This window comes from Entelurus aequoreus, linkage group LG19 (assembly GCF_033978785.1).
Source record: "Entelurus aequoreus isolate RoL-2023_Sb linkage group LG19, RoL_Eaeq_v1.1, whole genome shotgun sequence".
In the NCBI taxonomy this organism is placed as follows: Eukaryota; Metazoa; Chordata; class Actinopteri; order Syngnathiformes; family Syngnathidae; genus Entelurus; species Entelurus aequoreus.
Window position 1 is genome coordinate 6,867,348 of NC_084749.1, and position 130,960 is coordinate 6,998,307.

A 130,960-nucleotide genomic window follows, 5' to 3' on the forward strand; every position below is an offset into this window, starting at 1 on the left:
TCTATTCAATTGAATATAAGTTGAAAGAGATTTGCAATTCATTGTATTCTGTTTTTATTTACCATTTACACAATGTGCCAACTTCATTGGTTTTGGGTTTTGCACATCTTACACAGTCTTCTGCAGATCTTCAGGAAGTCCAGTAATTGTGAATATAGTGAAGAACATTTCTGTTGCAGGTCATTAAACATGGCGACTACAATTTATCGCATTGGTGGAAATGGAGGCAGTCCATTTTCTTTGACTGGTCGTGACAATGGTGCCACCCTCAAGAAGATTGGAGTGGCAGTGGGGGGCTGGCAGATCAAAGCTGTGCGGGCCGAACTGACCGACGGGCGTGTGGAGACCTTTGGAAAATCACACACTTTCAGTGAGTTCACGTTCAAACTTGGCGAGCGCATCACCAAGCTGTCCCTGTGGGGGAACGGTGCCGGGTCACGTCTGGGTGGCATCAGGTTCTGGACGAGTTCTGGACGCGAGTTCTTTGCACACATGAATGACTGGCCCCTGAAGACCGAGTACTCTATCGATGTGGGGTCTGGAGTCTGCCTGGGGTTGGAGGGGAAGGGTGGCTCAGACATCGACCACATGGGATTCCTCTTCATCAATGCCATCAAGTCGTCTGAGCTAACCGACATGACCTATCCCAGCCTGGCCTTGTACACACCCCAGGTGAGTGGTACTATGTCTGAATAAACTGAGTAAGAATACGGAACGCGCAAAACTACTCAGGCAAATCATATTTTTGATGTGGATGGTAGATGCCCATATCTGCTGTACAGATTTACTTTACAAAAGAGAAGTGTGGGATACTTCTCTTGTTGCCTTATTTGTATTTGACTTTATTTAGTGGATTTGTATTATTATTTGGTGCAACCGGGCCAGAGCATGAGGGGATAGAAAGAGAAAAAATAACTGTGTGCGTTCCCGGGTACTCGGACTTCCTCCCACCTCCAAAGACATGCACCCGGGGATAGGTTGATTGGCAACAATAAACATTGGCCCTAGTGTGTGAATGTGAGTGTGAATGTTGTCTGTCTGTGTTGGCCCTGTGATGAGGTGGCAACAGTATTGTATTTTTATTCAATTACAATAGGTCAATAAAATAATGTCATATTCCGAAATTCTCCCCCGGGGGATTAAAGTCTAAATGTTAAGGTCATCACAAACAAACATCGAAATATCAAAGCATGATTTTTTAAACTCTCATTTGCTTAATTACTTTAAAAAATGAGTTGATATTTTCTGTACTGTTTATAAAGATTTGTTTGTGTTGCCTAAACAATACACATTGTTTTGTGTTTTTCTGTGTTTGTTCGTTTGTTTGGGGGCTGGTTGTTTCCTCTAGGTCAACAAAGAATACATCAAATCGGTGTCTTATCACAACAACACAACTGCGCTTCAAGAGCAGAAATGTTCGTACAGCAGATCTGTGACCAAGTCTACCACCTGGAGCACCACCGTTAAGATTGAGGCCACCGTCAGCATGTCCGTTTCAGCAGGGGTCCCGGGTCTGGGGGAGGTGTCTGGTGGGTATAGCGTGACCGTGGGAGCTGAGCAGTCCTCCGCAATTAGCCATACGGAGACCATAACAGAATCCGATGAGGTCAATGTGAAGGTCCCGGCAGGAAAGACCGTGAGCGTTGAGTTGTCAGTGGGACGAGCAGTCATCGACCTCGAGTACAAGGCCAAAGTGAAAATCACATGCCTGAATGGCAGCGAGCTGGTCTTCAATTCCACTGGCAACTACAATGGTGTGGCTTACACCGCAGTGAATGTAAAAACCACTGAGTCTGATAAAGTTATGAATGTTGAATAAGATGCATCAACATCTTACTGTGCACAGTTTTAGTATTCATTGCATGACATTGATTTGTATGCCAATGCGGAGTCATGTGAACTTGCTAAATGAATGATTGTCACAGATAAATAAAGCATCATAAACCTGCTTATGTTTCCATCTTTAAATATTGTGGTTTTCAGCTCCTTTCACAGTAACAGATGCAGTTAACACAAATTCACTCCTGACAATAATCACAGTAACCAACCTTGCAAACAACGGAAAATGCCATAATGATTATTGTAGCAACATAAGTAAACAGCCTTCCCGGTAAGGTCTATTCAGGTGTACTGGAGAGGAGGCTATGCCGAATAGTCGAACCTTGTATTCAGGAGGAGTAGTGTTGTTTTTGTCCTGGTTGTGGAACTGTGGACCAACTCTTTACTCTCGGCAGGATCCTTGAGAGTGCATGGGAGTTTGCCCAACCAGTCTACATGTGTTTTGTGGACTTGGAGAAGGCATTCGACCATGTCCCTCGGGAAGTCCTTTGGAGAGTGCTCAGAGAGTATGGGGTATCGGACCCCTTGATTGTGACGGTCCACTCCCTGTATGATCAGTATCAGAGCTTGGTCCGCATTGCTGGCAGCAAGTCAGATCCATTTCCAGTGAGGGTTTAGGTTTGGATAGAATTTGTAGGCGCAGTCAGGGCGTTGAGGGGATCCGGTTTGGTGGCTGCAGGATTAGGTGTCTGATTGAAAATTAGCACTTCAAAGTCTGAGTCCATGGTTCTCTCCCAAAAAGTCCTGCCCCAAGTGAAAGAGTTCAAGTACCTTGCAGTCATGTTCACGAGTGAGGGAAGAGTGGATCGAGAGATCGACAGGCGGATCCATTCAACGTCTGCAGTGATGTGGACCCTGTATCGGTCAGTCGTAGTGAAGAAAGAGCTAGACCGGAAGGCATAGCTCTCAATTTACCGGTTGATCTATGTCCCTATCCTCACCTATGGACATGAACTTTGGGTTATGACCAAAAGGAAAAGATCACGGGTACGAGCCTAACCCCCTCCAGGAGAGCACGGCGGGGGACGTGGTTGTAGGAGTTGGTTTCACATGCTCTTTTGCACTGCTCTTTGTTCAAATGAGTTTGTGGACTAGTCATGTCTGAGTGTTGGCACGAAGATGTGAGCTAAATAAACGATGCCAGCACTCTCGCTTCAAAAGACAAAGAGTTTCTTTATTCTGCTTTTCGCAAGAGCGCTTTGAACGCCAAACACCTCGGATGCCGGTAGTAACAAGTCAGACCACAGTTCATTAAACCTGAAGACACTTGTTTGTGTAGTGGATTGTCCGAAGCTTAAACAGGCAACAAAAGTAGTTTAGTACAACAAATTTATTTACCCATTATCAGAAGTGCAGGTTGAATTAAGTTGGCCGTGCAGACAGACCACATGTTACTCCGGAGCAAACAAGACACACACAAGCCAAAATCACTGTCGAGTTCCGGTCTTCTGCCATTTTTTATATGTCTCTTGTGCGTCATTGTTTCTTATCTAGTGCGTCATAATTATTTTGTTTTGGTTTTGTCTGTTCCAAAACAACCTTGCATCTCTTAGTCATATTTGGAAATTCCAAACATTCTGTAGACAGGTTGGCACAACTCCATATTCACCTTTGTCCCACTGGTCCAGTCAATGGCACAAAATGGAAGAGAATTGAAAATGAGCGGACATTCTTATTAGACATGCAATATAGGTCAAAGGTCAGAAATTCTACTACATACCCGCCTTCCAGGGTCTTAAGACCCTGGACCAAAACAATTTCTGATGTAGACCACTAAGTTAAATCTCTACCACAGATAGAGGCAAAAACCTCAATGTTTTTATACGAGGCAAAAATTCCGTCTATGACCCTCCTTCAGAGCGATCGCTGTTACCAGCCTGCAGTAAAACCATCTCACAGAACACAATTAGTGGCCTACCCTTTGATTTAGTAAAGGAATAACAAATACTTTGATCATGAACATCATTGAACATAAATAGATGAATGTATATATGCTTATTCAAGATGTATTTTCACATTAATAATGAATCAAACAAGATCTGGTTTAGAATGAATATAGACTTATGACTGTAAGCTGTTGCATTATTATTTTTCCCGGCATTTGCAATGAATGTAGTTACCAATTGATTTTGTACACAACACTGAATTTTGTATGAGTCCATGTTCGATTAGTGCTCGTGTAGACTAACAGTTGGTGGCCTGCCTTGGTGGAGAAGGAGATCCACTCAAACAGTCTGTCTCTCTTTGGGGTGTGGCTCAGTCCATTGGGCAGACTGTGCAATGGCATGTGCGCACTGGCCGCTTTGGGGAAAAGCTGAGAAAAAGTTGGGGCTGTGGGGGCTTTGGGGAAGGCGGGGGCAGAGTATGGGGCGTGGGGCTTTGGTCCAGGCCCTCGGCTTGCTTCAGGCCTCCTTGCCGCTTCGGCACTCCCGACACTTCTTTCCACAGCTGCTGGAGTCCCGGTGGACACATTGGCTGGCAACCTTAGTTGTTCTCGTCATCGCTGGCAAGGTGTTGTCTCTCCTCTCGGTTCCTTCCAGTCAGGTATCGGGTGTTGGTCCTGGATTGGCTTTGACCGTGCCCCTCTTAGCGAGTGCAAGGGAATCTGGAGTGGCTGCTTTCATCCTCAAATCTGCACAGAGGAACTGGCACACAAATTCTACATTTTGCAAACTTACCATTTTGGTCTCATGGTCTTTCCACCTTCCTAGGAAGCTGCTGGTCCTGAGAAGTGCTGATCTTGTGACTGAAGAAGATTAACCTGTTTTCTTAAATTAGGTGCCGTTGTTTGACCTAATCTTTTTGGGGAAACCATGTCGGGATATTAGATCATTCACAAAACATTTAATTACTGAATTGGCACCCTCCTTTGAGGTTGGGGTTGCTTTCGCCAACCACTGCAATTGTCAATCTAAATCATTACGTTCCTTTATCCTTGTACCGGATTGATCATATTGATTAAATAAAACCTCAACACGCTCAAACTTGACCCAATCCAAACTCACCTCCCCCCTCTGTCCCTCTTACAGGGACAGTGTTAGTCGTAGTAATAGTAATAGTAGTAGTAGTAGTAGTAGTATTAGTAGTTTCAGAAACATCCAAGAAAAAGAAAAGGCAGCTGATAGTCAAGTGCAGCAAGAACAGAGGCGGAGGACAGGTCATGTTTGAGGTCACTGTTCGCTTTTGCAATAGTAATTTGATATTTTACAACACCTAGTGAATTATTGTAACCTCAATAATTCACTAAATAGTTGTATTTAATTTAGTCTATCTATGATGGGACAATGCACAGAAACATTAAGTTCAGAAACAGATATGTTCTGTACCAGATTATATCTAAATAGCTACTTTCCATCTGTAGTCCCTGGCTACCTAAATTAAAGGGATCCAAAAATCAAGCAATAAAATTATGACACTAATTAATCATAATAAATATATACATTCATAATAATCAATAATTAATCAAAAAATAATCATACTGTAGCATGTAATCAGATTAAGAGAAGTCCTAAAATGCCCCTTCATGGACACATACTTAACATACAATACAACCACACCTTATTTACATCATCACACAAAGACCATACATGCTCTTGTTCACATCTGTCATCATTCGTAACAACAACCAAGATTTTAACAGCCATACCTCACAATTTACAACAAAAATGCTCTCGTGGATAAATATAATACTCATTAAATTGATGTGTCAACATAATGCCCCTCTTAGTGACCGTGTGAGCAGCCATGATTGCTCCAAAGCCACTTTTTAACTTCAAATTTTCTATTCCTTTTGTTATAACGTGGAGAAGGCTAATTGGTCTGTACATGTTCTGGTCTTCTTTATTTCCTGCTTTATGGATTTAATCATAGTAGCAGTTTCTCGACGTGGTAGGTAAAGTGTTTTCCGTTTAATTTATTTATCAATCGTTGTTATACGAGCAATAATACAATCCTTATATGTTTTTAGGAAGATAGTGTCCAACCCATATAAATATCTCTAGATCATGAGTCTGATAATGCAGTGAAGATTTTGTTTAACTTTGTTTCATTTGTTAATTCTAAAATTAGTCCGTCCTGAATAAATGACAATTATTTGCACTGATTTTGAGGGACTTTTTATTCAGGGTTTGTACAGACTCGATGAAATGTTCATTAAAATGATTACTTATGTCCAGACTGTCTGTGATAGTAGCGCCATTGATATTTAATGTTATAGTGTTGTTTCTTGTTTGCTCTCTTTCCGTAAGTTTGTATCTGGTTTTCCATAACTCTCTATTGTTCCCTTTTGCAGCTTTGATTAATTCTAAGTGAAAGTCAGCCTTAGACTTCCGCATAAACATTGTAACTTTGTTCCTCCAAACTTTTCAAATCATACGATCTGTATTTAGACCTGTTTTAATTGCTCTTATGAGAGCTGAGTCCTCATGTCTTTATTAGAATCCAAATTGTTTTATTAATCCAATGGTATTTTTATTTTAGCACTATTCTTTCTGGTTTTGTATTCGTGTATTTACAGATGTTCTCTTTGATTTTTGTCATCCAATTGTAATTCTAGTAGGGCTGCTTATCATTTGTATCATGTAGAAGCCGTTTATAATATCCTTAAGTTTCTTTCTACGCGTCTTATTTAACCAGTCCAGATTAACGTCCCCCATGACGTTACTTCTTTCATACTATGCTGTTTGAGGATGTCTGAAAATGAATCAAGAAAAATGTCTTTAGTTGTGGTCGGTCGGTATACTACAATTACCTTGAAATACATTTCTGAGAAAAATGTGATTTTAATTTCAACATACTCAAATTGATCTACTTTTAATGTTTTCCCTTTCATAAATCATAATTCCTCCCCCCTTTGTCACTCGATCTGTCTTTTCTGTAATCTTGTCCCCCGGGACATTAATTAGAACGAAAGGTGTTGTGGGTTTTAACCATGTCTCTGATAGACAAGGTAATCCGGATTAGAGTCTGACAGTAACTGCTGTATTTGTTCAGTATGTTTCCTGTGGTAGAAAGTTTAATAATGCGGACACGTTTGTTACTGAATACTTTCTACAGACTTCTGTCTCTAAGCGACTTTGTGTATGTAATAAGCAACTACAATTTTTTTTTTGATATGCTTAAATTTTATTTTAGCTCAGCTGTTGTGTAGCTGCTAGCTCCTTGTAGCCTACAGCAGGAGTGTCCAAATTGCAACCAATAGCTTTGTTTTTAACAGACAACCGAAATAATTGAAAATGTGGTATTTGCGTATCGGTTCAATCAGCGGCAGCTACGCCCTGTTTTATCATTTGACCTACATTTTTGGTTCCGTAGGCAGGACAGAAGGAACAATGTGGGTCATTAGTTGTCCATCTTACACCATTCTAATTGTTGTAAGGATAGTTCACATGAGCGGCCATACCTTGAGTCCCACCATATATAAGAGTCAAAAGGCTCCTATTATGAGTCGTCTAATTGGTGATCATACACTTTGGCGGTTTGGGTAGCAGGACACACAGACGCACCTCCGTCAGCCAGTGCTAGGACAGTTGGAGCAGTCCCCGTCCTCCACTCGTTCCTGGGAGGCGTCCCCAGTAGTTGTCAGCTGATGTCGTGCTGTCAGGCAACATCAGGAAGTTCCTTCTGTGCGGTATTGAATTGTCAGGGCACAGTTCGTAAGCAGGTCATTACAAGGTGTGTGCAGGTTGACCACAAAGGAATGCTTCAAAGATTGTGTTGAACATTGTCCGTTGACACTTATGTCCAGCAGGGGTCTGTTTGTATCCTGCTGTTCGTCCTGCTGTCACACCTGTATTTTTGGTGAGCATGTTCTGGCTACACCTTGGAGCTTGTCTTGTTCAGATTGGCAGTCCCCCTGCTGCATATCCTTTCCACCCTCGCTTGACCTAGCACAACCGTGGCTACCACCCAAGTCCGTCTGTATGGTTTTACGTTTTGTTGAGGTTTTTTCCTCCAGAATTTGGAACTCAAAACATGTACACCCATCGTTTTCATATCCTCTCGGTTAGTTCAATTTTGCATATCACGTTTTAAAATTACAGTCTTAACTATCCCATTAATTGCTAATCAATAACCTTAATTCAAAGATTATACGTACTACTTCATGTGTATTTAAGTACCCTTTTAATTCACTTAAAGATTATCTATAAGTTAATTTAAACTATCATTTGTCTATCAGTAGCCGCGAGCAAGCTGTCATGCTTGCACTCTGACCTCCCGCTGTGCGTGATACTCTCCAAAACAAAAGAATGTTTTTATTCACGTTTCTCCTTATCTTTCAGCTAAATCTTTTAATCTTTTAACTTTTAACGTCCGCACTGTTTATTTTTATTGTCTGCATTTTAATTTTGCTTTTATTTTCTTTCATTTCACTTTGTTGCATGAAAAGCGCCACACAAACAAAGCTGCCCCGCCTTGCCTTGCCTGTCTCCGACTGGTTATCCAACCTAGTCACAACAAACACACAAGGCCATGCTCTAAGCGCCAGCCCTAATCACACTTCTCCTCTTTTTAACACTTTACATATCGGCTCTTATTCTAATTATTAATGTAGGCTGTTATTTGTAATTATTATTCAACACTATTCACAGCAAACAGTTGTAAAGTTATAGTTATTCGCATTATACTCTCAAAATCTGTAGCTAACTGAAAGCTGTTGAGATTTGGTTTGCCTCTTTCATCTCAGTGGCCTAGTGGTTAGAGTGTCCGCACTGAGATCGGCAGGTCGCAAGTTCAAAACCCCGGCCGAGTCATACCAAAGACTATAAACATTTTTGGAGCCAAATCACCAAAAATGATTCCCGGGCGCGGCACCGCTGCTGCCCACTGCTCCCCCCACCTCCCAGGGGCGATCACGGGGATGGGCCAAATGCAGAGGACAAATTCCACCACACCCAGTGTGTGTGTGACAATCACTGGCACCCCAACTTTAACTCTAACTTTATTCTGTCATGCCATTATCCTCTTCTAGCTCAACATCCAGAAGTATGGTGTACTGCAATGTCTAAATAAAAATATAAATTACTCCAAACTAAAATGTCAGACTGCACTTTAAAGTTACCTGACTTAAACTTACTTTTATTAAATTGATTTCCAAACTAACCACCACCACAGCAGACATCTTCCTCAATCCTATCCCAATACTCCCATAAATTAGAAAGTGTTTCACAACAGTGGTTAAGTAGTTATTTTAAGTAATAGATCTCAATATGTAGAAATTAATAAGACTAAATCTTTACCAGAAAGAGTAACTTGACAGAGTATATGAACTAACTTCTTGAGAATAATAATTGATCATAAATATGTTGGAAGCCACATATTGAACATATTAAAGAAAAATATCCAAATCCATTGCTATTCGGTATAAAGTAAAACACATGCTGAATAAGAAATGTCTGCACATGTTATATTATTCATTTATTTTTCCATATGTAATATTGTTTTGAAGTTTGGGGAAATGTTTATAGAAGAAATATAGACCCAATACTTAAACTTAAAAGGCTCATTTCAATATTACACAAAGCATTATTGTTATGATCATACCAATCTATTTTTTATAAGTCATAATGTGTTAAATGTTCAGATAATTTAATTTTAAAACAATGGCAATTATGTTTCCGAGTGAAGAACAACCTTCCAGTTTGTATTCTTAGCTTGTTTACATTATGAGGAGACACTATCATTTACGGGGGATATTGATTTTTGAAATCGGTCAAGTAAAATAAAATAAAAACACAAATGCATTTCAGTTTTAGGAGTTAAATGATGTACCATCCTCAGTGATGAGCTGAACACATGTCGTTTTTTGTTAGGTTTTGGAGACCCTTGAAAAGTAAAGTTTTTTGAACATTATTAAATATAGTAACAATTACTTTCATCTTTTAACGTTGATGTTCCAGGTAATTTAATGTTCAGTAATTGTATATCATAGGCCAATATAAGCTTTGGCTTCCGCCTATTCTTTTTTCGGTCATTCTTTTTTCTTTTCTTTTCTGTGTGTAAATGTGTATGATTGTTAATATGTCTAATTTACTGTTAAACTGCTCACACAAATTGGTTGATGGTTGATTATATGACCAAAATAAACTTATTTCATTTATTCATTCATTTTCTATCGCACTCATAGTTTTATTCCATTTTGCATGTAATTATTCCTATTGATTTCTTCCCATTTCACTCAAACAACTAAACAAACAAACAAATAAACAAACTTGCAGCTAACCACAATCAACAGCATACCATTTACGAATACCTTCATTTGTCACTTTCTCATCTTTTCTTCACTTTCGTTTTCCTTTCCAAACAACATCCTGTATCCATCTCTTCCTTACACTTCACCCAATGTTTCTATTTTCTGTTCCCCTAGAAACCATTCACATAACGTAAGGTTATAAACATCCTTTTCCCATATTTACTCAAACCATCCTCTTCACCCTCAATCTGTTTTTTCACCTGCTCTCTCTTCCTCTCTCTCTCACTTTCTCTCCTTCTCTCACAATACAAACACAATAATCCACATTAATCAGTCTTATAAAATAATTTTAGCTTTAGATATGATTTAGGGCAGTGGTTTTCAACCTTTTTTCCCAGTAAAATAAAGAAATAAAATACAGCATAATGTCATCATTTTTTGATTTATTAAATTGTATAACAGTGCACCATATTGCTCATTTGTTGTGGTCTTACTTGACTTATTTGGACCAAAAAATATAAGAATAACTAAAACGTTTTAAAAATTAAACAAATGATTAAATTATTATAAAGATTTCTATACATATAATCAATCATCAACCTTCTTTGGATATTGATTTTGTTGAAGAATTATTCTTCTATAATTATATTTATAAAGGATTTTGAATTGTCGCTATTTTAAAATATTTAAAATCTCAGGTACCCCTTGGCATACCTTCAAGTACCCCCCTTTTTTGTCCGGGCGGAAACACCATATCCTCCTTTGAGAACTACTGGTTTAGCCTATAAAAAATCCTTTGTCTCATACATCATTAGACTGTTACAACTCCTCTTTGGGGGGGGGGGGGGGGGGGGGGGCTAGGATGACAGGGAATGCAAAACAATAACAGTGCAATACTTTTTTATATCATGGTCGTTAATGCCTAGTTTCTCTTATTTTACTGTTCTATTTTTATTCTCCTTGTAATATTTTTCTATTTTGTTTCCATTTATACCCTTATTAGTTACTGTTTACTTTTTACTTCTTCTTCCTGAGGGAACTCTCCTGAAGGAATCAATAACGTTTTATATGTCTATCTATCTATCTATTACTAACCCGAGCACAATTCATGACGTCATGCTCATCTTGCAGACAGTTATTTCCATTTAGTTTTGTTCTCTACATGTAATTCTACATGCACCAATGTCAAATAGAAATTTGCTTTCTTTGTTATTTATTTACATTATTATTTCTGGTTTACTTGCTGTCTGTTTACTTAAGTTCTCATATTTTGGTCTGTCTTCCTTCTGATTAGAATTTGTTTAACGCTTCTCTACGTTTTGTTTTGACAATGGCGCTGAGTGTTGGCGACGCTTATCTGTACTTCTTCAGACTCTATGTTTCACAGTTTGCACAGATGCCCTTAGATGTATTAGAAAAAAAATTTAACTTTTATTTTATTGTGTTTATTCCTAAAAAAAAATTAAAATGTCAATGCATAATCAATTTATCTGTATCAAATTTAAATTCAATATTATTAATTTATTTGTTGTATAACTATTAATTCAAAGTTACAATGTGTCCTAATCTATGATGTGCGTGCGTGTGTGTGTTTGTCTCAACTTCCACACAGGAACTGGATGGATCAGATAAGCAACAAGGCTGTTCAATACAATATATTACACACATAATTAATGACTAATGAATTTAACAATGCTTCAATGTCCCAGTCCAAATGTATGTATTGATATTTAAATGTTTATTTATTCATATACAGTATATTTTATTTTTCCTATTATCAAAACATGACCTGTCAGCCTTCTCTTCAGATTGAGTACAGCTGTCCACTATATATATTTATATATATATTTTTTTATTTATTTATTTATTTATTTATTTATTTATTTATTTATTTATTTATTCTTTAAACCTAGCTCAATGCTAAACTAATCCAATGCTATGCTAACAGTGTCACACCTCTTCAGCCCAATGCCTCGTACAGCTGACACTCACACAGCCTCGCCACTTCTGACACACTCTTATCTCAAAATGTCTCCCAGCTGAGACTCCTTTTTTTTCTTTCTTTATATGCGTCACACAGTCAATCACACAGAGAATTTACCAGCGAGCAAGAGCCTTTTTTACCGTACTCAAAATCTCAGTGTGTAAAACAACTGTAATATCGCACAGTCACAATCACCAGTATAGTTTAAAACAAATTCAAATGACTGGAATTCGCTCGCAGCGCCAAAGAGGGGGAGCTTCCCTGCTTAGGCTGCTGCCTCCGCGATCCAACCTCCGAGAGCGGAATAAGATAATTAAATGGATAGATCATTCACTCATATGTTTTCTGTACATAAACTTTGTCTACTTTCTCACACGCACACACATTTTAGACAATTTCCCAACTTTTACAGATAGCGGGGCTGTGAGAAAAAGCGTGAAGGGAGGTTGCGAGAGGGGGGGAGGAAAAGGAAGGGGGGAATTAAACCAGATAAGAAACCAGGTGCTACACAAAAATTATTAAATTATGCATATATCTAAATGTACCAACATAAACTGACTCACTCAATACACACACATTTCAGCATTCATCATTATACACACACATTGTTAATATACCATACCACCCCATTGTCCGGACAAATATAAACAACTAATGCACGCGTGCTTTTGTGGAATCGGCCGTCTCATATCACAAAAACCAGGTTCCATCATTGCTCATAAAACGGCGATTAACCCGTTTCATTGGAGCAACAACTGCGTTATCCCTGACCAACACGGAAAAACCTGGCCTAACGACCAGTAGGACCACTGGAAATCACCCAGCAATCCTACAGACTCGTGTCTGGTCAGTCCATACAGTTTCACCAAGTTTCACCAAAGCTCTACCATATGCAGCCCGATCAATACCTGTCTATTTGCAGCAAATTTCCAAATTCGTCGTGGGCTATACGCTCAGTTGATCTCCTTTACCGGAGTCAATGAGCGGTCACCTATAAGAGGCTTTTCCCACCGCTGCAGTTTCCACATAAACAGATATGTCGCACCTTCATAGACGTCATCAATTTATATGGGCCAAATGTCACACCAGTTAGCAAATCTTGCCTATAATTTAGCTGTATCCAACTCTGACTAATCTGATGCACTTGCAGCAAGAAGCATCCTCTGCCAGCAACGACAGAGGATGAAGAGGTTAAAAGAAATTTTTCGTCTCACATAGTCTACGCTTCAAAAACACTCCAAACCACCAAAATTCTATCAACAATCCCCTTATGTTAAAAACAAGAAATCACAAGTTTTCAACAAACACACAGACAAATGATCACATATAAAACAACTCAATCCAACCATAATTTACCCCATTCCAGGTTGTTTTTGGAGAACCTGACTAAACCTATCTTTTATCAAAATAGATTCAGCAATTAGTCTTATCGATCCGGCTCTCTCCAGGCAGAACATGTTTACACTTTAAGCAAAACGCTTACCTTGATATGCGCGCGTGCAGCACACTGTCTGCCTGACAGAGAGAGCGGGAGCGGCTGTCGACCTGTAGCTTCTAAACCATCCTGTTCGTGACGCCAATTTGTGTAGTGGATTGTCCGAAGCTTAAACAGGCAACAAAAGTAGTTTAGTACAACAAATGTATTTACCCATTATCAGAAGTGCAGGTTGAATTAAGTTAGCCGTGCAGACAGACCACATGTTACTCCGGAGTAAACAAGACACACACAAGCCAAAATCACTGTCGAGTTCCGGTCTTCTGCCATTTTTTATATGTCTCTTGTGCGTCATTGTTTGTTATCTAATGCATCAATGTCTTTTGGTTATCCCTATCTGTTCCATAACAACTCGAATCCTTTAGACAGTCAACACATTCTGTAGACAGGTTGGCACGACTTAATATTCACTTTTGTCCCACTGGCACAGAATAGAAGAGAAATTAAATGAGCGTACATTCTTATTAGACATGCAATATAGGTCAAAGGTCAGAAATTCTACTACACTGCCCCCACTACACTTCACTGTAGGTATGGTATTGGCCTGGTGATGAGTGGTGCCTGGTTTCCTCCAAACGTGACGCCTGGAATTCACGCCAAAGACTTCAATCTTTGTCTCATCGGACCAGAGAATTTAGTTTCTCATGGTCTGAGAGTCTCTCAGGTTCATTTTGGCAAACTTTTTACTAAGAAATGGCTTCCGTCTGACCACTCTACCATACAGGCCTGATTGGTGGATTGCTGCAGAGATGGTTGTCCTTCTGGAAGGTTCTCTTCTTTCCACAGAGGAATGTGGTAGCTCTGACAGAGTGACCATCAGGTTCTTGGTCACCTCCCTGACTAGACTAAGAGGAATGCAGCAATGTACAGAGACATTCTGGATGAAAACCAACACATCCCATCCAACCTGAAGGAGCTTCAGGAATGGTTGAAACTGCCCAAAGATAGGTGTGCCAAACTTGTGGCGTCGTATTCAAAAAGACTCGAGGCTGTAATTTCTGCCAAAGGTGCATCAACAAAGGCTGTGAATACCTATGTACATGCCATTTTTTCCCCCAATAAATTTCTTCATTTAAAAAAAACAAACTATTCACACTGCTATTATGGAAGTGGTTGTAGGAGTTGGTTTCGCAAGCTCTTTTGGTAAATACTACTGCACTGCTCTTTGTTAAAATGAGTTTCTAGACTAGTCATGTCTGAGTGTTGGCACGAAGATGTGAGCTTAATAAATGATGCCAGCACGCTCGCTTCAAAACACTAAAAGTTTCTGTATTCTGCTTTTCGCAAGAGAACTTTGAACGCCAAACACCTCGGATGCCGGTAGTAACAAGTCAGAGCACAGTTCATTAAATCTGAAAACACTTGTTTGCGCCCACTTTTTACATTAATGTTGTATTTGTATTATTTATTTGTTGAAAAACAACAGCCAAACTAGCGGGTAAATCGACTGATGAATAAACCCAAAGAGATGTTGGTTACATTTTATTTTTTCTATCAATATTGTATTATTTTACGTTGAAAACAAAAGCAGAAGTGGCAGGTGAATCTAATGTTAAAATGTTGGTTACTGTACTTTTATTGTCTTGAATGTTGAAAATGAGAGCAGAAAATGTTTCCTCTTGTTGATTCAACATAAAGTGTTGGTTGCACTTTATTCACATAAGATGTGAATACAATTGTTGTTTACTTGCTTGTTTGTATTCATAATTCCATAAATAGAATTACCTTACAAGATATAACAGGAATATGGCAAACTTCCCCTGCAGCGTCCAATATCCACTATTTGTTTCACATTCACACTGTCTGATTACTTTGCTGAAAAGTTACTGAATCGATTTCGACTCCCTTAATTGTTTTGGGATCAAACCGTTCTAAAAAAATAATATCGTCCCTGAATTGTATCGGCAACAACAAATTCCGTATCGTATTGTAATCAAAAAGGTTAACCAACGAACGAGATTTCTCTACAGAATCTCCTCTCTGGTCAACAAAAGCACCATGAGGATTCTGGCGGGAACTCTCCTTCAACCCTTTTTCGATTACGCATGCACCTCCTGGTACCCTAGCACCTCCATAACCCTCAAATCTAAACTCCAAACATCCCAGAACAAGCTAGTCAGATTACTTCTAGACCTCCATCCCAGATCCCACCTCACCCTACCCACTTCTCCAAAGCGGGCTGGCTCAGGGTGGAGGACAGAGTAAAACAACTTGCACTGAGCCTAGTCTATAAAATCCGCTACACCTCCCTGATACCAAAGTACATGTCAAACTACTTCCTTAACGTAAATGACCGCCATAACCACAACACCAGGGGGAGCTCCACTAACCACGTTAAACCCAGATTCCGATCTAACAAAGGTCTTAACTCATTCTCTTTTTATGCCACAACAATGTGGAATGCGCTCCCAACAGGTTTAAAAGAAAGGGCATCTCTATCCTCCTTCAAAACCGCAATAAAAGTTCACCTCCAGGCAGCTACAACCCTAAACTAACACCCTCCCCGGATTGCTAATAATCAAATGTAAACAATCAAATGCAGATACTTTTTCTTGTGCCTTCTGATCTCTCTCTCTCTCTCACTCTCTCTCTCTCTCTCTCTCTCTCTCTCTCTCTCTCTCTCTCTCTCTCTCTCTCTCTCTCTCTCTCTCTCTCTGTCCACTACTTGCTGTCCATATCCTACCCCCCCCCCCCCCCACCCCTGATTGTAAATAATGTAAATAGTTCAATGTGATTATCTTGTGTGATGACTGTATTATGATGATAGTATATATCTGATAGTATATATCTGTATCATGAATCAATTTAAGTGGACCCCAACTTAAACAAGTTGAAAGACTTATTGGGGTGTTACCATTTAGTGGTCAATTGTATGGAATATGTACTTCACTGTGCAACCTACTAATGAAAGTCTCAATCAATCAATCAATCGAATCAATTAATCTTTACACTCCTAATATATATATATATATATATATATATATATATATATATATATATATATATATATATATATATATATATATATATATATATATATATATATATATATATATATATATATATATATATATATACAGAACGAAAATGTTAATTGCCATAACAATTATACACACACACCCTGCTTATGGTAGTCCATCGTACCCAATGATGACTTCCACTTCTTCTATTGGTGAGTTTTGAGGTGACTAAAAAGTCCAATACTAGAGCCACATGGTCTATTGCAATGGGGGCATATGAAGTTAGTGTTTGTTGTGGTCTTGGCTGCAGGGGCCATCTTCCTCCTCTGGCGTTTCCCTTCCCTCGCTGCACTTCTCTCCTCTTCAAAGCTTTAAAGGCCTGCATGGCAGAGTTGCCTCCAGAGATCTGAGGCAGAGCATTCCAGCTGTGTGTGCTGTATTCCGCACCTCTTGAGAGTTATTTTCAGTTGGTCCTGATATCTCCGCTTTTGGCCTCCTGCAGATCTCTGGCCATGACGAAGTTGACCATACAGCGGTTGTCGCGGAAGTCTATCAACTGGCATTCTGATGGTGTGGCCGGCCCATCGCAGTTGGTACTGGAGAAAAGTGGCCTTCATGCTCTTGGTACCAGTTTTACTAAGGACTTCCGTATGTGGCACACAATCACGCCATGTCAGCCCAAGGATCCGCTGTAGACACTTGATGTGAAAGTTCTCCAGCTGTTGGATGTGGCGGCGATACAGGGTCCAAGCTACACATCCATATAATAGTGTGGGCCTTGTGCATGGTGTCCAGTATGGTTCTGATGGATTCTGAATTTTCGTCGAACCAGTCCTGATGCCTCCTATGGCGGTAGCCAATAGACTCGGCTGCGGCCCTCATAGAGCTTTGAGCTAAGGCAGGTCCGGTTGTCATCAACACTGCCCTCAGGGCTCAGGAAGGGGTCGATTTCCTGCAGCTTCCCTGCAATGGAGGATCGAAGGCTGTTCTGAGCCTCGTCCGCTTCAAGCTGGGCACAGTTCAACCACTTCTTGCCAGTATTTCGGAGACGGACAGGGGGACGTACTGACGCTCGCAACTTGGTGATAATCATGCGGTGTCAGTCCAGCAGTCGGCGCCTCGCATTGCACGGGGGATGTGCACGTCCTTGGTTTCCTTGTGTCTCACGGTGACGTAATCCAGCAGATGCCACTGCTTGGATCGTGGGTGCATCCAGGAAGCCTTGTGTTTATTTTTCTGTTGGAAGATTGTGTTGGTGATTGTCAGGTCATGCTCAGCACAGAGACTGAGTAGCCTCATGCCATTGCTGTTGACCTTCCCGATGCCATGCTTCCCAATCACTCCTTTCCATATGAGGTGGTTTTTCCCCACCCTGGCATTAAAATCACCAAGCAGGAGGATTTTGTCACTGCTAGGGATGCGCTTTAGGGCCTCATAGAGTTCCTGGTAGAAACTGGCCTTTGCCTCATTCTCGGATGGTAGAGTTGCATCGCGGTGCTTTGCAAGGGGAATACGGAGAGACATGAGTCTTTCACTTATGCCGGTAGGTGTTTCAGTGAAACTGGGTAGCAGACCAACACACACACAAATATATATAAATATATATGAATATATATCCATCCCTCCATCCATTTTCTACAGCTTGTCCATTTTGGGGTGGCGGGGGGTGCAGCGCCTATCTCAGCTGCATTCGGGCGGAATGCGGAGTACACCCTGGACAAGTCGCCAATATATGTATGTATATATACTTATAAATATTTTTGTTTTTCACTACACATCACTTCTGTTAGTGTATGTAAAAACCTGCACTAAAACAATGTGGGATGAATAAAAGTCCATCCTATCCTACATCCATATCGATATCGCACACTTTAAATGTGAATGTGTTTAGGTTGACCTTTTTCTTGCCCATATTTGTTAGATGTTCTATCATTTTGTATTTGTGCGGTCTTATTATGTAGAAATGAGTAAATAATGTCTTTTTAGCTACTTGTCTTTTTTGTTGACTCGGGCTTGTGTAAAAAAAAAAAAAAAAGTCTATTGTCTCAAAGGAATCTGCTTAAGATAATTAGGTGAACTCTGTGGAGACTCCAAAAAAACTATTTTGATAAGAAGCCCACACATCCATCCATCCATCCATTGTCTACCGCTTATTCCCTTCGGGATAAATACTGGTTATTTCAGTCAAGACTTGTCCGCCTCGGATTCCATCCAAACCAATCACATTCAAAAGAATCTCAGGTGATTTCACAATACCAACATCATTGTCTTTAAAAGTGTGAACCATCAGTAGTCTGACTACAGAGTCCCTGCACTTCTTACTGGTCTGATCTTATCTGTCCACTCTTCAACTTGTGAGTATGCACATCTGCTCTTAGATGTTACATAGTCTGTTCTTGACATAACTCTTTCTACATCTACTCTGGTATGGTTTTATATTTGTGCAATCAGTCCATCAAATTCACAAACAATGGATTGGACTTCTTACTCAACAAGAACATCAGATGATTAGACCCGTCTCATTTATTTATTAGTAAATCCTGATCTGCTTTGTTCATCCTCAAAAACAGGATGTGAGTTCTAATGCATGTTAACCCTCTTTCTATAAACAGGTGAGTCCTTCACCTTGCAAGCCACATCTAGAGAAGAACCTCCACATTACACAACCTAAGTTGTCACTGCTTTCTTGGTTTGTGTGTTTCTGGGGTATCTGGAAGGTGAGTTGACTAGAATAGCTTTATTGTCATTGCACTTAAAACAGTACAACAAGATTGGTTTTCAGTACAACTTTCCAAAGGCAGACATACAATTAACATACAAGGGCGTACAGAAACCAAAGACTGATGGCTCGCCTCTGTGCGGCGCCCCGTAAAAAAGACAGTAAAGGGTAAACATGGGGGGTGGGGGAGGGGGGGAGAGAAAAAACAACGGTAAGCACGTATGAACACCGGTCACGACACACACACACAAAAGAAAGAGAGACTTACAACAGGGGGAGGGTTAGGGCAAACTAATACACTCCAATATTTTTTTCAGCTCTAAATGTCCAGTCTGGCTCTCCAATTACAAAACCCAAAAGCAGTGAAGTTGTCACGTTGTGTAATTTGTAAATAAAAACAGAATATAATGATTTGCAAATCCTTTTCAACTTATATTCAATTGAATTGACTGCAAAGACAAGATATTTCATGTTCACACTGAGGAACGTAATTTTTTTTGGTGCAAATAATCATTAACTTAGAATTTAATGGCAGCAACACTTTGCAAAAAAGTTGTCACAGGTGCATTTTTACCACTGTGTTACATGGCCTTTCCTTTTAACAACACTCGGTAAAGGTTTGGGAACTGAGGAGACACATTTTTGAAGTGGATTTATTTCCCATTCTTGCTTGATGTACAGCTTAAGTAGTCTCCGTTGTGGTATTTTAGGCTTCATAATGCGCCACACATTTTCAATGGGAGACAGGTCTGGACTACAGGCAGGCCAGTCTAGTACCCACACTCTTTTACTAGGAAGCCACACTGTTGTGATACGTGGCTTGGCATTGTCTTGCTGAAATAAGCGAGGGAGTCTATAAAAAAGATGTTGCTTGGACGGCAACATTTGTTGCTCAAAAACATGTATGTACCTTTCAGCATTAATGGTGCCTTCACATATGTGTAAGTTACCCATGTCTTGGGCACTAATACACCCCCATACCATCACACATGCTGCCTTTTGAACGTAACGTCCACAGTTTCAAAAAACAATCTGAAATGTGGACTCGTCCAACCACAGAACACTTTTCCACTTTTCATCAGTCCATCTTAGATGAGTTCGGGCCCAGCGGCATTTCCGGGTGTTGTTGATAAATGGCTTTCGCTTTGCATAGTAGAGTTTTAACTTGCACTTACAGATGTAGCGACAAACTGTAGTTACTGACAGGAGATTTCTGAAGTGTTCCTGAGACCATGTAGTGATATCCTTTACACACTGATGTACATTTTTGATGCAGTACCGCCTGAGGGATCGAAGGTCACAGGCCTTGCCGCTGACGTGCAGTGATTTCTGCAGATTTTCTGAACCTTTTGATGATATTAAGGAGCGTAGATGGTGAAATCCCTAAATTCCTTGCAATAGCTTGTTGAGAAAGGTTGTTCTTAAACTGTTGGACAATTTGCTCACGCATTTGTTCACAAAGTGGTGACCCTCACTCCATCCTTGTTTGTGAATGACTGAGCATTTCATGGAAGCTGCTTTTATACCCAATCATGGCACCCACCTGTTCCCCATTAGCCTGTTCACCTGTGGGATGCTACAAATAAATGTTTGATGAGCATTCCCCGTATCTCCCAGTCTTTTTTGTCACTTGTGCCAGCTTTTTTGAAACATGTTGCAGGCATCAAATTCCAAATGAGGTAATATTTGCAAAAAATAACAAAGTTTTCCAGTTCGAACATTAAGTATCTTGTCTTTGCAGTCTATTCAATTGAATATAAGTTGAAAGGGATTTGCAATTCATTGTATTCTGTTTTTATTTACCATTTACACAATGTGCCAACTTCATTGGTTTTGGGTTTTGCACATCTTACACAGTCTTCTGCAGATCTTCAGGAAGTCCAGTAATTGTGAATATAGTGAAGAACATTTCTGTTGCAGGTCATTAAACATGGCGACTACAATTTATCGCATTGGTGGAAATGGAGGCAGTCCATTTTCTTTGACTGGTCGTGACAATGGTGCCACCCTCAAGAAGATTGGAGTGGCAGTGGGGGGCTGGCAGATCAAAGCTGTGCGGGCCGAACTGACCGACGGGCGTGTGGAGACCTTTGGAAAATCACACACTTTCAGTGAGTTCACGTTCAAACTTGGCGAGCGCATCACCAAGCTGTCCCTGTGGGGGAACGGTGCCGGGTCACGTCTGGGTGGCATCAGGTTCTGGACGAGTTCTGGACGCGAGTTCTTTGCACACATGAATGACTGGCCCCTGAAGACCGAGTACTCTATCGATGTGGGGTCTGGAGTCTGCCTGGGTTTGGAGGGGAAGGGTGGCTCAGACATCGACCACATGGGATTCCTCTTCATCAATGCCATCAAGTCGTCTGAGCTAACCGACATGACCTATCCCAGCCTGGCCTTGTACACACCCCAGGTGAGTGGTACTATGTCTGAATAAACTGAGTAAGAATACGGAACGCGCAAAACTACTCAGGCAAATCATATTTTTGATGTGGATGGTAGATGCCCATATCTGCTGTACAGATTTACTTTACAAAAGAGAAGTGTGGGATACTTCTCTTGTTGCCTTATTTGTATTTGACTTTATTTAGTGGATTTGTATGATTATTTGGTGCAACCGGGCCAGAGCATGAGGGGATAGAAAGAGAAAAAATAACTGTGTGCGTTCCCGGGTACTCGGACTTCCTCCCACCTCCAAAGACATGCACCTGGGGATAGGTTGATTGGCAACAATAAACATTGGCCCTAGTGTGTGAATGTGAGTGTGAATGTTGTCTGTCTGTGTTGGCCCTGCGATGAGGTGGCAACAGTATTGTATTTTTATTCAATTACAATAGGTCAATAAAATAATGTCATATTCCGAAATTCTCCCCCGGGGGATTAAAGTCTAAATGTTAAGGTCATCACAAACAAACATCGAAATATCAAAGCATGATTTTTTAAACTCTCATTTGCTTAATTACTTTAAAATGAGTTGATATTTCTGTACTGTTTATAAAGATTTGTTTGTGTTGCCTAAACAATACACATTGTTTTGTGTTTTTCTGTGTTTGTTCGTTTGTTTGGGGGCTGGTTGTTTCCTCTAGGTCAACAAAGAATACATCAAATCGGTGTCTTATCACAACAACACAACTGCGCTTCAAGAGCAGAAATGTTCGTACAGCAGATCTGTGACCAAGTCTACCACCTGGACCACCACCGTTAAGATTGAGGCCACCGTCAGCATGTCCGTTTCAGCAGGGGTCCCGGGTCTGGGGGAGGTGTCTGGTGGGTATAGCGTGACCGTGGGAGCTGAGCAGTCCTCCGCAATGAGCCATAAGGAGACCATAACAGAATCCGATGAGGTCAATGTGAAGGTCCCGGCAGGAAAGACCGTGAGCGTTGAGTTGTCAGTGGGACGAGCAGTCATCGACCTCGAGTACAAGGCCAAAGTGAAAATCACATGCCTGAATGGCAGCGAGCTGGTCTTCAATTCCACTGGCAACTACAATGGTGTGGCTTACACCGCAGTGAATGTAAAAACCACTGAGTCTGATAAAGTTATGAATGTTGAATAAGATGCATCAACATCTTACTGTGCACAGTTTTAGTATTCATTGCATGACATTGATTTGTATGCCAATGCGGAGTCATGTGAACTTGCTAAATGAATGATTGTCACAGATAAATAAAGCATCATAAACCTGCTTATGTTTCCATCTTTAAATATTGTGGTTTTCAGCTCCTTTCACAGTAACAGATGCAGTTACCGGTAACACAAATTCACTCCTGACAATAATCACAGTAACCAACCTTGCAAACAACGGAACATGCCATAATGATTATCGTAGCAACATATGTAGACAGCCTTCCCGGTAAGGTCTATTCAGGTGTACTGGAGAGGAGGCTACGCCGAATTGTCGAACCTCGGATTCAGGAGGAGTAGTGTTGTTTTTGTCCTGGTTGTGGAACTGTGGACCAACTCTTTACTCTCGGCAGGATCCTTGAGAGTGCATGGGAGTTTGCCCAACCAGTCTACATGTGTTTTGTGGACTTGGAGAAGGCATTCGACCATATCCCTCGGGAAGTCCTGTGGAGAGTACTCAGAGAGTATGGGGTATCGTACCCCTTGATTGTGATGGTCCACTCCCTGTATGATCAGTGTCAGTGCTTGGTCCGCATTGCCGGCAGTAAGTCGGACACGTTTCCAGTGAGGGTTGGGCTCCGCTAGGGCTGCCCTGTGTCACCAATTCTGTACATAACTTTTATGGATATAATTTCTAGGCGCAGTCAGGGCATTGAGGGGATCCGGTTTGTTGGCTGCAGGATTAGGTCTCTGATTGAAAATCAGCACTTCCAAGTCTGAGTCCATGGTTCTCCCCCAAAAAGAGTCCTGCCCCAAGTGAAGGAGTTCAAGTACCTTGCAGTCTTGTTCACGAGTGAGGGAAGAGTGGATTGAGAGATCGACAGGCAGATTCATGCAATGTCTGCAGTGATGCAGACCCCGTATTGGTCAGTCGTAGTGAAGAAAGAGCTAGACCGGAAGGCATAGCTCTCAATTTACCGGTCGATCTATGTCCCTATCCTCACCTATGGACATGAACTTTGGGTTATGACCAAAAGGAAAAGATCACGGGTACAAGCGGCCGTAATAAGTTTGATAAGCGGGAGAAGATAGATGAATGGATGCAAGTATTCAACACAATACAGTGTAATTATAAAATAATGTTCCTAATCTATATCATATTCAGTGCGAGGTGTAGCTTCACTCGTCATCGGTGTGATTGATTTGCTAAAATAGCACCAAGTATCATTTGCACTGCAACATACATCCGCTTTCCACCAACACACCTCTTTGGGGGGAAAGATTAGTGATGCAAGTTCGCTTCAGAAGACATTTAGCTTTACGCCAGGTGCAAAGTAGCAATGATATGCTAAGTGTAGAAAGTCAATTGCACGGGTTGCAAGATTGATTGATTGATTGATTTAAACTTTTATTAGTAGATTGCGCAGTACAGTACATATTCCGTACAATTGACCACTAAATGGTAACACCCCAATAAGTTTTTCAACTTGTTTAAGTCGGGGTCCACGTTAATCAATTCATGGTAGGGCCCTTACTCGTTACAGTGTACTTTCTCTGCTATTGACGTTTATCAATCAATCAATCAATGTTTATTTATATAGCCCTAAATCACAAAAGTCTCAAAGGGCTGCACAAGCAACAACGACATCCTCGGCACAGAGCCCACACAAGGGACGTCGATGTGAATGACTATGAGAAACCTTGGGGAGGATCGCATATGTGGGTAACCCCCCCTCTAAGTACAGTCCCTAGTGGATCCAACATAACAGTGAGAGTCCAGTCCATAGTGGGGCCAGCAGAAGACCATCCCGAGCGGAGACAGGTCAGCAGCGCAGAGATGTCCCCAACCAATGCACAGGCGAGCGGTCCACCCTGGGTCTCAGCTCTGGACAGCCAGCACCTCATCCATGGTCACCGGAACCGGAATAACCCAGCGAGGGGGCAGAGGAGAAAAGAAAACGGCAGATCAACTGGTCTAAAAAAGGGGTGTCTATTTAAAGGCTAGAGTATACAAATGAGTTTTAAGATGGGACTTAAATGCTTCTACTGAGGTAGCATCTCTAACTGTTACCGGGAGGGCATTCCATAGTACTGGAGCCCGAATAGAAAACGCTCTATAGCCCGCAGACTTTTTTTGGGCTCTGGGAATCACTAATAAGCCGGAGTTCTTTGAACGCAGATTTCTTGCCGGGACATATGGTACAATACAGTCAGCAAGATAGGCTGGAGCTAGACCGTGTAGTATTTTATACGTAAGTAGTAAAACCTTAAAGTCGCATCTTAAGTGCACAGGAAGCCAGTGCAGGTGAGCCAGTATAGGCGTAATATGATCAAACTTTCTTGTTCTTGTCAAAAGTCTAGCAGCCGCATTTTGTACCAACTATAATCTTTTAATGCTAGACATAGGGAGACCCGAAAATAATATGTTACAGTAATCGAGACGAGAAGTTTATGAAGTATGAGATAAAGGGCTGAAAAATAGGCTGATTGTTTCGGACAACTCATTTACGGACTTCTTAAGCCAGCCGTCTAGCGCCACAAATGTGGTATTGTTGTAGTACGTGGACCAACCCAAGTTCAATGTCCCGTTACTTTCCACCATGTTGGACCTGCGCCGAATCGGATTAGGTTTTAAAAATGTTTACGGGTCACAAATTCCATTTGATTGTTTTAGTGTATCGACCTCATTGAGTACAGAGTAACAACTTAGCCTTGGTACTTATACAGTATGTTATCTCTTGTATTTACATTGTTCTGAACCTATGAACTGTAGCCTCACCCTAATAAAAAATGAATTACATTTAATAAAAGGGCAGCCTGGTCTGATGGTTCTGATCCTTAACCAGAGGGAAAAATGTATATCTATCCATCCATCAGTCATAACTATAAAATCTCTCGGGGACCATGCTTTTATTTGCCGTACTAGAATATGACAAAGCATATGTACTGTAGAGCTTGGCTTCACTGCAACTATGGTGGGAGACGAGGAAAGACCGGTAGGTTGTTTTCTTTAATGTCAATAAGAATACAACGTTGTGCAGCAGTGTATTCAAAAAGAGTGTGCACTTGTCGCGCGCTCACCCGACACTGCGCCGCGAGCGTGTTCACGTCACGTTATCAATGGGAAAATGCATTTTTAGACAATATGATTTGCCTGAGTGGCTGAGAGACCCAGAGAGTAACAAGTGGTAGAAAATTGATTGATTGATGGGCTAGAAAGGACAGATAAAAAAAAGAATAATAAAAAAATATATATATATATATATTTTTTTTTTACTCGAGACTTCTTGTAGGCTGGATTTTGGAAGCTGGCGGGCCATATGTGGCCCGCGGGCCGTAGTTTGGGGACCACTGCGCTAGATTGCCAAGAACCTGTGGCGGTGGGGGCGTGACTCGTGGCATGGTCAATATGGCGTCATCACATTTGCTGTGATGCATATATTTTTGTGAAAAAGGCATACAAAAGTATTCATACATTTAAAACAAATCTGTTATAAAATTATAATATTAAAATATATTTTTTCTTGCATATATCGTTTTGCTCTATTTTTCAATCGCTCCCATATATATATATATATTTTTTTTTTCTAGAGATTTTTCCAATGCTTTTAGTCACTCTGTATTGAAAAAGACTGGCAAAAAATGTAGCATCTATTTCTGGTGTTACTGTAGACCAGGCCTGGGCAATTATTTTGACTCGGGGGCCAAATTTAGAGGAAAAAATGTGTCTGGGGGCCGGTATATCTATTTTTAGGAACACTAATACAAAACCTCACAATAAAGTCTGATTGAATGCTAAAAATGTTATGACAGACTGCCTTAAAAATGGAATGGAATTTTGAATTTTTTTCTATGAACGATAAAACCCTGAATATTGAGAACATATGAACGTCACACCCCCTCTCGATCGACATATTTTACAATCAAGCCAAATGCAACAAAAATGCAACAAACACAGCGAAATATGAACGTGAAGGGTAAAAAAACTAAAAACATCTACAACAGGGGCGTCACTAGCTTTTAAGGACAGGGGGGGCTTAGCCCTCTAGGAGATGCACAGGATGCGAGCGAACGTAGCGCACGAGCACAAAACTTCACAAACGGCTAACAAAGACTTAGAAATTAATCTAACCTACAGGACCGCAAGAAAGGTCGCAGAGAAAATGCGGACTGGATTTTGAGTGATTTGGGCATTTTCTATATGAACAAGTCCAAGGACCGCAAGCAAGGTCGCAGAGAAAATGCGGACTGGGTTTTGAGTGATGTGGGCATTTTCTATATGAACAAGTGGAATGGATTGGCACTAAAGGGGCTCTCTACCTTACGCTATGAAGTGAGAGGAAACTGAGTGAATAATGACAGGTTATATGATTATTTATTTAAACTCATATTCGGGCCACTTTATAATGAAAATGTTGGCATGTATTTGTAAAAAAAAATATATATATAATTAAAAAAAAATTTTTTTTTTAACACCAAATTATTTAGGGGGGCTTAAGAACTTTTTAGGGGGGCTTGAGCCCCCCTAAAATAGGCCTAACAATGCCAATGATCTACAATCTGATATATTTGATGTATCACTAAGCTTTAGAACTTTCTTGTAAAAATCTCCTTCCGCGTCTGTCCCTGACAACCACATTTCAGGCTCTGGAAACACTCTGTGGAAACGCTCCCCACCCACACTGCTTGGTGCCTCGTCTGACCTGCTGTGACGTAGACTACCATAGTAACTAGTAGGGTTGTACGGTATACGGGTATTAGTATAGTACCGCGATACTAATGAATCATATTCGGTACCATACCGCCCCTGAAAAGTACCGGTCCGCCACACCCTAAGATTTTTTGTTAAAATAAAGCCAATAATGCAATTTTTAATGGTCCCCTTTATTTAGAAAAGTATCAAAAAGTACCGAAATGTATCGAAATAATATTGGTAACAGGACAACACTAGTCATTAAAATATCATGCCAAATCGCAGATTCCAACCATTGAAATACTTTGTATAGTTGAAGACTTACGGTCATTAGAAAACATCACTGCACATCATAATGGCAGCTACACTTTCCATCTTAAAGATCTAAAAAAAATATTTGGGAATGTCCGACGGGCAAGATTGAAAAGCTTAATGGGCCGCATGTGGCCCCCGGGCCTTAATTTAAGTTAAAAGTTAAAGTACCAACGATTGTCACACACAGACTAGGTGTGGTGAAATTTGTCCTTTGCATTCGACCCATCCCCTTGATCACCCGCAGTAGCAGCGGCGCCGCGCCCGGGAATCATTTTTGGTGATTTAACCCCCAATTCCAACCCTTGATGCTGAGTGCCAAGCAGGGAAGTAATGGATCCCATTTTTATAGTCTTTGGTATGACTCGGCCGGGGTTTGAACTCACAACCTACCCATCTCAGGGCGGACACTCTAACCACTAGGCCACTGAGTAGGTGCCCAGGTCTGCTGTAGACTGTATTCGTGTTTAGTGACTTTTTACTTCTGTAGCTCCATATTCATGATGAAAAAAAACTGCAGAAAGCCTGACGTCACATTTGCTTCTGGAAGCCTTTGCCATTTTAAATTTCGAAGGTCGCTGTCAGCAGGTATATCTCGGATATATTAAAGTACGTCCACATATCGGACATACACCCTCTGCTCCAGACAACCCCGTGCATATTGCTTACGTCATCACAACATCCGGTTTCGGCAGCGCGGTTACGTTGATCAAAGTACGTCTGTTTTTCCCGCCAAATTTCCAGTGCATCACTCGCAGTGAGTCAACTTCTTACAAGTAGTGAAGCTACGTAGCATAACTACATTTCCTAGTAGCTTGGAAGTAGCTTCACTACTTTTTGAACCAGTAGTGATTCCTGTAGCTTAGCCCTCTTTTAGATCCATGTAGCGAGGTAGACTACAGCAAAAGCAAAAAGCCGAGAGAGAAAATGGACTGCGAGTCCAGGCCAAAGAAATGCGGAGCAAATGCAATGAGCTGGATGAATGACAACATCCATACATGTGGTTAAAATCCATGATGATCGGTTGGTGTTCGTGTGATGAGTCACAATTGGCCAAGGTTAGGGCGACACAATACGGTCCGGCCATGGAAGGGCAAGATAAGGCGGGTCATTGAAACCAGGAAGCAAAATTGAAAAGTTGAAACAAACACACACCAATGTCACATGACGAGGGAGTCAGAAACCGAGGGACGCTTCAAGCTCAGGGCTTCGGCGGGACATTGAAAAAAAGCATTGAAATCATTAAATGGATTTTGAGAAAATCAAGGCCTTAAAGCATTAAATGCGATGTTCAGAGGCATTAAAAATATTATATAATATCAATCAATCAAAGTTTGCTTATATAGCTCTAAATCACAAGTGTCTCAAAGGGCTGCACAAGCCACAACGACATCCTCGGCTCAGATCCCACATCAGGGCAAGAAAAAACTCAACCCAATGGGATGACAATGAGAAACCTTGGAGGGGACCGCAGATGTGGGCACTCTCATACTATTATGTTAGATCCACTATGGACTGGACTCTCACTATTATGTTAGATCCACTATGGACTGGACTCTCACTATTATGTTAGATCCACTATGGACTGGACTCTCACTATTATGTTAGATCCACTATGGACTGGACTCTCACTATTATGTTAGATCCACTATGGACTGGACTCTCACACTATTATGTTAGATCCACTATGGACTGGACTCTCACACTATTATGTTAGATCCACTATGGACTGGACTCTCACTATTATGTTAGATCCACTATGGACTGGACTCTCACACTATTATGTTAGATCCACTATGGACTGGACTCTCTCACTATTATGTTAGATCCACTATGGACTGAACTCTCACACTATTATGTTAGATCCACTATGGACTGGACTCTCACTATTATGTTTGATCCACAATGGACTGGACTCTCACTATTATGTTAGATCCACTATGGACTGGACTCTCACACTATTATGTTAGATCCACTATGGACTGGACACTCACACTATTATGTTAGATCCACTATGGACTGGACACTCACACTATTATGTTAGATCCACTATGGACTGGACGCTCACACTATTATGTTAGATCCACTATGGACTGGACTCTCACTATTATGTTAGATCCACTATGGACTGGACTCTCACACTATTATGTTAGATCCACTATGGACTGGACTCTCTCACTATTATGTTAGATCCACTATGGACTGAACTCTCACACTATTATGTTAGATCCACTATGGACTGGACTCTCACTATTATGTTTGATCCACAATGGACTGGACTCTCACTATTATGTTAGATCCACTATGGACTGGACTCTCACACTATTATGTTAGATCCACTATGGACTGGACACTCACACTATTATGTTAGATCCACTATGGACTGGACACTCACACTATTATGTTAGATCCACTATGGACTGGACGCTCACACTATTATGTTAGATCCACTATAGACTGGACTCTCACTATTATGTTAGATCCACTACGGACTGGACTCTCACTATTATGTTAGATCCACTATGGACTGGACTCTCACTATTACGTTAGATCCACTATGGACTGGACTCTCACACTATTATGTTAGATCCACTATGGACTGGACACTCACACTATTATGTTAGATCCACTATGGACTGGACACTCACACTATTATGTTAGATCCACTATGGACTGGACGCTCACACTATTATGTTAGATCCACTATAGACTGGACTCTCACTATTATGTTAGATCCACTACGGACTGGACTCTCACTATTATGTTAGATCCACTATGGACTGGACTCTCACTATTATGTTAGATCCACTACGGACTGGACTCTCACTATTATGTTAGATCCACTATGGACTGGACTCTCACACTATTATGTTAGATCCACTATGGCATCAGCAATTAAAACATAGAGCTTGTCTGGAACCGCAGCTTTACTCTCACCACCAGTAACGGAGATAAAAGCAGGTTGCGGCGCCTGAAAAATGGCGTCCCCCAGGGATCTGTCCTGGCTCCCCTCCTGTATAACATCTATACATACGACCTGCCTGCCACAGTCTCACGGAGGTTCGCATACGCAGACGATCTCGCGCTGCTGCACTCCGACAGGGACTGGCAGGCCTTGGAGGGAACTCTAAGCCAGGACATGGAGACTTTAGTGGCTTACCTCCATAACTGGAGATTGAAGCTCAGCGAATCCAAGACGGTGACACAAGCTTTCCACCTATACAATTGGGAAGCGGATCGTGAGATCAGGTTCGAGGTGCGGAAGCCGGATGGGGCTTCCCTTACCCTATGCCGGCCTCGTCCTACACCTGAAGACCCTCGCCCTGACCCTAAATACCTTGGGGTCACCCTGGACAGGTCGCTCACTTTCCGTAAACACCTCTTGGCAACACGCAAGAAACTCAACACCCGCGTCTCACTGCTGAGACGGTTGGTCGGGTCCGGTTGGGGTGCCGGGGCAAGAACTCTGCGAACAGCAGCACTTGCCCTGGTCTACTCAACTGCTGAGTACTGCGCACCTGTCTGGGCGCGCAGTGCTCACTCTAAACAACTTGATGTCCCGATCAACGAAGCCTTGCGTGTTATCACTGGATGCCTGCGCCCCACCCCTGTGGAGCTACTGCCCATCTTAGCAGGCATCCAACCCGCTGAGCTTCGTCGCCAAGGTGCTGTAGCAACTCTGGCGGGCCGGGCAAACATGGATGAGAACCACCTGCTCCATGAAAGGCTCACACTCTCCTCAGAGCCAACGCCCCGCCTCCCCTCCAGAGACCCACTGGTACCAGCCGCCCTGAAGCTCCTGCAGCAATGCAGTGACAACAACATCAGGGCGGCTCACTGGGCGAATCACAAATGGAGCACGGACCTGGAGCATACCATCTCCTCCAGACTCCGTGACTTCATACCTGACACCGGCTCAATACCAGGCCTCTCACTACCACGAGTGGCCTGGGTGAGGCTTAACCGCCTCCGAACTGGTGTCGGTCGCTTTCGCTCAAACATGTTCCAGTGGGGCTTAGCACCTAATGCGACGTGTGAGTGTGGCGCGGAGGAGCAGACTGCCGACCACGTGATCCTGCGTTGCCCGATTTATCGTGCTCCTAATGGTTTGCGTGGCCTGGCGGACCTGGATGACTGCTCAGTGACCTGGCTCACTTCTGTGTGTCCTGACATATGAACGGGAGGGCCCCCCGGGCCTGGGGTGGTAAAAGGCATAGACCCTCGGCCTCAGGTCCGGGTGCTGGAAAACAGCTGCCCATACGATGAAGATAGAACGTAAATGTATCTGCTTGGCTTATGGAACTTCCGGTCAATAAAGTTTGATTCAAAGTACACACTTCTCAAAGCTATATTAACTGCCCTGGCCACATGATGGCGACAAATACACATGTAACAATGTTAATTAAATGACAAGCCTGACACACTTTAACAACAACAGTTTACAACTTCTAGTTGTAACAGAACATCTACTGTCAACATTGTGTGATCTGATTGGCTATCTAAACTGTCTATCAACTCTATGTGTTCTCAAATTCATCCGCTAATGGTCCCGTTGAGTATCTAATCACAGGACGTGTAAATGTCACGTTCAACGTGAGGCCATCTAGAAGGCCTTATTGACAACAACTTGTGATCTGATTAGCTATCGTAACTGTCTATCAACTGTATGTGCCCGTTCACTTACAGTGCACGGACGCCTGCATTGTTGATTCTGAAGGCGTCTTGCAGATTTCATACTGCATGGCAACATAATCTAGCTGAATTCTGATTGGATACAAACTACAACTATAAACAACAGCACTGGAACGTGCCTAATATGACATGAAAATAAAATTAATAATTTTAGATATTTAGGGAAAGTAAATAAAAAAATAATCGTATCCTTAATAATGATCATGATTTCTGGTTACGTTAGGCCAGCAGAGAAGGCCTTGCTGGCCCTGACGGCACACCACTGCATAAATATACATATATATATATATATATATATATATATATATATATATATATATATATATATATATATATATATATATATATATATATATATATATATATATATATATATATATATATATATATATATACACACACACACACACACACACACACACAATGTATACATATGTCATTAGTCTACTGATAAGGTAAAGGGCAAGTAGAATAATCTGGGCACTGTTCATAAGCGGAACAGGCAGGCGTTACACAACTGTCAGTGTTGAAACATGGCTATATTCTCAAAAAATCTGCTTTAGATAACAAAGGTGAACTCCACAGAGGGTCAACAGCATTTCCTTGGTTAAGAAGTCACACCCAGATGATGTGTCTCCCAGTTCCTTAAAATGTTCCCTATCTATAGAATCTGTGATTTCGCAATTCCAACCTCATTGCCTATAAAACCCTGAGGTTCCAATGAATCTCATCAGTAGTCTGACTACAGAGTCCCTGCACTTCTTATCGGTCCGATACCATCTGTCCACTCTTCAACTTGTGAGTATGCACATCTTGTCTTAGATGATGCCACAAATCTTTCTACATCTATCCTGGTTTGGTTTTGTATTTGTGCATTAAGTTCACCAAATTCAGAACGAGTGTGTAGAAATTCTTACTTCAGAAGAGCGTCAGATGATTACACTTGTCTCATTTATTTCTTAGTAAATCCTGACTTGCTTTGTTCATCCTCAACAACAATGTGAGTTCTATTGCATGTTAACCCCCTTCTTTCTATAAATAGGTGAGTCCTTCACCTTGAAAGCCACATCTAGAGAAGAACCTCCACATTACAGAACCTAAGCTGTCACTGCTTTCTTGGTTTGTGTTTCTGAGGTATCTGGAAGGTGAGTTAAGAGGTGAGTAGAGACCTACAGCCCAGCCGTTTAACAATAGATGTTTGTTTAACAACTGATATGGAAAAGTCATCTGACACACTCTTCTGCAGATCTTTAGGAAGTCCAGTAATTAAGAATATATTGAAGAACATTTCTGTTTCAGGTCATTGAACATGGCAACTACACTTCATCTCATTGGTGGACAAGGAGGCACTCAATTTGAGTTTAATGGCCTTAACAATGGTGCCACCCTCAAGAAGATTGGAGTGGCAGTGTCTGGCTGGCAGATCAAAGCCGTGCGGGCCGAACTGACCGACGGGCGTGTGAAGACCTTTGGGAATGCTGTAACTTTCAGTGAGTTCACGTTCAATCTTGGCGAGCGCATCACCAAGCTGTCCCTGTGGGGGAACGGCGCCGGGACACGTCTGGGTGGCATCAGGTTCTGGACGAGTTCTGGACGCGAGTTCTTTGCACACATGACCGACTGGCCCCTGAAGACCGAATACTCTATCGACGTGGGGTCTGGAGTCTGCCTGGGGCTGGTGGGTAACTATGGCTCAGACATCGACTGCTTGGGGTTACTCTTCATCAGTGCCATCAAGTCCTCTGTGCTAACCGACATGACCTATCCCAGCCTGGCCATGTACACACCCCAGGTGAGTGGTACTATGTGTGGGACACCTGAGTCAGAATATTGCAAGATAAATGCAATATATCTTAATTATTTTCTTTTTTAACTCCCAAAAGTAATTGAAATCAGAATTTGAGTCGTCGCAAGATTTTTATTAAAAGAAAAAAAAAGAAGAATTTGTTTTGATCAAAAGCTTTTTGGCCCACCAATTGTTTCATAAAAGACAACTTGATGAGTCTTGTCCCCCATAAACATCAATATTTGATATTGGGTTGACTGTAATGTCTTTGTTTGATTACAATAGGTCAATGAAATAGTGTCATATTTCAAATTTGACATTTCACAGTCTAAAGTAATATAAAATATATATATGTATGTTTTTTTAATCTAATTTGCTTTATCACTTTAAATATATGTTGATATTTTCTGTCCTGAATATTAAGTATTATTCTGTTGCATTGCCTAAACAACATGCATCTTTTTGTGTTTTTCTATGTCTGTGTGTGGGCGGGCTGGTTGTTTCCTCCAGGTCAACAAAGAATACATCAAATCGGTGTCTTACCACAACGACACAACTGAGGTTCAAGAGCACAAATGTTCGTACAGCAGATCTGTGACCAAGTCTAACACCTGGACCACCACCACTAAGATTGAGGCCACCGTCAGCATGACCGTTTCAGCAGGGATCCCAGATCTGGTGGAGGTGTCTGGTGGGTTTAGCCTGACCGTGGGAGCAGAGCAGTCCTCCGCAATGAGCCACACGGAGACCATAACAGAATCCGATGAGGTCAAAGTGAAGGTCCCGGCAGGAAAGAATGTGAGCGTTGAGTTGTCAGTGGGACGAGCAGTCATCGACCTCGAGTACGCGGCCAAAGTGAAAATCACATGCCTGAACGGCAGCGAGCTGGTCTTCAATTCCACTGGCAACTACAATGGTGTGGCTTACACTGCAGTGCATGTAAATACCACCACTGAGTCTGATAGAGTTATGAATGTTGAATAAGATGCATCAACATCTTACTGTGCACAGTTTTTATATTCATTGCATAACATTGATTTGATCGCTAATGCAGAGTCATGTGGTCTTGCTAAATGAATTACCCTGTCTCCCTGATCACATTGTTTAACGTTTCAGTTTAATAAATGATCATTAACATTTCTTGATACATTCTCGGAATCCTTTTGCCAAATGATTTGCATTGTATTATAATGTGTCGGCCCTATGTCCCGTGATCTTGCTCAATGAATGACTGTCACAGATAAATAAATCATCATCAAAAACCTGCTTGTGTTTCCATGTCCATCCTTACAGCTTAGTGATCAAAATATAAAAATGTGTCTTCCTAGCTGATTCCATCATACTGGCATCCTTTTGTCAAACGATTTGGACCATCATTTTTGACTCATGAAAGTAGCAAGCTTTTGCAGACATAAGAACCGAACACACTTAGTGCAATGGAAATCAAATATTGTTTTGGTAAGTTCTTCCCAAAACTGTTGTTGAAGATGTTCCCACAAGTGTGTTGCTGGTTTTCACCATTATGCCCAGTTCATCCCAAACTAACTAAAAGTGCTGATAAGCAGAGGTGGGTAGTAACGTGCTACATTCACTCCGTTACATTTACTTAAGTCACTATTTGGATAAATTGTACTTGACAGAGTAGTTTTAATGCAACATACCTTTTATTTGTATTTTTACTTGAGTATATTTGAGCAGAAGAAACGCGACTTTTACTCCATTACATTGAGTTTGATTCCGATCGTTACGTTTGTATCACAATTCTTTATAGTATATTAATTAAGGCTTGCAAAGGCGTATTCTTTTGTCAGCAAGCCTTCTTTCCGTAGGCACTGTCACATGACTCTGTTTCGCCAATACAACTTAGTGACGTCTGATTCCATTCCACCAATCAAACAAGCACAAAGTGCATCCATAGGAAGCTGAACTGGGTCAGTATTTTTTAAAGTATATGATAAAATAGAGACCTACTTGTTTGATAAGTGTCAGAATGTTCCCAAAGAAGACACTTTAATTGCGTGACTGAACAGAAACATCTTACAACAGTTAACTTAAATATCGATCTTTTTGTATGTCTCTGATGATCCTATTAACCACAAGTGTCATTTAAACACATTAAAACATTACCAACAACATAAAAAAGCAGTGGAAACTTATCTGCTAGGTCTGTAGCTTGAAAGTTACTTACGCTAACTTATTAGCATGTAGCATTCTCTTAAGCATGACACACTTTAACAACAAGAGTTTACAACTTCTAGTTGTAACAGAACATCTACTGTCAACATCGTGTGATCTGATTGGCTATCACAACTGTCTATCAACTCTATGTGTTCTCAAATTCATCCGCTAATGGTCCCGTTGAGTATCTAATCACAGGACGTGTAAATGTCACGTTCAACGTGAGGCCATCTAGAAGGCCTTATTGACAACAACTCGTGACCTGATTGGCTATCGCAACTGTCTATCAACTGTATGTGCCCGTTCACTTACAGTGCACGGACGCCTGCATTGTTGATTCTGAAGGCGTCTGGCAGATTTCGTACTGCATGGCAACATAATCTAGCTGAATTCTGATGGGATACAAACTACAACTATAAACAACAGCACTGGAACGTGCCTAATATGACATGAAAATAAAATGAATAATTTTAGATATTTAGGGAAAGTAAATAAAAAAATAATCGTATCCTTAATTATGATCATGATTTCTGGTTATGTTAGGCCAGCAGAGAAGGCCTTGCTGGCCCTGACGGCACACCACTGCATAAATATACAAATACACATACATATATACATATACATACACATACACACACATATATATATATATATATATATATATATATATATATATATATATATATATATATATATATATATATATATATATATATATATATATATATATATATATATATATATATATACACACACACACACACACACACAATGTATACATATGTCATTAGTCTACTGATAAGGTAAAGGGCAAGTAGAATAATCTGGGCACTGTTCATAAGCGGAACAGGCAGGCGTTACACAACTGTCAGTGTTGAAACATGGCTATATTCTCAAAAAATCTGCTTTAGATAACAAAGGTGAACTCCACAGAGGGTCAACAGCATTTCCTTGGTTAAGAAGTCACACCCAGATGTAGCTTCCAGTTCCTAAAAATGTTCCCCATCTATAGAATCTGTGATTTCGCAATTCCAACCTCATTGCCTATAAAACCCTGAGGTTCCAATGAATCTCATCAGTAGTCTGACTACAGAGTCCCTGCACTTCTTATCGGTCCGATACCATCTGTCCACTCTTCAACTTGTGAGTATGCACATCTTGTCTTAGATGATGCCACAAATCTTTCTACATCTATCCTGGTTTGTATTTGTATTTGTGCATTAAGTCCACCAAATTCAGAAAGAGTGTACAGAAATTCTTACTTCAGAAGAACGTCAGATGATTACACTTGTCTCATTTATTTCTTAGTAAATCCTGACTTGCTTTGTTCATCCTCAACAACAGGATGTGAGTTCTAATGCATGTTAACCCCCTTCTTTCTATAAATAGGTGAGTCCTTCACCTTGAAAGCCACATCTAGAGAAGAACCTCCACATTACAGAACCTAAGCTGTCACTGCTTTCTTGGTTTGTGTTTCTGAGGTATCTGGAAGGTGAGTTGAAAGGTGAGTAGAGACCTACAGCCCAGCCGTTTAACAATAGATGTTTGTTTAACAACTGATATGGAAAAGTCATCTGACACACTCTTCTGCAGATCTTTAGGAAGTCCAGTAATTAAGAATATATTGAAGAACATTTCTGTTTCAGGTCATTGAACATGGCAACTACACTTCATCTCATTGGTGGACAAGGAGGCACTCGATTTGAGTTTAATGGCCTTAACAATGGTGCCACCCTCAAGAAGATTGGTGTGGCAGTGTCTGGCTGGCAGATCAAAGCCGTACGGGCCGAACTGACCGACGGGCGTGTGAAGACCTTTGGGAATGCTGTAACTTTCAGTGAGTTCACGTTCAATCTTGGCGAGCGCATCACCAAGCTGTCCCTGTGGGGAAATGGCGCCGGGACACGTCTGGGTGGCATCAGGTTCTGGACGAGTTCTGGACGCGAGTTCTTTGCACACATGACCGACTGGCCCCTGAAGACCGAATACTCTATCGACGTGGGGTCTGGAGTCTGCCTGGGGCTGGTGGGTAACTATGGCTCAGACATCGACTGCTTGGGGTTACTCTTCATCAGTGCCATCAAGTCCTCTGTGCTAACCGACATGACCTATCCCAGCCTGGCCATGTACACACCCCAGGTGAGTGGTACTATGTGTGGGACACCTGAGTCAGAATATTGCAAGATAAATGCAATACATCTTAATTATTTTCTTTTTTAACTCCCAAAAGTAATTGAAATCAGAATTTGAGTCGTCGCAAGATTTTTATTAAAAGAAAAAAAAAGAAGAATTTGTTTTGATCAAAAGCTTTTTGGCCCACCAATTGTTTCATAAAAGACAACTTGATGAGTCTTGTCCCCCATAAACATCAATATTTGATATTGGGTTGACTGTAGTGTCTTTGTTTGATTACAATAGGTCAATGAAATAGTGTCATATTTCAAATTTGACATTTCACAGTCTAAAGTAATATAAAATATATATATGTATGTTTTTTTAATCTAATTTGCTTTATCACTTTAAATATATGTTGATATTTTCTGTCCTGAATATTAAGTATTATTCTGTTGCATTGCCTAAACAACATGCATCTTTTTGTGTTTTTCTATGTGTGTGTGTGGGCGGGCTGGTTGTTTCCTCTAGGTCAACAAAGAATACATCAAATCGGTGTCTTACCACAACGACACAACTGCGGTTCAAGAGCACAAATGTTCGTACAGCAGATCTGTGACCAAGTCTAACACCTGGACCACCACCGTTAAGATTGAGTCCACTGTCAGCATGACGGTTTCAGCAGGGATCCCAGGTCTGGTGGAGGTGTCTGGTGGGTTTAGCCTGACCGTGGGAGCAGAGCAGTCCTCCGCAATGAGCCACACGGAGACCATAACAGAATCCGATGAGGTCAAAGTGAAGGTCCCGGCAGGAAAGAATGTGAGCGTTGAGTTGTCAGTGGGACGAGCAGTCATCGACCTCGAGTACGCGGCCAAAGTGAAAATCACATGCCTGAACGGCAGCGAGCTGGTCTTCAATTCCACTGGCAACTACAATGGTGTGGCTTACACTGCAGTGCATGTAAATACCACTGAGTCTGATAGAGTTATGAATGTTGAATAAGATGCATCAACATCTTACTGTGCACAGTTTTTATATTCATTGCATAACATTGATTTGATCGCAAATGCAGAGTCATGTGATCTTGCTAAATGAAAGTAAATCATCATCATAAACCTGCTGGTGTGAATTAGTCCTGATCACATTGTTTAACGTTTCAGTTTAGTAAATGATCATTAACATTTGTTGATACATTCTCGAAATCCTTTTGTCAAATGATGTGCATTGTATTATAATGTGTCGGCCCTATGTCTCGTGATCTTGCTCAATGAATGACTGTCACAGATAAATAAATCATCATCAAAAACCTGCTGTCACAAGTTGTTGGTGACGAACCCCAAGATGCAGAGAAGGCAGGCTTGGTGCGGGAAAACATGATTTAATGTCCAAAAATAAATGTAAAACACAAACCAGGAGCTAGGAATAGCCAAACTGAAAACAGGAAACAGCAAACAGAAAAACTGGAAACAGCTAATGGCTAACAAGATATAGCTAACAGGAAAACATGAAACAAAAGAGCTAGGAGACAGCAAACTGTAAATAGCTATAGGGATCAGCTTACTGATATGACGACAGCGACAAGGACAGGTAGTTATGACAACAACAAGTATTAATGACAATCAGCCGCTGGCTGATTGACACCAGGTGTGGCCAGGTGCCAATCAGTCGCAGCTGAGGGGAAGCAGCGCTGAGGGAGACAAGCAGGAAACAAACAAAATAAAAGCGCTGACAGGAAATAAAGACAAACACAGAGGAAAAACTAAAACATACCCAAACTGTCAGGGACAACCCTGACACCTGCTTGTGTTTCCATGTCCATCCTTACAGCTTAGTGATCAAAATATAAAAATGTGTCTGCCTCGCTGATTCCATCATACTGGCATCCTTTTTTCAAACGATTTGGACCATCATTTTTGACTCATGAAAGTAGCAAGCTTTTGCAGACATAAGAACCGAACACACTTAGTGCAATGGAAATCAAATATTGTTTTGGTAAGTTCTTCCCAAAACTGTTGTTGAAGATGTTCCCACAAGTGTGTTGCTGGTTTTCACCATTATGCCCAGTTCATCCCAAACTAACTAAAAGTGCTGATAAGCAGAGGTGGGTAGTAACGTGCTACATTCACTCCGTTACATTTACTTAAGTCACTATTTGGATAAATTGTACTTGACAGAGTAGTTTTAATGCAACATACCTTTTATTTGTATTTTTACTTGAGTATATTTGAGCAGAAGAAACGTGACTTTTACGTAGTGTAACATGTACGTTATAACACATTTAATAAAAAATACTGCAATAGTGATTATACCTTGAAGGAAGTGCAAAAAGAGCCATTTTCAAGCGTTGACCGGTCCACAGCTACAAAAAGGTTGGGGACCACTGATCTAGAGAGGTAAAGAGGAGCGATGTTCATGTGTTCTTAATCTTCAGTGTTTTATTGTTCATAGTTAATGTTGTAAATCCCGCATTATTTATCTTTATGTACATACCGGCTGTTATTCAGCAAAAAGGCTGTAAAATTTCATTCAGTTTTCCGAGGTGGTGTGTCATAACATTTTTAAGGATTCTATCAGTGAGTTTTAGATATTGTCTGACCAGCTTTTATCTTTTTTTTTTTCCAGGTCATTTTAGGAATTTCTTTCACTTGTGCACAAAAACCTCCACATGTGTAAAGTGTTCCTTAAAAAGTGGAACCAAGCACACATACGACAGTTTGTGTAAAAAGTGTTAGACACAGACAAACTCACAGTTAATGTCAATATTCTGGGGGTTAAATATGCTTACTTACTTGCTTATGGTTGTCCATCGAGTCCGATGACGACATCCACTTCTATCGGTGAGTTCGTTGGTGGCTGAATAGCCCTATCCTGGATAAACAAACCCTACTGCAGGTAGGGCATGTAAATGTGGTGGTGGTGGTGGAAACGGCAACCGTAGGTGTATTCCTCCTGAGTCTTCTCTCCTGTCTCTTGGCTGTCCTATCCTCCTCCAGCAGGCGGGTGCCATCCTGGCACAGCTGACGCCAGGTGTTACGATCAGCAGCCACACCCTCCAGGGCCTCAGGTCTGCGGGTTAAATATACATACATACACACAGACACACACACACACTCATTGATACCCTGTACATATTTAGTTATTTGGTATGCATGTGTTTTTGGAATGTGAAAATTATATAATATTGATTTTTAGATGTCTTTTTTAGCTCCCTGTTTTATTTGGCCAGGCTTCGATTGAAACATGGCTATTTTCTCAAGAAATCTGCTTTGGATAACAAAGGTGAATTCCACGGAGGGTCAACAGCATTTCCTTGGTTAAGAAGTCACACCCAGATGATGTGTCTCCCAGTTCCTTAAAATGTTCCCTATCTATAGAATCTGTGATTTCGCAATTCCAACCTCATTGCCTATAAAACCCTGAGGTTCCAATGAATCTCATCAGTAGTCTGACTACAGAGTCCCTGCACTTCTTATCGGTCCAATACCATCTGTCCACTCTTCAACTTGTGAGTAAGCACATCTTGTCTTAGATGATGCCACAAGTCTTTCTACATCCATCCTGGTTTGGTTTTGTATTTTTGCATTAAGTTCACCAAATTCAGAAAGAGTGTATAGAAATTCTTACTTCAGAAGAAAGTCAGATGATTACACTTGTCTCATTTATTTCTTAGTAAATCCTGACTTGCTTTGTTCATCCTCAACAACAATGTGAGTTCTATTGCATGTTAACCCCCTTCTTTCTATAAATAGGTGAGTCCTTCACCTTGAAAGCCACATCTAGAGAAGAACCTCCACATTACAGAACCTAAGTTGTCACTGCTTTCTTGGTTTGTGTTTCTGAGGTATCTGGAAGGTGAGTTGAAGGGTGAGTAGAGACCTACAGCCCAGCCGTTTAACAATAGTTGTTTGTTTAACAACTGATATGGAAAAGTCATCTTACACACTCTTCTGCAGATCTTTAGGAAGTCCAGTAATTAAGAATATATTGAAGAACATTTCTGTTTCAGGTCATTGAACATGGCGACTACAATTTATCGCATTGGTGGAAATGGAGGCAGTCCATTTTCTTTCACTGGTCGTGACAATGGTGCCACCCTCAAGAAGATTGGAGTGGCAGTGGGGGGCTGGCAGATCAAAGCTGTGCGGGCCGAACTGACCGACGGGCGTGTGGAGACCTTTGGAAAATCACACACTTTCAGTGAGTTCACGTTCAAACTTGGCGAGCGCATCACCAAGCTGTCCCTGTGGGGGAACGGTGCCGGGACACGTCTGGGTGGCATCAGGTTCTGGACGAGTTCTGGACGTGAGTTCTTTGCGCACATGACCGACTGGGGTCTGAAGACCGAGTACTCTATCGACGTGGGGTCTGGAGTCTGCCTGGGGTTGGAGGGGAGGGCTGGCTCAGACATCGACCACATGGGATTCCTCTTTATCAATGCCATCAAGTCGTCTGTGCTAACCGACATGACCTATTCCAGCCTGGCCTTGTACACACCCCAGGTGAGTGGTACTATGTCTGAATAAACTGAGTAAGAATATGGAACACGCAAAACTACTCAGGCAAATCATATTTTTGATGTGGATGGTAGATGCCCATATCTGCTGTACAGATTTACTTTACAAAAGAGAAGTGTGGGATACTTCTCTTGTTGCCTTATTTGTATTTGACCTTATTTAGTGGATTTATATTATCATTTGGTGCAACCGGGCCGGAGCATGAGGGGATAGAAAGAGAAAAAAAAACTGCGTGCGTACTCGGACTTCCTCCCACCTCCAAAGACATGCACCTGGGTTGATTGGCAACAATAAACATTGGCCCTAGTGTGTGAATGTGAGTGTGAATGTTGTCCGTCTGTGTTGGCCCTGTGATGAGGTGGCATCAGTATTGTATTTTTATTCAATTAAAATAAGTCACTAAAATAATGTCATATTCCGAAATTCTCCCCCGGGGGAATAAATAAATAAAGTCTCAATGTTAAGGTCATCACAAACAAACATCAAAATATCAAAGCATGATTTTTAAACTCTCATTTGCTTAATTACTTTAAAAATGAGTTGATATTTCTGTACTGTTTATAAAGACTTTTTTGTGTTGCCTAAACAATACACATTGTTTTGTGTTTTTCTGTGTTTGTTCGTTTGTTTGGGGGCTGGTTGTTTCCTCTAGGTCAACAAAGAATACATCAAATCGGTGTCTTACCACAACGACACTAGTGAGGTTCAAGAGCAGAAATGTTCGTACAGCAGATCTGTGACCAAGTCTAACACCTGGAGCACCACCACTAAGATTGAGTCCACTGTCAGCATGACGGTTTCAGCAGGGATCCCGGGTCTGGGGGAGGTGTCTGGTGGGTTTAGCCTGACCGTGGGAGCAGAGCAGTCCTCCGCAATGAGCCACACGGAGACCATAACAGAATCAGATGAGTTCAAAGTGAAGGTCCCGGCAGGAAAGAATGTGAGCGTTGAGTTGTCAGTGGGACGAGCAGTCATCGACCTCGAGTACGCGGCCAAAGTGAAAATCACATGCCTGAACGGCAGCGAGCTGGTCTTCAATTCCACTGGCAACTACAATGGTGTGGCTTACACTGCAGTGCATGTAAATACCACTGAGTCTGATAGAGTTATGAATGTTGAATAAGATGCATCAACATCTTACTGTGCACAGTTTTTATATTCATTGCATAACATTGATTTGATCGCTAATGCAGAGTCATGTGGTCTTGCTAAATGAATTACCCTGTCTCCCTGATCACATTGTTTAACGTTTCAGTTTAATAAATGATCATTAACATTTCTTGATACATTCTTGGAATCCTTTTGTCAAATATTTTGCATTGTATTATAATGTGTCGGCCCTATGTCCCGTGATCTTGCTCAATGAATGACTGTCACAGATAAATAAATCATCATCAAAAACCTGCTTGTGTTTCCATGTCCATCCTTACAGCTTAGTGATCAAAATATAAAAATGTGTCTGCCTCGCTGATTCCATCATACTGGCATCCTTTTTTCAAACGATTTGGACCATCATTTTTTTTTGTGTGTGTGTCCTGCCCAGCTTCCCAGGCAAATCATATAGCAGGTGTAGATGCCCATATCGGCTGTTCAGATTTACTTTACAAAAGTGAAGTGTAGGATACTTCTCTTGTTGCCTTATTTGTATTTTGACTTTATGAAATGTATTTATATTATCATTTGGTGCAGCCGGGCCAGAGCAGGAGGGGATAGAAAGAGAGAAAAAGGAAGACAGAGGGGGGAATTGTGGGGACAAGAGGGGGATTAGACAGAGAGACAAAAACAACAACAGCAAACACAACAACAACAACAACAGAGCAACATCAGCAAATACGACATGTACAAATATGATGGTAAAAGTAATAGCAAATAAACAGTTAGCGAAAATAAAAAATGATACAGAAATGACAATGAGCATTATTACACTAAAAATGGAGCAATATGAATACCAACAGAAATAGTGCTATTGATAATAAACAATACCAATACTTTTCCTTTATTATCAACAATACAATTGTTCAAATGCAACAATACATATGCGTAATGATAACTTGAGATACAAAAGAATGCAGAAAAATGGAGGGGAAGAAAGAGAAGCAACCTTAACCTTGTAGATTGTTATAGTAACAATAGGCTAAGCTTTGTCAGTGTGCCATGTGTTATACCCAGTTTACCCTAGGGCAACGACGTTAATATATGTTTGATGAAACGTGATTATGTGCATGAGTGTATGTGTGCATATGTACTTGTATATGTACAGTATGTGTATATGTGTGCTTGTACAGTGAATGTATATGTACAGTATGTGTAAATGTGTGTTTGTACAGTGAATGTATATGTACAGTATGTGTATATGTGTGTTTGTACAGTGAATGTATATGTATGGAATGTGTATGTGTGTGTTTGTACAGTGAATGTATATGTACAGTATGTGTATGTGTGTTTGTACAGTGAATGTATATGTACAGTATGTGTATACAGTATGTGTGTTTGTACAGTGAATGTATACGTACAGTATATGTATGTGTGTGTTTGTACAGTGAGTGTATATGTACAGTATGTGTATATGTATGTTTTTACAGTGAATGTATATGTACAGTATGTGTATACAGTATGTTTGTATAATGAATGTGCGTGTGGATGTACGAACTTTGAGTGTGTAAATATGTACTGTATTTGTATATGTATGTGGGAGCGTAGGTACCTATGTATGTGTGTATGTATGTATGGGAGTATATGTGAATTTGCATGTACAATACATTTGACTCCCAGTGTGTGTGGGGGCCAGAGTACGGCCCCAGCCTCCCCGAGAGCCCATCCCACAAACAGTAGGTGTGGTGCCCAGGGAACCAGGGACCACCGCCCCCATGCAGCCAAGCTGGGCAGTGACAGGAACCCCAGAGCCTGGCCCACCGCGCCGCCCACAAGGGCCAGCAGCAGGCCGCAGACAGACGCACCCGGCAGAGGACAAGGCACAAGAAAAGCAGGGGGCAGCCAGACCCCAAGCCAGCGAGAGACCACACCCCACACGGACAGAAAGGCGGGACGCCCCGCCCGAGGGGCCTGGAGACCCCCCGCAACCGGACGGGAAGACCGCCCCCGCCCCACCGGAAACCGGGCCCCCACGAGCCCACCCCCACCCCCGGAGAGCGCGGCGAGGCCAGCCCACGGCCACCCCACCCAAGCCGGCCGCCACAGGACCACCCAGCACGGGGCCACGGGAACCACCCACCCCACCCGCAGGGACCCCAACCATCGGAGCCAACTCACCACCATGTGGTGATCAGTGGAAAGCCCTGCTGCTCTCTTCACTCCAGTGTCAAAAACATGCAACCGCAAAGTGTCCTTAGACTTAAACTTAGACAAACTTTATCGATCCACAAGGGAAATTGTTCTAGTGTCAAGTGCACTTATGTTTGAACATGGTGTTCGTTATGGATAATCTTTGATGAGCACAAAAGTCCAATAACAAAACGCCACTCGGGTTTAGATCTGGGCAGCCGTTTCTCCTGGGGGAGCACTCTCCAGTACTTCCTCCAGTAAATCCAAAAAGGGCGGGTACTCTGAAGTTCTGTTTGGTGCAAAAGCAACAAACAACAGTCAGTACCCGTCCCCCCACCCGAAGACAAGGGGAAGCTACCGTCTCTTCTACTGGGTTAAGCTCCAACGTACAAGTACTGAGCCACGGGGCAACAAGTTTGAGGACACCTTTAGCATTGATGCATGCTCAGTAGCATTGGGTATCTGATATTGACGGGCTGTGGACATGGAAGGATCACCGGCCTTTATTTTGGCTTGCTTCTCCTCGCACATTTCCTCAACTGATTTATACCGATCAAAGAACAAGATGTTCAGCTCGTTCAGGACGCAATGGCTATCCGTCAAAAAATTTCCAAAAATTCCTTCATTTTGGCTAAGTGTTATTTTCTTTGACTTTGTTCCCCATTGAAATGAATGTTGTTGTTTTCAAGATTTTCAAAGCACACTAACTTAGCCCCTACCAAAGGAAAAATAATGCTTATCATTTGTTGATTGAATACACTCAGCCCCACACAAAGGTAAATATTTGGTTATATTTGGCCTACTTTTGACCAATGACAATCCGCTAATTATAGTGCTTTTAGAACGGGCAGCTGAGTAGGCTACTTTCAGGTCCTCTCACAGATAATAGAGGTCCTTCAGGCATTGGACATCTAGTTTGGTTTTGCATTTCATTTTTGGAATACCTGCAACTTTAACACTTCTTAGTATGTCAAACTGACGAGATTTATTCACGGTGTTATGTAATTACAAATGCACATCAGGCGAAATCGTTCAGTTAAATCGTAGCAGTTTGAGTTAAAAGATGAGCAAAGACCTACAAGCCAGCTGTTAAACAATAGATGCTTGTTTAAACACTGGCATGGAGTTAAACAATGTCATACTGCAGACCCTCTAGCAATCTAGTGATTGTGAATAAATTGAAGAACCTTTCTGTTTCAGGTTATTAAACATGGCGACTAAATTTCATCTCATTGGTGGAAATGGAGGCACACCATTTTCTTTCAATGGCCTTAAAAATGGTGCCACCCTCAGGAAGATTGGAGTGGCAGTGGGTACCACGCAGATCAAAGCCGTGCGGGCGGAATTGACGGACGGGGAAGTAATGACATTTGGAAATGCAAAGAAATTCAAGGAGTTTACGTTCGACCTTGACGAGCGCTTCACCAAGCTGTCCCTGTGGGGGAACCGTGGCGAGACGCATCTAGTTGGCATTCGCTTCACGACGAGTTCCGAGCGCCACTTCTGCGCACAGATGATTGCCTGGCCCCTAAAGAATGAGCACACTATTGACGTGGGGTCTGGAGTCTGCCTGGGGTTGGAAGGTAACGCTGGCTCGGAATTGGACAGATTGGGATTTGTCTTCCTCAATACCATCAAGTCATCTGTGCTAACCAACGTGAAATATACCACCCTGGCCTCATACAAACCCCAGGTGAGTGGTGCTTTATACAGTATGTGCGGATCACCCAAGTCAGATTATGGCAAGATACCGTATTTTTTGGACCATAGGGCGCACCGGATTATAAGGCACCCTGCTGATGAGCGGGTCTATTTAGCTGTTTTTTCATACAAAAGGCGCAAATTTAAAACATTTCTTTGTGGTCTACATAACATGTAATGGTGGTTCCTTGGTCAAAATATTGCATGGAGGATGTTTTACAGACCATCTTCAAGTCGCTTTCTGACAGTCTCTTCAGGATGCACCGTTTTGTGGGCGGTCTTATTTACGTGGCTCACCTTCGACAGCGTCTTCTCCCCGTCGTCATCTTTGTTGTAGCGGTGTAGCGTGCAAGGACGGGAGTAGAAGAAGTGTCAAAAGATGGCGCTAACTGTTTTAATGACATTCAGACTTTACTTCAATCAATAACGTAGCAGCTACTTCTAATCCATGGCTCACTAGTGCAACAACAACGCCCGAAATGTGTCCCGTGAAAAACCGTCCGACCGGAACTCTCTAATAACTAAAGTTCCGTGGGTGAATAATGTAAACTCACTGCACCGGTATGTTTTAGCACTTTTATGGCTAGTTTACTGACAGATACAAGTAAGAACTTTACACTACTTTATATTAGAAATGGCAACAGCAGAGGGTGAATGTCCCATAACAAGAAGGTATCGAAGGCTTATCGACTACGGTATCGGCATAGACTACAGTGGCAAACGTGCGCAAATCTTCAGCAGGTACCAGTAGGTAAGGAAAGTTGGTTTTGCATAATATTGCGAAACAAAACGGCAGATAATATGTCTGCTTATGGGTGCCATTTTGCGGTCCTTATACACACACTATAGTAATACTTGTATCTCTGACTACGGTAGCCGAAATAGGCCGACAATCCATCAAGCGGTGCGGCTTCAAAGTCATACTAAAACATTTTGACGGATTTTTGAGCGCCGTGTGTAATGTTCTTTATTATCTATGGAACATTTAACGTTTTGGTGTTGTTTACTGGCGTCATATTGCAGTCTACACGTATCTCTTATGTGTGACTACCATCTACTGGCCACACTTATCATTACACCATGTACCGAATGAAAGAGGTCGGTAAGTACAACCAGAATTATTCCGGACATATCAGGGGAATGTCGATTTTTGAAAAAATTAATGGATTTTAAGTGCGCCTTATATTCCGAGAATACGGTAAGTGCAACACATTTCAAACATTAGCTATAATTTATTTTTTTGTGTTGCCTAAAAAATATGCATCTTTTTGTGTTTGTCTGTCTTTGTGTGTTGTGGGCTGGTTGTTTACTCTAGGTCACCAAAGAATACATAAAGTCAGTGTCTTATACGAACAACACTACTAAGCCTCAAGTGCAGAAATGTACCTACAGCAGATCTGTGACCAAGTCAACCGCCTGGACCACCAAGACTAAGATTGAAGGAAAACTGGACTTGACTGTTAAAGGAGGGTTTCCGACTATGATGGATGTGTCCCGTGGGTTTAGCTTGACCTTGGGGAGAGAGAAGACCTCCGCAATGACCCACAAGGAGACCATAACAGAATCGGATGAGGTCAGTGTGACGGTCCCGGCTGGAAAGACCGTGAACGTTGAGTTGTCAGCGGGACGAGCAGACATTGAACTCCCCTACTCAAGCACGGTGATAATCACATGCCTGAATGGCTGCACACTGTACTTCTCATCCGGTGGCCACTACAGGGGTGTGGTTAACACTACAGTGAATGTAAACACCACTGAGTCCACTGCATGGAAAGTAAACATCACTGGTAAGAAGGCTACAGCGCATTCAGTTGCATAAGATGCATCAACATCTTACTGTGCACAATATTGATTGCTTAACAATAATTTGTATGCTAATGCAGAGCCATGTGAACTTGCTAAATGAATCACTGTCACTGATAAATAAATAATTATCATAAACCTGCTTGTGTTTCCATGTCCTTCCTTAGAGCTTCATCCATCCATCCATCCGTTTTCTACCGCTTGTCCCTTACACATACTTGCCAAGCCTCCCGAATTTTCCGGGAGACTCCCGAATTTCAGCGCCTCTCCCGAAAATCTCCCGGAACAACCATTGATTGATTGATTGAGATTTTTATTAATAGGTTGCACAGTGAAGTACATATTCCGTACAATTGACCACTAAATGGTAACACCCGAATAAGTTTTTCAACTTGTTTAAGTCGGGGTCCACTTAATTGATTCATGATACAGATATATACTATCATATATACTATCATCATAATACAGTCATCACACAAGATAATCACATTGCATTATTTACATTATTTACAATCAGGGGTGTGGAGAGGGGGTGGGGGTAGGATATGGACAGCAAGTAGTGGACATAGAGAGAGAGAGAGAGAGAGAGAGAGAGAGAGAGAGAGAGAGAGAGAGAGAGATCAGAAGGCATAAGAAAAAGTATCTGCATTTGATTGTTTACATTTGATTATTAGCAATCCGGGGAGGGTGTTAGTTAGTTTAGGGTTGTAGCTGCCTGGAGGTGAACTTTTATTGCGCTTTTGAAGGAGGATAGAGATGCCCTTTCTTTTATACCTGTTGGGAGCGCATTCCATATTGATGTGGCATAGAAAGAGAGTGAGTTAAGACCTTTGTTAGTTCGGAATCTGGGTTTAACGTGGTTAGTGGAGCTCCCCCTGGTGTTGTGGTTATGGCGGTCATTTACGTTAAGGAAGTAGTTTGACATGTACACTACCGTTCAAAAGTTTGGGGTCACATTGAAATGTCCTTATTTTTGAAGGAAAAGCACTGTACTTTTCAATGAAGATAACTTTAAACTAGTCTTAACTTTAAAGAAATACACTCTATACATTGCTAATGTGGTAAATGACTCTTCTAGCTGCAAATGTCTGGTTTTTGGTGCAATATCTACATAGGTGTATAGAGACCCATTTCCAGCAACTATCACTCCAGTGTTCTAATGGTACAATGTGTTTGCTCATTGGCTCAGAAGGCTAATTGATGATTAGAAAACCCTTGTGCAATCCTGTTCACACATCTGAAGACAGTTTAGCTTGTTACAGAAGCTACAAAACTGACCTTCTTTTGAACAGATTGAGTTTCTGGAGCATCACATTTGTGGGGTCAATTAAACGCTCAAAATGGCCAGAAAAAGAGAACTTTCATCTGAAACTCGACAGTATATTCTTGTTCTTAGAAATGAAGGCTATTCCACAAAATTGTTTGGGTGACCCCAAACTTTTGAACGGTAGTGTACTTCGGTATCAGGGAGGTGTAGCGGATTTTATAGACTAGGCTCAGTGCAAGTTGTTTAACTCTGTCCTCTACCTTGAGCCAGCCCACTTTAGAGAAGTGGGTAGGAGTGACGTGGGATCTGGGGTGGAGGTCTAGAAGTAACCTGACTAGCTTGTTCTGAGATGTTTGGAGTTTAGATTTGAGGGTTTTGGAGGTGCTAGGGTACGAGGAGGTGCATGCGTAATCGAAAAAGGGTTGAACGAGAGTTCCCGCCAGAGTCCTCAAGGTGCTTTTGTTGACCAGAGAGGAGATTCTGTAGAGAAATCTCGTTCGTTGGTTAACCTTTCTGATTACCTTGGTTGCCATTTTATCACAGGAAAGGTTAGCCTCTAGAATGGAACCTAGGTAGGTGACCTCATCTTTCCTGGTGATAACAATGTCACCCACTTTTATGGTGAAGTCATTGACTTTCTTAAGGTTGATGTGGGACCCAAACAGGATGGATTCTGTTTTACCCGATTTCCAGCTGGACCTGAGTGAGGACAGCCTGTCGTCACGTCTGCTTTTCCTCAATATAAACAGCGTGCCGGCCCAGTCACGTTATAACATCTACGGCTTTTGGAGCTCAGTGCGCAACTGCACACACAACAAGAAGGAGACTATTATATATGTCTCCGTTATCCATAGGTGTTATCTATAACCCATAAAGTAGGCAGGCACGGAGCTATTTCTCAGCGTGTGTTTATTCCAGCCGGCACGTTAATACACTGACACACAACATCCGGATTCCCATCATGCATTGCTTCAAAACTACGGCAAGTAGTAATGTCCAAACAAAGATAGTGACAGAGAATAGAACGAGGCTGGACAATTCAACCCTAAACTCACTCCTTTCCTGCAAATTAAATTTCACCTATGCTCCTTCAAAGGCTGTGCTACTGGCTGCAAATCATTGCACTTTCAAATACAACAAAGAGTAGAGAGGAGTGTTATGTGTGTGTATATGTGTAAAAATATATATAGTATTTATTATATATATATATTCTCGATTCAAAAACGATATTTTCCCGATTCAAAAGGATTCTCTAGTCATTCAATACATAGATTTCAGCAGGATCTACCCCAGTCTGCTGACATGCAAGCAGAGTAGTAGATTTTTGTAAAAAGCTTTTATAATTGTAAAGGACAATGTTGTATCAACTGATTGCAATAATGTACATTTGTTTGAACTATTAAATGAACCAAAAATATGACTTATTTTATCTTTGTGAAAATATTATACACAGTATGTTGTCAAGCTTATGAGATGCGATGCAAGTGTAAGCCACTGTGACACTATTGTTCTTTTTTTTTATAAATGTCTGATTGATTGTACAGATATGGTATTGTTTCTGCTGGGCAAGTATGCCTGACGCGCCTCCTACAGCGCCTTGGGTCAGCTGCAGGGTCACCAGCCGGGGACCACCGCTCATTGGAGTTTCGCTCTCTTTAACCCCGGAACGCCTCCTGGTGGCGGAGCGGTGGAAGGGACGTCTCCCTGCCACCCCCTGCAGCTGACCCATCTTATTGCCTCGACCCCCAGTACTTATCCCTCCTCCTCAGCCACAACCAGAAGCTTCCTTTTTCTGCTTCCTCAGCAAGGGCCTTGATTTCCCTTTGGAGCTTAGCCCCAGTCGTTCCCACATCTCGGAGCAGCCTTAAAGTTGATGTACCGACGAAGCCCCGACAGCCTACTTCCACAGGGTAGATGGTAGTGGACCAGCCTGCCTCTCTGCACTCAGCAGCCAGATCTGCATATTTGGCTGCTTTGCGCTCGTAGGCTGCCTGGATTCCCTCCTCCCAGGGGATGGTGAGCTCGATCAGCATGGCAGACTTGGTAACAGCAGACCACAGCACGATATCTGGGCGGAGTGAAGTGGTGGTGATCTCACGGGGGAACTGGAGCTGTTTGCCGATATCAGCCCTCATACTCCAGTCCCTTGCAAGAGAGAGGACACTGCGGGTGCCTCGTTGGCTGGTGTCTCCTTTGCCTTCCCCTGGTCTCACAAACAGGACAGGAAGTTTCTTGGCCATGGGCTGGCTGTTGGCCTCCTGTCTACTGCTCTCCAGGACTTCGGCCAGTTTCATCAGGACTTGGTCATGCCGCCATCTGTAGCGACCCTGTGTCAGCACGATCTTGCAGCCTGATAGCAAGTGCTGCAGGCTGGCATTGGGAGCACCACACAGGGGACAGCTCTCCTCCTGGCCGAACCACTGGTGGAGGTTTCTAGGGCATGGCAAGGTGTCATAGGTTGCCCTAAGAAGGAAGCTGAGCCTGGCTTGTGGCATCTTCCATAGGTCGGCCCAGCTGATGGGTCTACTGATGGTACCTTCCCAAGTGGTCCATCTTCCTTGGCGACCTTGAGACACGGCCTTGATGGTATATTGCTCCTGGTTCGCCCTTGAGACCTCCTCCACAACCATGGCTCTGCGTTCCCTCTTTGTGGCCTTGGACCAGAGGCGTGGAGAATCTCCCCAGCCAAGCCCCGCTCTCCCTACTTGCACCCTGCCAACTATTTCCTGGTGTTGGAGCCTGCCAATGGCCTTGGCAACCTCTGGCCCTGCTGGCCACTTCCGGCCTGTTCGGGTGGGTACACGTGCTTTCCTCACTGTAGGATCTGAGGATTCTTCCAGCTCAAGAACCAATCTGGCCTTCTCCTGCTTATAGCCCAGGGTGATGGACTGGATCGGCAGATGCAGCGAAGTTGCCCCAAATAAGCCAGTGTCGGAGAAGCAACGCGGTAGGCCCAGCCACTTTCGGATGTAGGAGTTGGCTAGTCTGTCCAACCCGTTGCCTGTTGAGGATGGAATCTCGCACATCTTCAGTGGCCACATAACCCTTTGGTACAGTGTGAAGTTGTAGCACCACAACTTGTACTTTCCGGGGAGCTGGCTCTTGTTGATGCTCGCTAGGCCTTCTGAGAGTTGTTTCCGTGCTGCCTTGCCTGCGTGCTTGTCTGACAGGTCCGCATTGTACTGCCTCCCCAGGCTTTGGATGGACTGGTTGACCCGTAGCGGGATTTGCTCACCTCCCGCAAAAAAGATGGTTTTGTCGTTCCTGGTGCCTTTGCGCAAGGAGAGGCTTCGTGACTTGGAGGGTTTTATCTTCATCCGTGCCCATGTCACTAGCTCATCGAGCCTCTTCAGGCACCTTCTCGTGCATGGGGCTGTTTGCAGGACCACAGTGACATCTTCCATGTAGCTTCGGAGTGGTGGAAGCCTCTGCCCTGTCTGCAGCCTCATTCCTCCTACAGTCTGACGGGGTCCGCGGAGGATGATTTCAAAAGCTGCGACAAAGAGGACTGGGGAGATGGAGCACCCCATGGCGATGCCTACTTCCAGACGCTGCCATCCTGTTGTAAAATCCTGGAGGCTGAAACACATCTGGAAGTCCCTGAAGTAGCTGGTTACCAGGTTGATGATGGAAACAGGGACGTGGAAGAACTCCAATGCAAACTGGATGAGTTTGTGAGGGACAGAACCATAAGCATTTGCAAGGTCAAGCCGCACCACGTGGAGGTCGCTCTTCTCCTGCTTGGCCCTCTGGATCTGTGCCCAAATCATTGAAGAATGCTCCACGCATCCTGGAAAACCTGGTACTCCTGCTTTCTGGCAGCTGGTGTCAATATAGCCATTCCCTGTGAGGTAAGAGGTTAGTCTCTTGGCCATGACTGCAAAGAAGATCTTTCCCTCGACATTCAACAGGGCAATGCTCCTGAATTGACTGATGTTATGGGACTCCTGTTCCTTCGGAATAAACACCGCCACAGCTCTCTGCCACTCCGACGGAATGAGTAGATTCTTCCATGCTGTGCTCATTAGCTTCCACAAGCATTTCAGCACTTGGGGGCAGTTCTTGAATAGCTTGTAGGGGATTCCGTTAGGCCCAGGAGCTGATGCTGACCTCGCTTTCTTGACAACTGCTCTTACCTCGCTCAGCCGAGGAGGGAAGCTGTCAAACTGCGTGGTTGGGGGAGGTGGAGGAGGGACGTATCCTGGTGAACCTAACGGATCGTTCCTCTTCGAGTCGCTGTATTGGCCCTTGATGTACTGTTCAAGCTCCTCCTTGGTGGCTTCCAGTTTCCCGCTTCTTTTCTCCTCCAGAAGCTGACGGGCGTGCTTGAAGGGATTCCTCATGAAGCTAGCTCTTTCTTTCTCCTTTCTTTTCCTGCGTCTGCGAATACGTTCTGCTCTTCGCATGCTTCTTAGCTTCTGTCTCACCTCGTCCCATAACACCTTCAGGCCTTCTTTCTCCTCTGCCGATGCTTTCCTCCATCTCCTGCGAAGCTGGCGCCGATCTTGCACCAAGGCGTCAATCTCGGCCTCCCTCCTGCTCTTCCTTGGGGGGAGATTGTGCTGCTTCTTGGTGAGGCTACCGAATCTAGCTTTGCACTCCTCGTACAGGATGTCCCCAAGAAGGTTGAGTTTCTTGTCCACTTTACCACGTAGAGTCTATTGATAATGTCAATGAGGGATTTTTAATCACTGCTATGTTGAAATTGTAACTAACATTGATACTCTTGTTGATAATATTCATTTTTGTTTCACTACTTTTGGTTTGTTCTGTGTGGTGTTTGTGTCTCCTCTCAGTTGCTCTGTTTATTGCAGTTCTGAGTGTTGCTGGGTCGGGTTTGCTTTTGGAATTTGATTGCATTGTTATGGTATAGCTGTGTATTGTTTTGTTGGATTGATTAATTAAAAAAATATTTAAAAAAATTTAAAAAAAATTTAAAAATTAAAAAAAATTTAAAAATCTTTTTTTTTTTTAAATTAGAATCGATTCTGAATCGCACAACGTGAGAATCGCGATTCGAGTTCCGGAGGACACAACGTCCACAGTTTCCAAAAACAATTTGAAATGTGGACTAATCAGACCACAGAACACTTTTACACTTTGCATGGGCACTTCTTAGATGAGCTCGGGCCCAGCGATGCCGGCGGCGTTTTTGGGTGTTGTTGATAAATGGCTTTGGCTTTGCATAGTAGAGTTTTAACTTGCACTTACAGATATAGCGACCAACTGTAGTTACTTACAGTGATTTTCTGAAGTGTTCCTGGTATCCTTTATACACTGATGTCGCTTTTTGATGCAGTACCGCCTGAGGGATCAAAGGTCCGTAATATCATGGCTTACGTGTTGTGATTTCACCAGATTCTCTGAACCTTTTGATGATATAACGTACATGGTGAAATCCCTAAATTCTTTGCAATAGAATAGCTCGTTGAGAAATGTTGTTCTTAAACTGTTCAAAAATTTGTTCACGCATTTGTTGACAAAGTGGTGACCCTCGCCCCATCCTTGTTTGTGAATGACTGAGCAATACGTGGAAGCTACTAATATACCCAATCATGGCACCCACCTGTTCCCAATTTGCCTGTTCACCTGTGGGATGTTCCAAATAAGTGTTTGATGAGCATTCCTCAACCTTCTCAGTCTTTTTTGCCACTTGTGCCAGCCTTTTTGAAACGTGTTGCAAGCATCAAATTCCAAATGAGGTAATATTTGCAAAAAATAACAACGTTTTCCAGTTGGAACGTTAAGTATCTTGTCTTTGCAGTCTATTCAATTGAATATAAGTTGAAAATTATTTGCATATCATTGTATTCTCTTTTTATTTACCATTTACACAACATGACAACTTCACTGCTTTTGGGTTTTGTACGTCGACTAGAGGATTCAAACTGAGGGGCCGCATGGAGGAAAATCTATTAACACATGGGTCAGACAAGTGATAACCTAAAAATGCATTTACGACAATTTGAGATTGTTTTCTTTGTTTTTCTTTGCACACTCTGAAAATGCACATACCACAAATAATCCTCTTGACAAAACACTTCAAGTTAGTTGAAAATTCTGAGGAAATTATTGGTGCCGTTTCAAAAACACCATGAAGAAGACAATGAACTTAGACTTCATCTCAACGAAATTCAATTTTAAGTTGCAGCCCATCTAGGATTGAAGGGAAAAAAACTAAATAAAGCATAAAAAAACACTTACCAACTACCTCATTTGTCATTTCCACATATTATTATGACCCCAGTTTTAAGTTACACAATTTAACAAGATTTGCAAGCTCCAGAGCTCCTGCTCCAAAACATGTCTGGTGTACGTCTGATTGATTGATTGAAACTTGTATTAGTAGATTGCACAGTACAGTACATATTCCGTACAATTGACCACTAAATGGTAACACACCAATAAGTTTTTCAACTTGTTTAAGTCGGGGTCCACGTTAATCAATTCATGGTAAAAGAGAGATCTTTTGGATCTTATGTCCACAGAGACAAGAAGGTAAAAGCTTATGCCATCACAGATGACCAAAGTGATAGGTCGTTCGCCAAATCAGCTTTTTTTTTTTTTGGACATATTTCACATTCCAACGGTCTTCATATCAGCATACACACTAAAGACAAGAAGCGTTGTCTCCACAACATTCATCAGGGCTCCTCTGCCAGGAAACAAGTCTGCAATCCCGAAACTAGAGGGCACTAAAGCCCATCCAATTCTCACCTGGCAGGTAAAAGATATCATTTTGCTGTTTAGACGTGACTCAGTGGCCTAGTGGTTAGAGTGTCCGCCCTGAGATGGGTAGGTTGTGAGTTCAAACCCCGGCCGAGTCATACCAAAGACTATAAAAATGGGAGCCATTACCTCCCTGCTTGGCACTCAGCATCAAGGGTTGGAATTGGGGGTTAAATCAGCAAAAATGATTCCCGGGCGTGGCCACAGCTGCTGCCCACTGCTCCCCTCACCTCCCAGGGGGTGATCAAGGGTGATATGTCAAATGCAGAGGACAAATTTCACCACAACTAGTGTGCGTGTGACAATCATTGGTACTTGAACTAATATAGCACAAGTGCACAAGGTGTGCCAACAGGTTCATGGCGATTGTCTCAAAGAGGTCTGCTTTAGATTTGATTGATTTATGCAGGGAAAAAAACATTTGTTTCTGACTTTTAACCCAACTTTTTACAGAAACCAGTGAGTTCAAATGACAGAGGTCATTCAAAACAAGTGGTGCTTTTATTTGATCAAAAACTAGTAGTTCGAAACACTGCATCTTACTCTTTATAAAATATTTTCTTTTATACTTTGTGGAAATGTATTTTCAAAAAAACTAAACCGATGAAACAAATTAAACCAGGGCTGCTCACACTTTTTCTGCAGGCGAGCTACTTTTCAATTGATCAAGTCGCGGGGATCTACCTCATTCATATATATAATTTATATTTACTTAATTTATGAAATATATGTTTTTGTTAACAAGTTAAAGGTGTTTAATGATAATGCAAGCATGTTTAACACATATAGTTAATATTGTTAATAAATTAAAGGAGTTTAATGATAATACAAGAATATTTAATACAAATAGTTAATATTGTTAACAAGTTAAAGGTGTTTAAAGATAATACAAGCATGTTTAACATATATAGTTAATATTGTTAATAAATTAAAGGAGTTTAATGATAATACAAGAATGTTTAATACATATAGTTAATATTGTTAACAAGTTAAAGGTGTTTAAAGATAATACAAGCATGTTTAACACATAGTTAATATTGTTAACAAGTTAAAGGTGTTTAAAGATAATACAAGCATGTTTAACATATATAGTTAATATTGTTAATAAATTAAAGGAGATAAATGATAATACAAGAATGTTTAATACATATAGTTAATATTGTTAACAAGTTCAAGGTGTTTAAAGATAATACAAGCATGTTTAACACACATAGTTAATATTGTTAACAAGTGAAAGGTGTTTAAAGATAATACAAGCATGTTTAACACATATAGTTAATATTGTTAACAAGTTAAAGGTGTTTAAATATAATGCAAGCATGTTTAACACATATAGTTAATATTGTTAACAAGTTAAAGGAGTTTAATGATAATACAAGAATGTTTAATACATATAGTTAATATTGTTAACAAGTTAAAGGTGTTTAAAGATGATACAAGCATGTTTAACACATATAGTTAATATTGTTAACAAGTTAAAGGTGTTTAAAGATAATACAAGCATGTTTAACACATTTAATTAATATTGTTAACAAGTTAAAGGTGTTTAAAGATAATACAAGCATGTTTAACACATATAGTTAATATTGTTAACAAGTTAAAGGTGTTTAAAAATAATGCAAGCATGTTTTACACATATAGTTAATATTGTTAACAAGTTAAAGGTATTTAAAGATATTACAAGCATGTTTAACACATATAGTTAATATTGTTAACAAGTTAAAGGTGTTTAAAGATAATACAAGCATGTTTAACATATATAGTTAATATTGTTAATAAATTAAAGGAGTTTAATGATAATACAAGAATGTTTAATACATATAGTTAATATTGTTAACAAGTTAAAGGTGTTTAAAGATAATACAAGCATGTTTAACACATAGTTAATATTGTTAACAAGTTAAAGGTGTTTAAAGATAATACAAGCATGTTTAACATATATAGTTAATATTGTTAATAAATTAAAGGAGATAAATGATAATACAAGAATGTTTAATACATATAGTTAATATTGTTAACAAGTTCAAGGTGTTTAAAGATAATACAAGCATGTTTAACACACATAGTTAATATTGTTAACAAGTTAAAGGTGTTTAAAGATAATACAAGCATGTTTAACACATATAGTTAATATTGTTAACAAGTTAAAGGTGTTTAAATATAATGCAAGCATGTTTAACACATACAGTTAATATTGTTAATAAATTAAAGGAGTTTAATGATAATACAAGAATGTTTAATACATATAGTTAATATTGTTAACAAGTTAAAGGTGTTTAAAGATGATACAAGCATGTTTAACACATATAGTTAATATTGTTAACAAGTTAAAGGTGTTTAAAGATAATACAAGCATGTTTAACACATTTAATTAATATTGTTAACAAGTTAAAGGTGTTTAAAGATAATACAAGCATGTTTAACACATATAGTTAATATTGTTAACAAGTTAAAGGTGTTTAAAAATAATGCAAGCATGTTTTACACATATAGTTAATATTGTTAACAAGTTAAAGGTGTTTAAAGATAATACAAGCATGTTTAACACATATAGTTAATATTGTTAACAAGTTAAAGGTGTTTAAAGATAATACAAGCATGTTTAACACATATAGTTGATATTGTTAACAAGTTAAAGGTGTTTAAAGATAATACAAGCATGTTTAACACATATAGTTAATATTGTTAACAAGTTAAAGGTGTTTAAAGATAATGCAAGCATGTTTAACACATATAGTTAATATTGTTAACAAGTTAAAGGTGTTTAAAGATAATACAAGCATGTTTAACACATATAGTTAATATTGTTAACAAGTTAAAGGTGTTTAAAGATAATACAAGCATGTTTAACACATATAGTTAATATTGTTAACAAGTTAAAAGTGTTTAAAGATAATACAAGCATGTTTAACACATATAGTTAATACTGTTAACAAGTTAAAGGTGTTTAAAGATAATGCAAGCATGTTTAACACATACAGTTAATATTGTTAATAAATTAAAGGAGTTTAATGATAATACAAGAATGTTTAATACATATAGTTAATATTGTTAACAAGTTAAAGGTGTTTAAAGATAATACAAGCATGTTTAACACATATAGTTAATATTGTTAACAAGTTAAAGGTGTTTAAAGATAATACAAGCATGTTTAACACATATAGTTAATATTGTTAACAAGTTAAAGGTGTTTAAAGATAATACAAGCATGTTTAACACATATAGTTAATATTGTTAACAAGTTAAAGGTGTTTAAAGATAATGCAAGCATGTTTAACACATATAGTTAATATTGTTAACAAGTTAAAGATGTTTAAAGATAATACAAGCATGTTTAACACATATAGTTAATATTGTTAACAAGTTAAAGGTGTTTAAAGATAATACAAGCATGTTTAACACATATAGTTAATATTGTTAACAAGTTAAAAGTGTTTAAAGATAATACAAGCATGTTTAACACATATAGTTAATACTGTTAACAAGTTAAAGGTGTTTAAAGATAATGCAAGCATGTTTAACACATAAAGTTAATATTGTTAATAAATTAAAGGAGTTTAATGATAATACAAGAATGTTTAATACATATAGTTAATATTGTTAACAAGTTAAAGGTGTTTAAAGATAATACAAGCATGTTTAACACATATAGTTAATATTGTTAAAAAGTTCAAGGTGTTTAAAGATAATACAAGCATGTTTAACACATATAGTTAATATTGTTAACAAGTTAAAGGTGTTTAAAGATAATACAAGCATGTTTAACACATATAGTTAATATTGTTAACAAGTTAAAGGTGTTTAAAGATAATGCAAGCATTTTTAACACATATAGTTAATATTGTTAACAAGTTAAAGGTGTTTAAAGATAATACAAGCATGTTTAACACATAGTTAATATTGTTAACAAGTTAAAGGTGTTTAAAGATAATACAAGCATATTTAACACATATAGTTAACATTGTTAACAAGTTAAAGGTGTTTAAAGATAATACAAGCATGTTTAACACATATAGTTAATATTGTTAACAAGTTAAAGATGTTTAAAGATAATACAAGCATGTTTAACACATATAGTTAATATTGTTAAAAAGTTAAAGGTGTTTAAAGATAATGCAAGCATGTTTAACACATATAGTTAATATTGTTAACAAGTTACAAGTGTTTAAAGATAATACAAGCATGTTTAACACATATAGTTAATATTGTTAACAAGTTAAAGGTGTTTAAAGATAATACAAGCATGTTTAACACATATAGTTAATATTGTTAACAAGTTAAAGATGTTTAAAGATAATACAAGCATGTTTAACACATATAGTTAATATTGTTAAAAAGTTAAAGGTGTTTAAAGATAATGCAAGCATGTTTAACACATATAGTTAATATTGTTAACAAGTTACAAGTGTTTAAAGATAATACAAGCATGTTTAACACATATAGTTAATATTGTTAACAAGTTAAAGGTGTTTAAAGATAATGCAAGCATGTTTAACATATATAGTTAATATTGTTAATAAATTAAAGGAGTTTAATGATAATACAAGAATGTTTAATACATATAGTTAATATTGTTAACAAGTTAAAGGTGTTTAAAGATAATACAAGCATGTTTAACACATATAGTTAATATTGTTAACAAGTTAAAGGTGTTTAAAGATAATACAAGCATGTTTAACACATATAGTTAATATTGTTAACAAGTTAAAGGTGTTTAAAGATAATACAAGCATGTTTAACACATATAGTTAATATTGTTAACAAGTTAAAGGTGTTTAAAGATAATGCAAGCATGTTTAACACATATAGATTCCTTTCTTTCATGAAGACAAGAATATAAGTTGGTGTATTACCTGATTCTAGTGACTTGCATTGATAGGAATCAGACAGTGGTGCTGATAACATCCGCATTTTCAAATGGAGGAGAAAAAAAGTCTTTCTTTCTGTCCAATACCACATGAAAGTGGTTGGTTTTTGCCATCTTATTTGTCCAGCTTCCGTACTCCTTTGTATACACTTTACAAGAAATACATTGGCGGGAAAACTCCGTAGCTTGCTAGCTTGTGCACGCCAGCTTTCTGAGACTCTTATTTTGTTAGCGCGCAGGCAGGATGAAGCAGGGGTTTTATTGTGAAGACAGGAACCGTGCAGTCTGTCTTTAGAGTTTTGACGGCAGGTACGGCGCCGGAGTCTGTTGAAATAAAAAGTGTTTCTCGCCTTCCTGTCGGTCATTTTTTCTTAATAATGAGCCGGCAGCAGCCAGCGTCATCCCAGAAGACCCTCGGGTGCCGTGAATGTCAATCAAGTGACGAAAGTGACGTCACAGTGAAGATTTATGATCGCTCATTTTTAGGACTATTTTTTGAATGCCTGGCTGGGGATCGACTGACACACCCTCCCCGATCGACCGGTAGATCGCGATGGACGTAATGAGCACCCCTGAATTAAACGTATCTATTGTAAATAATGTTGGCATATTTGCTGTGATCCCTTTGCTTTTTAGTTGATCAATATTAAGTTAAATGATTGTCACACACACACCAGGTGTGGCAAAATTATTCTCTGCATTTGACCCATCACCCCTGATCACCCCCTGGGAGGTGAGGGGAGCAGTGAGCAGCAGCGGTGGCCGCGCCCGGGAATCATTTTTGGTGATTTAACCCCCAATTCCAACCCTTGATGCTGAGTGCCAAGCAGGGAGGTAATGGCTCCCATTTTTATAGTCTTTGGTATGACTCACAACCTACCCATCTCAGGGCGGACACTCTAACCACTTTATGCATTGTTTTAATCAACAAGTTATCTGATATGGAGCTTCCTGCCGTTTTGGGTTAGGCTTCCTGGGCTGTACTTTGGCTCCCGCACATACTGGGAGACAAATACATCGTACATGCAAACGAGTGTTGGACTGCTTGCAGGACAAGAGAGTTGAGGGCTAAACGTAGAGAGGAGAAGATTGAACTTTGAAAAATTCAAACCTTCCAAACAAATCATCCTGTTCTAGGTATGTGTTTATGTTTTAGCATTTTCTAGGACTATATAATGCATGTCATTCAGCTCATAGCTAATACTGGACAGTTGAAACTGTCTTTTTGAGTAAAGGAATACTGAATATTGTTTTTGAAATGTTAAAATAGTACGTAAACTATTACTAAAAAATCAATTCCATCCATCTATTTTCTACTGCGAGGCACCAGTGTTACCCACTGGGTCACCCGGGTGACCTGCAAAATAATACTATGTAATTTGAATCAAATTAAAAAGAATGGATTAGGAATTATAAACCATTCAATAAAAAATAAACAATATCTATAAGAGTGTGGATTAAGAAATATAAATCATTCAATGCTTTTGAACGAGTGGAGTCAGAAATATAAATCAATCAGAATCAGAAATACTTTAATAACCACCGAGGGGAAATTAACATTTTCAGCACAATCCCATCCAAGAGTGGACAAACATTACAGGGAGACAGAACAGGATCAAACATTACAGGGAGACAGAACAGGATCGTTGACGGGTCTGCCAACTTCCGGCACCCCTTACAAAAATGGTGAGAAACAGGTAAACGCTGGGGAGTGGGGGTGAGAAAAAAAAAAAATCAGTCTATGCCTGGGACCCTGGAGAGGGGGTCCAGACTGAGGCCAAGGAAGAAAGAAAAAAAACCTCTTAGCCATAGCACACAAAAACATGTGTGTAAGAGGGAAACATCAAAGAACACAAAGGACATTAAAGACGTTAAAAGATGCAACCAGCCACTTCTACACACAGCCACAAAAGTAAAACAACAAAAAAAACAAAAAAACATATACACTGTGGTGGCCTCTGTGGTGTTCCACGCCATCGTCTGCTGGGGTGGGCGGAGCATGGCCAGAGACAGGAGCAGACCCAACAAAGCAACCAAGAGAGTCGACTCCACCCTCGGCAGCCCGCCAACTCTCAATATGACGTATTTCGGGTGAAAAGAACTACAAAACAAGAAGTCGACAAACGGATACAGTGCTGGAAGTAGTTCTGCTACTACGAAACAAAATAGCGGGTCGCCTGATAAAAACTACACATACAAATGTGACATTTAGCAACTCGTGGTTGTAGGAATCATAAATCATTGTGGTGAATTTCCGGGTTACAAACAAGATGGCAGTTCCATTGTTTAAAATCAATCAATCAATCAATGTTTATTTATATAGCCCTAAATCACAAGTGTCTCAAAGGGCTGCACAAGCCACAAAGACATCCTCGGTTCAGATCCCACATCAGGGCAAGGAAAAACTCAACCCAGGGGGATGTCAATGAGAATGACAATGAGAAAACCTTTGAGAGGCCCGCGGGCCGTAGTTTGGGGACCCCTGGTCTAGAGCAGGGGTCACCAACGTGGTGCCCGTAAGGACCAGATGAGTACCCCGCTGGCCTGTTCTAAAAATAGCTCAAATAGCAGCACTTACCAGTGAGCTGCCTCTATTTTTTTAATTGTATTTATTTACTAGCAAGCTGGTCTCGCTTTGCCCGACATTTTTAATTCTAAGAGAGACAAAACTCAAATAGAATTTGAAAATCCAAGAAAATATTTTAAAGACTTGGTCTTCACTTGTTTAAATAAATTCATTAATTTTTTTTACTTTGCTTCTTATAACTTTCAGAAAGACAATTTTAGAGAAAAAATACAACCTTAAAAATGATTTTAGGATTTTTAATGACATATACCTTTTTACCTTTTAAATTCCTTCCTCTTCTTTCCTGACAATTTAAATCAATGTTCAAGTAAATATATTTTTTTTATTGTAAAGAATAATAAATACATTTTAATTTAATTCTTCATTTTAGCTTCTGTTTTTTCGACGAAGAATATTTGTGAAATATTTCTTCAAACTTATTATGATTAAAATTCAAAACAATTATTCTGGCAAATCTAGAAAATATGTGGAATGAAATTTAAATCTTATTTCAAAGTCTTTTGAATTTCTTTTAAAATTGCTGTTCTGGAAAATCTAGAAGAAATAATGATTTGTCTTTGTTGGAAATATAGCTTGGTCCAATTTGTTATATATTCTAACAAAGTGTAGATTGGATTTTAACCTATTTAAAACATCAAAATTCTAAAATGAATCTTAATCAGGAAAAATTACTAATGATGTTCCATAAATTATTTTTTTAATTTTTTCAAAAAGATTCGAATTAGCTAGTTTTTCTCTTCATTTTTTCGGTTTAATTTTGAATTTAATAGAGTCGAAATTGAAGATAAACTATGTTTCAAAATTGAATTGTCAATTTTTTTCGTGTTTTCTCCTCTTTTAAACCATTCAATTAAGTGTAAATATCATTAATTATTAATAATAACATAGAGTTAAAAGGTAAATTGAGCAAATTGGCTATTTTTGGCTATTTATTTAAGTGTGTATCAAACTGGTAGCCCTTCGCATTAATCGCTACCCAAGAAGTAGCTCTTGGTTTCAAAAAGGTTGGTGACCCCTGGTCTAGAGGATTCAAACTGAGGGGCCGCATGGAGGAAAATCTATTAACACATGGGTCAGACGAGTGATTACCTAGAAATGCAACTACGACAATTTTTAATTGTTTTCTTTGTTTTACTTCGGCCCAAAATAGAACAAGCACACTCTGAAAATGTACAAACAACAAATAAATAAATACACTTCAAGATAGTTAAAAATTCTGAGGAAATTATTGGTGCCGTTTCAGAAACACCATGAAGAAGACAACGAACTTTGACTTCATCTCAGCGAAATTCAATTTGAAGTTGCAGCCCATCTAGGATTGAAGGAAAAAACCAAAATAAAGCATAAAAAAACACTTACCAACAACCTCATTTGTCATTTCCACATATTATTATGACCCCAGTTTTAAGTTACACAATTTAACAAGATTTGCAAGCTCCAGAGCTCCTGCTCCAAAACATGTCTGGTGTACGTCTCTCCACGGAGACAAGAAGGTAAAAGCTTATGCCATCACAGATGACCAAAGTGATAGGTCGTTCGCCAAATCAGCTTTTTTTTTTGGACATATTTCACATTCCAACGGTCTTCATATCAGCATACACACTAAAGACATGAACCGTTGTCTCCACAACATTCATCAGTGCTCCTCTGCCAGGCAACAAGTCTGCAATCCCTACACTAGAGGTCACTAAAGCCCATCCAATTCTCACCTGGCAGGTAAAAGATATCATTTTGCTGTTGGGACGTGACTCAGTGGCCTAGTGGTTAGAGTGTCTGCCCTGAACAAGACGTCTACACGCTTCATGCAAATCCAGGAGTTATGGTCAGTTTCAGGCATGATATTGAGAATGACGATGTACGCCGTCTTTTAACGGAAATAGATGTATTCTCCGAGCATGCGTGGGTTAGATGTTTAAAAACAAAACAGGACCGTCAGTCACAAGTGCTCTTGAAAATATAATCTCCGAGTGGAGGATACCTGGCAGCCTGCAGACAGATCATGGGAAGAAATACCTTTACCTGAAACGTGCCTTTGACACAATGCTCTCTGCTGGATTTGAAGCCACTCGAGTCTGTTTAAGAAAACACTTAAAAAACAAGACAGGAAGCCCTTGCACTACCATTATTGCAACATCTGTAACACCACCCTCAGTCTAGCCTCCCTAGATATACCCAACAGGAAACAAAAGTCGAGCTACATCATATGGCTCTGCAGAAGTTCAAAGGTATTCCGACATGCCTTGAGGGAAGAGGGACGGTTGAGCGCTCATGAAACCAGTTTAACCCACCAAAGTCTGGTCCGAAGTCCAGAAACCTCAAGTCCACCTATAGTCTCAGATTGGTCTGCAACTAAAAGTGTTATTTCCAATTCAAAGTCATCTTCCAAGAGAGAACAACAACAGGGTTCTCATTCTAAAACGGGTGAATAGTGGCTCTGAAGATGAATGCGCTGGTGATCTAACCAATGAATTATTCCAGTATAATGTTTTAGTTTTTGCAATTTAAGTGTACGGATGCTACCCTTATTTTTAAAGTTCTAAATGGACTCCAACATTGATTGGTTTTATAGGTACAACAAAACAACAGTGGAGTCAGAACCAGAGCACTAACCAGGGGAGGCTGTCGTATTCAAAGGTGCAGGACTAAATTCAGCCAAATAGTACCGTCTATCAGTGTTGTGTATCAGAGAAGGGAAGGAGGCGACAACCAGGGCAGGACTGCGGCTTACAAGGTTTATTTGAAACCTTTGATGAATACGTGGCGTGTGTATGCCACTCAAAGTGAGTGAGTGTTGACTATGTGTAAAATTAATAATGTAAATGTTACCAAGGGTTGTTGTCTGTAAATGTTGGTTGTATCTTTCGTCGTTATCCAAGGGGGCAAGGCGAAGAGGCAGTTCGTGGACAGGCAAGTGGTCGTGGGCAAGAGCAGGGCAGCGTGGTCTAGGTCCAAGCAGGGAGGTCGTGGATCGAGGAGGGCAGTTAGGAATCCGGATGGGTGTCGAGTGACAAGGCACGATCACGGAGGTCAGGAGAGTCACTGTGGAAATACAAAAGGGCATGAACCAGGGGGAAACACGGAGAGATAGAGCAAAACAAGGACGAGGAAATCACTGGGAAAGGAATGCCAGACGTGATGCTTACTGGAAGGTTAGCGACGTTCTGGCAAAGGTTCCTTGGGTCCGCTGGTCTTTATGCCGCTCCCCCTCGTCAAGTCCAGGTGTGCTGATGAGTGAATGTTTGCAGGCTTGTTGCTGTGTGGGCGTGTTGTGCTCAGCGCGAGCAGAGATGTGTCTGAGTGTGCTGCCAGCAGAGGGGTTAACAGAGGTGCCTGCAGCTCCAGCTGCAGAGGAAACGTGGGTTCGACTCCGCGTCATGACAATCAGAGGCACAAGATTATGGAATACTTTACTGGATCACATAATAAACTGTGGGACCTACATCATAGTTAAAGGGGTCCTTAAAAATTGGTTGAAATCTGCTCCCACAGATGAACCCAGGGGCATCACGAGGTTTGAAGAACAGGCTTTTCTCTTACAACTTGTTGGCACTGTACTAGAATTACACAACAAACACTGAATACATCTAAATGTGTAAGAAAGCGTCAGTCCTCTTTAGTAAGCATGATGTAAACACAGAAGGACAGTGTTGTTGCATGGAAAAACTAGCAGTCAGCTTGCAAACAGGGAAACGTTGCACAGATGATAGCAGTGTATACCAACTTGCACAGCGCTACAGAGTTGACCTGACAACAGAGGAGGTTCTGGTGGAAAGTAACTTTCTTGCCTGGAAAACAGCGGCTGGATGTCCACCCAAGATTCAGAATTTTTGCACTTGCAAGATTTTTTTGCTTACAACTATCATGATCCATGGTCCGGATCATGTTTTTGTTATGTTCTGTTAGTTTTGGACTCCCTTAGTTCCTGTTTTTGTGCACCCTCGTTAGTTACCATGGTTACTTATTATTTCCACCTGCCTCTGATTAGTGTTCGGCACGTTCACCTGCTGCCGAGCACTAATCAGAGAGCTATTTATTCCCGTTGCTCGCCACACTCGGTCTGGCGTCATTGTTCGCTTTATGCCTGGTCCACGTAAGCTTTGTTTGGTTCATGCCACAGTCAACGTAAGATTTCCTTGTCCATAGTTTATGCTAAGTGTTAGTTTAGCTCCAAGTGCGATCAGCGCGTTGTGCCTTCGCCTTGTTTTCCGTTTTTTGTACCTCTTTGAGTTTTGATAACTAAATCATATTTTTACCTACACGCCTTGTCGGGAGTAGTCCGTCTGCCTTCCTGGGAGAACGACCCCGCAGTAAGCTGTGCAAACCACGTCGTGACAACAACATGTTACTGTATTTGACTAACGCAGCAAATACTGAAGAAATCAAAATATATGAAAAGCAATATTGTTAGTGTCCTGTATTACTGTAATGGTAATTTAAAGCATGTTGAGCCCAGGTGTCAAATTCAAGGCACACAGGCTTTGAATTTAACTATTGTGATAGTTATGGAATATCACAATAACCTGCCATTTATGGTGAAACGGTAAAAGTGAAGATAAAAAACACCCCGTAGAACTCCACCTTTTTGACTATGAGTCCGTCAGTGCATGCAGTCTTCAGAGACCTCAAAACACGACTATAAAATAACACTTAGGCTATTAAACTACATCAATTAAGTTGAAGTAGCACACCTGTACTGCAAAGCTGGAGTAGTGGGCTTTGCTTATCACACGGTACGGCAGTCAGTTTTCTGTCAGCAATATTACAGACATTGTGAGTTTTATCGGATAGTGGTAACTCTCCCGCATAATGGCGTAAATGCTTGTCATAAGTGTCATCATTATTCACCGAAATAGACGGTTTCAAAATAAATTGTTGACAAATTAGCAGAAACAGGCGAAAATAATGTTTTAGGAACTCAGGTCAGTCGATGTTCCACCACTGCCGCCAACACGCTCTCCGGAGCAGACATCGAGGCAAATGTCCCCAAAACTGCGGGAGATTTATTATTTTATAATCTTCTCCGCGGTTCAGAAAATGTTGACATTGATTGCACAGAACCCTTGCTAACGCGACAAATGCGCCAGTGCTGATACGACTAGAATTGAAGTATGTCTACTTCCGAGTTCACTGCGGTCTGGCTCGACCTTGCTAAGGTAACAGTGAAAACGTGGACTGGATTATGTCCGTACAGTAATGTGGGCGTTGCTGATGGAACAGATTGGATTGGATAATAAACGCTGACAAAGGGTTTTCAGATGATTTATAATCATAGTGAATATTGACAGGTTATTACTAGGTTATTATTATTAAGTCATATTCCTGCATATTCATATTGAATTGTTCTGCAAAAATAAAGAATTACACCAAATGATTAGGGTTGATATGTATCTGTCCGTCGCGGTGAAGAAGGAGCTGAGCCGGAAGGCAAAGCTCTCAATTTACCAGTCGATCTACGTTCCCATTCTCACCTATGGTCATGAGCTCTGAGTTATGACCGAAAGGACAAGATCACGGGCGCAAGCGGCCGAAATGAGTTTCCTTCGTTGGATGGCGGGGCTCTCCCTTAGAGATAAGATGAGAAGCTCTGTCATTCGGGAGGGGTTCAGAGTAAAGCTCCACTTTGAGAGGAGCCAGCTGAGGTGGTTCGGGCATCTGGCCAGAACGCCTCCCTGGGGAGGTGTTTAGGGTGCGTACGACCGGTAGGAGACCTCGGGGAAGACCCAGGACACTTTGTGAAGACTATGTCTACCACCTGGCCTGGGAGCACCTCGTGATCCCCCGGGAAGAGCCGGACAAAGTAGCTGGGGATAGGGAAGTCTGGGCTTCTCTGCTTAGGCCATTTCCCCCGTGACGCGTCTTCGGATAAGCGTAAATAGATGGTTGTAAAGTTTGAACAACCAAAACAAAGTATAATTGTTCAAATATCAGCCTTTTTAAGAAAAAAAATATACACAGTGATAACACCAGTGAACACCAAATTACCGTATTTCCTTGAATTGGCGCAGGGAATATAGTATTCGCACGTCTAGAATTACTGCCGGGTCAAACTCGTTTCTCAAAATAATTAACGCATGCTTGGCCTTATCGCCGGTTTATTATTGAAGCCGGATCAAATTCGTTTCGCAAAATATTAATTTTATTATCGCATGTCTATAATTTTCACCGGGTCAAACTCGTTTCGCAAAATATTTAGCATATGGCGAGAACTTCCACCGGGTCAAATTCGTTACGTCACGAGTGACGCATCTGTCCTCATTTTCAAAATGGAGGAAGCTGCTTTCAGTAGTTTACAATCGCACAAAGGAAAAAAGATAAAGAGCTATTCAGTAGGATTTAAGGTCCAAGCTATTGAATACCGGTACAGTATGCTAAAGAGAACAGTAAGCAGTTATGTTTTATTAATATACCGTAGCTGCGTGTGTCAAATACTGTATGTCATTAAATGACTCCCGCCTCTTGGTGGTAGAGGGCGCTGCCGCGCTAGTGATCCTTCTTGCGACTTCCGGTACTGCAGAAGAAGTGAACACACGCAGCAAGAGATTATTTTTTTCCCCTTTTAACATGGAGGATTACATGCCGGTATCTAAAATAAAACAGTTTTTTAAATTGGACTTTCAATGGAAGCAGGAGGTAATAATTAAAGGAATATCTCCATCGAGACAGAGACTTTTAAAAAGGAAAAAAGAAAATAATGAAGACTTCTATAAACAAGTTATCGATGCTTTTGGTCAGAAGGAGCTGCAAATGGACTCCATTTATAAGTAGAGGTAAGACCATAATAACGTTTTTTTGAATTAAGAGTGCTTTTCATGATGGTATGCTTACATCACACTCAAAGCGCACGCCTAAATTTTATGGATTCCTTTTGGTAAACGCCGGAGTGAGAAGAGGTTTTAAAATAATTGCCGCATGCACGGCCATCCCGCCGGTTTCCGGTAAACGCAGGAGTGACAGGAGGTTTTAAATTAATTAACGCCCCTGCGGCCATTCAAGGAAATACGGTAAGTGATAACACATACGTTCTGCATAAAAAAAAATTGGATAAACAATCAAAAACGTAATGGCTCGTTATAATTCTGCATAATACTAGTTCCTACAGGAATGGGCTTTGTTTATTACTGATCTCTATTGATACAATTATTTGTGTGTCCGTGTGTGTTAGCGACCCGTGGTGTGGCGTGACCAAAATAGCATGGCCATCAAATTGGTTGACTACCCTAAAAATAATTGCGCCTCTTGAGTTTTGGGAGACTACACCGTAGAGTACCAATGATTCATCTAATGTCAAAATACTAACAATCAGATTAAAACAGAATAATAATAGGGGTAAGGGTTAGGGGGTGTTGACACCTTTTATTGCACAGATAAGTCTGTGCCTGTGTTCCAGATATTGTCATATAAATAGCAGGGTCATATAAATGTCGGGGGATTGTGTGTGTGTGTGTGTCTTCTCGAGTGTTGGACTGCTTGCAGGACAAGAGAGTTGAGGGCTAAAAGTAAAGACGAGAAGATTGAACTTTGAAAAATTCAAACCTTCCAAACAAATCATCCTGTTCTAGGTATGTGTTTATGTTTTAGCATTTTCTAGGACTATATAATGCATGTCATTCAGCTCATAGCTAATACTGGACAGTTGAAACTGTGTTTTTGAGTAAAGGAATAATGAATATTGTTTTTGAAATGTTAAAATAGTACGTAAACTATTACTAAAAATTCAAAAAATATAAATCAATCAGAATCAGAATCAGAAATACTTTAATAACCACCGAGGGGAAATTAACATTTTCAGCACAATCCCATTCAAGAGTGGACAAACATTACGGGGAGACAGAACAGGATCAAACATTACTGGGAGACAGAACAGGATCGTTGACGGGTCTGCCAACTTCTGGCACCCCTTACAAAAATGGTGAGAAACAGGTAAACGCTGGGGATAGGGGGTGAGAAAAGAAAAAAAGTCTATGCCTGGGCCCCTGGAGAGGGGGTCCAGACTGAGGCAAAGGGAGAAAAAAAACAACCTCTTAGCCATAGCACACAAAAACATGTGTGTAAGAGGGAAACATCAAAGAACACAAATACACTGTGGTGGCCTCTGTGGTGTTCCACGCCATCGTCTGCTGGGGTGGGCGGAGCATGGCCAGAGACAGGAGCAGACCCAACAAAGCAACCAAGCGAGTCGACTCCACCCTCGGCAGCCCGCCAACTCTCAATATGACGTATTTCGGGTGAAAAGAACTACAAAACAAGAAGTCGACAAACGGATACAGTGCTGGAAGTAGTTCTGCTACTACGAAACAAAATAGCGGGTCGCCTGATAAAAACTACACATACAAATGTGACATTTAGCAACTCGTGGTTGTAGGAATCATAAATCATTGTGGTGAATTTCCGGGTTAAAAACAAGATGGCAGTTCCATTATTTAAAATCAATCAATCAATCAATGTTTATTTATATAGCCCTAAATCACAAGTGTCTCAAAGGGCTGCACAAGCCACAACGACATCCTCTCCCCTAGGGGAGACCCGATGCAATGGACTTCGAGTGGGTCTAGCATAATATTGTGAGAGTCCAGTCCATTGTGGATCTAACATAATAGTGAGAGTCCAGTCCATAGTGGATCTAGCATAATAGTGTGAGAGTCCAGTCCATAGTGGATCTAACATAATAGTGAGAGTCCAGTCCATAGTGGATCTAACATAATATTGTGAGAGTCCAGTCCATAGTGGATCTAACATAATAGTGAGAATCCAGTGCATAGTGGATCTAACATAATATTGTGAGAGTCCAGTCCATTGTGGGTCTAGCATAATATTGTGAGAGTCCAGTCCATAGTGGATCTAACATAATAGTGAGAGTCAAGTCCATAGTGGATCTAACATAATAGTGAGAGTCCAGTCCATAGTGGATCTAACATAATAGTGAGAGTCCAGTCCATAGTGGATCTAACATAATAGTGTGAGAGTCCAGTCCATAGTGGATCTAACATAATAGTGTGAGAGTCCAGTCCATAGTGGATCTAACATAATAGTGAGAGTCCAGTCCATAGTGGATCTAACATAATATTGTGAGAGTCCAGTCCATTGTGGATCTAACATAATAGTGTGAGAGTCCAGTCCATAGTGGATCTAACATAATAGTGAGAGTCCAGTCCATAGTGGATCTAACATAATAGTGAGAGTCCAGTCCATAGTGGATCTAACATAATAGTGAGAGTCCAATCCATAGTGGATCTAACATAATATTGTGAGAGTCCAGTCCATTGTGGGTCTAGCATAATATTGTGAGAGTCCAGTCCATAGTGGATCTAACATAATAGTGAGAGTCCAGTCCAAAGTGGATCTAACATAATAGTGAGAGTCCAGTCCATAGTGGATCCAACATAATAGTGAGAGTCCAGTCCATAGTGGATCTAACATAATAGTGTGAGAGTCCAGTCCATAGTGGATCTAACATAATAGTGTGAGAGTCCAGTCCATAGTGGATCTAACATAATAGTGAGAGTCCAGTCCATAGTGGATCTAACATAATATTGTGAGAGTCCAGTCCATTGTGGATCTAACATAATAGTGTGAGAGTCCAGTCCATAGTGGATATAACATAATAGTGAGAGTCCAGTCCATAGTGGATCTAACATAATAGTGAGAGTCCAGTCCATAGTGGACATAACATAATAGTGAGAGTCCAATCCATAGTGGATCTAACATAATATTGTGAGAGTCCAGTCCATTGTGGGTCTAGCATAATATTGTGAGAGTCCAGTCCATAGTGGATCTAACATAATATTGTGAGAGTCCAGTCCATAGTGGATCTAACATAATAGTGAGAGTCCAGTCCATAGTGGATCTAACATAATATTGTGAGAGTCCAGTCCATTGTGGATCTAACATAATAGTGAGAGTCCAGTCCATAGTGGATCTAACATAATATTGTGAAAGTCCAGTCCATAGTGGATCTAACATAATAGTGAGAGTCCAGTCCATAGTGGATCTAACATAATAGTGTGAGAGTCCAGTCCATAGTGGATCTAACATAATAGTGAGAGTCCAATCCATAGTGGATCTAACATAATATTGTGAGAGTCCAGTCCATAGTGGATCTAACATAATATTGTGAGAGTCCAGTCCATTGTGGGTCTAGCACAGAGGTCGGCAACCCAAAATGTTGAAAGAGCCATATTGGACCAAAAATACAAAAACAAATCGGTCTGGAGCCGCAACAAATTAAAAGCCATATTACATACAGATAGTGTGTCATGAGGTATACCTTGAATTAAGAGGACTTAAAGGAAACTAAATGAGCTCAAATATACCTACAAATGAGGCATAATGATGCAATATGTACATATAGCTAGCCTGAATAGCATGTTAGCATCGATTAGCTTGCAGTCATGCAGTGACCAAATATGTCTGATTAGCACTCCACACAAGTCAATAACATCAACAAAACTCACCTTTGTGCATTCACGCACAAAGTTAAAAGTGTGGTGGACAAAATGAGACAGAAAAAGGAGTGGCATAAAACACGTCCTAGAGAGTCGGAAAAAGTTATACATGGAAACAATCTATACGGTGAGTTCAAGGACCGCCAAAATAAGTAGGACAAAACGGCGCTCGCCAAATACTCGAATCAGTGAAGCATGTTTAGTATAAACAGAGTGATTTATAACAATTAGGGAGGTTTGTGTCATGTTTGTCCTCCTACAGAAACCATACTAAAACAAAAAAAAATATTTTTTTTCCCCTCATCTTTTTCCATTCTTCATACATTTTTGAAAAATCTCCAGAGAGCCACTAGGGCGGCGCTAAAGAGCCTCATGCGGCTCTAGAGCAGCGGGTTGCCGACCCCTGGTCTAGCATAATAGTGAGAGTCCAGTCCATAGTGGATCTAACATAATATTGTGAGAGTCCAGTCCATTGTGGATCTAACATAATAGTGAGAGTCCAGTTCATAGTGGATCTAACATAATAGTGTGAGAGTCCAGTCCATTGTGGATCTAACATAATAGTGTGAGAGTCCAGTCCATAGTGGATCTAACATAATAGTGAGAGTCCAGTTCATAGTGGATCTAACATAATAGTGTGAGAGTCCAGTCCATTGTGGATCTAACATAATAGTGAGAGTCCAGTTCATAGTGGATCTAACATAATAGTGTGAGAGTCCAGTCCATTGTGGATCTAACATAATAGTGAGAGTCCAGTTCATAGTGGATCTAACATAATAGTGTGAGAGTCCAGTCCATAGTGGATCTAACATAATAGTGAGAGTCCAGTTCATAGTGGATCTAACATAATAGTGTGAGAGTCCAGTCCATTGTGGATCTAACATAATAGTGTGAGAGTCCAGTCCATAGTGGATCTAACATAATAGTGAGAGTCCAGTCCATAGTGGATCTAACATAATAGTGAGAGAGTCCATTTCATAGTGGATCTAACATAATAGTGAGAATCCAGTGCATAGTGGATCTAACATAATATTGTGAGAGTCCAGTCCATTGTGGGTCTAGCATAATATTGTGAGAGTCCAGTCCATAGTGGATCTAACATAATAGTGAGAGTCCAGTCCATAGTGGATCTAACATAATAGTGAGAGTCCAGTCCATAGTGGATCTAACATAATAGTGTGAGAGTCCAGTCCATAGTGGATCTAACATAATAGTGTGAGAGTCCAGTCCATAGTGGATCTAACATAATAGTGAGAGTCCAGTCCATAGTGGATCTAACATAATATTGTGAGAGTCCAGTCCATAGTGGATCTAACATAATAGTGAGAGTCCAGTCCATAGTGGATCTAACATAATAGTGAGAGTCCAGTCCATAGTGGATCTAACATAATAGTGAGAGTCCAATCCATAGTGGATCTAACATAATATTGTGAGAGTCCAGTCCATTGTGGGTCTAGCATAATATTGTGAGAGTCCAGTCCATAGTGGATCTAACATAATAGTGAGAGTCCAGTCCAAAATGGATCTAACATAATAGTGAGAGTCCAGTCCATAGTGGATCCAACATAATAGTGAGAGTCCAGTCCATAGTGGATCTAACATAATAGTGAGAGTCCAGTCCATAGTGGATCCAACATAATAGTGAGAGTCCAGTCCATAGTGGATCTAACATAATAGTGTGAGAGTCCAGTCCATAGTGGATCTAACATAATAGTGAGAGTCCAGTCCATAGTGGATCTAACATAATATTGTGAGAGTCCAGTCCATTGTGGATCTAACATAATAGTGTGAGAGTCCAGTCCATAGTGGATCTAACATAATAGTGAGAGTCCAGTCCATAGTGGATCCAACATAATAGTGAGAGTCCAGTCCATAGTGGATCTAACATAATAGTGAGAGTCCAGTCCATAGTGGATCTAACATAATAGTGTGAGAGTCCAGTCCATAGTGGATCTAACATAATAGTGAGAGTCCAGTCCATAGTGGATCTAACATAATAGTGAGAGTCCAGTCCATAGTGGATCTAACATAATAGTGAGAGTCCAATCCATAGTGGATCTAACATAATATTGTGAGAGTCCAGTCCATTGTGGGTCTAGCATAATATTGTGAGAGTCCAGTCCATAGTGGATCTAACATAATAGTGAGAGTCCAGTCCAAAGTGGATCTAACATAATAGTGAGAGTCCAGTCCATAGTGGATCCAACATAATAGTGAGAGTCCAGTCCATAGTGGATCTAACATAATAGTGTGAGAGTCCAGTCCATAGTGGATCTAACATAATAGTGTGAGAGTCCAGTCCATAGTGGATCTAACATAATAGTGAGAGTCCAGTCCATAGTGGATCTAACATAATATTGTGAGAGTCCAGTCCATTGTGGATCTAACATAATAGTGTGAGAGTCCAGTCCATAGTGGATCTAACATAATAGTGAGAGTCCAGTCCATAGTGGATCTAACATAATAGTGAGAGTCCAGTCCATAGTGGACATAACATAATAGTGAGAGTCCAATCCATAGTGGATCTAACATAATATTGTGAGAGTCCAGTCCATTGTGGGTCTAGCATAATATTGTGAGAGTCCAGTCCATAGTGGATCTAACATAATATTGTGAGAGTCCAGTCCATTGTGGATCTAACATAATAGTGTGAGAGTCCAGTCCATAGTGGATCTAACATAGTAGTGAGAGTCCAATCCATAGTGGATCTAACATAATATTGTGAGAGTCCAGTCCATAGTGGATCTAACATAATATTGTGAGAGTCCAGTCCATAGTGGATCTAACATAATATTATGAGAGTCCAGTCCATAGTGGATCTAACATAATATTGTGAGAGTCCAGTCCATTGTGGGTCTAGCACAGAGGTCGGCAACCCAAAATGTTGAAAGAGCGATATTGGACCAAAAATACAAAAACAAATCGGTCTGGAGCCGCAACAAATTAAAAGCCATATTACATACAGATAGTGTGTCATGAGGTATACCTTGAATTAAGAGGACTTAAAGGAAACTAAATGAGCTCAAATATACCTACAAATGAGGCATAATGATGCAATATGTACATATAGCTAGCCTGAATAGCATGTTAGCATCGATTAGCTTGCAGTCATGCAGTGACCAAATATGTCTGATTAGCACTCCACACAAGTCAATAACATCAACAAAACTCACCTTTGTGCATTCACGCACAACGTTAAAAGTGTGGTGGACAAAATGAGACAGAAAAAGGAGTGGCATAAAACACGTCCTAGAGAGTCGGAAAAAGTTATACATGGAAACAAACTATACGGTGAGTTCAAGGACCGCCAAAATTAGTAGGACAAAACGGCGCTCGCCAAATACTCGAATCAGTGAAGCATGTTTAGTATAAACAGTGTGCTTTATAACAATTAGGGAGGTTTGTGTCATGTTTGTCCTCCTACAGAAACCATACTAAAACAAAAAAATATATTTTTTTTCCCCTCATCTTTTTCCATTCTTCATACATTTTTGAAAAATCTCCAGAGAGCCACTAGGGCGGCGCTAAAGAGCCTCATGCGGCTCTAGAGCAGCGGGTTGCCGACCCCTGTTCTAGCATAATAGTGAGAGTCCAGTCCATAGTGGATCTAACATAATATTGTGAGAGTCCAGTCCATAGTGGATCTAACATAATAGTGAGAGTCCAGTCCATAGTGGATCTAACATAATATTGTGAGAGTCCAGTCCATAGTGGATCTAACATAATAGTGAGAGTCCAGTCCATAGTGGATCTAACATAATATTGTGAGAGTCCAGTCCATTGTGGATCTAACATAATAGTGAGAGTCCAGTCCATTGTGGATCTAACATAATAGTGAGAGTCCAGTTCATAGTGGATCTAACATAATAGTGTGAGAGTCCAGTCCATAGTGGATCTAACATAATAGTGAGAGTCCAGTTCATAGTGGATCTAACATAATAGTGTGAGAGTCCAGTCCATAGTGGATCTAACATAATAGTGAGAGTCCAGTTCATAGTGGATCTAACATAATAGTGTGAGAGTCCAGTCCATAGTGGATCTAACATAATATTGTGAGAGTCCAGTCCATTGTGGATCTAACATAATAGTGAGAGTCCAGTTCATAGTGGATCTAACATAATAGTGAGAGTCCAGTCCATAGTGGATCTAACATAATAGTGTGAGAGTCCAGTCCATTGTGGATCTAACATAATAGTGAGAGTCCAGTCCATAGTGGATCTAACATAATAGTGTGAGAGTCCAGTCCATTGTGGATCTAACATAATAGTGTGAGAGTCCAGTCCATAGTGGATCTAACATAATATTGTGAGAGTCCAGTCCATTGTGGATCTAACATAATAGTGAGAGTCCAGTTCATAGTGGATCTAACATAATAGTGTGAGAGTCCAGTCCATAGTGGATCTAACATAATATTGTGAGAGTCCAGTCCATTGTGGATCTAACATAATAGTGAGAGTCCAGTTCATAGTGGATCTAACATAATAGTGTGAGAGTCCAGTCCATTGTGGATCTAACATAATAGTGTGAGAGTCCAGTCCATAGTGGATCTAACATAATAGTGAGAGTCCAGTCCATAGTGGATCTAACATAATAGTGAGAGTCCAGTTCATAGTGGATCTAACATAATAGTGAGAGTCCAGTCCATAGTGGATCTAACATAATAGTGAGAGTCCAGTTCATAGTGGATCTAACATAATAGTGTGAGAGTCCAGTCCATTGTGGATCTAACATAATAGTGTGAGAGTCCAGTCCATAGTGGATCTAACATAATAGTGAGAGTCCAGTCCATAGTGGATCTAACATAATAGTGAGAGAGTCCAGTTCATAGTGGATCTAACATAATAGTGAGAATCCAGTGCATAGTGGATCTAACATAATATTGTGAGAGTCCAGTCCATTGTGGGTCTAGCATAATATTGTGAGAGTCCAGTCCATAGTGGATCTAACATAATAGTGAGAGTCCAGTTCATAGTGGATCTAACATAATAGTGAGAGTCCAGTCCATAGTGGATCTAACATAATAGTGAGAGTCCAGTTCATAGTGGATCTAACATAATAGTGTGAGAGTCCAGTCCATTGTGGATCTAACATAATAGTGTGAGAGTCCAGTCCATAGTGGATCTAACATAATAGTGAGAGTCCAGTCCATAGTGGATCTAACATAATAGTGAGAGAGTCCAGTTCATAGTGGATCTAACATAATAGTGAGAATCCAGTGCATAGTGGATCTAACATAATATTGTGAGAGTCCAGTCCATTGTGGGTCTAGCATAATATTGTGAGAGTCCAGTCCATAGTGGATCTAACATAATAGTGAGAGTCCAGTCCATAGTGGATCTAACATAATAGTGAGAGTCCAGTCCATAGTGGATCTAACATAATAGTGAGAGTCCAGTCCATAGTGGATCTAACATAATAGTGTGAGAGTCCAGTCCATAGTGGATCTAACATAATAGTGTGAGAGTCCAGTCCATAGTGGATCTAACATAATAGTGAGAGTCCAGTCCATAGTAGATCTAACATAATATTGTGAGAGTCCAGTCCATTGTGGATCTAACATAATAGTGTGAGAGTCCAGTCCATAGTGGATCTAACATAATAGTGAGAGTCCAGTCCATAGTGGATCTAACATAATAGTGAGAGTCCAGTCCATAGTGGATCTAACATAATAGTGAGAGTCCAATCCATAGTGGATCTAACATAATATTGTGAGAGTCCAGTCCATTGTGGGTCTAGCATAATATTGTGAGAGTCCAGTCCATAGTGGATCTAACATAATAGTGAGAGTCCAGTCCAAAGTGGATCTAACATAATAGTGAGAGTCCAGTCCATAGTGGATCTAACATAATAGTGAGAGTCCAGTCCATAGTGGATCTAACATAATAGTGAGAGTCCAGTCCATAGTGGATCTAACATAATAGTGAGAGTCCAGTCCATAGTGGATCTAACATAATAGTGTGAGAGTCCAGTCCATAGTGGATCTAACATAATAGTGTGAGAGTCCAGTCCATAGTGGATCTAACATAATAGTGAGAGTCCAGTCCATAGTAGATCTAACATAATATTGTGAGAGTCCAGTCCATAGTGGATCTAACATAATAGTGAGAGTCCAGTCCATAGTGGATCTAACATAACAGTGTGAGAGTCCAGTCCATAGTGGATCTAACATAATAGTGAGAGTCCAGTCCATAGTGGATCTAACATAATAGTGAGAGTCCAGTCCATAGTGGATCTAACATAATAGTGAGAGTCCAATCCATAGTGGATCTAACATAATATTGTGAGAGTCCAGTCCATTGTGGGTCTAGCATAATATTGTGAGAGTCCAGTCCATAGTGGATCTAACATAATAGTGAGAGTCCAGTCCAAAGTGGATCTAACATAATAGTGAGAGTCCAGTCCATAGTGGATCCAACATAATAGTGAGAGTCCAGTCCATAGTGGATCTAACATAATAGTGTGAGAGTCCAGTCCATAGTGGATCTAACATAATAGTGTGAGAGTCCAGTCCATAGTGGATCTAACATAATAGTGAGAGTCCAGTCCATAGTGGATCTAACATAATATTGTGAGAGTCCAGTCCATTGTGGATCTAACATAATAGTGTGAGAGTCCAGTCCATAGTGGATCTAACATAATAGTGAGAGTCCAGTCCATAGTGGATCTAACATAATAGTGAGAGTCCAATCCATAGTGGATCTAACATAATATTGTGAGAGTCCAGTCCATTGTGGGTCTAGCATAATATTGTGAGAGTCCAGTCCATAGTGGATCTAACATAATATTGTGAGAGTCCAGTCCATTGTGAATCTAACATAATAGTGTGAGAGTCCAGTCCATAGTGGATCTAGCATAATAGTGAGAGTCCAGTCCATAGTGGATCTAACATAATAGTGTGAGAGTCCAGTCCATAGTGGATCTAACATAATAGTGAGAGTCCAGTTCATAGTGGATCTAACATAATAGTGTGAGAGTCCAGTCCATTGTGGATCTAACATAATAGTGTGAGAGTCCAGTCCATAGTGGATCTAACATAATAGTGAGAGTCCAGTCCATAGTGGATCTAACATAATAGTGAGAGTCCAGTCCATAGTGGATCTAACATAATAATGAGAGTCCAATCCATAGTGGATCTAACATAATATTGTGAGAGTCCAGTCCATTGTGGGTCTAGCATAATATTGTGAGAGTCCAGTCCATAGTGGATCTAACATAATATTGTGAGAATCCAGTCCATAGTGGATCTAACATAATAGTGAGAGTCCAGTCCATAGTGGATCTAACATAATATTGTGAGAGTCCAGTCCATTGTGGATCTAACATAATAGTGAGAGTCCAGTCCATAGTGGATCTAACATAATATTGTGAAAGTCCAGTCCATAGTGGATCTAACATAATAGTGAGAGTCCAGTCCATAGTGGATCTAACATAATAGTGTGAGAGTCCAGTCCATAGTGGATCTAACATAATAGTGAGAGTCCAGTCCATAGTGGATCTAACATAATAGTGAGAGTCCAATCCATAGTGGATCTAACATAATATTGCGAGAGTCCACTCCATTGTGGGTCTAGCATAATATTGTGAGAGTCCAGTCCATAGTGGATCTAACATAATAGTGTGAGAGTCCAGTCCATAGTGGATCTAACATAATAGTGAGAGTCCAGTCCATAGTGGATCCAACATAATAGTGAGAGTCCAGTCCATATTGGATCTAACATAATAGTGATAGTCCAATCCATAGTGGATCTAACATAATATTGTGAGAATCCAGTCCATAGTGGATCTAACATAATAGTGAGAGTCCAATCCATAGTGGATCTAACATAATATTGTGAGAGTCCAGTCCATTGTGGGTCTAGCATAATATTGTGAGAGTCCAGTCCATAGTGGATCTAACATAATAGTGTGAGAGTCCAGTCCATAGTGGATCTAACATAATAGTGAGAATCCAGTCCATAGTGGATCTAACATAATAGTGAGAGTCCAGTCCATAGTGGATCTAACATAATAGTGAGAGTCCAGTCCATAGTGGATCTAACATAATAGTGAGAGTCCAATCCATAGTGGATCTAACATAATATTGTGAGAGTCCAGTCCATTGTGGGTCTAGCATAATAGTGTGAGAGTCCAGTCCATAGTGGATCTAACATAATAGTGAGAGTCCAGTCCATAGTGGATCTAACATAATATTGTGAGAGTCCAGTCCATTGTGGATCTAACATAATAGTGAGAGTCCAGTCCATAGTGGATCTAACATAATATTGTGAAAGTCCAGTCCATAGTGGATCTAACATAATAGTGAGAGTCCAGTCCATAGTGGATCTAACATAATAGTGTGAGAGTCCAGTCCATAGTGGATCTAACATAATAGTGAGAGTCCAATCCATAGTGGATCTAACATAATAGTGAGAGTCCAGTCCATAGTGGATCTAACATAATAGTGAGAGTCCAATCCATAGTGGATCTAACATAATATTGTGAGAGTCCAGTCCATTGTGGGTCTAGCATAATATTGTGAGAGTCCAGTCCATAGTGGATCTAACATAATAGTGGGAGTCCAGTCCAAAGTGGATCTAACATAATCGTGAGAGTCCAGTCCATAGTGGATCTAACATAATAGTGAGAGTCCAGTCCATAGTGGATCTAACATAATAGTGTGAGAGTCCAGTCCATAGTGGATCTAACATAATAGTGTGAGAGTCCAGTCCATAGTGGATCTAACATAATAGTGAGAGTCCAGTCCAAAGTGGATCTAACATAATAGTGAGAGTCAAGTCCATAGTGGATCTAACATAATAGTGAGAGTCCAGTCCATAGTGGATCTAACATAATAGTGTGAGAGTCCAGTCCATAGTGGATCTAACATAATAGTGTGAGAGTCCAGTCCATAGTGGATCTAACATAATAGTGTGAGAGTCCAGTCCATAGTGGATCTAACATAATATTGTGAGAGTCCAGTCCATTGTGGATCTAACATAATAGTGTGAGAGTCCAGTCCATAGTGGATCTAACATAATAGTGAGAGTCCAGTCCATAGTGGATCTAACATAATAGTGAGAGTCCAGTCCATAGTGGATCTAACATAATAGTGAGAGTCCAATCCATAGTGGATCTAACATAATATTGTGAGAGTCCAGTCCATTGTGGGTCTAGCATAATATTGTGAGAGTCCAGTCCATAGTGGATCTAACATAATATTGTGAGAGTCCAGTCCATAGTGGATCTAACATAATAGTGAGAGTCCAGTCCATAGTGGATCTAACATAATATTGTGAGAGTCCAGTCCATTGTGGATCTAACATAATAGTGAGAGTCCAGTCCATAGTGGATCTAACCTAATATTGTGAAAGTCCAGTCCATAGTGGATCTAACATAACAGTGAAAGTCCAGTCCATAGTGGATCTAACATAACAGTGAGAGTCCAGTCCATAGTGGGGCCAGCAGGAGACCATCCCGAGCGGAGACGGGTCAGCAGTGCAGAGATATCCCCAACCGATGCACAGGCGAGCGGTCCACCCCGGGTCCCGACTCCGGACTGTCAGCACTTCATCCATGGCCACCGGACCTGTGCCCCCCCTTCCACAAGGGAGAGGGGAGCAGAGCAGAAAAGAAAAGAAGCAGCAGATCAACTTGTCTAAAAAGGGGGTCTATTTAAAGGCAGATCGTCCCTTGGATCAGTCTATCCCTCGCCCCCGTCCTCTTTGCCAACCTCTGTAGTCGCAAGTTGATCCCCCGCCCCCAAATTCGCCCGTCCTTTTGGAAGCTTGGTCATCGTTTTTAGAAGGCGGCCTATTTCGGTCCACCGATTTTGCGCCTCTGATGTTACACGTATTTCCGCCTTGAGTTCTAAACCGTGGGTGAGCTGGAGGTGGTAATGACCTGCACCAGGGGCTTATTTTGGAAACAGAGGAATATTACGTCTCTGTTTTAGGAAGACAGCCCGGCAAATGGCCGCCCTTACCTTGCAACAAATGTTCCGCCGATATAAAAAGGGCTACTAATGGAGTTAGCAATGTCAATAATCACCATCATGAATTGTCAAAATAGGTTGACCTGACCATTAAATGTTTCCAGCAAATGCGGGCCTACAAAAAATGATAATCATTCAACACATTCGCTCTTTCAAAAGAATGACAGCATGCTCTAACACCATTGTATACCTCTGAGTGCTTTTTATTTAGCTATTAATTTATGACATTGGAGTTGTGGTTGACATTTCTGCATTATTCTTCCAACTTTTCTGAGGAGCATTTTTTGGAACCTTCAGTATTTTTGATAAACTGGTGTTCTTATATATATATATATATATATATATATATATATATATATATATATATATATATATATATATATATATATATATATATATATATATATATATATATATATATATATATATATATATATATATATATATATATATATATATATATATATATATATATTTCCTTTTTGTATAGCTTATTTTTAGTAATAGAACATTGTTCATGCAAAACTAAATAAGTTATGAGAAAACTAACTGTCTTCTTTCTGTAAATAGGTGAGTCCTTTACCTTGCAAGCTTCATCTAGAGAAGAACCTCCACATTACAGAACCTAAGCTGTGACTGCTTTCTTGGTTTGTGTTTCTGAGGTATCAGGAAGGTGAGTTGAAAGGTGAGTAGAGACATACAGTCCTGTTGTTAAACAACATATGTTTGTTTAACCACTGACATGGAATATACATCTTACACACTCTTCTGCAGATCTTCAGGAAGTCCAGTAATTGTGAATATATTGAAGAACATTTCTGTTTCAGGTCATTAAACATGACTACCATTCATTACATTGGTGGAAATGGAGGCAGTCCATTTACTTTGACTGGTTGTGACAATGGTGCCACCCTCAGGAAGATTGGAGTGGCAGTGGGGGGCTGGCAGATCAAAGCCGTGCGGGCCGAACTGACCGACGGGCGTTTGGAGACATTTGGAGATGCACACATTTTCAAAGAGTTTACGTTCAACCTTGGCGAGCGCATCACCAAGCTGTCCCTGTGGGGGAACGGTAAAGGAACACGTCTGGGTGGCGTCAGGTTCTGGACGAGTTCTGGACGCGAGTTCTTTGCATACATGACCAGCTGGCCCCTGAAGACCGAGTTCTCTATCGACGTGGGGTCTGGAGTCTGCCTGGGGTTGAAGGGGAGGGCTGGCTTAGACATCGACTGCATGGGATTCCTCTTCATCCCTGCCATCAAGTCGTCTGTGCTAACCAACATAACCTATCCCAGCCTGGCCATGTACACACCCCAGGTGAGTGGTACTATGTGTGGAACACCTGAGTCAGAACATGGCAAGATAAGCGTAATATATTTCCATCATTTTTTTTCTCTATCAACTCCAGAAAATCAACTAAAATGGGATCATTTTCATTGACACGTCATTTTCCTTGTCCCCCATAAACATCACTATTTGATATTGGGTTGACAGTAATGTCTTTGGTTTAATTACAATAGGTCAATAAAATAGAATCATATTTCAAATTTTTCCCCCAGAAGATAAAGTCTCAATGTTAAAAAGGTCATCACAAACATGTTTGTGTGTGGCGGGGCTGGTTGTTTCCTCCAGGTCAACAAAGAATACATCAAATCGGTGTCTTACCACAATGACACAACTTCGCCTCAACAGCAGAAATGTACCTACAGCAGATCTGTGACCAAGTCTAACACCTGGAGCACCACCAGTAGTATTGAGTCCATCGTCAGCATGACCGTTAAAGCAGGGATCCCAGGTCTGGTGGAGGTGTCTGGTGGGTTCAGCCTGACCATAGGAAGGGAGCAGTCCTCCTCAATGAGCCACACGGAGACCATAACAGAATCCGATGAGGTCAATGTGAAGGTCCCGGCAGGAAAGACCGTGAGCGTTAAGTTCTCAGTGGGACGAGCAGTCATCGACCTCCCCTACTCGGCCAAAGTGAAAATCACATGCCTGGATGGCAGCAACCTGACCTTCAATTCCACTGGCAACTACAATGGTGTGGCTTACACTGCAGTGCATGTAAATACCACTGAGTCTGATAAAGTTATGAATGTTGAATAAGATGCATCAACATCTTACTGTGCACACTTTTAATATTCATTGCATAACATTGATTTGTACGCTAGTGCAGAGCCATGTGATCTTGCTAAATGAATTAGTCTGTCTCCCTGATCACATTGTTTAACGTTTTAATCTTATTGTGCACAATTTTAATATTCATTGCATAACATTGATTTGTACGCTAGTGCAGAGTCATTTGGTGTGGCATACTGTATATACAGCATGATGGTTGCACAGGTTTGCCTTAGGCTGCCCACAATAAAAAGCCACTCTGAAATGTGCAGTTTTGCTTCATTGAAAGAAAGAGAACGGCTGGAGCAGCGTGAAGCGGGTGTGATGGCTGGAGCAGCGTGAAGCGGGTGTGATGGCTGGAGCAGCGTGAAGCGGGTGTGATGGCTGGAGCAGCGTGAAGCGGGTGTGATGGCTGGAGCAGCGTGAAGCGGGTGTGATGTCTGGAGCAGCGTGAAGCGGGTGTGATGTCTGGAGCAGCGTGAAGCGGGTGTGATGTCTGGAGCAGCGTGAAGCGGGTGTGATGGCTGGAGCAGCGTGAAGCGGGTGTGATGTCTGGAGCAGCGTGAAGCGGGTGTGATGGCTGGAGCAGCGTGAAGCGGGTGTGATGTCTGGAGCAGTGTGAAGCGGGTGTGATGTCTGGAGCAGCGTGAAGCGGGTGTGATGTCTGGAGCAGCGTGAAGCGGGTGTGATGGCTGGAGCAGCGTGAAGCGGGTGTGATGTCTGGAGCAGTGTGAAGCGGGTGTGATGGCTGGAGCAGCGTGAAGCGGGTGTGATGTCTGGAGCAGCGTGAAGCGGGTGTGATGTCTGGAGCAGCGTGAAGCGGGTGTGATGTCAGGTCAGCTCCTCTGCTGCTTTTGCTGTTCTCCGTGGACATGGAGTGACAGAAAATTCTATAAACACGAGTACAGGGGTCGCCAATACGTCGATCGCGATCGACCAGTCAATCTTTGGGACCCTACCGGTCGATCGCAAACATATAAAAATGTATTATTTTTATTAATATGACATCAGTGACACCCCACTCGGAGCGCCAACAACAAACCCGCCTCATCTCTCTTCAGCCTCAAATCCTACGCTCTCAACACCGCGTCCCCTGAGCATGGCGGCACACCTCACCCGCTCGTCTCGCAAACGCGCATTTCATGACGTGCTCATAAAGCATGGAGCTGCAACAACGCATTAAGGCTGACTGTTGCGACATTTTCTAGCATCCTCCGCCACGCGAGGACTTGCATTTTGGGGAGGCATCATTAGAAAGGCACCCACACATTCTCTTCAGCAATGCTGGTAGTTCCTGCACACCCACCATGCAGACAGTGGTGGGTGTGCAGGAAGACCGTGTACTCAATGCGGGACTGTGATGGGGAGCCAATGAAGGGTGCGAAGGATGGGGGTGATGTGCTCATACTTCCACACCCTCATCAGGACCCTGGCAGTGCTGTTCTAAACATACTGGAGCTTTTGGAGGCTCTTGCCAGGGATCTCGATGAGGAGCGCATTACTGTAATCTAACCTAGAGGAAACAAAGGCATGGACAAGCTTCTTTGCAGATGGAAGGGAGAGGAGGGGGCGGAGTTTGGAGATGTTGATGAGCTGTTGACCATATAGTCCGGTTTTGATGTAAAGTTGTTCATGGAGACTTGAAAGTCAAAAAATTTCTTAGAAATAGTTTGAGGCTTGTCACCTCGGTTGACAATAATAGCTTTCAGATTATCTGAGTATGTTTGACAAAACTGGAGCCTTAATTTGAGCTCCGCAACACTTTTAGACAGGATTAGAACATCTTTAACCAAAATGTCCATGCGATAAACACGTAGTCGACAAACACTTGGATTCATGATCTGAAGCTCTTTTCTTGATGTTCAAGTGGTTCCTTCAAAAATGTATTTTGTTGCTCCAGCAACTCATGGACCATTGGCAAGGTAACATAGTCATCCTCACCTCTTCTTGGCCTGTTGATGATGTCTGTTGCTCAGATGAGGCTCCTGGGCTGAAAAGGAGGCAGTAGACTCAAGTTTCTCACCCATCCATCCATTTTCTACCGCTTGTTCCTCTCGGGCTCACAAGGGTAATGGAAACTATCTCAGCTGCACTTGGGCGGAAGGCAGGGTACACCCTGGACAAGTGGCCACCTCATTGCAGGGCCAACGCAGATAGATAAGACAACATTCACAGACTACTTTACAATCCACAACTTATTGACGTACAAAAATGTGTTATGATTGATAAAAAGCTGCACAAAAAGGTATGAAATCGAAAAGGAGAATTTAGGGCGACTCGCCAGTATTCTTGCTGAAACAGATGACATAGACCAACCCCACAGAGAATTCCACAGAACTTCTTCAGAAAGATCACACCCAGAATTTGTCTTCCAGTTCTTAAGAATTTCGCACTTGGGCTTCATCCAAACCAATCACATTCAAAACAATCTCAGATGATTTGCCACTCCAGGCTATGAAACCGTTAGCTTCCAAAGTTATCATTAGTGTGACTACAGAAAGTTCCTGCACTTCTTACCTGTCTGATATCATCTGTCCACTCTTCAACTTGTGACAATGCACAGCCGGTCTTAGATGATACATAGTCTGTTCTTGACACAAATCTTTCTACATATATGCTGGTTTGGTTGTGTATTTGTGCATTAAGTCCACCAAATTCAAAAAGAATGTATTGGAATTCTCACTCCAGAAGGACGTCAAATGATTAGACCTTTCTCATTCATTTGTAAATCCTCATCTGATTTGTTCATCCTCAACAACAAGATGTGAGTTGTAATGCGTGTGATCCAGCAGCCTAAGCACAGAAGTCCAGACTTTACTCTCCGCAGCCACTTTGTCCAGTTCTTCACAGGTGATCCTTCCTGTTGGACGTGCCCTAAACACCTCCCCAGGGAAGCGTTCGGGGCACATTCTGACCAGATACTCAAACCACCTAATCGGGCTTCTCTTGATGTGGAGGAGCAGCGGCTTTACTTTGAGTTCCTCCCGGATGACACAACATCTCACCCTATCTCTAAGGGAGAGACCCGCCACCCGACAGAGGAAACTCATTTTGTCGGCTTGTACCCGTGGTCTTATCTTTTCGGTCATAACCCAAAGCTCATGACCATAGGTGAGGATGGGAACGTAGATCGGCCGGTAAATTGAGGGCTTTGTCTTCCAGCTCAGTTCCTTCTTCACCACAACAAATTCATACAGGGTCCGTATCTCTGCACACATTACACCGATCCGCCTGTCGATCCCACGATCCACTCTTCCCTCACTCGTGACCAAGACTCTGAGGTACTTGAACTCCTCCACTTGGGACAATATCTTCTCCCCAACCCGGAGATAGGACTCCACCCTTTTCCGTACGAGAACCGTGGACTTGGACTTGGATGTGCTGATTCTCATCCCGGTCGCTTCACACTGAGCTGGATGTGATGCTCGTTGTGTGAATGCAGAGAAAAATGTACACACATATTATTCCGCACCACGGCTATGATCTAACTATTGTGTAAATGATGATAAGCATTTACACAATTTTTCTGGGGATCAACAGCATTAAAGATTCATACATTGACAACACGTTTACCTCTTTTCAGCAACATTGTAATACATTTCCACTCCCTAAGCAACACTTTTTTTTGGATATTTATAGAGCCGCAGTCTTGTTGGTAACACTTTCCCTACGTTTCTAGATGTACAGACTGATCCTGGTGTTAAACACAAATCGAAAACTTTGTCAGTTATACGTATTTATAACCACATTTTAATTTAGATTGCTGGTTTGTTTTTAGAGATATAGCAGATTAGTCTCGCTTAACAAGTGGCTGACTTATTTCTGTAGGCAACAAGGACTAACGTTTATTGATAACTGGCCCTCTTTCTGGGGCAAACCAGGCTTGCTGATGAGAGACGGCCTTCACCCTAACCAGGAAGGCGCCATCATCCTGTCTAGAAACATAGACTACTATTTAAGTCTCACTTGACTGACTACACTAGAGCAAGCCCGGTCACAGGCAATTACAATGTCTGTTAGTCCGGGTGAGGAGTCAGTTAAGCTAGAACTAGCCAGCGCCAGGCTGGATAATCCATGTACGCATAGCAATTCTCTTAGAATAATACACAATTCACATAATGTTTTTTCTGTTGTGTCTGTGTCAGAGGTGGACATGCATTCTACTGAGGTGGCAAATTATGATATGTCCAGTCTATTGCAGCACCAAGCAAACAATCGGAAAATTCCCGTCATATCAATTCGTAGATATGGTCGAAACTATTTAAAGTGCACTACGCATAATAAACGCAACATTGTTAATATTGCTACTACGGATAATCTTAACAAAAACTCGTCAAAACAGCCCAATACCTATAATATGGGCTTTTTAAACATAGATCATTGTCTCCCAAGGCGTTATTAGTTAATGAGGTCATTAGAGACAACAATCTTAACGTCATTGGTCTTAGCGAAACCTGGTTCAAACCAGACGAATTTTTTGCGCTCAATGAGGCATCTCCTCCTAACTATACGAATGCGCATGTTGCCCGTCCTCTTAAAAGGGGAGGGGGTGTCGCACTAATATACAATGAAAATTTCAACCTTACCCCTAACCTACATAATAAATATAAATCGTTTGAGGTGCTTACTATGAGGTCTGTCACACCGCTACCTCTCGACCTGGCTGTTATCTACCGCCCCCCTGGGCCCTATTCGGACTTTATCAGTGAATTCTCAGAGTTCGTTGCTGATCTAGTGACGCACGCCGACAATATAATCATAATGGGGGACTTTAATATCCATATGAATACCCCATCGGACCCTCAGTGCGTGGCGCTCCAAACCATAATTGATAGCTGTGGTCTTACACAAATAATACATGAACCCACGCATCGCAAAGGCAATACAATAGATCTAGTGCTTGTCAGGGGTGTCACCACCTCCAAAGTTATGATACTTCCATATACTAAAGTAATGTCCGATCATTACCTTATAAAATTTGAAGTTTTGACTCATTGTCAACAAGCTAATAATAATAATAACTGCTATAGCGGCCGCAACATTAATGCTGCCACAACGATGACTCTTGCTGACCTACTGCCTTCGGTAATGGCACCATTCCCAAATTATGTCGGCTCTATTGATAACCTCACTAACAACTTTGACGATGCCTTGCGCGAAATTATTGATACTATAGCACCGCTAAAGCAAAAAAGGGCCCCTAAAAGGCGCACCCCATGGTTTACAGAAGAAATTAGGGCTCATAAATTATCATGTAGAAAACTGGAACGCAAATGGCGCGCGACTAAACTTGAGGTTTTCCATCAAGCATGGAGTGATAGTTTAATAATTTATAAACGCATGCTTACCTTAGCTATAGCTAAATACTACTCAAATCTCATCCGCCTCAACAAAAACGATCCTAAATTTCTGTTTAGTACAGTAGCATTGCTAACCCAACAAGGGACTCCTCCCAGTAGCTCCACCCACTCGGCAGATGATTTTATGAATTTCTTTAATAAGAAAATTGAACTCATTAGAAAGGAGATTAAAGACAACGCATCCCAGCTACAACTGGGTTCTATTAACACTAAATACGACTGTATATACGACGGACACTGCCCTCCAAAATAGTCTCTCTATTTTTGATGAAATAACATTAGAGGAATTATTACAGCGTGTAAGTGGGATAAAACAAACAACATGTTTACTTGACCCACTTCCTGGGAAACTTATCAAGGAACTGTTTGTATTATTAGGTCCATCAGTGTTAAATATTATAAACTTTTCACTTTCCTCCGGCACTGTTCCCCTAGCATTCAAAAAAGCGGTTATTCATCCTCTGCTCAAAAGACCTAACCTCGATCCTGACCTCATGGTAAACTACCGGCCGTTTATTTCCAAAATTCTCGAAAAAATTGTTGCACAGCAGCTAAATGAACACTTAGTGACTAACAATCTCTGTGAACCTTTTCAGTCCGGTTTCAGGGCAAATCACTCTACGGAGACAGCCCTCGCAAAAATGACTAATGATCTATTGCTAACGATGGATTCTGATGCGTCATCTATGTTGCTGCTTCTTGATCTTAGCGCCGCTTTCGATACCGTCGATCATAATATTTTATTAGAGCGTATCAAAACACGTATTGGTATGGCAGACTTAGCCTTGTCTTGGTTTAACTCTTATCTTACTGACAGGATGCAGTGCGTCTCCCATAGCAATGTGACCTCGGACTATGTCAAGGTAACGTGCGGAGTTCCCCAGGGTTCGGTTCTTGGCCCTGCACTCTTTAGTATTTACATGCTGCCGCTGGGTGACATCATACGCAAGTACGGTGTTAGCTTTCACTGTTATGCTGATGACACTCAACTCTACATGCCCCTAAAGCTGACCAACACGCCGGACTGTAGTCAGCTGGAGGCGTGTCTTAATGAAATTAAACAATGGATGTCCGCTAACTTTTTGCAACTCAACGCTAAGAAAACAGAAAAGCTGATTATCGGTCCTGTTAGACACCGACATCTATTTAATAATACCACCTTAACATTTGACAACCAAACAATTACACAAGGAGACTCGGTAAAGAATCTGGGTATTATCTTCCACCCAACTCTCTCGTTTGAGTCACACATTAAGAGTGTTACTAAAACGGCCTTCTTTCATCTCCGTAATATCGCTAAAATTCGTTCCATCTTGTCCACTAGCGACGCTGAGATCATTATTCATGCGTTCGTTACATCTCGTCTCGATTACTGTAGCGTATTATTTTCGGGCCTCCCTATGTCTAGCATTAAAAGATTACAGTTGGTACAAAATGCGGCTGCAAGGCTTTTGACAAAAACAAGAAAGTTTGATCATATTACGCCTATACTGGCTCACTTGCACTGGCTTCCTGTGCACCTAAGATGCGACTTTAAGGTTTTACTACTTACGTATAAAATACTACACGGTTTAGCTCCAGCCTATCTCGCCGATTGTATTGTACCATATGTCCCGACAAGAAATCTGCGTTCAAAGAACTCCGGCTTATTAGTGATTCCCAGAGCCAAAAAAAAGTCTGCGGGCTATAGAGCGTTTTCTATTCAGGCTCCAGTACTCTGGAATGCCCTCCCGGTAACAGTTAGAGATGCTACCTCAGTAGAAGCATTTAAGTCCCATCTTAAAACTCATTTGTATAATCTAGCCTTTAAATAGACCCCCCTTTTTTAGACCCGTTGATCTGCCGTTTCTTTTCTTCTCTCCTCTTCTCCCCTGTCCCTTGCGAGGGGGAGTTGCATAGGTCCGGTGGCCATGGATGAAGTGCTGGCTGTCCAGAGTCGGGACCCCGGGTGGACCACTAGCCTGTGCATCGGTTGGGGACATCTCTGCGCTGCTGACCCGTCTCCGCTTGGGATGGTTTCCTGCTGGCCCCACTCTGGACTGGACTCTCGCTGATGTTTTGGATCCACTTTGGACTGGACTTTCACAATGTTATGTCAGACCCACTCGACATCCATTGCTTTCGGTCTCCCCTAGAGGGGGGGGGGGTTACCCACATATGCGGTCCTCTCCAGGGTTTCTCATAGTCATTCACCGACGTCCCACTGGGGTGAGTTTTCCTTGCCCGTATGTGGGCTCTGTACCGAGGATGTCGTTGTGGCTTGTGCAGCCCTTTGAGACACTTGTGATTTAGGGCTATATGAATAAACATTGATTGATTGATTGATGGTTTGTATTTATAATTCATGTATACATAATTTCCTCACAAGAAACAGCAGGACTACAGGAAACTTCACCTGCAGTGTCCAGTATGCAGTATTCATTTCACAGTCCCATTTTTTATTTATTTTTTTGCTAAAAAAGTTACTGAATTGATTTTAACTCACCGAATCGTTCTAAAAAACAAGAGATTGTCCCTGAATCATATCAACAACCACAAATATCGAATCGAATCGAATCATTGTTAAAACAAATCGTTACACCCCTAGTGGACACTAAGGTGGCGGCCTCTCCATTCTGGTTTTCAATTTATTTTTGCTTTGTATAAACAGAAATCATTTAATAAACAAAGCAACACATATATGAATACAAGTTTGGACATCTCAGCATTATGATGTTTTAAAACCTCATCTCATGGCACATTAGCCAATATGATTTTCAAGGATTCCACATTTTTCTTCATAAATTTACGATGTTTCATTTCAACTTCAGTTTTTCTTTGTAAAGTGTTTGTAAAGAATTGAAATAGTGGAAGATTATCAGAAATATCAGTAAATAGTACACAGGAAAGTATTGAATTAATGAAATAATTTGTTACAAAATTGCCTATCGTTCACAATCATTATGAGAGATGAGAACACACATGTTTTTTTTTAGGATTTTAAAGATTATTTTAAAAAATGTTTGGAAAATGCGGCGAAGGAGAGTCACTATTGAAGCCTTCAAAGTCCTCTAAAACAACTTCAAAACTTTTCATCGTTTTATAAACACGCTGCAGGTATATACATAATGTAGTAACAGACACCTTCATAACAATATGTAATATGTACAATATACACACTGCAAGTATATATATAATGCAAGTATATATATATATATATATATATATATATATATATATATATATATATATATATATATATATATATATATATATATATATATATAATGTAGTAACAGTAAAAACAAAAACAAAAACAAGAAAAGGAGAATTTAGGGCCACTTGCCAGTATTCTTGCTGAAACAGATAACATAGACCAACTCCACAGACAATTCCACAGAACTTCTTCCGAAAAGTCACACCCAGATGCTGTGTTTTCCATTTCTTAAGAATTTCTACCTTGGGCTCCTTCCAAAAGAATCTCAGGTGAGTTGCCATTCCAAAGTCAGTGCCTATAAAAGCATGAGGTTCACATACATCTCACCAGTAGTCTGACTACAGAGTCCCTGCACTTCATACCGGTCTGATAGCATCTGTCCACTCTTCAACTTGTGAGTATGCACATCTGCTCTTAGATGATTCATAGTCTGTTCTTGACACAAATCTTTCTACATCTATCCTGGTTTGGTTTTGTATCAATGTATTGGACATTTTACTCCAAAAGGACGTCAGATGATTAGACCAGAATAGGAGCTCTAATGAATGTGTTCTGATGTGGATGTGATGCTAGTTATGTGAATGCTCAGAAACATTGAACATGTAATATCCCGCACCACGGCTATGATATTTTATTGTGTGTGAATACTGACATTTTTCTTATTTCGATGTTCTGTCCAACTGAGCTGCTTCTTTAAAAAAAACAACCAGTTGCTAATCCGATAATGTTGTTTGTTGAATTCCGCTATCGCGTCAAAAAACACAGATTTGGATATCAAATAACCCTCCCGCTGTAGAATTTCTATTACCTCTGCCAGTGAGATTATATACAGTATGTTTTGCCAGGGTTCGTTTATCTGTTAGTTAGCAACATAAACCTGCTCAGTGGTCTAGTGGTTAGAGTGTCCGCCCTGAGATGGGTAGGTTGTGAGTTCAAACCCCGGCCGAGTCATACCAAAGACTATAAAAATGGGAGCCATTACCTCCCTGCTTGGCACTCAGCATCAAGGGTTGGAATTGGGGGTTAAATCACCAAAATGATTCCCGGGCGCAGCCACCGCTGCTGCTCACTGCTCCCCTCACCCCCCAAGTGGTGAACAAGGGGATGTGTCAAATGCAGAGGTTAATTTCACCACACCTGGTGTGTGTGTGACAATCATTGGTACTTTAACTTTAACTTTAGGGACAGATTTTGTTGAAATTCTAATAAAATGTCCGAAAGGAAGAAGTAGTTTTGAATATTATTCATGTATGAATAATATTCAAAACTACTACATTTAGTCTGTCACCTTACAGAATAGACCAAGGGTGTCCAAACTTTTTGACTTGGGGTCTGCATTGGACTTAAAAATTAACTATAAAATATATATCGATACTTTTGACACTTTTCCAGATAAAGGGAACTACAAAAAATGTCATTATTGGTTTTATTTTAACAAAAAATCTCACAACGCATTAAACATATGTTTCCTTTTGCACTCAAAGAACAATTTTAGAAGGTTAAAATGTAAATTAAAAGTAATTAAACACATTAAACTTTTCTTGTTGCACTTAAAGAACAATTGAAAATGTACTTATAGTCTGTCAAAATCAAGGATTAGATTACAATAGAACAGAAAGTTTTACTGACATTATCTGAAATTATTCATGATTTATGGTTGCCATTCCTGGTTTGTGCTTTAAGAAAAATACAATTATTAGTAGGAATTAAAAACAAAACTATGGATAAATGTACACAGATAAGTCATGTAACAGGTACAACACACACTTATTAAAGACAATACACAAATTGTATACATTTGTTACAAAATCTGCAGATCTTCAGGAAGTCCAGTAATTGTGAATATATTGAAGATCATTTCTGTTTCAGGTCATTAAACATGGCAACTACATGTACTGTAGTTGGTGGACCAGGAGGCACTCCATTTTATTTCGATGGCCGTGCAAATGGTGCCTTCCTCCAGAAGATTGGTGTGGCAGTGGATAGCTCGCAGATCAAAGCTGTGCGGGCCGAACTGACCGACGGGCGTATGAAGACCTTTGGAGAGGCACGGGGTAACACATTCAGTGAGTTCACGTTCAAACACGGCGAGCGCATCACCAAGCTGTCCCTGTGGGGGAATGATAAAGGAACATGTCTTGGTGCCTTCAAGTTCTTTACAAGTTCTGGACAAGAGTTCTATGTACACATCCCCAACTCGTCCATGGGCTCCGAAGTCCCTATCGACGTGGGGTCTGGAGTCTGCCTGGGGTTGCAGGGGAGTTCTGGCACAGACATCAACGCAATGGGATTCCTCTTCATCACTGCCATCGATTCTGCTGTGATATTCGACACAATCTATCCCAACCTGCCGTCGTACACACCCCAGGTGAGTGGTACTGTGTGTGGAACACCTGAGTCAGAACATGGCAAAATAGTGCGATACATTTCCATCAGTTCTCTATCAACTCCGTAAAAGCAACTGAAATGGGATCATTTTCATTGACATGTAATGTTCCTATTTCCTATCACTAACAATAGCATGTTATACTAAACATTATAGGCTACAATATCCCTTGTGATAAAACACTTTTATGTCGTCAGTTGTCACTAGGTGCTTTTTATAAGAATGAAGAAGGATTTGTTTTGATCAAATATGTGTTGGCTCACCTTGCGATCCATAAAGGACAACTTGATGTGTCCTGTCCACCATAAATATTATAATTTGATATTGGGTTGACAGTCATGTCTTTTGTTTGATTACAATAGATCAATAAAATAGTGTCATATTTCAAATTTCTTCCCCAGAGGATTAATAAAGAGTTTAACTCTAAATGTTAAGAAGGTCATCACGAATCTAAATATCAAATGTAGGTATGTTTTTTAAAATGTAATTTGCTTTATCACTTTAAAAAAAAGTTAAAATTTTCTGTACTGGTTATAAAGTATAATTTTTTTGTGTTGCCTAAACATTATGCATCTTTTTCTGTTTTTCTGTGTTTATGTGTGTGGGGGCTGGTTGTTTACTCTAGATCACCAAGGTAGACGTCCAGTCGGATCGTCATTTCAACCCGACTGAGGTGCCTCTAGATCAGAAATGTACCTACAGCAAATGTGTGACCGAGACTGCCAAATGGAGCACCACCAGTAAGATTGAGACCGTCGTCAGCATGAAAATTTCAGCAGCGATGGTGGAAGTGAATGGGGAGAACCAGTTGGTCCCCGGGGACACGCACATCTATCCAATAAGCCACTCGGAGGTCAGAACAAAATCAGATGAGGTCAGTGTGACAATCCCGCCAGAAAATACCAAGACCGTTGAGTTTTCAGTGGACAAAGAAGTCATCACCGACCTCGACTTCAAGGCAATGGTGAAAATCTCATGCCAGAATGGCAAAGAGCTGACCTTCCATTCCACTGGCAACTACAATGGTGTGGCTTACTCTGGAGTGCATAGAAAAATCACTTAGTCTGATAAAGTTATGAATGTTGAATAAGATGCATCAACATCTTACTGTGCACAGTTTAATATTCATTGCATAATGACTGTCACTGATAAATAAATCCTCATAAACCTGCTTGTTGTTTCCATGTCCTTCCTTTCGAGCCTTTGAAACAAAATACCGTATTTTCCGGACTATAAGACGCACTTAAAATCCTTTTTTCCCCTCAAAACTCGACAGTGCGCCTTATAACCCGGTGCGCCTAATGTAAGGAATAAATTTGGTTGAGCTTACTCACCTCGAAGCTATTTTATTTGGTATATGGTGTAATGATAAGTGTGACCAGTAGATGGCAGTCACACATAAGAGATAAGTGTAGATAGCACCATGATTGCAATATGTCTCAAGTAAACAACACCAACATTTTAAATGTTCCATTTAAAATATAGAACATTACACATGGCGCTCAAACATCTATCAAAATGTTTTAGTAGGACTTTGGTAAGCTATGAAGCCACACCGCTTGATGGATTGTACTGTGCTTCAACATAGGAGTATTATTATGGGGTGTGTATAAGGTAAGACATATTATCTGGCGTTTTGTTTCGCAATATTATGCAAAAGCAACTTTTCTTACCTTCTGGCACCTGCTGATCTGTATTTGATATCTGTAAAAGTCCTGAAAAATTATGCGCGTCCGCAAGTCGATAAGCTTCTTCTTTTTCTCGATCTTCTTGTTATGTGACATTCATCCTCCGCTGTTGCCATTTCTAATATAAAGTAGTGTAAAGTTCTTACTTATATCTGTCAGTAAACTCGCCATGAAAGCACTAAAACATACCGGTGTAGTGAGTTTACATTATTCACCCAAGGAACTTTAGGTAGAGTTCCGGTCGGACGTTTTTCACGGGACACACTCCCGGTTTTGATGTTTCCGGATGAGGAGATGCTGCTCCGTTATTGATTGAAGTAAAGTGTGAATGTCATTAAAACAGTTAGCTCCATCTTTTGACACTTCTTCCACTCCCGTTGGATTTGGGGGAACCTGCTTGTCTTGACGGAGCGGTTGTTGTTGGACACACAACAAAGGAGTGCCGCGTGCCTGCCAACCCTTTCAGTGGAGGACATGAACATTTCCACCTATTGGGAATTATAACAACAGGACATCTGCTGATTGGAGTAAGTGTTGCTCTGGTTTGTCGACAAATTGGAAGTTGCTGGGAGTCTTTAAAGTACCCCAAAGCTGCCACACAGAACTGTGGACACTGTGATATGGATAACATCGGACCGTCTGCCCTGCAGGGTGAATTTGAGGACCAGTAATACAAAACACAAAACCAGTGAAGTTGGCACATTGCGTGTATCATAAATAAAAACAGAATACAATGATTTGCAAATCCTTTTCAATTTATATTCAATTAAATGTGCACACTGAGAAACTTAATTTTGTTGGCAAATAATCATTAACTTAGAATTTAATGGCAGCAACACATTGCAAAAAAGTTGGCACAGGGGCATTTTTACCACTGTGTTACATGGCCTTTCCTTTTAACAACACTCAGTAAACGTTTGATAACTGAGTAGACCAATTTTTGAAGCTTTTCAGGTGAAATTATTTCCCATTCTTGCTTGATGTACAGCTTAAGTTGATCAACAGTCCAGGGTCTACATTGTTGTATTTTACGCTTATAAAGCGCCACACATTTTCAATGGGAGACAGGTCTGGACTACAGGCAGGCCAGTCTAGTACCCGCACTCTTTAATTACAAAGCCACAAATGTTGTAACACATGCAGAATGTGGCTTGGCATTGTCTAGCTGAAATAAGCAGGGGCGTCCATGAAAAAGACGTTGCTTGGATGGCAACATATGTTGCTCCCAAACCTTTCAGCATTAATGGTGCCTTCACAGATGTGTAAGTTACCCATGTCTTGTTTACTAATACACCCTCATTCCATCACAGATGCTACTACAGACCGTAAATGGTGAAATCCCTAAATTCCTTACAATAGCTCGTTGAGAAACATTGTTCTTAAACTGTTGGACAATATGCTCACGCATTTGTTCACAAAGTGGTGACCCTCGCCCCATCTTTGTTTGTGAATGACTGAGCATTTCATGGAATCTACTTTTATACCCAATCATGGCACCCACCTGTTCCCAATTTGCCTGTTACCTGTGGGATGTTTCAAATAAGTGTTTGATGATCATTCCTCAACTTTGTCAGTCTTTTTTGCCACTTGTGCCAGCTTTTTTTTAAACATGTCACAAGCATCAAATTCCAAATGAGCTAATGTTTGCAAAAAATAAAAGGTTTTCCAGTTCGAACATTAAATATCTTGTCTTTGCAGTCTATTCAATTGAATATAGGTTGAAAAGTATTTGCAAATCATTGTATTCTCTTTTTATTTACCATTTACTCAACGTTCCAACTTCACTGCTTTTGGGGTTTGTATATTAGTGTGTTATTAGCACTAGACATAAATAAATAGGAGACTAGGTATAAAACTAATAAGGACAGAAAACATGGGCTAGTGAGGAACAGAAGATCTAAGTTGGGCTGCAGGAGCTGGTGGTCAGTAATAATCAGAGGTGGGACCAAGTCATTGCTTTGCAAGTCACAAGTAGGTCTCAAGTCTTTGCCCTCAAGTCTCGAGTCAAGTCCCGAGTCAAGACAGGCAAGTCCCGAGTCAAGTCCAAAGTCAAGACTAGAAAGTCTCAAGTCAAGTCCCAAGTCCTGCATTTTGAGTTTCGAGTCCTTTCAAGTCCTTTTAACCACAGACTAATATTTTTACACAGATTGTGTATGCTTTTAAAACGCTGTATTTATTTATTAAAACAAGTGCATTTGAAATTGCAGGGAAAAAAATGGTGCTGACATTGCAATTCATAATAGCACTATTAACCAGTCATTTTAATAGTTTAAACAATTTTAAACATTTAACTCATTCCTTTACAGAATAAACACATTTGCAAAAACAAACATGAACATACTATTGGTTGTATTTTATGAAAATAACATTACCACAAAGTTGAGAAGGAGCAAAGATCTTCAATATTTGTATGTGAGAATCACAAATAAATCTTCTGGGGGAGGATGACGCCCCTACAGGGGTTTGGTTTACAAACTTTCAGCCCCACCTAAAACAAAATTCACCAGCCGCCACTGATTATGATGCATTCTCATTTTAGGCAAAGTATAAGACAATACTTTCTTAACAGTATAATTGTAACCAGGAATAAGTCTTCAAGTAACAATATTCAAATACTAACATTGTTGGGTAAGACAGCATTTGGTTTTATTCTGAATCCAGTGAAACAGATTGGTGGTTTTAGCTGATATAAAGACTTTCAGGTGTTTATATATGTTTAAGTATTTGGCAGACGCTTTTATCCAAAGCGACATACATAAAAAATACATATATAACAATCACTGTAAACATTATCATTTAAGGGAAGAATGTAATACAAAATATCAATACAAAGTGTCAAGACAGAATAAACTCTCTGCTGCTGCAGCAACAGAGTTACAGTCTATAGGTCCCTAAAATATATAGATATCTAATGTATTCATACATTGTTTATGTAGGACATACGCATGTATATATAATCTAATCATATTGTTTCTTCAATTTAAAAATAGCTGACCGTTTTTTTCCCCCTTCTCTGGGATTATATTCCCAGTTTTGATCTCGGACGTCTGGTCATTTATAGCGTATAAGAATATTATATTACTGTTAAGCAAACTATGAATAATAAAAACGCCAAAACATGTGTCCGTTATCATAGCTACACGTATGACAAAAAAACGCGTGAAAATGAGTGGTATTCAGTGAGGTAAGATGAATTAAATTTGCTGACAGTTCATTGCTCCTGCCAAATGAATTGCACTGAGTGGAGCGGATCACCACTCCAAGATGGCGGCTCCGCGTCTCGTCTGCGCCAGTAGGCAGTAGCGCTCAATGCTGCGTACCCTTATAAGATGTCTATGGTTATAACGTTAGCAGTGAGTTTACAGCCTCACTGATTTAACTACACAGCAAATAAAAGTCATGTTACTTAGCCAATAAACGTTATCTTACATTCAAAACTTACCCTTCGTTGTGCAACTTCAAATGTCGAACGAAGTTGGAAGTTGTTGCGTCTCCGTCTGTAATATTCGAACTGCGTGATTTGCATACGGCAATTCGTTTTTTGTTGACCAAGTCGTAGTTTTTATACCCGAATGAAACCAACTTTGGCATAATTGTTTCTCACTACCGCATTGTTTGACAACTCATGTTCGGTGGTTGTCCTGCAATTGGATTGGATGAATGCTGTGTGATGAAAACAACGTAGATTTAATTTGATTGGCTGTTGTACTGACAGCACACACGCTGACACGCACCACACACGCTTATAGACACAGACGTACAAAATGAAAGATACGGAGCGCTCCCAAATAACTTTTTAAGGTTTGGGTTTTGGGGAAAATAGCAAGTCATGTCAAGTCAAAAGCCTCAAGTCCAAGTGAAGTCACAAGTCATTGATGTTAAAGTCTAAGTCAAGTTGCAAGTCTCTTTACATTTTGTCAAGTCGAGTCTAAAGTCATCAAATTCATGACTCGAGTCTGACTCGAGTCCAAGTCATGTGACTCGAGTCCACACCTCTGGTAATAATTACAGAGAAACAGAAAATTAAGTTTAGTACAGGTACCATGTATTGTAAAGAACAAAATATATAACAGCAATAAAGGGAAACAATGGAAAAACCCAAATTATTTACAATTGCAGTTAGAGATTGGTTGGTAAGTCACTTCAAAAGTTATTGGTTAGATTGGAATTTAACAACAAAACTTGCGTACCAAAAGGTAGGTTTTTAGCCCTTTTTTAAAAGCATCTACCGTCTGTGGGACACTGAAGTGGTCAGAAACAGAAGTGGTCTGTTCCACAGATGGGGAGCGGCAGCTGCTTAAGCTCTATCCCCCATGGTCTAGAGCCGTGTCCTGGGCGCGAGCAGACGGTGCTGTTGGCCAGACTGGGTCCAAGCTGAGGTGTGTGGTGTGAGGAGGTCGTTGAGGTAAGTGGGGGCATCACCGTGCAGACAGTGGTGGGTGTGCAGGAAGACCGTGTACTCAATGCGGGACTGTGATGGGGAGCCAATGAAGGGTGCGAAGGATGGGGGTGATGTGCTCATACTTCCGCACCCTCATCAGGACCCTGGCAGTGCTGTTCTAAACATACTGGAGCTTTTGGAGGCTCCTGCCAGGGATCCCGATGAGGAGTGCATTACTGTAATCTAACCTGGAGGAGACAAAGGCATGGACAAGCTTCTTTGCAGATGGAAGGGAGAGGAGGGGGCGGAGTTTGGAGATGTTGTTGATGAGCTGTTGACCATATAGTCCGGTTTTGATGTAAAGTTGTTCATGGAGACTTGAAAGTCAACATGGTTCTTAGAAATAGTTTGAGGCTTGTCACCTCGGTTGACAATAATAGCTTTCAGATTATCTGAGTATGTTTGACAAAACTGGAGCCTTAATTTGAGCTCCGCAACACTTTTAGACAGGATTAGAACATCTTTAACCAAAATGTCCATGCGATAAACACGTAGTCGACAAACACTTGGATTTATGATCTGAAGCTCTTTTCTTGATGTTCAAGTGGTTCCTTCAAAAATGTATTTTGTTGCTCCAGCAACTCATGGACCATTGGCAAGGTAACATAGTCATCCTCACCTCTTCTTGGCCTGTTGATGATGTCTGTTGCTCAGATGAGGCTCCTGGGCTGAAAAGGAGGCAGTAGACTCAAGTTTCTCATCCATCCATCCATTTTCTACCGCTTGTTCCTCTCGGGCTCACAAGGGTAATGGAAACTATCTCAGCTGCACTTGGGCGGAAGGCAGGGTACACCCTGGACAAGTGGCCACCTCATTGCAGGGCCAACGCAGATAGATAAGACAACATTCACAGACTACTTTACAATCCACAACTTATTGACGTACAAAAATGTGTTATGATTGATAAAAAGCTGCACAAAAAGGTATGAAATCGAAAAGGAGAATTTAGGGCGACTCGCCAGTATTCTTGCTGAAACAGATGACATAGACCAACCCCACAGAGAATTCCACAGAACTTCTTCAGAAAGATCACACCCAGAATTTGTCTTCCAGTTCTTAAGAATTTCGCACTTGGGCTTCATCCAAACCAATCACATTCAAAACAATCTCAGATGATTTGCCACTCCAGGCTATGAAACCGTTACCTTCCAAAGTTATCATTAGTGTGACTACAGAAAGTTCCTGCACTTCTTACCTGTCTGATATCATCTGTCCACTCTTCAACTTGTGACAATGCACAGCCGGTCTTAGATGATACATAGTCTGTTCTTGACACAAATCTTTCTACATATATGCTAGTTTGGTTGTGTATTTGTGCATTAAGTCCACCAAATTCAAAAAGAATGTATTGGAATTCTCACTCCAGAAGGACGTCAAATGATTAGACCTTTCTCATTTATTTCTAAATCCTCATCTGATTTGTTCATCCTCAACAACAAGATGTGAGTTGTAATGCGTGTGATCCAGCAGCCTAAGCACAGAAGTCCAGACTTTACTCTCCGCAGCCACTTTGTCCAGTTCTTCACAGGTGATCCTTCCTGTTGGACGTGCCCTAAACACCTCCCCAGGGAAGCGTTCGGGGCACATTCTGACCAGATACTCAAACCACCTAATCGGCCTTCTCTTGATGTGGAGGAGCAGCGGCTTTACTTTGAGTTCCTCCCGGATGACACAACATCTCACCCTATCTCTAAGGGAGAGCCCCGCCACCCGACAGAGGAAACTCATTTTGTCGGCTTGTACCCGTGGTCTTGTCTTTTCGGTCATAACCCAAAGCTCATGACCATAGGTGAGGATGGGAACGTAGATCGGCCGGTAAATTGAGGGCTTTGTCTTCCAGCTCAGTTCCTTCTTCACCACAACAAATTCATACAGGGTCCGTATCTCTGCACACATTACACCGATCCGCCTGTCGATCCCACGATTCACTCTTCCCTCACTCGTGACCAAGACTCTGAGGTACTTGAACTCCTCCACTTGGGACAATATCTTCTCCCCAACCCGGAGATAGGACTCCACCCTTTTCCGTACGAGAACCGTGGACTTGGACTTGGATGTGCTGATTCTCATCCTGGTCGCTTCACACTGCGCTGGATGTGATGCTCGTTGTGTGAATGCAGAGAAAAATGTACACACATATTATTCCGCACCACGGCTATGATCTAACTATTGTGTAAATGATGATAAGCATTTACACAATTTTTCTGGGGATCAACAGCATTAAAGATTCATACATTGACAACACGTTTACCTCTTTTCAGCAACATTGTAATACATTTCCACTCCCTAAGCAACACTTTTTTTTTGATATTTATAGAGCCGCAGTCTTGTTGGTAACACTTTCCCTACGTTTCTAGATGTACAGACTGATCCTGGTGTTAAACACAAATCGAAAACTTTGTCAGTTATACGTATTTATAACCACATTTTAATTTAGATTGCTGGTTTGTTTTTAGAGATATAGCAGATTAGTCTCGCTTAACAAGTGGCTGACTTGTTTCTGTAGGCAACAAGGACTAACGTTTATTGATAACTGGCCCTCTTTCTGGGGCAAACCAGGCTTGCTGATGAGAGACGGCCTTCACCCTAACCAGGAAGGCGCCATCATCCTGTCTAGAAACATAGACTACTATTTAAGTCTCACTTGACTGACTACACTAGAGCAAGCCCGGTCACAGGCAATTACAATGTCTGTTAGTCCGGGTGAGGAGTCAGTTAAGCTAGAACTAGCCAGCGCCAGGCTGGATAATCCATGTACGCATAGCAATTCTCTTAGAATAATACACAATTCACATAATGTTTTTTCTGTTGTGTCTGTGTCAGAGGTGGACATGCATTCTACTGAGGTGGCAAATTATGATATGTCCAGTCTATTGCAGCACCAAGCAAACAATCGGAAAATTCCCGTCATATCAATTCCTAGATATGGTCGAAACTATTTAAAGTGCACTACGCATAATAAACGCAACATTGTTAATATTGCTACTACGGATAATCTTAACAAAAACTCGTCAAAACAGCCCAATACCTATAATATGGGCTTTTTAAACATAGATCATTGTCTCCCAAGGCGTTATTAGTTAATGAGGTCATTAGAGACAACAATCTTAACGTCATTGGTCTTAGCGAAACCTGGTTCAAACCAGACGAATTTTTTGCGCTCAATGAGGCATCTCCTCCTAACTATACGAATGCGCATGTTGCCCGTCCTCTTAAAAGGGGAGGGGGTGTCGCACTAATATACAATGAAAATTTCAACCTTACCCCTAACCTACATAATAAATATAAATCGTTTGAGGTGCTTACTATGAGGTCTGTCACACCGCTACCTCTCGACCTGGCTGTTATCTACCGCCCCCCTGGGCCCTATTCGGACTTTATCAGTGAATTCTCAGAGTTCGTTGCTGATCTAGTGACGCACGCCGACAATATAATCATAATGGGGGACTTTAATATCCATATGAATACCCCATCGGACCCTCAGTGCGTGGCGCTCCAAACCATAATTGATAGCTGTGGTCTTACACAAATAATACATGAACCCACGCATCGCAATGGCAATACAATAGATCTAGTGCTTGTCAGGGGTGTCACCACCTCCAAAGTTATGATACTTCCATATACTAAAGTAATGTCCGATCTTTACCTTATAAAATTTGAAGTTTTGACTCATTGTCAACAAGCTAATAATAATAATAACTGCTATAGCGGCCGCAACATTAATGCTGCCACAACGATGACTCTTGCTGACCTACTGCCTTCGGTAATGGCACCATTCCCAAATTATGTCGGCTCTATTGATAACCTCACTAACAACTTTGACGATGCCTTGCGCGAAATTATTGATACTATAGCACCGCTAAAGCAAAAAAGGGCCCCTAAAAGGCGCACCCCATGGTTTACAGAAGAAATTAGGGCTCATAAATTATCATGTAGAAAACTGGAACGCAAATGGCGCGCGACTAAACTTGAGGTTTTCCATCAAGCATGGAGTGATAGTTTAATAATTTATAAACGCATGCTTACCTTAGCTAAAGCTAAATACTACTCAAATCTCATCCGCCTCAACAAAAACGATCCTAAATTTCTGTTTAGTACAGTAGCATCGCTAACCCAACAAGGGACTCCTCCCAGTAGCTCCACCCACTCGGCAGATGATTTTATGAATTTCTTTAATAAGAAAATTGAACTCATTAGAAAGGAGATTAAAGACAACGCATCCCAGCTACAACTGGGTTCTATTAACACAAATACGACTGTATATACAACGGACACTGCCCTCCAAAATAGTCTCTCTATTTTTGATGAAATAACATTAGAGGAATTATTACAGCGTGTAAGTGGGATAAAACAAACAACATGTTTACTTGACCCACTTCCTGGGAAACTTATCAAGGAACTGTTTGTATTATTAGGTCCATCAGTGTTAAATATTATAAACTTTTCACTTTCCTCCGGCACTGTTCCCCTAGCATTCAAAAAAGCGGTTATTCATCCTCTGCTCAAAAGACCTAACCTCGATCCTGACCTCATGGTAAACTACCGACCGGTGTCCCACCTTCCGTTTATTTCCAAAATTCTCGAAAAAATTGTTGCACAGCAGCTAAATGAACACTTAGTGACTAACAATCTCTGTGAACCTTTTCAATCCGGTTTCAGGGCAAATCACTCTACGGAGACAGCCCTCGCAAAAATGACTAATGATCTATTGCTAACGATGGATTCTGATGCGTCATCTATGTTGCTGCTTCTTGATCTTAGCGCCGCTTTCGATACCGTCGATCATAATATTTTATTAGAGCGTATCAAAACACGTATTGGTATGGCAGACTTAGCCTTGTCTTGGTTTAACTCTTATCTTACTGACAGGATGCAGTGCGTCTCCCATAACAATGTGACCTCGGACTATGTCAAGGTAACGTGCGGAGTTCCCCAGGGTTCGGTTCTTGGCCCTGCACTCTTTAGTATTTACATGCTGCCGCTGGGTGACATCATACGCAAGTACGGTGTTAGCTTTCACTGTTATGCTGACGACACCCAACTCTACATGCCCCTAAAGCTGACCAACACGCCGGACTGTAGTCAGCTGGAGGCGTGTCTTAATGAAATTAAACAATGGATGTCCGCTAACTTTTTGCAACTCAACGCTAAGAAAACAGAAAAGCTGATTATCGGTCCTGTTAGACACCGACATCTATTTAATAATACCACCTTAACATTTGACAACCAAACAATTACACAAGGCGACTCGGTAAAGAATCTGGGTATTATCTTCCACCCAACTCTCTCGTTTGAGTCACACATTAAGAGTGTTACTAAAACGGCCTTCTTTCATCTCCGTAATATCGCTAAAATTCGTTCCATCTTGTCCACTAGCGACGCTGAGATCATTATTCATGCGTTCGTTACGTCTCGTCTCGATTACTGTAACGTATTATTTTCGGGTCTCCCTATGTCTAGCATTAAAAGATTACAGTTGGTACAAAATGCGGCTGCAAGACTTTTGACAAAAACAAGAAAGTTTGATCATATTACGCCTATACTGGCTCACTTGCACTGGCTTCCTGTGCACTTAAGATGCGACTTTAAGGTTTTACTACTTACGTATAAAATACTACACGGTTTAGCTCCAGCCTATCTCGCCGATTGTATTGTACCATATGTCCCGACAAGAAATCTGCGTTCAAAGAACTCCGGCTTATTAGTGATTCCCAGAGCCAAAAAAAAGTCTGCGGGCTATAGAGCGTTTTCTATTCAGGCTCCAGTACTCTGGAATGCCCTCCCGGTAACAGTTAGAGATGCTACCTCAGTAGAAGCATTTAAGTCCCATCTTAAAACTCATTTGTATAATCTAGCCTTTAAATAGACCCCCCTTTTTTAGACCAGTTGATCTGCCGTTTCTTTTCTTCTCTCCTCTTCTCCCCTGTCCCTTGCGAGGGGGAGTTGCATAGGTCCGGTGGCCATGGATGAAGTGCTGGCTGTCCAGAGTCGGGACCCCGGGTGGACCACTAGCCTGTGCATCGGTTGGGGACATCTCTGCGCTGCTGACCCGTCTCCGCTTGGGATGGTTTCCTGCTGGCCCCACTCTGGACTGGACTCTCGCTGATGTTTTGGATCCACTTTGGACTGGACTTTCACAATATTATGTCAGACCCACTCGACATCCATTGCTTTCGGTCTCCCCTAGAGGGGGGGGGGGTTACCCACATATGCGGTCCTCTCCAGGGTTTCTCATAGTCATTCACCGACGTCCCACTGGGGTGAGTTTTCCTTGCCCGTATGTGGGCTCTGTACCGAGGATGTCGTTGTGGCTTGTGCAGCCCTTTGAGACACTTGTGATTTAGGGCTATATGAATAAACATTGATTGATTGATTGATGGTTTGTATTTATAATTCATGTATACATAATTTCCTCACAAGAAACAGCAGGACTACAGGAAACTTCACCTGCAGTGTCCAGTATGCAGTATTCATTTCACAGTCCCATTTTTTATTTATTTTTTTGCAAAAAAAGTTACTGAATTGATTTTAACTCACCGAATCGTTCTAAAAAACAAGAGATTGTCCCTGAATCATATCAACAACCACAAATATCGAATCGAATCGAATCATTGTTAAAACAAATCGTTACACCCCTAGTGGACACTAAGGTGGCGGCCTCTCCATTCTGGTTTTCAATTTATTTTTGCTTTGTATAAACAGAAATCATTTAATAAACAAAGCAACACATATATGAATACAAGTTTGGACATCTCAGCATTATGATGTTTTAAAACCTCATCTCATGGCACATTAGCCAATATGATTTTCAAGGATTCCACATTTTTCTTCATAAATTTACGATGTTTCATTTCAACTTCAGTTTTTCTTTGTAAAGTGTTTGTAAAGAATTGAAATAGTGGAAGATTATCAGAAATATCAGTAAATAGTACACAGGAAAGTATTGAATTAATGAAATAATTTGTTACAAAATTGCCTATCGTTCACAATCATTATGAGAGATGAGAACACACATGTTTTTTTTTAGGATTTTAAAGATTATTTTAAAAAATGTTTGGAAAATGCGGCGAAGGAGAGTCACTATTGAAGCCTTCAAAGTCCTCTAAAACAACTTCAAAACTTTTCATCGTTTTATAAACACGCTGCAGGTATATACATAATGTAGTAACAGACACCTTCATAACAATATGTAATATGTACAATATACACACTGCAAGTATATATATAATGCAAGTATATATATATATATATATATATATATATATATATATATATATATATATATAATGTAGTAACAGTAAAAACAAAAACAAAAACAAGAAAAGGAGAATTTAGGGCCACTTGCCAGTATTCTTGCTGAAACAGATAACATAGACCAACTCCACAGACAATTCCACAGAACTTCTTCCGAAAAGTCACACCCAGATGCTGTGTTTTCCATTTCTTAAGAATTTCTACCTTGGGCTCCTTCCAAAAGAATCTCAGGTGAGTGGCCATTCCAAAGTCAGTGCCTATAAAAGCATGAGGTTCACATACATCTCATCAGTAGTCTGACTACAGAGTCCCTGCACTTCATACCGGTCTGATAGCATCTGTCCACTCTTCAACTTGTGAGTATGCACATCTGCTCTTAGATGATTCATAGTCTGTTCTTGACACAAATCTTTCTACATCTATCCTGGTTTGGTTTTATATCAATGTATTGGACATTTTACTCCAAAAGGACGTCAGATGATTAGACCAGAATAGGAGTTCTAATGAATGTGTTCTGGTGTGGATGTGATGCTAGTTATGTGAATGCTCAGAAACATTGAACATGTAATATCCCGCACCACGGCTATGATATTTTATTGTGTGTGAATACTGACATTTTTCTTATTTCGATGTTCTGTCCAACTGAGCTGCTTCTTTAAAAAAAACAACCAGTTGCTAATCCGATAATGTTGTTTGTTGAATTCCGCTATCGCGTCAAAAAACACAGATTTGGATATCAAATAACCCTCCCGCTGTAGAATTTCTATTACCTCTGCCAGTGAGATTATATACAGAATGTTTTGCCAGGGTTCGTTTATCTGTTAGTTAGCAACATAAACCTGCTCAGTGGTCTTGTGGTTAGAGTGTCCGCCCTGAGATGGGTAGGTTGTGAGTTCAAACCCCGGCCGAGTCATACCAAAGACTATAAAAATGGGAGCCATTACCTCCCTGCTCGGCACTCAGCATCAAGGGTTGGAATTGGGGGTTAAATCACCGCTGCTGCTCACTGCTCCCCTCACCTCTCAGGTGGTGAACAAGGGGATGGGTCAAATGCAGAGGTTAATTTCACCACACCTGGTGTGTGCGTGACAATCATTGGTACTTTAACTTTAACTTTAGGGACAGATTTTGTTGAAATTCTCATAAAATGTCCGAATTGAAGAAGTAGTTTTGAATATTATTCATGCATGAATAATATTCAAAACTACTACATTTAGTCTGTCACCTTACAGAATAGACCAAGGGTGTCCAAACTTTTTGACTTGGGGTCTGCATTGGACTTAAAAAGTAACTATAAAATATATATCGATACTTTTGACACTTTTCCAGATAAAGGGAACTACAAAAAATGTCATTATTGGTTTTATTTTAACAAAAAATCTTACAACGCATTAAACATATGTTTCCTTTTGCACTAAAAGAACAATTTTAGAAGGTTAAAATGTAAATTAAAAGTAATTAAACACATTAAACTTTTCTTGTTGCACTTAAAGAACAATTGAAAATGTACTTATAGTCCGTCAAAATCAAGGATTAGATTACAATAGAACAGAAAGTTTTACTGACATTATCTTAAATTATTCATGATTTATGGTTGCCATTCCTGGTTTGTGCTTTAAGAAAAATACAATTATTAGTAGGAATTAAAAACAAAACTATGGATAAATGTACACAGATAAGTCATGTAGCAGGTAAAACACACACTTATTAAAGACAATACACAAATTGTATACATTTGTTACAAAATCTGCAGATCTTCAGGAGGTCCAGTAATTGTGAATATATTGAAGATCATTTCTGTTTCAGGTCATTAAACATGGCAACTACAAGTACTGTAGTTGGTGGACCAGGAGGCACTCCATTTTATTTCGATGGCCGTGCAAATGGTGCCTTCCTCCAGAAGATTGGCGTGGCAGTGGGTGCCAGGCAGATCAAAGCTGTGCGGGCCGAACTGAGCGACGGGCGTATGAAGACCTTTGGAGATGCAAAGGGTAACACATTCAGTGAGTTCACGTTCGATAATGGCGAGCACATCACCAAGCTGTCCCTGTGGAAGAACAGTGCTGGGACACATCTGGGTGCCATTAAGCTCTCTACAAGTTCTAGACAAGAGTTCTATGCACACATGACCAACTCGCCCATGGGCTCCGAAGTCCCTATCGACGTGGGGTCTGGAGTCTGCCTGGGGTTGGAGGGGAGGTCTGACACAGACATCAACGCAATGGGATTCGTCTTCATCAATGCCATCAAGTCAGCTGTGCTAACCAACATAACCTATCCCAACCTGGACTCGTACACACCCCAGGTGAGTGGTACTGTGTGTGGAACACCTGAGTCAGAACATGGAAAGATAAGTGCAATACATTTCCATCAGTTTTTTCTCTATCAACTCCGGAAAAGCAACTGAAATGGGATCATTTTCATTGACACGTAATGTTCCTATTTCCTATCACTAACAAAAGCATGTTATACTAAACATTATAGGCTACAATATCCCTTGTGATAAAACACTTTTATGTCTAGGTGCTTTTTATAAGAATGAAGAAGGATTTGTTTTGATCAAATATGTGTTGGCTCACCTTGCGATCCATAAAGGACAACTTGATGTGTCCTGTCCACCATAAATATTATAATTTGATATTGGGTTGACAGTCATGTCTTTTGTTTGATTACAATAGATCAATAAAATAGTGTCATATGTTAAGTTTCTCCCCAAGAGGATTAATAAAGTGTTTAACTCTAAATGTTAAGAAGGTCATCACGAATCTAAATATCAAATGTAGGTATGTTTTTTAAAATGTAATTTGCTTTATCACTTTAAAAAAAAGTGGATATTTTCTGTACTGGTTATAAAGTATCATTTTTTTCTGTTGCCTAAACATTATGCATCTTTTTCTGCTTTTCTGTGTTTGTGTGTGGGGGCTGGTTGTTTACTCTAGATCATCAAGGTAGACGTCCAGTCGGATCGTCATTTCAACCCGACTGATGTGCCTCTAGATCAGAAATGTACCTACAGCAAATGTGTGACCGAGACTGCCAAATGGAGCACCACCAGTAAGATTGAGACCGTCGTCAGCATGAAAATTTCAGCAGCGATGGTGGAAGTGAATGGGGAGAACCAGTTGGTCCCCGGGGACACGCACATCTATCCAATAAGCCACTCGGAGGTCAGAACAAAATCAGATGAGGTCAGTGTGACAATCCCGCCAGAAAATACCAAGACCGTTGAGTTTTCAGTGGACAAAGAAGTCATCACCGACCTCGACTTCAAGGCAGTGGTGAAAATCTCATGCCAGAATGGCAAAGAGCTGACCTTCAATTCCACTGGCAACTACAATGGTGTGGCTTACTCTGGAGTGCATAGAAAAATCACTTAGTCTGATAAAGTTATGAATGTTGAATAAGATGCATCAACATCTTACTGTGCACAGTTTTAATATTCTTTGCATAATGACTGTCACTGATAAATAAATCCTCATAAACCTGCTAGTTGTTTCCATGTCCTTCCTTTCGAGCCTTTGAAACAAAATACCGTATTTTCCGGACTATAAGACGCACTTAAAATCCTTTTTTTCCCCTCAAAACTCGACAGTGCGCCTTATAACCCGGTGCGCCTAATGTACGGAATAAATTTGGTTGAGCTTACTCACCTCGAAGCTATTTTATTTGGTACATGGTGTAATGATAAGTGTGACCAGTAGATGGCAGTTACACATAAGAGATAAGTGTAGATAGCACCATGATTGCAATATGTCTCAAGTAAACAACACCAACATTTTAAATGTTCCATTTAAAATATAGAACATTACACATGGCGCTCAAACATCTATCAAAATGTTTTAGTAGGACTTTGGTAAGCTATGAAGCCACACCGCTTGATGGATTGTACTGTGCTTCAACATAGGAGTATTATTATGGGGTGTGTATAAGGTAAGGCATATTATCTGGCGTTTTGTTTCGCAATATTATGCAAAAGCAACTTTTCTTACCTTCTGGCACCTGCTGATCTGTATTTGATATCTGTAAAAGTCCTGAAAAATTATGCGCGTCCGCAAGTCGATAAGCTTCTTCTTTTTCTCTATCTTCTTGTTATGTGACATTCATCCTCCGCTGTTGCCATTTCTAATATAAAGTAGTGTAAAGTTCTTACTTATATCTGTCAGTAAACTCGCCATGAAAGCACTAAAACATACCGGTGTAGTGAGTTTACATTATTCACCCAAGGAACTTTAATTAGAGTTCTGGTCGGACGTTTTTCACGAGACACACTCCCGGTTTTGATGTTTCCAGATGAGGAGATGCTGCTCCGTTGTTGATTGAAGTAAAGTCTGAATGTCATTAAAACAGTTAGCTCCATCTTTTGACACTTCTTCCACCCCCGTCCTTGCACGCTACACCGCTACAACAAAGACGACGGGGAGAAGATGCTGTCGAAGGTGAGCCACGTAAATAAGACCGCCCACAAAACGGCGCATCCTGAAGGGACTGTCAGAAAGCGGCTTGAAGGAGATCTGTAAAACATCATATATGCAACATTTTCACCATCCGCACTGGTTTAATCGTAACTTGGCTAATGGGTTTCACTATGTAAAGCGCTTTGAGTCACTAGAGAAAAGCGCTATATAATTATAATTCACTTCAAAACGATATAAGAATAATAATACCAATGAATAACATATGTGTGTCTATGTGTACATTCTAGTATCGATACAACATTTTATGTAAATTGACATGATATGTAGCGGGTATTTGGGACAGGCTAATATATATTAGTGTGTTATTAGTACTAATAGTATAGGATCAAATAGGAGACTAGGTATAAAACTAATAAGGACAAAACACGGGCTAGTGGGGTACAGAAGATCTAAATTCGGCTGCATCTAACACATATTCCCAACTCATATGGAAAAGGGGTTTGTATATATATACATAAATGCAGGCCTGGCCCTAACCAATCTGGCGCCCTAGGCAAGATTTTAGGTGGCGCCCCCCCACATCGGCAGTGAAGTGTATATACTCACAAGAAACCGAATAGCTTTGTCTTTGACCTTTTTTTTTACTTAAAGAAAGCAAATTAACATATTATATGAGAATGTTATGTTATGATTATCTTTAACCGAATCACAGCAGTGCTCAAATTAAAAAACAGCATTCCCTCTCATGTGATATTGCTTAATTAACATTAATGATATGCACTTTAACAACTAGGCTTACAACTACAACCAATATATAAAGGGGTGGAAAAGTGACTATTACCTGCAGGGCAAATATTAGCTAACCAGAAGGCAATAACAATGTAAACAAAAAACACCTGCTTAAAAGATCTAATACAAATGTCCCTGAGGAATGTAAGGTGGGAGTACTGTAATTACCTAACGTTACATTATTATTTTCCGTAACAATTTAGCCCCCTCCACAATATTAACCCGACGTTAAAACAGAACTAGCTATTTATTGATTAGCAATTGCCGAATCATGTAACATTAGCTTAATGCTAAAAAGCCAGGTTACTATCACATTCTGTAACAGACAAATCATTTCATGTAGGCTAACGTTACCTACCTGCTACCTCTCTCTTTTTCTCGTTTCTCCTCCTCTTCTTTTCTCTTTTTTTCTTCCCTGGGCACCTGACAGTTTTGGCCGTTTTGACATCTTGTGTTGATTTTTTGGATGTGGTGACGTCCAAAAAGAGTCATGATACGGGCATGGGAGGGGGCGCACCGTGCGGGGGGACGGGGGGGGTGGCGTAATTTTGTAACAAATAATATTCCTATTAAATAGGCTTTACTTTGCATTTTAATTAACGTGGGATTGTTTTTTGTATTTAGAAATAATAGTACCAACTTTTTTTTTTCTTTCTTTTTTTTCTCCAACATTTGTGGCACTGGCGTGGCGCCCCCTGATGGACGGCGCCCTTAGCATTTGCCTATACGGCCTATGCCACGGGCCGGCCCTGCATAAATGTATGAATGTGTGTATATATATGTGTATATATATATATATGCGTGTTTATATACTGATATATGTGGCCCTCTGCGGGAAGTCATAATTGTGATGTGGCCCACAATAAAGATTTGTTTAACTCCTCTGGATTAGGGGTTAGGTAAGGGTAAGAACTGGGGATGGTGGTTAACAAAAGAGTTAGGTGCTTGGATGGTAGAGTTAAGGTTAAGTTTAGGATAGGGTTTCGTCAGGCCTTTCTGTAACCATAAACAGATTAAGACCGCTTTGAAATCATTCTTGTTAGAAATGTTGACTCATGTCGAAATTGTAAAACAATTAATAGTAAGCAACATGTTCGATGGTTAAGCCAGCTGTCCAAGTTTTAAGCCGTTTCCATCTGTGTTTCGGCACCGTGGGAGGTCTGTGTGGCATTTTCAAAGACCTTCTCTCTCTCTCTGTCGCTCTTACACACACACAAGTCAAACATGAGAGTTGCCAAGTCAAACAGCCTCCTGGCACAGCGCACGGAAAAAATCCTCCCCATCTCAGAAAATGAAGATGTGGGCAAGACTTTCTTTGGAAAAGACCTGACCAAAAAAAAAAAAAAAAAAAAAAAGGAGCGTTTGTGCAAAGAAGTTTTGTGTCACTATCAAAGTTGTTGCAGAGAGTCTGAGGCAATTTAGTTAGTCGCTTTAGGAAAATGGCGGGTGGGGAAAAATGCGTACATGGAGTGAAAGAGAAGAAGATCTCTGCAGGGAATATCAATGTTGACTTTCAGGAGGCTGCATAGATGCACTTTAGTGCACTCTGGGAGGATTTGTTGTTCTCTCGGAGAAGGCGGACTCGGGTGCTGCACTTCTCGGCCTTTCTGGTCTGCTCGGTGACGTTTTAACACGAGTTCTTTCTACGCCGGTGAAAAACAACCCCTTACATTCTTTGTCGCCGCCTTTTTGTTATGTGTAGCGTCGACTGAAGAAGATTGCACACGGGACGCCAAAACCATAAAGATCCAAATTGAGCTCCAAATGGACAAACAGTGACTGAGCACGGCCTTCCTTCTTTTGTTAGCCTTTACTGAAGGAACTCTCTCTGATTTAGGAGCAGAGCTGGCAATGCTGAATGACTCTCTTGTTTAAGGGCACTAGAAGCACGCTTTTTGTCAAGCAGTAGGATTCAGTTCAATTCAGCTTACTTTTTCATCCAGGTCCTGGTTCTGGGGCCAGCAGGAGTGCCTAAGCAGTAGGATTCGGTTAATTTCCGCTCATTTTTTCATCCAGGTCCTGGTTCTGGGGCCAGCAGGAGTGCCCAGATGACCTTGTCTTTGGCCCCTTACCGTAGTTCCACCAGGGAGATCCACCAAGTCTACTTCAAGCAGTAGGATTCGGTTCATTTCAGCTTACTTTTTCATCCAGGTCCTGGTTCTGGGGCCAGCAGGAGTGCCCAGATGACCTTGTCTCTGGCCCCTTACCCTAGTTCCACCAGGGAGATCCACCAAGTCTACCTCAAGCAGTAGGATTCGGTTAATTTCCGCTTACTTTTTCATCCAGGTCCTGGTTCTGGGGCCAGCAGGAGTGCCCAGATGACCTTGTCTCTGGCCTCTTAATAATAATAATAATAATAATACCTGGGATTTATATAGCGCTTTTCTAAGTACCCAAAGTCGCTTTACATGTTAAAAACCCATCATTCATTCACACCTGGTGGTGGTAAGCTACTTTCGTAGCCACAGCTGCCCTGGGGTAGACTGACGGAAGCGTGGCTGCCAATTTGCGCCTACGGCCCCTCCGACCACCACCTATCATTCATTCAACATTCATTCACCGGTGTGAGCGGCACCGGGGGCAAGGGTGAAGTGTCCTGCCCAAGGACACAACGGCATGGTAAGAGGCGGGGAGCGAACCTGCAACCCTCAGATTTCTGACACGGGCACTCTACCCACTACGCCATGCCGCCCCCTCTTACCCTAGTTCCACCAGGGAGATCCACCAAGTCTACTTCAAGCAGTAGGATTCGGTTCATTTCAGCTTACTTTTTCATCCAGGTCCTGGTTCTGGGGCCAGCAGGAGTGCCCAGATGACCTTGTCTCTGGCCTCTTACCCTAGTTCCACCAGGGAGATCCACCAAGTCTACTTCAAGCAGTAGGATTCGGTTCATTTCAGCTTACTTTTTCATCCAGGTCCTGGTTCTGGGGCCAGCAAGAGTTCCCACATGACCCTGTCTCCGGCCCCTCACCCTAGTTCCACAGGGAGATTCACCAAGTCTACCTCAAGCAGTAGGATTCGGTTAATTTCCGCTTACTTTTTCATCCAGGTCCTGGTTCTGGGGCCAGCAGGAGTGCCCAGATGACCTTGTCTCTGGCCCCTTACCCTAGTCCCACCAGGGAGATCCACCAAGTCTACTTCAGGAAGTAGGATTCGGTTTATTTCAGCTTACTTTTTCATCCAGGTCCTGGTTCTGGGGCCAGCAGGAGTGCCCAGATCTGTCTTTGGCCCCTTACCCTAGTTCCACCAGGGAGATCCACCAAGTCTACCTCTGGCAGTAGGAGTCGGTTAATTTCTGCTTACTTTTTCATCAAGGTCCTGGTTCTGGGGCCAGCAAGAGTGCCCACATGACCCTGTCTCTGGCCCCTCACCCTAGTTCCACAGGGAGATTCACCAAGTCTACCTCAAGCAGTAGGAGTCGGTTCATTTCCGCTTACTTTTTCATCCAGGTCCTGGTTCTGGGGCCAGCAGGAGTGCCCAGATGACCTTGTCTCTGGCCCCTTACCCTAGTTCCACCAGGGAGATCCACCAAGTCTACTTCAAGCAGTAGGATTCGGTTCATTTCAGCCTACTTTTTCATCCAGGTCCTGGTTCTGGGGCCAGCAGGAGTGCCCAAATGACCTTGTCTCTGGCCCCTTACCCTAGTTCCACCAGGGAGATCCACCAAGTCTACCTCAAGCAGTAGGATTCGGTTAATTTCCGCTTACTTTTTCATCCAGGTCCTGGTTCTGGGGCCAGCAGGAGTGCCCACATGACCTTGTCTCTGGCCCCTTATCCTAGTTCCACCAGGGAGATCCACCAAGTCTACCTCTGGCAGTAGGAGTCGGTTAATTTCCGCTTACTTTTTCATCCAGGTCCTGGTTCTGGGGCCAGCAGGAGTGCCCAGATGACCTTGTCTCTGGCCCCTTACCCTAGTCCCACCAGGGAGATCCACCAAGTCTACTTCAAGCAGTAGGATTCGGTTTATTTCAGCTTACTTTTTCATCCAGGTCCTGGTTCTGGGGCCAGCAGGAGTGCCCAGATCTGTCTTTGGCCCCTTACCCTAGTTCCACCAGGGAGATCCACCAAGTCTACCTCTGGCAGTAGGAGTCGGTTAATTTCTGCTTACTTTTTCATCCAGGTCCTGGTTCTGGGGCCAGCAAGAGTGCCCACATGACCCTGTCTCTGGCCCCTCACCCTAGTTCCACAGGGAGATTCACCAAGTCTACCTCAAGCAGTAGGAGTCGGTTCATTTCCGCTTACTTTTTCATCCAGGTCCTGGTTCTGGGGCCAGCAGGAGTGCCCAGATGACCTTGTCTCTGGCCCCTTACCCTAGTCCCACCAGGGAGATCCACCAAGTCTACTTCAAGCAGTAGGATTCGGTTTATTTCAGCTTACTTTTTCATCCAGGTCCTGGTTCTGGGGCCAGCAGGAGTGCCCAGATCTGTCTTTGGCCCCTTACCCTAGTTCCACCAGGGAGATCCACCAAGTCTACCTCTGGCAGTAGGAGTCGGTTAATTTCTGCTTACTTTTTCATCCAGGTCCTGGTTCTGGGGCCAGCAAGAGTGCCCACATGACCCTGTCTCTGGCCCCTCACCCTAGTTCCACAGGGAGATTCACCAAGTCTACCTCAAGCAGTAGGAGTCGGTTCATTTCCGCTTACTTTTTCATCCAGGTCCTGGTTCTGGGGCCAGCAGGAGTGCCCAGATGACCTTGTCTCTGGCCCCTTACCCTAGTTCCACCAGGGAGATCCACCAAGTCTACTTCAAGCAGTAGGATTCGGTTCATTTCAGCCTACTTTTTCATCCAGGTCCTGGTTCTGGGGCCAGCAGGAGTGCCCAAATGACCTTGTCTCTGGCCCCTTACCCTAGTTCCACCAGGGAGATCCACCAAGTCTACCTCAAGCAGTAGGATTCGGTTAATTTCCGCTTACTTTTTCATCCAGGTCCTGGTTCTGGGGCCAGCAGGAGTGCCCACATGACCTTGTCTCTGGCCCCTTATCCTAGTTCCACCAGGGAGATCCACCAAGTCTACCTCTGGCAGTAGGAGTCGGTTAATTTCCGCTTACTTTTTCATCCAGGTCCTGGTTCTGGGGCCAGCAGGAGTGCCCAGATGACCTTGTCTCTGGCCCCTTACCCTAGTCCCACCAGGGAGATCCACCAAGTCTACTTCAAGCAGTAGGATTCGGTTTATTTCAGCTTACTTTTTCATCCAGGTCCTGGTTCTGGGGCCAGCAGGAGTGCCCAGATCTGTCTTTGGCCCCTTACCCTAGTTCCACCAGGGAGATCCACCAAGTCTACCTCTGGCAGTAGGAGTCGGTTAATTTCTGCTTACTTTTTCATCCAGGTCCTGGTTCTGGGGCCAGCAAGAGTGCCCACATGACCCTGTCTCTGGCCCCTCACCCTAGTTCCACAGGGAGATTCACCAAGTCTACCTCAAGCAGTAGGAGTCGGTTCATTTCCGCTTACTTTTTCATCCAGGTCCTGGTTCTGGGGCCAGCAGGAGTGCCCAGATGACCTTGTCTCTGGCCCCTTACCCTAGTTCCACCAGGGAGATCCACCAAGTCTACTTCAAGCAGTAGGATTCGGTTCATTTCAGCCTACTTTTTCATCCAGGTCCTGGTTCTGGGGCCAGCAGGAGTGCCCACATGACCTTGTCTCTGGCCCCTTATCCTAGTTCCACCAGGGAGATCCACCAAGTCTACCTCTGGCAGTAGGAGTCGGTTAATTTCCGCTTACTTTTTCATCCAGGTCCTGGTTCTGGGGCCAGCAGGAGTGCCCAGATGACCTTGTCTCTGGCCCCTTACCCTAGTCCCACCAGGGAGATCCACCAAGTCTACTTCAAGCAGTAGGATTCGGTTTATTTCAGCTTACTTTTTCATCCAGGTCCTGGTTCTGGGGCCAGCAGGAGTGCCCAGATCTGTCTTTGGCCCCTTACCCTAGTTCCACCAGGGAGATCCACCAAGTCTACCTCTGGCAGTAGGAGTCGGTTAATTTCTGCTTACTTTTTCATCCAGGTCCTGGTTCTGGGGCCAGCAAGAGTGCCCACATGACCCTGTCTCTGGCCCCTCACCCTAGTTCCACAGGGAGATTCACCAAGTCTACCTCAAGCAGTAGGAGTCGGTTCATTTCCGCTTACTTTTTCATCCAGGTCCTGGTTCTGGGGCCAGCAGGAGTGCCCAGATGACCTTGTCTCTGGCCCCTTACCCTAGTTCCACCAGGGAGATCCACCAAGTCTACTTCAAGCAGTAGGATTCGGTTCATTTCAGCTTACTTTTTTATCCAGGTCCTGGTTCTGGGGTCAGCAGGAGTGCCCAGATGACCTTGTCTCTGGCCCCTTACCCTAGTTCCACCAGGGAGATCCACCAAGTCTACTTCAAGCAGTAGGATTCGGTTCATTTCAGCTTACTTTTTCATCCAGGTCCTGGTTCTGGGGCCAGCAGGAGTGCCCATATGACCTTGTCTCTGGCCTCTTACCCTAGTTCCACCAGGGAGATCCACCAAGTCTACTTCAAGCAGTAGGATTCGGTTCATTTCAGCTTACTTTTTCATCCAGGTCCTGGTTCTGGGGCCAGCAGGAGTGCCCACATGACCCTGTCTCTGGCCCCTCACCCTAGTTCCACAGGGAGATTCACCAAGTCTACCTCAAGCAGTAGGATTCGGTTAATTTCCGCTTACTTTTTCATCCAGGTCCTGGTTCTGGGGCCAGCAGGAGTGCCCAGATGACCCTGTCTCTGGCCCCTTACCCTAGTTCCACCAGGGAGATCCACCAAGTCTACGTCAAGCAGTAGGATTCGGTTCATTTCAGCTTACTTTTTCATCCAGGTCCTGGTTCTGGGGCCAGCAGGAGTGCCCACATGAAGAAGAAGAAGAAAAACAACAACGTCCCCATAAATTCTTCTTGCCTGCGTCAGTCTGTCAGCAAGCAGACAAACAAAAAAGGCAGCGAGTGGACCAGAAATAGCAAGAAGCCTCGAGTCGGTCCAAGACCTGAGCAGACATAAATCATTCATTGTTTGGATCCAGCGCTCATCTTTTTTTTATTTGATGTCTCGGGAGCGGTGCAGACTTTTGTGTGTTCCTGGTTTTTGCCATCAAATCCCCGTCGGCTGTTGTTTGTCGCAGTTCACAGCAGACAAAAGATTCCTTTGTTGACACAAACAAAGCAAATGAAAAGACACAAAATATTACAGTACATTATTTTTAAACTGGATGTTTCTAGTTCCTAAACCAACTTGTTTTTTGTGTCCTGACTGAGAAAAATGTGGACGGTGGAACAGTTGAAATGGGATGAAAAAAAGGAAAAGGAGTAGTCAAACAAAAAAAGGTTGGAAATAGGGTTAGAAAAAAACAGGAATTCCTGGAAATTTAGTTGAACGTGGAAAAATGGTAGTTTGATTGTCCAGGATGAGTGGAAAGTGTTGAATGGTTTGAATAGGTTGAAAAATGTGGGATATGTGCAACTTGGAAAAATGTTCCATTCATTTCAATGGGAACTTCCTGGAAATTTGGGAAAAACGGGATTTTATTGAAAATGATTAGGAGCATGAATGTCCTGACTGAGCTGAATTGGTTGGAGTTGGAATTGTTTTAATCGGTCAAGAAATGTTGAAGTAGTAAAATTTTCAATCGAGAAATGGTATTAAGGAATTCCTGGAATTTCGGGTAAACCGGGAATTCTTGCGGGTCAAAAAACAAAAACTTTGTTTTTTTGTCCTGATTAAGAGGAATGTTTTGACGGTGGGACGGTTGAAGTGGGTTGAAATATGTGAAAGGAGTAGTTGAAAGAAAAAAGGGTGGAAATAGGGCTCTGGAAAACCAGGAATTCTGGAAAATCCTGCAATGATTTTGAATTTGGAAAAAGGGTGGTTAGAATTTCCAGGATGAGTGGAATGTGTTGAATGGTTTGAATAGGTTGAAAAATGTGGGAATTGTGCGACTTGGAAAAATGTCCAATTCATTTCAATGGGAACTTCCTGGAAATTTGGGAATTTCGGGAAAAGCAGGATTTTATTGAAAATAATTAGGAGCATGAATGTCCTGAATGAGCTGAATTGGTTGGTGTTGGAATTTTTCAAATTGGTCGAGAAATGTTGAAGTAGTAACATTTTCAATTGAGAAATGGTATTAAGGAATTCCTGGAATTTCGGGAAAACCGGGAATTTTTGCAGGTCAAAAAACAAAACTTTGTTTTTTTGTCCTGATTAAGAGGAAAGTTTTGACGGTGGAACGGTTGAAATGGGTTGAAAAATGTGAAAGGAGTAGTCGAAAGTAAAAAGGGTGGAAATAGGGCTCTGGAAAACCAGGAATTCTGGAAAATCCTGGAATGATTTTGAACTTGGAAAAAGGGTGGTTTGAATATCCAGGATGAGTGGAATGTGTTGATGTTGGAATGGTTTGAATAGGTTGAAAAATGTGGGATATGTGCAACTTGGAAAAATGTTCCATTCATTTCAATGGGAACTTCCTGGAAATTTCGGGAAAAACGGGATTTTATTGAAAACGATTAGGAGCATGAATGTCCTGACTGAGCTGAATTGGTTGGAGTTGGAATTGTTTTAATCGGTCAAGAAATGTTGAAGTAGTAAAATTTTCAATCGAGAAATGGTATTAAGGAATTCCTGGAATTTCGGGTAAACCGGGAATTCTTGCGGGTCAGAAAACAAAACTTTGTTTTTTTGTCCTGATTAAGAGGAATGTTTTGACGGTGGGACGGTTGAAGTGGGTTGAAATATGTGAAAGGAGTAGTTGAAAGAAAAAAGGGTGGAAATAGGGCTCTGGAAAACCAGGAATTCTGGAAAATCCTGCAATGAATTTGAATTTGGAAAAAGGGTGGTTAGAATTACCAGGATGAGTGGAATGTGTTGAATGGTTTGAATAGGTTGAAAAATGTGGGAATTGTGCGACTTGGAAAAATGTCCAATTCATTTCAATGGGAACTTCCTGGAAATTTGGGAATTTCGGGAAAAGAAGGATTTTATTGAAAATAATTAGGAGCATGAATGTCCTGAATGAGCTGAATTGGTTGGTGTTGGAATTGTTTAAATCGGTCAAGACATGTAAAAGCGGTAACAGTTTTTAAATTGAGAAATGTTATCACGGAATTTCGGTAAAAGCGGGAATTTTTTGGAAAATGGTAAAAAAAAATTTAGAATGTTCTGAATTGGTTGGTTTTGGAATTTTTCAAATTGGTCGAGAAATGTTGAAGTAGGAAAATTTTCAATCGAGAAATGGCATTAAGGAATTCCTGGAATTTCGGGAAAACCGGGAATTCTTGCAGGTCAAAAAACAAAACTTTGTTTTTTTGTCCTGATTAAGAGGAATGTTTTGACGGTGGAACGGTTGAAATGGGTTGAAAAATGTGAAAGGAGTAGTCGAAAGAAAAAAGGGTGGAAATAGGGCTCTGGAAAACCAGGAATTCTGGAAAATCCTGGAATGATTTTTAACTTGGAAAAAGGGTGGTTTGAATGTCCAGGATGAGTGGAATGTGTTGATGTTGGAATGGTTTGAATAGGTTGAAAAATGTGGGATATGTGCAACTTGGAAAAATGTCCCATTCATTTCAATGGGAACTTCCTGGAAATTTGGGAATTTTGGGAAAAATTTGATTTTATTGAAAATGATTAGGAGCATGAATGTCCTGAATGAGCTGAATTGGTTGGTGTTGGAATTGTTTGAATCGGTCAAGAAATGTTGAAGTAGGAACATTTTCAATCGAGAAATTGTATTAAGGAATTCCTGGAATTTCGGGAAAACCGGGAATTCTTGCGGGTCAAAAAACAAAACTTCGTTTTTTTGTCCTGATTAAGAGGAATGTTTTGACGGTGGAACGGTTGAAATGGGTTGAAAAATGTAAAAGGAGTAGTTGAAAGAAAAAAGGGTGGAAATAGGGCTCTGGAAAACCAGGAATTCTGGAAAATCCTGGAATGATTTTGAACTTGGAAAAAGGGTGGTTTGAATTTCCAGGATGAGTGGAATGTGTTGAATGGTTTGAATAGGTTGAAAAATGTGGGAATTGTGCGACTTGGAAAAATGTCCAATTCATTTCAATGGGAACTTCCTGGAAATTTGGGAATTTCAGGAAAAGCAGGATTTTATTGAAAATGATTAGGAGCATGAATGTCCTGAATGAGCTGAATTGGTTGGTGTTGGAATTGTTTAAATCGGTCAAGACATGAAGAAGCGGTAACAGTTTTTAAATTGAGAAATGTTATCACGGAATTTGGGTAAAAGCGGGAATTTTTTGGAAAATGGTAAAAAAAACAAAACTTGAATGTTCTGAATTGGTTGGTGTTGGAATTTTTCAAATTGGTCGAGAAATGTTGAAGTAGTAACATTTTCAATTGAGAAATGGTATTAAGGAATTCCTGGAATTTCGGGAAAACCGGGAATTCTTGCAGGTCAAAAAACAAAACTTAATTTTTTTGTCCTGATTAAGAGGAATGTTTTGACGGTGGAACGGTTTAAATGGGTTGAAAAATGTGAAAGGAGTAGTCGAAAGAAAAAAGGGTGGAAATAGGGCTCTGGAAAACCAGGAATTCTGGAAAATCCTGGAATGATTTTAAACTTGGAAAAGGGTGGTTGGAATTTCCAGGATTGTGGAATGTGTTGATGTTGAAATGGTTTGAATAGGTTGAAAAATGTGGGATATGTGCAACTTGGAAAAATGTTCCATTCATTTCAATGGGAACTTCCTGGAAATTTGGGAATTTCGGGAAAAATTTGATTTTATTGAAAATTATTAGGAGCATGAATGTCCTGAATGAGCTGAATTGGTTGGTGTTGGAATTGTTTAAATCGGTCAAGAAATGTTGAAGTAGGAACATTTTCAATCGAGAAATTGTATTAAGGAATTCCTGGAATTTCGGGAAAACCGGGAATTCTTGCGGGTCAAAAAACAAAAACTTTGTTTTTTTGTCCTGATTAAGAGGAATGTTTTGACGGTGGACGGTTGAAATGGGTTGAAAAATGTGAAAGGAGTAGTTGAAAGAAAAAAGGGTGGAAATAGGGCTCTGGAAAACCAGGAATTCTGGAAAATCCTGCAATGATTTTGAATTTGGAAAAAGGGTGGTTAGAATTTCCAGGATGAGTAGAATGTGTTGAATGGTTTGAATAGGTTGAAAAATGTGGGAATTGTGCGACTTGGAAAAATGTCCAATTCATTTCAATGGGAACTTCCTGGAAATTTGGGAATTTCGGGAAAAGCAGGATTTTATTGAAAATGATTAGGAGCATGAATGTCCTGAATGAGCTGAATTGGTTGGTGTTGGAATTTTTCAAATTGGTCGAGAATTGTTGAAGTAGTAACATTTTCAATTGAGAAATGGTATTAAGGAATTCCTGGAATTTTGGGAAAACCGGGAATTCTTGCAGGTCAAAAAACAAAACTTTGTTTTTTTGTCCTGATTAAGAGGAATGTTTTGACGGTGGAACGGTTGAAATGGGTTGAAAAATGTGAAAGGAGTAGTCGAAAGAAAAAAGGGTGGAAATAGGGCTCTGGAAAACCAGGAATTCTGGAAAATCCTGGTATGATTTTGAACTTGGAAAAAGGGTGGTTTGAATTTCCAGGATGGTGGAATGTGTTGAATGGTTTGAATAGGTTGAAACATGTGGGATATGTGCAACTTGGAAAAATGTCCTATTCATTTCAATGGGAACTTCCTGGAAATGTGGGAATTTTGGGAAAAACTGGATTTTATTGCAAATGATTAGGAGCATGAATGTCCTGAATGAGCTGAATTGGTTGGTGTTGGAATTATTTAAATCGGTCAAGAAATGTTGAAGCAGAAACCGTTTTTAATTGAGAAATGGTATTACGGAATTTCAGTAAAAGCGGGAATTCTTTTAAAAATGGTAAAAAAAAAATAAAAAATTGAATGCTCTAAATTGGTTGGTGTTGGAATTTTTCAAATTGGTCAAGAAATGTTGAAGTAGTAACATTTTTAATTGAGTAATTCCTGGAATTTCTGGAAAACCTGGAATTTTTATAGTTCCTTAAACAACTTTGGTTTTTGTCCTGAATATGAGGAGTGTTTTGACAGTGGAACGGTTGAAATGGGTTGAAAAATGTGAAAGGAGTAGTCGAACTTATGGGTGGAAATAGGTTACCAAAAAACGGGAATTCCTGGAAATGTGTTGAACGTGGAAAAATGGTTTGAATGTCCAGGATGAGTTTAATGTGTTGAAGGTGGAATGGTTTGAATGGGTTGAAAAATGTGGGAATTGTGGAAGTTTGAAAAACGGCCAATTCATTTTGAATGGGGAAAATGCAAAAAAAATAAAGGGAATTATGGGAAATTCGGGAATTTTTTTTTAGAATAATTGAAGTAGAGCACACAATTCCCAAACAGGCTGAATATTTTGAAATTGGAACAGTTTGAATCAGAGGAAAAATGTGGGAGTTGTGGAACTTTGAAGAATGTCTCATTGATTTCAATGGGAATTTCCCCAAAACTTGGGAATTTCGGGAAAGGCGGGATTTTTTTTGGAAAATGCTAAAAAACAACAACCTTGAATGGTCTGAATGAGTTGAAATGGTTGCGTGTTGACATTTTTCCAAATCGGTCAAGAAATGTTGAAGTAGTAACATTTTCAATTGAAAAAATGGTATTAAGGAATTCCTGGAATTTCGGGAAAACCAGGAATTTTTGCAGTTCAAAAAACAACTTCGTTTTTTGTCCTGATTAAGAGGAAAGATTTGATGGTGAAACAGTTGAAGTGGGTTGAAAATTATGGAAGGAGTAGTTGCCAGTAAAAAGGGTAAAAATAGGGCTTTGGAAAACCAGGATTTCTGGGTTAGGGTTAGGGTTAGCGTTGGGACTAGGGTTAGGGTTGGGGGAGGGGATTAGGGTTAAATGCACTGTCCGTCTATGGCAAGCCAGGATGCCCAAAACCGCATGCAAGGCCCGTGGGGGACCCCGATCAAAAACAACAGGCGCAGGGTTAGGGTTGGGGTTAGGGTTAGGGTTAGAAGATGGGGTTAGGGTAAAATGCACTGTCCGTCTATGGCAAGCCAGGATGGGGCCCAAACTGCATGCAAGGCCCCCGGGGGTCCCCGATCAGAAACAACAGGCGCAGGGTTAGGGTTAGAGGTTAGGGTTGGGGTTATGGTTAGGGTTTAGGGTTAGGGTTAGCGTTGGGGCTAGGGTTAGGGTTGGGGATTAGGGTTAAATGCACTGTCCGTCTATGGCAAGCCAGGATGCCCAAAACCGCACGCAAGGCCCCCGGGAGACCCCGATCAGAAACAACAGGCGCAGGGTTAGGGTTGGGGTTAGGGTTAGGGTTAGGTTTAGCGTTGGGGTTAGTGTTGTGGTTAGGGTTAGGGTTAGAGGATGGGGTTAGGGTAAAATGCACTGTCCGTCTATGGCAAGCCAGGATGGCGCCCAAACTGCATGGTTGGCCCCCGGGGGACCCCAATCAGAAACAACAGGCGCAGGGTTAGGGTTAGAGGTTAGGGTTAGGGTTAGGTTTAGCGTTGTGGTTAGGGAAGTTTAGCGTTGGGGTTAGGGTTGTGGTTAGGGTTAGGGTTAGGGTTAGGGTTAGAGGATGGGGGTAGGGGCTTAGGGGGTTAGGGTAAAATGCACTGTCTGTCTATGGCAAGCCAGGATGGCGCCCAAACCGCACGCAAGGCCCCCAGGGGACCCCGATCAG

At 41.1% G+C, this 130,960-nt stretch overlaps 9 protein-coding genes across 14 annotated transcripts in view; all 9 read left to right on the top strand.

The window, feature by feature from the left end:
• Positions 1-1,942, top strand: part of LOC133634832 (aerolysin-like protein) — a 4,223-nt gene extending 2,281 nt beyond the window's left edge. Inside the window, exons 3-4 of the mRNA XM_062027465.1 lie at positions 180-672; positions 1,349-1,942. Coding sequence (XP_061883449.1) covers positions 190-672; positions 1,349-1,819 — 954 coding nt within the window. The 5' untranslated portion in view covers positions 180-189 and the 3' untranslated portion in view covers positions 1,820-1,942. The remainder of the gene's footprint in view (positions 1-179; positions 673-1,348) is intronic.
• A 16,797-nt stretch (positions 1,943-18,739) lies between these two features.
• Positions 18,740-99,856, top strand: LOC133635044 (aerolysin-like protein). 2 transcript variants are annotated; one of them, XM_062027774.1, is made up of 4 exons: positions 18,740-18,823; positions 19,082-19,186; positions 98,229-98,727; positions 99,371-99,856. In XM_062027774.1, exons 3-4 carry the CDS (start codon positions 98,239-98,241, stop codon positions 99,806-99,808), a joined length of 927 nt encoding a protein of 308 aa, XP_061883758.1. In that variant the 5' UTR covers positions 18,740-18,823; positions 19,082-19,186; positions 98,229-98,238; the 3' UTR covers positions 99,809-99,856. The 2 variants fall into 2 exon arrangements, with proteins under 2 accessions (XP_061883758.1, XP_061883757.1); XM_062027773.1 differs by lacking the exons at positions 98,229-98,727; positions 99,371-99,856 and adding exons at positions 21,109-21,601; positions 22,275-22,868.
• On the top strand, positions 33,131-35,496 carry LOC133635042 (aerolysin-like protein). Of its 2 annotated transcripts, none has more exons than XM_062027771.1 (4): positions 33,131-33,248; positions 33,493-33,607; positions 33,750-34,242; positions 34,747-35,496. In XM_062027771.1, the coding sequence occupies exons 3-4, from the start codon at positions 33,760-33,762 to the stop codon at positions 35,218-35,220; spliced, it is 957 nt and encodes a 318-aa protein (XP_061883755.1). In that variant the 5' UTR covers positions 33,131-33,248; positions 33,493-33,607; positions 33,750-33,759; the 3' UTR covers positions 35,221-35,496. The 2 variants fall into 2 exon arrangements, with proteins under 2 accessions (XP_061883755.1, XP_061883756.1); XM_062027772.1 differs by having other exon boundaries at positions 33,493-33,595.
• Positions 37,480-39,820, top strand: LOC133635045 (aerolysin-like protein). Of its 2 annotated transcripts, none has more exons than XM_062027775.1 (4): positions 37,480-37,557; positions 37,804-37,918; positions 38,061-38,553; positions 39,058-39,820. In XM_062027775.1, exons 3-4 carry the CDS (start codon positions 38,071-38,073, stop codon positions 39,526-39,528), a joined length of 954 nt encoding a protein of 317 aa, XP_061883759.1. In that variant the 5' UTR covers positions 37,480-37,557; positions 37,804-37,918; positions 38,061-38,070; the 3' UTR covers positions 39,529-39,820. The 2 variants fall into 2 exon arrangements, with proteins under 2 accessions (XP_061883759.1, XP_061883760.1); XM_062027776.1 differs by having other exon boundaries at positions 37,804-37,906.
• On the top strand, positions 42,543-44,316 carry LOC133634833 (aerolysin-like protein). The gene is made up of 2 exons (XM_062027466.1): positions 42,543-43,025; positions 43,693-44,316. The coding sequence occupies exons 1-2, from the start codon at positions 42,543-42,545 to the stop codon at positions 44,161-44,163; spliced, it is 954 nt and encodes a 317-aa protein (XP_061883450.1). The 3' UTR covers positions 44,164-44,316.
• On the top strand, positions 47,533-49,842 carry LOC133635436 (aerolysin-like protein). Its single transcript, XM_062028656.1, has 2 exons — positions 47,533-48,015; positions 49,339-49,842. Exons 1-2 carry the CDS (start codon positions 47,533-47,535, stop codon positions 49,840-49,842), a joined length of 987 nt encoding a protein of 328 aa, XP_061884640.1.
• LOC133635451 (aerolysin-like protein) lies at positions 47,533-49,842 on the top strand. The gene is made up of 2 exons (XM_062028668.1): positions 47,533-48,015; positions 49,339-49,842. The coding sequence occupies exons 1-2, from the start codon at positions 47,533-47,535 to the stop codon at positions 49,840-49,842; spliced, it is 987 nt and encodes a 328-aa protein (XP_061884652.1).
• LOC133634834 (aerolysin-like protein) lies at positions 72,732-87,939 on the top strand. 3 transcript variants are annotated; one of them, XM_062027468.1, is made up of 4 exons: positions 72,732-72,835; positions 86,259-86,373; positions 86,516-87,005; positions 87,321-87,939. In XM_062027468.1, the coding sequence occupies exons 3-4, from the start codon at positions 86,526-86,528 to the stop codon at positions 87,789-87,791; spliced, it is 951 nt and encodes a 316-aa protein (XP_061883452.1). In that variant the 5' UTR covers positions 72,732-72,835; positions 86,259-86,373; positions 86,516-86,525; the 3' UTR covers positions 87,792-87,939. The 3 variants fall into 3 exon arrangements, with proteins under 3 accessions (XP_061883452.1, XP_061883453.1, XP_061883454.1); XM_062027469.1 differs by having other exon boundaries at positions 86,259-86,361; XM_062027470.1 differs by having other exon boundaries at positions 72,769-72,835; positions 86,358-86,373.
• A 14,073-nt stretch (positions 99,857-113,929) lies between the features above and the next one.
• Positions 113,930-115,614, top strand: LOC133634835 (aerolysin-like protein). Its single transcript, XM_062027471.1, has 2 exons — positions 113,930-114,433; positions 115,068-115,614. The coding sequence occupies exons 1-2, from the start codon at positions 113,945-113,947 to the stop codon at positions 115,503-115,505; spliced, it is 927 nt and encodes a 308-aa protein (XP_061883455.1). The 5' UTR covers positions 113,930-113,944; the 3' UTR covers positions 115,506-115,614.
• Positions 115,615-130,960: the final 15,346 nt, after the last annotated feature.

Excerpts from the sequence above, each read along its gene's own strand:
- LOC133635044 (XM_062027773.1), top strand. The coding sequence starts at position 21,119 with ATGGCGACTACAATTTATCGCATTGGTGGAAATGGAGGCAGTCCATTT. Across the intron at positions 21,602-22,274 it reads TGGCCTTGTACACACCCCAG|GTCAACAAAGAATACATCAA; the intron begins GTGAGTGGTACT and ends TGTTTCCTCTAG.
- LOC133635042 (XM_062027771.1), top strand. The coding sequence starts at position 33,760 with ATGGCAACTACACTTCATCTCATTGGTGGACAAGGAGGCACTCAATTT. Across the intron at positions 34,243-34,746 it reads TGGCCATGTACACACCCCAG|GTCAACAAAGAATACATCAA; the intron begins GTGAGTGGTACT and ends TGTTTCCTCCAG.
- LOC133635045 (XM_062027775.1), top strand. The coding sequence starts at position 38,071 with ATGGCAACTACACTTCATCTCATTGGTGGACAAGGAGGCACTCGATTT. Across the intron at positions 38,554-39,057 it reads TGGCCATGTACACACCCCAG|GTCAACAAAGAATACATCAA; the intron begins GTGAGTGGTACT and ends TGTTTCCTCTAG.
- LOC133634833 (XM_062027466.1), top strand. The coding sequence starts at position 42,543 with ATGGCGACTACAATTTATCGCATTGGTGGAAATGGAGGCAGTCCATTT. Across the intron at positions 43,026-43,692 it reads TGGCCTTGTACACACCCCAG|GTCAACAAAGAATACATCAA; the intron begins GTGAGTGGTACT and ends TGTTTCCTCTAG.
- LOC133635436 (XM_062028656.1), top strand. The coding sequence starts at position 47,533 with ATGGCGACTAAATTTCATCTCATTGGTGGAAATGGAGGCACACCATTT. Across the intron at positions 48,016-49,338 it reads TGGCCTCATACAAACCCCAG|GTCACCAAAGAATACATAAA; the intron begins GTGAGTGGTGCT and ends TGTTTACTCTAG.
- LOC133635451 (XM_062028668.1), top strand. The coding sequence starts at position 47,533 with ATGGCGACTAAATTTCATCTCATTGGTGGAAATGGAGGCACACCATTT. Across the intron at positions 48,016-49,338 it reads TGGCCTCATACAAACCCCAG|GTCACCAAAGAATACATAAA; the intron begins GTGAGTGGTGCT and ends TGTTTACTCTAG.
- LOC133634834 (XM_062027468.1), top strand. The coding sequence starts at position 86,526 with ATGACTACCATTCATTACATTGGTGGAAATGGAGGCAGTCCATTTACT. Across the intron at positions 87,006-87,320 it reads TGGCCATGTACACACCCCAG|GTCAACAAAGAATACATCAA; the intron begins GTGAGTGGTACT and ends TGTTTCCTCCAG.
- LOC133634835 (XM_062027471.1), top strand. The coding sequence starts at position 113,945 with ATGGCAACTACAAGTACTGTAGTTGGTGGACCAGGAGGCACTCCATTT. Across the intron at positions 114,434-115,067 it reads TGGACTCGTACACACCCCAG|ATCATCAAGGTAGACGTCCA; the intron begins GTGAGTGGTACT and ends TGTTTACTCTAG.